The sequence below is a fragment of the Temnothorax nylanderi genome, unplaced genomic scaffold, assembly GCF_030848795.1.
Source record: "Temnothorax nylanderi isolate EJ_2023f unplaced genomic scaffold, tnyl_v1.0 TNYL_tig0012_pilon, whole genome shotgun sequence".
NCBI lineage: Eukaryota > Metazoa > Arthropoda > Insecta > Hymenoptera > Formicidae > Temnothorax > Temnothorax nylanderi.
In genome coordinates, this window is record NW_027249074.1 from 1,563,820 (window position 1) to 1,707,998 (window position 144,179).

Here is a 144,179-nt window from a genome sequence, read left to right on the forward strand (position 1 = left end):
CGAGTTGAGCGTTGCGCGTTCAACTTCCGGATCAGACCGCGGATATACGCCAGCTTGATACAAAGTATGTTTGTCCGAAGAGGAGCTGACAAGTGTCCGAGACACACACTTCCGCGGTCCCTTTGAAACGATTTGTACGCGTGGGCGGTAATTACATGGTCCGAGGCTTTGTACGGAGGGACAGAAACTAGCGGCCGGCTGGAGTGGAAGTTCATCAGCGGTGGGACGACCATATAATGCATCCCTGGTTGAAGCTAACGAGAAATCTAGTGCCGCTGGTATCCCGAAATATAATATGCAGCGGAATTATTGAATCTGCCTTATTTGCGAACCATCAATCTTGCGAAATGACTAAGATCGATCGTCATTAAGAAACGGTCGACAGGCGATCGCGATGGAAGGAGAAATTTAAGGCCTCGAAAGCACCGCGGAAAAAAGTAATGCTGATACAGAATATTCGATAATAGACCAATGGTGGTGTGTATAAGAATATACAGCGATCTATTATTGCAAAATGGATCGACTTTATTTTCACAAAAATGCGGAAACGCGAATAATCCTATAAATTACGCGAATGATCAAAAATGAGAAAAAACTATAACTTTAGAAATGCAAAGGCATAATAAATACTCATTATGTATTTTTTAGAATATTATTACGACGATATTATAAATACCATAATAACATTCGTTAAGTTAAACCGTTCGAAGAGATTTTAAAAATAAGATTTAGATAAATAAGACAGCATATCTTATAATCACGTTGCTTTTTATATCCTACTATTTTGCATAGTAACCAGTAAAGTTTTCAGCGCTACGTTGAGTTTTATTTTCAAAATTTACAGAGCTGTAGAGAAGTACGGCTAGTTAACCGAAATACCGTATTAATAATAAACGCAAAAACGTGGGAATTAATTATTCCCAACCGGGCAAGTCTCTTTCATTCGTGAGATCTACACGGAAATACGTATGGATATTTCATGGTTCGGTTAAAAAAAACACGTAGAAGCATCGAAGGAGTAACGGATGAGCACGTCATAATTTCCCTGTTTATCGCCATCGTAAAATTCCAGCTCGAGAGGGCTAAAGCGTAACTTTTTACAGTAAGTCGAAAGCGGCTACTTTTTACGATAAGACGATGCGCCCACCATCGTCTTCGTATCTCTCTCGACGAACGAAACGAATCGCGCCGGTCTGAATTTCTTTGCCGTAAAGGATTTTTGCTACGTCGATAGTACGTAACACGAACAGGGCGATAGCTACTCCTAAAATGTTATGATTTTCTAACGTAAGCTTCTTTCGGAATTTGCACCCGTTTTACGTTTCGGTATAAAGTTTCATAAAAATTCGCTTCTCATAGCATTCGTGTAATTAATCATATCATTTAATACAAAGCGTTTATTTCAGACAATGTATAATAAAAATCACACAATGTATAATAAAATCTAGAAATTTTATCAAACTATGTATCATATCAAAGCTCATACTATTATTTCAATATTTTACTCTCATATTTCAGAATTTTACATCTCCAAAAATATTTTATCAATTTCGGTGATTTTTCTCAATAAAATAAACAGAACGATTCGAATTATGACTCTAAAAGCACCGAATTCGCGTAACTCCAAAAGTGAAAAGGGAGGTTTTGCCTCTATTAAGCTCAGCCTGAAGATCCGCATGTGTCTCTTTAACGTGCGGCGTCATCCTACCGGAAACCACGTGCGAGAGTTGGCGCGACCACACGAGCACCCGGGAGAGCCCGGGCCAGGAATGTGTGTGTCCGGGGGCAAAACCGAACGTCGAGCGGCCAATTAACCCCGTGCTCGCTCTGAATTCTCCAGTTGCCAGTGAGCTATCGATATGTACCGGTGACTATCTCTTCTCACCGCGCGCCCGTCTAGCGGACCGACCTGCGAATTCTAGTCGGGCAATTGACGTAACAGGATCATGGCTTTTCGATGGATTCGGTGACCCGTTATCGCGTTACCGTCCGGCTCGGTAGGTACTCTCTTATTTGCGCTTTCCCCGACTCAATTGCGGAAAGTTACTTTTACATTACATCATCCAGGCGAACCACGATAAGTTCGTATCGTAAATAAACGATGTCGAGAGAGCAAAGTGCGATAATTTATCATAATAACTAATAAGTTTTGTTTTACGAGAATTAATGGAACAGAACTTCAAAGAGTTTGTACCTTGAATATAAAGATAAATATTAATCCTTATTACTTATTACTAATAAATTATTGATAGAAAAATCTGTAAATGAAAGCAAGCGCGGAAAAGAAATACTTCCTGATAAGATATTATTTTCGCGCCGTCACTGTCGGGTTAGTACAAATAGTTGCTTTCAAATAAACGTACCATAAATTGTCTCTAAGAAAAACGCGCGTGAGAGAAATGCTGGAAATCCGTGTGTTCACTCACGCAAATACATACACACCCTAAACAATGAGAGAAAGTTACTTGTCAAATAAATCCAAGCGCGCGCTTAAGAGAACGCTTCATCTCCTTAGATTATAATCTGCCTCGAGGCAGAGCTTATGCGAACGTACGCGGACAGGTATTTCTTTATATATGCCTTACATTACGTACCATATTACACCAGAAAAACGGGAATACTTCCGGATTTTCTCTCAGCGAGTCTTCAGAGAATGCCTCGCATAAGGAAAGACATATTTTCTATTTTTATCGTGACATTATTAACCAAGCCAAAGTCCGAGGAAATAAATTGTCATTTTGCCGTTCGCAAGATATACCGTACGCTATTACGTTGCAGACATATACGTCGCAGACTTACAAAATTTATTCATTTTCTCCTACAAAATTTATTCATTTTCAGTAATGCAAATTCAATTACGAACTTATATTTTAACTACCGCAGATGTATATTAACAGAAAGAGAGAGAAACATTTGTGTGTGAAAAGCCATTAAAAAATTTGTAAGGATTAATTGATTTCTTGCTCCATTTGTAAAATGTTCCGTTTATAAAACAACATTATTTTATATTTAATTATATTTTCGACGCAATGTTTACGTCTGCATACTCGATCGCGTATTACATGTAATACGTGCACGAAATTGCCCAGAATAACACTTTAATTGCTGGAAATTAATAAATAAACGGAACCATATTTCAGAATACGAAATGTCTAGAAGCATTTCGTGAGAAATATATGAAATATAGATATTTGTAAATTTCCCGGCAATGTTCTAAGCCTTTTGATGCAGCCATAGCAATTAATGTGAAGAAATATGCATTCGCGAGAGGAAGAATCTTCATAACTCGTCACTTATGGCGTCGCCTGCGAAAGCTACGAGTAATATTCGACATTCCAAGGTGAGATCCAAAGGTAATTGTGGAATGCTGACATAAAAGCGGTAGGCAGGGGAAAGATGAAGAGGCATTCTCCAGTGTACCATATACATCGCTGGTTTAATTATTGCTCTAGTTAAAATGCATTCGCGCGCTAACAATCTAAAAATAGAAGATTTATTCTCTAATCACATGTAGAATGTAAAAATATACAAACAGCTAAAGAAAATGACTTGTCAAATGTATAAACATAAATTATACCTTTAAATTATACATTTTCCTGAATTATACTTTGTTTTTTCACTTTTCAATAAATTTTATTCATATGCTTACGCATATATTTTATTATTACCTTCTTTTACAATAAATATGTATGCCCTTATTATGTTTAATTATTATATAATGCAGATTACACGACTGTTAATTCATAAAGCGTTATTTATCTTTCACGTATCTCTACGGGTGTTAATTAGCGTGATGAAGCATCGCGAGTTTCACGCGTCCTAAAAATTTTACGAAAGTTATCATCACGCTTTGTTACGTAAATGCGAGATGTATAACGCGCTGAGGCTACATCGACTAACTTTTATACGCGTAGTTCGCCGACATTATTGTAAATATACTGTCATTAGCATAAAATGTCGGGAAAGTTTGAACCACGGGGAATATCGGTAACCGGCAAAATAAAGTCATTGAAAATTTAAGACATTTACGACAGCATATTTCGCTTTCGCGACGTACTATCAGTTCTGAAAAATGTCGCGAAAACTTTTAAACTTTATTAGCCCGAATTCAAAAGGCTGAAATAAAAACATTCGAATTCGTAACACATAATTAATTTAATCGCTGAATTCTAACAGCAGTTGCGAAACTAAAATCGCAATATCTAAATTCGTCACGTGGTTCGAAGAGTGCAGGATTTATGTGTCACAGAGAATTCGCGGAATACGGATACCAATTTGCACGGATCCCAAATTATCTGTGTCTTAATTCACGACAGGGGAGTACGGCACGTGTGTGATGCAACGCGTTGCGCGTATATTGCATACGAGATTTGAGATCCATTTGGGCTCATCTCCCGCGGTAGGAGTGGCGCGCATCATCGACCGAAATGCACTCGGAACAGTAATGCAATAACATTATGCGACAGATGTGAAATTATCCTCTTCCCTAATGTCTCCTGCATCTCTTATTGTTAGATTTCTCCTGAGTTACTGCAAAGTATGACTCGCTCGCGGTTCGTTCTCATCGAGCAAGACGAAATATTGATAGAATCCATAATCGTTTTGTTTTTGTTTTTTAATCAATATAAAGAAATACAATTAAACACACGTTCTTAATAAACTTGTCCTTTACAAACAAATAAATTCTCTTACTTGAAAAATTCAACTTCTAACTTCTAATTAAGTTACTATATTAGTTTTTTTTATAAATTCATTATTATAGTCGTACAATTATTGTGTAATTATCTTTGCTACTTTCATCAAAAGTAACAGAAGAGTCGTCGATTTATCTTCACAGACATTTTGTCCTGCTCACGTTCGCCGTGAGTAAAATAATGCATAAAAAGAAAGTGTATTCTTTAGGCTTTACAAGTAGATAGAGACAACAATTGCCAGATAGACGACGATGGCTTCACGAGAACGCAAATGGAGACGCAACGGAGACAAACTGTCGTGAATTGAGGAAGGTCTATGTCCCTGGGGTAACTTCAATAAAAAAAACACGGTACAATATGAAGATACGACGGGATGGGTAAAAGATAAATACCAGAGATATATCGAGGAGGAAAACGTAAAGCGCGGGGAATGACGAGAGGGCAGCTAAAATAAGTCTCGTTACATCTCGACGTGAAATCGATTGATGACGAAAAAATATTGAGCAGCACCGAATAAGGGAAATGCGCGCGAAGGGAACAACGGTGCTGTGTAAACGAGCGTACATTTTGCTTACGGATACTTGCAGCCGGGTTTTTGTGAAAATCGGATGATTTATTCTTACGAGTACAATCGAGATTGCGCGCTTATTTTCCGATCGATGCACGCTGCGACGACAATGGTGAAACTTGTTATGCCGTAACAATTGATGGAGACGATTTGAACTCGCTTCAATTTGCCGAGTGCCGAGGTTTATTTCACCTGCGTCACGTGAGATCGTTGCGGTAGATAAATTATCTGTATAATATCCTCGAAATAATTACAAAAGCGTTTCATTTCGTTTGTGGTATTCAAAATTAACGCGATCAAATTGTGTTAAAATAAATAAAAATTAAATTGCACGTGACGTAAACTCGTGAAGACACGTGATAGAGCGATTTTAAATTGCAACAAACATTCTTTCAGGCGAACTTTCTATCTAAATTATCATATACGGAATGTACGATCGGACTCTCGTGCGATATACCGCCATCAATTCTCCATCGGTTTTCCGATTTCGACAGATCTGCCAGTGCGATGTAGTCGGAGTCGGAGAAGAATACAGGAAAGCGGAAGCGAAAGCGATGATAGAATGATGACCGCGCCGTGAAGAAAATGCAACGTATCGGAACCCGCGCGCGCGTCCGCGGGTTGCAGCCAGTCGAGGGAAGCTGCTAGAATTGCGGCGGATATATACTGCTGGCTGCGGAAACGGGGTATACAAATGTATGACGAGTAAACGTGCACCGCGCGAATCAGCCCGATGCTGCATCCAGCTGGCGCGGCGCGAGAGTAGTGAGAAGCGAGAGAAGCGCCTGAGTTTCTCAGTATACATTACTCCCGGGGGCACCCTATCCTATTATACAGTCTCTAAGTTAATAGACTTGGACTTGGAGAGCCAGCCGCTTCGTTTCCACCGCAGCTACTCGTCTACACGCAGCTACTTTCTCTATCTCTATCTCTCTCCTCCCTGCACTTGAATAGATCCCGCGAATAAATGTAACGGGCGGAATTAGTGCACTGCTCTCGCAGATTGCTCGCTCTCTTCGCGCGAGAATTGCATAATAAATAATCGTTATGACAAATAAGAATACAACTGTAGCTTCTTACAGATCAGCCTTTTTTTTTTGCTAGACCGGCATTTGTAACTGGATCTAGTATAATATCGAATTCGTGATGTTAAATTTTTATGGAACATTTATATGTATAAAGTAAATATCATTTGATAATCAACTATTATACGTCGTTTTATAAATATGCGCAATTAACGTGGGAGGTATTGCGAATTGTTTGTGTTTAGGATAAAAATAATAGGTAAATAGCAAACGGTTGTTCATAATAATTCATATAAATTAATAAATAATAAATAAATAAATAAATAATTATACCTTATAATTATTTGTTTGTTGTATAGCTTTCAGCAATGTAGATAAACTTTAGTCGTCGATATAATTAAATACGAATGTTAAAACGATATTAATTCGACTTTCGACATTTTAATGAATATATTATCGAGGATTTAAGTTTAAATTTGCGTAATTGTTGCAATAATTAACGTTAAACCTTTCATTGCATAATGAGACGTATATAAAGTCAAATCTCGAGGTACAAATCTATCACGTTTGGAATATCAAAGGAAAGACAGACATTTTCTCGATTCTCGCGACACATAAGTTTTTCGTCAGTATCCGAATCAAGATATGCGATCATAAATCGCGGGCGCATTTTACTGTCAAGTTAACGCGGGTGTATCGAGATAACGACGGGGACGCGCGGCGTTTCGTTTCGCAGTCGTCCGATGAACAAAAGATCGCGATCGCGCGCGCATTGTCCCTTCCTTCTATTTTCTATATCGGACGAGAGCAACCAACCACCAGCACCGACGATGCCTTGCGGTTAATGGATGTAGGAACAAAGAGGAGACCGGTGGCTGAGTTGCGGACACGGCCCTCGTAGATAGGAGTAGGTAGGTAGGATGCGATAAAAAGACGATCCAGCCAATGGATATCGAGATAGATGAGCCGACGGAAGCGCGTGCTTTTTTTATCTTCTTTCCTCTTTCTTTTTTTAACGGGGTTAAAGACCGAGTGCCGACGTTCCCGCGCGATCGGCCGTTATTTACATGACCCCGGTGCATAAAGTAGAAACGGTGCACATACGCGTACCTGGCCTTTCTCTCTCATGCTATTAATTGTCCGCTATTAATAAAGTCCGCTCTTTCTAATGGTGAATAATCATCAATTTTCTACCGTCTAGAACAGAGTTTTCCAAACTTTTTAGCCGTTCGTTGCGCTACATTTCACAACCGATTCAGATATTTGCAATAAAGTGCGGGTCTTTTGCCGCTTCATTTTTACAATCATTTATATCAAGTTGCAACCCTTGTATGAACCACAATATTTCATCAACTAATTTTTTAAAATTAATTTTACAAAAATTATGGAGATCTTCACGAAAAAAAGAAATTCTTAATTTCAAGATTAAATTTTTTTGCAATTGCAAGTAAAGTGCGCCGTCGATACATCGCAAAAATTGCAAAAAATGGATTAAAATCTAAGCGGCAACTCGAGAGGAAAGGATAGACACGCCTTGATCCCTGCATTTTTCGCGAAAATATCGCGTTGTCGTTCATGACAGCTGTCGGCCTACGCGACCGATGAGAAAGCGCTTTCTTGCACTGTAGAAGATCTATCCGGGAGAAAGCTTTTTTACCGTAAAGCTTCCACACTGCGTCCTCGCTTCGTTACCTCGGAGTGAGACGCGAGTGTTATCCGTTGCTGGCGGTGACGACGAAGTGTTCTGTCGACAGGACAAACTGGATTCAGTCGCTCGCGTGTCGAAAGCATGTACACCGCGCCACGAAGTAAAGTACCGTCGACATAAATATTGCACGGCACAACGTACACGTGGCGGAAAACGGCTAATCGACTTGACGTGCCGTTTAATTCTCTAATAAATCAGAAGTTACGTTTTTTAACCTATACTTATAGTACATAGGAACGGAAATTTGTATTTATAAATTCATAGAGAAATCTGTGCGCTAGGTTTACAGCAAATTTTTTTCGATCGACAATTCGCACTCCTTTTTTTTCGCCTTTCACAAAATACATTCCGAAGCAACGCGGGGATTGGCGCGACGCTGAAACGCGAAGTATGCAAATTCGACGAAGCTCGAAACGAGCCGGACAATTGACAAATTACACGCTGGCAATCGATCTATCTATAACTAACGAGGACGATTACGATTACGGTCCACTGTATGGATTCATTACAATATAAAGAACGTAAAAATTTCAGCGTCAGTTTTATATGCTAGTCTAAACAATTTTATTGTAAAAAAGTTTATGAAAGCTTAACTCTGATTAGAGAAAAATAATTCTCAATTATTTTACTTTTAAATAAATAATAATTAAGAATTCTTTAGCTTGCAGTGATTATCATTAGCAAATTCAAAATAAAAAATCAGATGGCCAATATAAAAAGCTTTATAACATTTAATTATAATATACTACCGAAGTGATACAGAACGATGTAATCTATAAGATGTCATATATATTAATTTCGAAATGATATAAAATTTTCGATTTTTATTTCTCTCTCTTTCTTGCTCTACACAGAAAGAACTAATTGTATCGAAATTTATACATACTTATATAAACTATATTGAAAAATATTTTAATAAATATTTTTGCAAATTTTTCTCTTTCACTTTCCTAATAAACTGATTTATGCGTGCATCACTATTTTATCTTATGGACAAGCTCAACGTCTTTTCAAGTATAATCGCAAGGGAGGAAACCATATTGCTCTCTGAGCAATGTATCGCGATGGAAACAAGCGGCTTTGTGCGGTGCACTCCGTAGAGATGCGTGTCGAAGACTTAAGGTGTCCTTAATCCGACCGTGATAAGCGTGACGCGGCTATGCCGCCGCACTCTCGCCGGTTGATCCCCGGAAATTGGATCGATAAGCTCTTATTCCAAACGTTGCGTCCCCGGATCGACCGCCCTGCTCTCCCAGGAGATCCCCATTCCACGCCAACTCCGCATCTCATGTGCACCCGCGCGTGCACACTGTATAGAATATTTAGCTGCGCGTAAACTGTTTGCGGTGCTCATAGTTATAACTTGTCGAGCTGAAGGCTAATACAATGTAATTTGATTAGGGGATTGGATCCGGACCTCCCGCACTGAGTGTAATTTCATCTCTTATGACGCGACGAAAGAGCTGCCGCTTTAACTACTTGTAACCGATTGTCTTGATAAAAAGATGAAAACAATAATACGTAATGAGGTGTGTGGCATTAGTCATCGATTCCTCTGTGGCGATATTCAACCAGAAAAAGGTAGATAGATAGATGAGCATTTCACATAAAATTTCATTCATGTTATTACTGACTTTAAATAGTATACTAATTTAATTAAATTTTGTAACTAAATTTTTATTCAGTAAATTGTCTAATAAGATATTTGCTGCATTCCGATATTTACTGTCAGCAACTGTCAGTACTGAGAATCTCAATCTATAGTAAAACGTGACGTAAAATATAGAAAAATATAGATTTTCAGTACTGACAGTGAATATCGGAATGCAGCCATTGTTTAACTGGTTATTTATTAGAGATACATTCACAATTTTCATGTGTCAGCTATAAAAATGAGACAAACGCGCGTTTATTGATAGTTACCACAGGGCAATACCTATAGTTTCGCTCTTTTTTATGACGCGCTCCTCGATCGAACTAACCGATGTATTTATAATGTAAATTATTCGCGATTTTATTCCTGGCGCCGCGCCGCGCGCGAGAACGAGCACGGGATTTAAGCTTAAGCGCGACGCAACGTTATGAAGCACTATTACCCGCGAAGGAAATAAAAGCGATTTAGTGTGCCGGCGCATTGTTGTCGCGGCGCGCAGGCAGGTGAGTCCCAATATAATTCTTCGCTATCGCCCGTCCGCTCGTTGCCCCCGTCCCTCTTCCCGTTATTTACGAAAGAGAACCCCGTGAGATAGAATGAGCGAAATTGATATGGATTAACTCAAGAACCCTTTAGCTCTGTCAGCGTTGAAAAATGAATACGATCCTACGTAAATTATATACTCCGTCAATGTGCTACGTTAAAATAAAAGAAAAAAATCCCATCATACGGGGATGCGCATTATCGATAAATTCGCATCGCAAACGTTCCCTCATTACGTCCATCTCTCCCCCGGTGATCTGCTTTATTAAATTAATTCTATATTGATTGGATACGGTATATTTCCATCGCTATCTCTGATTTCCAGTGAAAATGCAATAAATATCTATTCTTGCACTTTATGTTAACGCTTCATGAGTACTAACACGCCGTTACATTAATCTCGATAAATATAGTTTAGATTCATTTTTGTCGCTCTGCTTGGCATTGATATTAGTTATTATCGGGTCGTGGAAAATCAAGGTAAATAGCAATTTATTTCGAGTTAGCCGATATTTTATCGTGAATTATCTAAATATAAATACAACACGTGTGTCGACAATATCGCCGTCAAAGTCGAGCGAGTGAGGTCGTGAGACTCACGAGGGGTGTCCCGCAGGATGCCGCGCGCGATCGCGGAATGTTAACACGTTCATGCGTGTGTTCCGGACCGCAGCAACGACAAGAGCTGTCAATGTCGAACAGTAGAATAGCAGGCGAGTGATCGAGTCCCGTTGCTGGTTGTTCGAATCCGATACTGTACCGATCGGCGTCGCCGCCGGCCGGTCACGTCGCCACTATTAACTTGTCATAGTTATTAACCCGTCATCAAAAATTATTACCGGTTCTTACAATAGTTATCAACCCTATCAACGTGTAATTACCGAGATTATAATCACGCGGGAAAATTTGTTTAACTTTTTGGCGATTTGGTCCGCTCGCTTCTACGAGCGCTGATGGCCTTCGGCATCGAGATGGATATTTTACCAGCGCCGAGCATCGCTCAGCCAATTTTCAGCCATTACTGGCGTCGACTGATTTGAATACCGGCATTATGCATCCACCGGCATGATGGAAAATCATTCCTTGATGCAGTTACAGTAAAGCTATTTATCCTTCTTTTTATCTTTCTTCTATTTTCCTGAGATAATTTAGTTTAACGGTTCATAATTTGTAGTCTTTATTCCCATTTTTATTTAGTAGTTTTGTTAGTCGTATGATATTTGCGCGGATTAACATCGCAAAATAGAGCGGAGCCTAACACATACCGGTTAAAAATGAATGAAATAACGGGCTTAATATCCTACTGTTCTAAATTCTACGTGACTTGTAACGCTGCCCGTCTCAGTTCCGCGAAATTCGTCGTAGGGGAAGCACCGCCCTTGCAAATTTTCCTCAAAATGTAATCCTTCCCGTGCACGCGGACGTTATAACTCGTGGTGCTGTGCGGCCGGCGTCTGAATCGCGGAGAGAAATGCGGGTGGAACAATAGCATCCTGTTTTAGTAATTCAACCTGCGCCACGCTTTTCTGTCATTCTTCGTAGAGCGGTGCGCTGCATTGTATCAGGAATTCTCGCGAGTATCGCCGACATTCGTCAAATTATACCAAGTCTAGCGTTTGATAGTTTTGTATAAAGCCTTTATGTGCGCGAGAAAGAAGACATACAGAAGAGTATAATTAACTACAGAATCATTTGCGAAAGATGAAATCTTGAAAAATAAGACAATGTTTCTAATTATATATAAAGCGTACTCTCTTTTTTTTTCTTAGAATCCAAATACTTTCAAGATAGAGCTTACAATGGAAGCTAACGGAGCTTCAGCAAACGAGATATTCTGTAATATCATGATAAGTCAATTTATCCAACTAGAATTGGTATCTCTGTCTATGTAATTTAAAAATGACTTATAAAAATAAAAGCTGATAAAAAAGTAAATACTTATAGCACTGAGATGCTACTTTTTTCACATAATTCACCGATAAATTCCCTTTGTTTGCGAAAGCCTTAAATCCATCTTTTTATGTCTCCCGTTCCTTCTCTCCGCTCGGCATTGCTAGTAGAAGAAGTCGTCTTAAAGGCAGACGTCGAGTCGACGGGCAAAAATGAGAAAATAAGTACGACGGAGTAAATGGCGGAAAGCAGTCGCCACGGAACGTCGCGGACGTTGTACGATAAAAGTAAATAAGCCGATGGGTGTCTCCGGGACGTGACGGCGACGGTGGTGGTAAGGCCTTTCCGTTATTAGAAGCTACCGTTTCGCCATGCCGAGGAAAAGCCACCCTCCCTCTCCCACGCCCATGGCTTTTCCTTGCCGTCGCTCTCGCCCAGAGAGAGCTTTACTTTCACTCACCTTACGATCTGGCTATGGCCTACGTGACAGGGCATCCCCTCCCCTATCTCTAATCCTGTTTCTATTAGCTTCTCCTCTCACCAACGAGATACTCGTGTCCGTCACGAGTAGCTTTAAGGGCCTGCGTATCGCGGAAATTTACGCCTCTTAAACTCTGCTTCATGAAATTAGGATATTCAAATGGATTTACGAGATGATGCAAATTTCTATGTATGGCAAGTACGATTATCCCCGGACTAATTAGACAATACATTATTCAAGTGCTTAATTACGTTTAATAGAAGATACTTTGAGGATACATCCCGTATATGATCGAACTAACGCAAAATGCAGAACCAAATATCATCGATACTGACAAAAAAAACAAATAACAATACGGGTGGCAGAAACCAGAAACATCCTGAGCGCAAACACGTTTATTTCCAATGGAAAACAACGAAGGCAGATATTTATCAGCGTCCCAGCAACTGTCGCGACATATCGGGTATGGGTCACAACGCCATCATCGAGGGCGCACGCATATTCGCCGCGGGTAGATTGGCTCTTTTTCAGGGCGACAGGCACGAAATAACTTCTGAACGAATAAACCGTAACGGATGGGCCATAACGATACGCGCGCAATACGCGCGTACGTGTGATCGGCTGTCATAGCAAATTTTCGCAGCGTACGTTTACGTACGCGGCGCCCCTGTCACGGAACAAAACCAAACGGGCGAAAAAAGAATGTTCGTCAATTTTTAGCAGCACGTAGCAGCCGCACGCAACAATGTTCGTCGATTAGCGGCGCGACATTTTCGCCGAAAGAGAGCGAAAACCTCGGGCTTCCTCGGGCGAAGGCCGTTTTTCGAGCCGTCCGTCGACGGTCCCGTCGTCGTCTCCTCGATTTCGGCTTCACACGCGCTTGAAAGTTAATTTATTCATGATGCCGTTAAAATATTCATTGGATACGCGAGACAACACGCGCGCGCACGACTCACCGTAATTTCTTTCTCGGCGACTTTTTCACCGGAGACGCGTTGCGTCGCGTTTATATGCGCGCACTCGTGCGACTTACGGCGCGCGCGAGCCCCTCATCTTTTATGGATTGCGCGCACTTTCGTGAATTATGAACGACGGGTCTCGTCTGTACTTTATAATAAATAAAGTCCGATTCCACTGACGAGATCTCCCCGCGTCTAGAGTCTACCGTGGACTCTTCGTAAATACTGTCGTCTTCGTAAATAAAATTTCCCTTTTCAAATTGGTATTTGATTAACCCTGCAACCGGTATATGTGGATCGTTTGCGTTCTCGGCATTTTGACTAATATGTGGCATTTTTCAAAGGTTTGTTTACTTAGCGCGATTAAATTAACAATTGCAAAATTAATTTTATAATATTATTATTGTTTAAACTTATAGTTGAGATCTCAAGGAACACCTACGAATTTTTTCAAAATTTTTGGTAAAGTTTAAGGTTGTTTAATATGCAAACCGTGGACGCAAACGACCCACGTATACCATTACTGAGTGCCGAAAAAGAGTGTACGGTTGTAGGGTTAAAATCGAAAAGTTTCAATAATGTCCTGATTATCGATGCAAATTTTTCGCATGGTCTCTCTCAACATTTCATTCATTTATAGATAAATTAATAATTAATATCATGCATATCTCTGTGACAGAATATCAGGTTTGAAACGCAAAACTTGCGATTGAACACGGGGATTCCGAAGATGATTAAATCTGTACGTTATACCGGTTATATATACTATATTGTATGTATACACAAGTTATATCTTCAGATGAAATCGTCGGACTGGTTTGAACCGTTCGACTGAGAGATACGACGGGGGAGGCATATCGGTTCCACAAAGCAAACTATCGCAACCCAGAATTAATCCATTATAAACTCTCCCGCATTCCGCCGACGACGATTCAATTTAAAAATAGATCGGAATAACCGAGACGGGGAGAGAGTGCAGAACGCGAAATCTATTACTACCTAACCCCGTTTCTGCTAACTCGTTTCGAACAAACCGATCGCGGACCGTCATGCCAAACACGTCGCCGTAAAACACTCGGTACCGCAAATGTTGACACGTTATTTCACAATTCTGACGCAGGCCGGGATTTCATCGACGACGACCGAGCTGCGGTACACCGTAGGTTTCACCTTCGTAAATTAATTAGCAGGTGTAATTCAAACCCTCTGTGCAATAACGCAGACATAGGTTCTCGTCGTGAAAATTAAATCACACTTTATCCAAAAATCGCTCATTACTGTGAAAAATGAAGAAATTTCCTGACCACTCAAAACCCACCTCTTTTTTCAAAATTATATGTACTTTATATTTTAAATTAGCTATTGATTTCTCTTTTTGTTACATTAAAACTCATTGGTTCTTAATAGACTCTTAAACAATTTTTAAATTAATATTTAATATTATAAGAGATTTAATTACTTTCTTGGATCTTTGTCCCCGCAATCTGTTCTCATTGGCGTCAAAACAAATGCGTCATGTTTTACGAATTTTACTCCCTGCCGCTTGCTTTCTAACCCTACAGTTTATTATTCATCATCGGAGCCTTCCTCGGCGACACGGAAAACCTATTTCCTTCGATGAGGTGACGGGACAAGAAAAAGCAGCGTATCGCGATTGCGAAATTGATTTCCGAAATTGATTGTCGGCGGGATTTCGAGATAACAGGGTAAAAAGCAAGAAGTTACGAGATCAAAACTGTAAACAAGATTACACTTTGTACAGAAGTTGAAACATTTTTCAGTTATCTGTCAAATCTTTTAAAACTCAAATGTGCGTTTTCTCATGCTCGACAATTTGCAAAGTTATAAAATATATTGCCCAATATTATTAATTGTAATTAAATCTACTATTATTTAAAGCCTACGTTTGTATTTTTCAAGATTATATTGGCTAAAGTAAAATAATCCTGTATTGCTAGTATAATAATCGTTAAAAAATAAGTTTAACGTATTAAAGTGCACTCGGTGTCGGCGTGTTATCCCCGGCAAAGTAGGTACGCGAAGGAGGCGAGGAAAAAATTCGAAGCAAGCGGAAAAGCGCAACGGCGCTATCACGGCGATAATCGACTCGATTAGTTTTTCGATTTCGCGCGATTTCCCGTCATTATCGACGAGAGGATCGCTTGAGGACTCTCGACTCCTCCCCAGGCGCTTTTTCCATCCATTTTCCGCATAATCCATTCACCATGTCGATCGAGAACGGTACTAGTATGCAAGGGAGGAACACATGCGTCGTGGTTTTCTCGAGAAAGATGGTGAAATATGATTATAATGGCAAAATGCCAGGCGAAAACGGAAAATAAAACGGAAGAAAATATGGAAGTGGCGCAGTCGAAGTTATCTTCCATTGCAGAACAATCTATTATGACGAACAGACAATATTGATTTCTTACGTGCAGATTGCCATTTCTTACATAGTAAGAAACAAAAAAAGGGGTATGTTATAGCGTTTTAAAAAATTACGCTAAGAAAGGCATCGTGTAATATTAAAAAAATAATATAAGACATAATAATAAAATACTTTAGAGGAAAATCAAATTACAATACCAAAAAATGTACAGTTAAATAATGTCTGAGCTTCTACATAATTACGCAGAGTCATTAAATATTAAATGGTATAAATTTAACACATAAATGATTTAATTAGCATTTCCTTGACGTTCAATATTGCGCTGATAAAATCCCCAAACGTCAACGTTGCACGTAGAGAGATAAAATCAGAAGGACAGGACGATAAAATCGGGAAACGCAATTAGAAATTACCTGTTAATAATTGCGGCGAAAACGGATTATCGCCATGAACATCGTAATTACGCTCGCCGAGTCTGCAAATCTCTCCACTCGCCGCTCGTAATTCGCCCTGCTGATCGATAACGCGCGCGACAACGAGCTCGAAAATGTATTAACACGCGCAGTATCTCGGGAAAAAGGAACTGTAGAAATCGGAGACGTGCCGAGGGTAAAACCCGCGTTCGCCGATAATCGTGAGAGAACGCGAAGAAATAAATACAATCTACGTTTAATGGACAAGGGAAAGATTTTGTTGTGGCAAAACGACAGTCAGGTGGACGAACAAAAGACGATCGAAATAAAAGGGTGGAGATAGGTATACAAAAAAAAAAAAACAGGTAGCGAGTCGAATTATGACAAATAAAATGTGAACAGACAGATAGATGACTGGGCAAAAAGCAAGCTGACACGAAATAAACGGAAGATAAAGAGTCGCCATTAATCAGCTTTCTGTTGCGAAATCCCGTAAGAACAATGAATGCAATTAGCCGGGAACGGTCACAATGGGGTGAAGGGGGAAGCGGGGACCCTTGCTTCTGCCCCGGGAAGTATAGAATAAAGACGGAAAACATTTAGAGGCATTCGTTACGCCCAGCCCGGCAGAGTGTGCTGACGACAGCTAATGAAACTCGTCAGATTCATTAACTATTATACTATTGGCGAAAGTCGAAGGCGACGTAGTGAAGAAGAAGTCAAAAATACAAAGATAGATTAAAGCAAGACGAAAAGAAACTTTAGCAATTTCGCTACGTGCGATTATAATCTAAGATTTCTAAGACAATAATTGAGATCCGCTACAATTTCCACGTGCCATGATATTTCCGAAAAATATATAAAGCTATTACAATATTGTTCAATCTAACTTCACACAAAGCTTAAGTAATAAAATATAGAGAGATATAATAGAAATAAAACATAAAAATAGTCATCTAATTTTCATTTCATTTATATAAACGGAAATTTAACACTTAAATTAATGAAAACTCTGCCGGTTTCATTATTAAAATGAAATCGGAAGGTGCCTCAACGAAGAAAGGCAAGATAAGATAAAAGAGTTAAGAAAACTGAAGAAAAGAAAAGAAAAAAGGCAGAATTAGAAAAGAAAACTTTGGCATTTAAGTCATAAGTGTTCATAATCAAAGTTGACGATCGATTTCATCACGTGGAATTCTGAAATCTCGAATTCGACGTCACAAACGATGCGATTTTCGTGCCGCGTGATGCAGTGCCATGTAGCGAATAGCATATTTCCATGATATTGCCTTTCCGCTTTGCATATTTTTGTTTTCGAGCATCGATCTACATAAACGACATGTTTATTTTGAAAATAAATAAATCCAGTTTCGAATACGATTGCGGATCTTATATCGCCATATCGATATACGCAAAAGTTTCGAAATCGTATTTACACGTTATCATATTTACATGTTTCAATGCTTTTGCAATTTTATTCGAGCGTATGTTTCGATAAAAATTACCCTGCGCTTTTCCGTTCTGGAACTTTGTTAAGAAAGTCGGATGATGTATAATCATAAAAAGCTAAATTATATAATATTACATTTGTCGGTAATTCTACATTCCAGTAACTTAAAGTGATGACGCTCTCGTAATGTTAGCCGAATCGGAACTCTCTGTTTCACAGTGCTTCTAATTTATTCAATGTTTCAATAATAGATGTGATGCTGTAAAACATTATGACTCGTGTAACGTAGGATTTTTTACGGTCAAAGGAAATATATGAGTGAAGAAGATTAGTCGGATCTCGTTTTACGTTCTACATATAGAAAATGGAAGGAAGAAAATTATAGTAACCTCTGTGAGCCAAGAAGCTTATTCGAGTTTTTGATGTTGTACGTTCTCATTCTCTTTTTCAGAGATAAAAATCCATAAATTAGAATTGATGAAGAAATTTGAAGCTCAAGCGAAAGAAAATTGTTCAAAGCGCTAAGTTATGCAAATTCCATGTAATATATTTATTTAAAAAATACAAAATAAGAATTTTTTCTTCCGTAATTTTTTGTCCTCAACACTGTTCTTTAAATATTTTTTATTAGAGACTATTCACGACATATACAATTATTTTTATTCACGAAACTGAATTGACAGATATAATTTTCGCTGTCGCTGTAGAGTTGGTACAGAATCGCGCGAATAAATGGTGTCGTACGCGAGGTACGCAATGGAGGCTGGTCGAGGCAGAACGAGGGTGGTTCCATTCGCCATGACTAAGTGATCGCGTCAAAACTGCCGCGTGCAAACCAGTGGCGACAATGGCGCAAGTAATGAAGGTAACCGCAGAATTACACCCCGGACGATAATCGAGTTTCGTCTGTTGTTACGTACCGCACATCTCTCCGCACCGTCGTATCGCTTTTCTCACCTGTACGCCAAATTACGCTCGAAATTCGAAAGCCGCTTCTTAAACGCTTATGTAAACGCGATATCACCGCCCTGCCTCGATAGTAGTTACTCGTGCTGATTATGGGAAAATAATTCGATATTGTAATTCGACTATTTACAGGGGTTATAATAGGAAGATGATAAAAATATGTCTCTTATGTTTAAAATATTACTTTATACATATTGTCTTTTATATATTCCATGCAATAAGATTTTTTCTGGAAAATTTATCAGCTGCAAAAGCTTTTTACTAGAAAATCTCATTATAATATTGCATTTCTCGTACTTTATATTTTTCTATCCGGCATATTTCATTCTTATATAATTTGCCTCGTAAGCATTCGCGTTTGTAGACGTCACTATTCCAGATTAATTAGAATAATAGCTGACGCGGAAAAATACGAAAGCGACAAGAACAGGAAGGTCCACTCCATCCACCTACTTTCCTCACGGCGATTTCCGCATCCAAGTCGCCAAGAGCAACCATGGGGGAAACTTCCGTGGGGGCATTCGGACATATTTTTTCCGCCTACGTGGGACTCCGGCGTCTTAAATCATCCGGAGTTTCTCCCGGCAGGATATCCTCCTGTCCCAGGAAGCGGCGCGGTACCGGAGAAAAACGAAAAGCGCGCGTATGGAAAGGGAAAAAAAGGAGACAGTGAACGAAAACGTGGCGTGGGATGCCGTCTAAGAGGTCGGAGGTCGACGAGGAGGAGCAAGATGTAACCAGGACGAGGGAGAACATCGAGGGAGATGCCTGCCAGTTACGCCCGCCGGACACGCAACGCCGTTTGAATTATGATCGTGCAAAGTTAGTCTCTATTAAAGCCATAAATTTCGAATTCAATAACAGGATCCCGGGGCGAGAGGATACACTCGAGCAGTTCTCTGCCAGTCTCCGGCGAAAGAGAGCCACTCTCCGGGATCGAAACTGACGCATTCGCGCGCACGTGCGGCTCCGCGCCGCACGCTACCAACGCTCAGTGTGTATCGCATGAACACGTATACACGCGATAAAACTTCCCGCCGCTTGACAAATTGCAACGACCCGGAATTCGGCACTAATCTATTCGTCTCGTTGCCGTTAGCTATTCACGCTCGCTCGATCGCTCCTCGAGGGTCGACATCGGTCCTGGCACATTGCCTTCGCGAGTATCTATAGATAGGACGATGCAAGACAAAACGCTGACGCTGGTGCGCAGATAATTCTTTTATCAAAATAATTAAGGAATTTTCAGAATGTGAATTTAATCGTACCCTTCAGTCATACGATTTTTCTTTTGTATTAACGACAGTTTACAAGAATATAAAAATAAGTAATATAAAATGATTTTAGAAGAAACCTGCTGTAATATAAAAAATTTTTAATAAAGAACTACTGTCAAATTCCATTATCAAAAATGATATTTTAATTTTATAAGTAATTAATAAACGGCAAAGCCAAAAACCGAAAAACTTGGATGCGCTCTGGAAATCAAAAATTAAAACGACAAATAGCCCGAAAACATGACAGTATAAAATTGTAAATAGGTACAAAAAAATGGTCGCAAAAAGTATTTATAAATTTAAAAAAACGTTAGAAACATTTTCGAAACATACCGAAAAATTAATTCTCTTAATAAAATAATTATTTGCGCATCAATATTAGCATTTTAGTTCATACTAGTTTTACCTATCTTATATTAAATTTAACAAAAGTTAAAAATTTTGCTACTTTTCGCTTGTTTACGAATCTCTCTTTGCATCCTGTCACATATTTTACTCTCCACTTGTATATAATGTCTAAATTATCGCTATACTCCAAATGCATAAATGATAAGAAAAGATTATTTCTTATTGCTCGCTAATTTAGAGATAATGAGACCGTTCATAAAATGATATAAAAGATCTTTGTGTAAATTAATGTGTAAATAATCATGTAGAAATAGAATATTACTTGAACACAGTTTACGGTAAGTTATGTTTCTGTACATCCCCTTGTTTGGAATAATTAGAATTAATTTAAATATCCCGAAATCAGACAAGTGAATAGGAACCATTTGGACTAAATGGAGAGTAGTGACCTATTTCAGCGAGTTTCCGATAATTAACACATCGTGTAAATCATAAAGCCTTGTCCAGTTAATCAAAGTTGTGAGCATGCCATGATCGCGTTAATGTCGACGATCTAAATGTAAGAGAATTTATCTGATTCGCAATAAATTCGAGTAACGCTCGGAAAATTTGGTGGTCAAATTGCGAATTTTTTCATAACGCGAATAATTCTTTAACACAATGATCTCGTAATTTAATCACGGTTATCATATTTGCATTTCGCAATCACCGAACTCGTTAACCCATGTATAAACAATGATTTAAACAGTTTCGTGTACGCTTACTGGTGAATTGTCGTGCGTCGCACGATACGTTTTTATTACCGTGATATGGAATTTACCGAAATTGTCAGACACATATTTTTTATGAATAAAACCATATAACACACCGTGCCATCAATTGTGCTTAAACACTTTATTTTGTTCCATTGCTGTCACTATTATCTCTAAATTATGAGTCAATTGACCAGATTATTGATAGTTATTCAAAGTATATCCAGCATTCGTTCAATTCCAGAATTTCATCAAAAGTTAAGAACAACAGTTTTAAAAATATAAAAGCGGAAATATATGTGTTCCGCAAATTGTTTTTCAAGTTTCTGATATTTCCAAGTTAAAGTAGATTGCATATACAATAATAACATGGCTCTCACGTTTATCTTTGCAATAAATTTCTGGCTGCATCAAAATGCACACACGCGACCAACCGAGCTCTCCCATGCCGCAACGAGCTTCCAAGTTTTGACGAACGAAGCCCTTTAATCCGCGCAATAAATTATAATCGCGCATCCTGTAGTTCTTCGGTTAATGACTCCTGACCTCGTTAACTACGCTATGTACAGCAACCGAAACAATGCAGTGCAAGTTTGCGCCAAAGCATAAGTTTTCGCCAAGTAATCTCGATTCGATCGATATATCTTGGTGTATGCAGATTATTGCCTCAAATCCGGAACACAAAGGCGCGTGTAATTTCCGTAAAATTTTACCGATTTAATCGGAAGCTGTAAATTTTTAATTACAAACTTATCGTCGAGTGTACTCAAGTGCATTATGAATACAAATAACATTCTTGATATCTATCAAATTACGCGCATTATTTATTGAAAAGAAATTGATAGAGATTGATAGAAGAGGTTGATAGAGATTAAACCGAAAAGTATATCACTTTTAAAATAAGATAAACTAACGTAAAACGACAACAAAAAAAGGCAATTAATATGATAAAATTCAAGTATCCGTAGATGATACTTACAAACGAGAGATTATATAAGTTGAAATAAAATAATATAGGTACTTATTGTCTTTAACGTAAATTCTATAATACATTCGTGAATAAGGTATTAGTATAATTTCTTTAAATTCAAATGCAATTCAAACAATTTTAAATAATTTAATAAATAAAATAGAAGCGATAAAACATATATTGCAAAATTAGTACGATAATTGAATTATTTCCCCTTTGAAGAATATTATATTTCACTCGTACCCGTCGGATTTATGATGTCAAAGAAAAACTTCCAAGCTCTATCGTAATGACGAACATTAATATAATTAACACACATATTTCATTACGGCTATTTGGATATTCGTAGTGAACAAGAGAATACTCGCTGCAAATGCAAGATACCGGCTGCTGTAATTAATTGCATGATAATCGCACATACGGTCATCGGGTGGCCGATCAATTGGTCGGACGTGGTCGATGCGTTGTATATTTAATAATTTCTAATGGCAATCGCGCGGGCACGTGTGCATCGATAATTTGCCACCTGGATTACCCGGCAATATTACCCGGGATTATGAAGGTTTTCTCGCGTCGCGGCTGAGACCGTTTATTATCGCTTCACCGGACCGTTCCTCTCCCTCAGAACGACCGCTAACCGGCGAAATTATAACCGTAACATCCTATAACTTCGATGGTTAACAACGTCACCAATAAATTGCATCGTGTGCCACCGAGCTATAATTTCGCCGGCGCACAAGTACCGGGCCTGCGACTTATACGAGCTCTCGTTACAGGAATTACAACGTCCACGGCGGCATCCTATTCCGCAAAGCTGTAACCCCTCGCTGCAAGTCATCCGCGAACAAATTTTAATCTTGTCGAGAGATCATGTTTTTTTAAAAAGGAATAAAGAATAAGCTAAAGGGCAAATAAAGCAACGACGTTTTAAAGGGAAAGGTGGAGTACGCTAGAAGATGTGATAATTATATTATCACATCTTATTAGTGTTAAAATAGAGATTTTCCTTTGTGTATGATTAAATTTTAACACGCCATAAATTGTTGTCTTATGAGCTGTAGAAATTAGGAAATAATATATAATTAAGAAGTTATAGTAAAGTAAAAGATAAACAATGTAATAATATAGTAATAAGAAATTGAACTTTTCAACTCATGTAATCGCTTCACTTTTTTTTTTATTAAAGTTACGAGAAATTAAACACTGCAATCCGTTCTAAAATAATTATAAAATTGTCAGGGTTAACACTCTGCAACCGTAAATTCGCTGGTACGTCAATTAATAATCACGTTTGAATAGCATGTAATTCACATCATGAAACGCGATAAAACGTGACGAGCGATAACGTTTCTCTCCGAAACTATGCAAGCGCATTTAAACTCGCGAGTAAAAGTTTATACGTCCGTGACAAAGCCTTCATTATGTTTTAACTCAAGTACTGGCGAATTAATAAGCGCAGAGTAATCGCCGCGTTGATGGGCTCTAAGAGAGCGTTTCTTAATGCAACGAAACACCCATTCGAACGCTTTATTGGGACGCGGGTAACGAGCGATTTTACCGTGCATCTTAGGATGCAAACGCCATTTCTGCGCGCTTGTCTCCCTTTTTCCACGGGATCTTCGTAAATTCGCGTCGCGGGAATATTAACGATGTCGTTACGTAACATCCGGTGCCTCGAGATGCCGGGACACTCATACGATACGAGCGAAAGTAACGGCGAAATTGTAAACGTATAATAAAATTTACGAGGAAGAAAATAATCGCATATTAATAATTTTACAGTTCTCTGTGTCTCTCTTCTCTTTTTCCGTAAAGTTAACATTTATGCGATTCATTTAAAATTACTGAATTTCGTTCAACAAAAATTAATTTTCTCCGAAATTCACGAGAGGACTGAACGATAATGATATCGGAAGCTTGCAACTGTCTACGTATACGAGACTACTGCGGAAATTTGTGCGTAAAAAATCGAAATACAGCTTCAATTTTTATCGGTTTTACTCAAGCTACGTGTCAGGCGAAACGCCGACACCTTGAGGGTTAATCACGAACATCTGTCGTGATATTACAGGATTCCAATTACAAGCCGCGTGACGAGTCAGACGACGATCTCTATCTGCGTGTCTCCTTTCTGCCGTTCTGAGGATGGAAACATGAGACGTCAGCATTACGCAGGAGAGACGGAATTACAAGCTTGAAACGCATTTTGGTGGCATATATGGCGCGACGCGTTGTACGAGTTGTATCGTGCCGCGTCGCGTCGCGACGCGTCGCGTTACTTGTTCTCTCCGACGGTGCAGCAACTTTATTTTCGCCTCGCCACTCGACCTGCTGAATGCCGGTGCAAAGACCGTCATTACGTAAGCTCCGCTAGAAACGTACTTTTGCAAAGTGAAACACGGGTCCGCGGCAAGAATAAGGGTGACTCTCGAGCGCCGGGAAATAAAGAGGGCAAAGAAGTGAAACACCGCTCCGCCTCGTCCGCAAAATGCTCGCGTTTCCATCACGTCCAGGCTCTTGATACACGATACTTATGTTTCGTCAAGGACCTTGGAATTTGCGCAATAATGGTGTGAACAACTGCAACGGCGATATTTACATTAAAACCCAAAACATTAGCTTATATATATTCCTCTTTACACTTTCAAGTTATTTTTTATTTTTATCTCACATTTCAACGCCGCGCTTACTCTAATTTTTTTATACGCTTTTCTTTCTTTCTTTACGTAGTTTGTAAGTAGAAAAAATCTGTAAAGGATTCCTGGAGAATATATTACGTCGAATGATAAAGTTGCACGAATATAGAAACTTAAATTTATGGCATGTTTTCAACAAGTGCAATATTTCTAATATAATGCGTATTTTTAATAAATCCAATGTAACTTAAAAATAAAAAGCACATTCTTCTACATAAAGATTACTTCATTCTGCGTTACTATCTTCCAAATATTCTATCTACCAAAATTAAAATTTAAAACTTCATGTAGGAAAGACTGTAAACTTATATTCTGTAAGTTGTATTTTTACTGAAAAAGTTAGTAAGAATAAGCTGTCGGCTTAGATACGTTCTACTTCTAACTTTTCTTAAGGTAAGTATAAAGGCTCAAGACAAGAATCTTAACTTTCGGATGATTTTTAACTTTTCCTAGACTTCTCTCGTTCTAGAGTTGAAAAATAAAGTCAAGATGTTTTTGATGCGGCCGTTAGTGTGTTTATAATCGAGTGGATGAGACGGCAGTACATGAAAACGTTTACTTGTGCTCGCATAAAGAATGGCCAAGTCGACCAGCCTCGATACATAAGAATATCGCGTAGATATTCAAAGAGAGAGGGCATCGATGAAATCTTGCGAGAACTGCTTCGAATGGCAAGTGAATCGAGCGTAAGAATCCTCGCAGGAAGGAGGGACCAACGGATGATTCGTTCTCGAGATACTAGATGGTCTATTTAGGAGAGACAACGCCTGACTGGTTATGAGCACGAAACGACAAAGGCGAAAAGAGAACGGCGAGATTTATCAACTGGATCTGCTTGCGCGATAGAATATATCGCGTCAAGCAAGAGCGGGGAGATCGATCGACGATTCGCAGCTGTAGAGAAATCTTTTTTGAAGCGATATATTAAAACGTTGTGTGGCCGACTCGTTATTCGTTCATTAAATGGAACGATAACGAATCGGGGTGCTCTTCTACGCAAAGCGGACGTTGGCAGCTCCGAGCTATTATCAACTCTAAATTTTCTGGCATAATATGACCCGGTCATGGTCATCAGTGGGCAAAAATCTCGCAGAATGTTTAGCGGAGGCGAGCAAACGGAATGTGTGGTGTGCACTTAATTCCCTTCTTTGCTCGGCGTTTTCATCGACCGTTCCCTAAGTTCTCTCTTTTTATCTCAGCTGCAGCTAACATTTACCGACTCGTAGCGAAACTTCTTTCCGCGCGATACCCTATCCTCTTGACCTCGTCGGTGCTTGTTTAAGCAATATGTATCTATTGGTCGGCCGAGAATTTCCATTTATTAATTATATTAGCGGCAAGTACAAGCCGAACTCTGTTTCTCTCTAGCAATAAGGAGAACGTTGTCGTATAGGAGTAACTGCAAAGTTTCTACAGGCAAGTTCAAGCCTCTTGCCGATTCACCAAAGTCAATGATAAATTTGTTCCGCAATGTTGTATGTCATATCGTTTATTTATGACAATTAACGGCAAAGTTAGCGATTAAAAACTTTAAAATTTACCTGTTTCTGACTTAACAAATATTTTATTTCGAGAAGTTTAATAAATCTCTAATTAAAGCTTAAAATAAGTGACTTAAAAATGTAAAATATCTAAATATCTTTTTTAGCTCTCTAGTATTTTTGGATCTATTCCTATAATAACTGCTAATTGTAATAATTAATAACTTAAAAAAGATATTAGTCACAAATCATGACAATAAATCTCAAATGTACACGCATAATAAATATTTAGCAACATTCTCAATTAATTATAATGCAAAATATATTAACTGCACAAGATTTAATTAATTTGATAGTGTAATTTGTTTGTTTAATGATGCCCTACGGAAACCTGTACTGCTGTATCGACTTAGCTTAATTGCTACAGCGAACACATTATCGGAGACTGTGCAACACGGCGTATCGATTAAGCACAACTAATTACAAAATCGTTGACGATTAGCCCGAACATAAAGTTTATCGGGCACTATTTTCTGCATTTAACAAGTCTGCGCCTTAAGTTTCTCACAGAAATTGTTTTCGCTGTTTTAACGAATTTGTGATTACACCGAATATCTCAAACGCTCGTAAAACAGCGTTACTACAACTCGTATTTTATTTTATGAAGCCAGTCACGATAAAAATAACAAATTTCATGGCGCCGTTTGGAAACACCGTAATGTTTGAAAACACTAATAGTTTTTTCAAGTAAATTTTAATTCAATCAGATGTTTGGTAAACCATTATTTAATAGCGTTTATCTCTTTCATTAATTATTTATCATACATTAATTGCCTCTCTTTGTTCCTTTAAACGTTTTGTCAATTATCTTTGTTTATTAAAATAATATGAAATAAAATAAAATTGTTATATACATATACACATATCAATCTTCTCATGCTTATACCAATTTTAATTTTATACAATAACGTTCTCTCTGGATGTTACGTCTAATGGGATTACAAGGAAGTATACTCAGCGAAGAAGCCAGTTTTTTATTTCACATGTATCCGTATATACCCGTATATAACCGTATATACTGTGCTAGATTCGACGTACACGCAACAGTTTCTTCCCCATTCTTCCGTTGCATACTTGCACACCCTCATCGTTAAGCTTACCGCCCTTGTGCCTCATTTTCCGATGTTTCGCCCCGGCAGCATAATTCTCAGCTTCAATGAAACGACTGGACGAACGTAGTCGAAAAAATCGCGTCCGTAGCCGGAAAGCTTATTCTCCGTGCTCTCGTGGAAATTGCTCGCCGATACGTAAGATGAAAAAAAATGCTAAGTATAACGCGCGCTCGCGATCGTGTCCGCGCTCGTATACATGCAAATGCGGCTGGCACGAGTTTGCTCTCGAATTAATAACGCTTGGCCCGTAGCGCTGTCCGCTCTATTTTACGTGGGGAACGCTTGCACAGCAGTTCCCGTATCGGGCATTCCGATTTAACCCTATAATGTATGACGTTTTCAAATCACCGCAAAGAAAAACTCGCGAAACTGGCACGCAAAACATGCAAATTTTTAAGAGAAAGTAAAAAAAATCACTATATCTATCTTTCCATACTCTTTTTCTGTGTGTTCTTTTCTTTATAGAATCGACAAATTTAATCTCATTAACTGTCATAAATATAGAAATAATAAATTAAAGCCATAATAATCAAGAATAATTGAACGGTTCGCATTTAGCGTACGCGCAAAGTTGTATGTCCTTTTGAATTTTTTATCCTTCCGCATTCTCTCAGTCGTGTTTCTTTTGACAATCCGCAGGATTACCATAATTCCAAAGCTTTCCTTCTTATCCGACGCTTTCAAAGCGACAGGCGCAAAAACTTTGAGACAACGGACGAACAATCGCTGAAGAGGACGTTGGGAGAAAAAGAGGAGGGACACGTAAGAAAAAAAGAAAAAGTTTCGAGGCTCCGCCTCGGACTCGTAATTCATTTTCGTCCGCATTCGAGCCATAGGAAACGAAGAGAAGACCGCGACAAAACTTTCCCATGCCATTCGAGAAAGCGCCTTTTGATAAATGACGAAAGCGTCCCCCTAACCCGAATGCCGTGAAGATTCAACCCTTAATCCGGCGACTATCGTTCATACTGACGATATACTTTGAAAAATTCATCGGTCGCGAGGGTATCGTGATATGGTGCGAAAATATAGCTTGCATATATCACATATTTATCATTAAATGTGTAGAATGTACGGATCTAGATATCTTTCAACATCGTTTAAAAATTAATTAAATAACAGTTTATTAATATGAGAAAACAACATGTTACTACTCTTTCAGATTCATTTGCTAACTGATATAAGATTAAGAATTAAATTGAAACATATATGTTTTTTCCAGTAGAAAAGATATAAGAACGATCGGATTTTTGTGAAAAATTTCATATTTGCGGTTGATTCTTTCTCTAAAAATAGATATTACACAATAAATTCAGACCAGCTAACAAAGATTCATTGTGTTCGATAACTATTACGAGCTGGAAGAAATGTTGCTCGCCATTACGAGGCTACGTGTAATCCCTATGGTGCCATATCGCCACGAAATAAGACTGCAAAGATTTCCTTTTAAAAGCAAAGACTGGGGTATCGTTTGTCCGCATAACTCATCCATCCATGATTGCTGATTGAAATGTTCAGTGTGATTAAATTTAGAATTTTTTACATTTTTTAAAACAATTAGAACAAGTTAAAATCTGAATATAAGATAAATAATATTTAAAACATTCTATTAATGTATTAAAAAATAAAAGCCTGCTGTTTCCACATATAAATAAATTTCTATTTAATAAAGAATACTATTTTCTATTTTGCGCCCTTAACTAAAAATAGCATTGACGAAACAAAAGAATGAATAATACCTCTATAGGTATTGATAGCAATCAAATTAATTTCTTATAATTTTCTCAAGATTAATTAAAGCTCGAGTTTTCTGGAAATAGTTATTCATCTCGCGCCGCGCGCGCGCGTCGGGTGGATATATATTCCATTAACCACGAAATTATAGTCAACCGAGTGAATCGAACGCGGCTGCGAGGTTGCATCGATCAAATTAAGGATCGGGCTGCATGTTTAATTACGTCCCGTTCTTCCTATGTGCCCTATTTCTCCCCGCTCTTTCATCAGCGCCTTCTTCCGTCGCTTTTCTTAATGGCTCTTTGATCGTCTCGCTATAAAATCGAGTCTCGTATTAACGCCCCTGCGCATTTCCTTACAGCCACCATAATTCGAAGCAAGTTTACGTGATCTCGCGCGTAAATGAGAATTTTTCAAGAAACGCGAAACAGGCTTATAGAAATTCATGCATATAAAAAAATTATATAAATATAAATAATTCATATAAGTTATTCTTTGTCTCCCGTAATAAAACATAATTATTCCAATAAATATATATCTTTTACTTTCTATAGTAAACAGAAAATGCTTTGCAATAGTCGGAACACGAGTGATAAAATCATTAAACAGAATATTACAAAATTACATAAAGATAATTGCACAAATAGTAACAAAAAAAAAAACAATCATGCGAAATTACGAGAATCACAAGAATCACGTAAATTTTTTTCTTAATTTTAAGAGGTGTAAAAAAATAAATTCTAATTTTCCTTATCTTGTTCCATTTATCTCATGTGCGTATAAAAGAGTCTAGTTTTTATTCTTACTCTTTTTATTATTTTTAAATTAAATTTTACCTTGCTTCCATTTTCCCTACCTATCCCGTTTATTGCCCTGTTATATTCACGAAAAAGTGTATGTATATATATGAATGTACACGACGTGTAAATGTGTGTGAATGTCCACAGTGTATTGAGCTCGGGTCCGCGGGTTCACTAAGCCCAAATGACTGTGCGGATCAGTCATCCCTGCGGGAGGAATCATGTAATATAAATCTGCAGATGTCGGTGGCTCCAAGTTGCGGAACATTCCTGGCAACCGGCAACGACATAACAACGGAATTGTTACCACGAGCAACCCCAGGAACACTAATATCATAACGGTGCTATCAGATCCATCTCGAGTGTTTCGGTATTTTGCGCAACAACCATCTTACATAAGGTATGAGCGTTTGCGTGGAGCACGTCGAAGTTCCACCGATCGAATTAAGCTCCGTACTACATGTTTAATTACATCTCACCGCAACGCGGGCGTCTTCCACACAACTCTGCGTGAGACCTACCCGTTCCTACTTTCCTTCCTTCCTTCCCGCCAGCTTGCACGACCCTGCATACGTTTGCCTTGTCAAATTCATTCAAAAATTGGATCTGTATCCCGAAAAGCTAGCGCGTGACCGAATCTCATGCTCGCCTCAGCAAATGTTACCGGATATAGAGAAAAGTAAAAAAAACCAGCTCACGAAATTTTCCCGTTATTGGAGGACGTCGAGATGTCCTCGGAGTTGCGACACGCGAGACAACTATATTGCCCAAGTAATACCGCCCGATTCGAAATAGCGTGCGCACGACTGGTTACGGTGTTGTTCCGTATGCACAATGACTGGCAATGTAACAGCAAGCATCTTCCGAACCCTCGCAAAAGAAAAATAAGAAGGGAGAAATAAAAGTTCAAGCTATCTTACACGAGGCTGGCACAAATTTATGATTAAAACATATTAAAAGTTTGCATTTATTAAGATATAATTTTGATTTCCGATATTTTATTTTTGTACTAATTATTTGATAAGTTACGTCGTTGAATTGTAAGAGTCGCAATGAAAAAATATTATCAAATAATGCTCTTAACGTCAAGATATCGATAACTTTTAAATTGGAACTTCCAGCGTACCTTATTAACTTAAAAAATCAAAGCAAAGTGAAACTATAATAGATAAATTGAATAGATTGTAAAGTAGCAGAAATAACTTTTACATCAACACATTATCGAGAAATTATGTATCATTTGTGACATTATTATTGCTCAATCAATTATTCTGCAATCTTGCCGGATGTTGAGCGTGTTTTCTTGTCGCCGCGTGATTTCATTACAGGACCGTAAGCGCATCAATCGAAAATATGCTACAGCTCGCGAAAACTTCTCTTCTTGATCAGAAAAGTTACGAATAGTCTCCTCGCGGCGCGCTCCATCGAGTTCATCGTCGCGTCCGTGACTGGTCGATTCATTGATTCCTGCTGCTACTTTAGAAACTTTACTGTCTATTATTACGCCGGTCGTTCTCTTTGCCTAGCCGCAATCAAATACCCGCGACCGGATGTCGGTCGATTTTATCATCAATTGCGCAAATCATCGATCCAATCTCGCTTTACGATGCATCACACAATAGCCACTCGAAAACTCTCGATTATATAGACACTCGAACATTACTGGTACAATATCCTGTTTTTTATCGTTTTATTCCCAAAACTCATTGTGTTAATAGTCACGTCGCCGAGTCGATTGAGTAGAATCGTTTTTTATCAGATTGCTTGAAAAACTTATATTCCGTACGCTTGATAGCACCATAAAAAGTTAATAACGCGATACGCGATAGCCTCCATTTTTTTAAAGTTACATTAGGTTCAAGAACATTAGTTTCAACTTGGAAAACGAGCAATTATAAATGTATTATTCTGTTCATCGTTGAAAAGAAGTGTGGCATATTTGCAATTGTTTATTCCTCATTAAAATAAAATTTACAGAAAAAAACATAAAAGATACAAAAAGAGACTAACAATCTCATTAATATTATTCAGAAGAGAGGCAGATCGGGGGGGGAATTCGGTTCTACAAATATCTCGAATTTGTAATCAAGCTGCGTTTAATCTACTCTTAATTAGCGAAATATACATAATCGAAAATCTATTTTGATACTAATCTCTAAAAATTCTTAAAAAAAGTATTGAAGCACAAAACATCGCGTGGTGACAGAAGCGCCTTTTTATTTGCATCTCATCATGCTCCCACGCTTTAACGAAAATGTCATCTCTGCTCCTTAACGAGTGCTCAAGTGCCCGATGAGCTCCCCTTCACTAAAAAACCTACTTTTGCTGTGCCTATTACATATATTCTGTCTTTATGTGAGTTTGCTAGATGCGATTTCTTTGTAATTGATCTCGTTGAAATTCATCTGCATTTGTAACGCAAAATTTATGCAATGGCATTTCGCATAGCGGAATAATGACCGGATTTCATTCAAATAAAATATAAATTGAAAAGGAACGAAATATCGCAGTGAGATAATTGTAAAATAATTTATTAACATTATTAAAATCAAATTATGCATATTAAAATAATTGGTCCGTAATGCAAATAAAATACTCACATCATACTGTACACATTATATTTTATCAAACAAATGTGTTTTCCTATCCTCCCTTCCTATAATATTTGGAATTTTTGCCAGTGAAATATATTAACTCTAATTGAACAAATTCAAACATAATCGTACCTGGTATAAAATAAAATTTATATTTACTTTAAATTTATATTTATATTTATAGTCACTTTTTAGTCAAATTTAAAATTGGTAAAAGTAACAATGCTGTAATTTCATCACTTCATTCTAAGGACTTTCTAATTCTAATCGTAACGCGCAATGAAACCCGACAGATGTTCTATGGAATAAATGCAACCGACAGAAAATAATTCATAAATATTTCAAATTGTTTACACGCTTTTTGGTACGCTTTTCGGTATTTCCAAAGGATCCGCAATAAGACTCGTAAATGGGATAAATGAAAAGCGAGGGCGAGGTGGAAGCCTGGCTCGTTATGATCGTTTAAAGCGTTAGCGTTTCTCTCACACGAAGCTCATTAATGATTGAGAAGGTGGGAAAGTGAAGTAATTCATTTTCGCCGTCGCGCGCGTGGTTTCATAATCCACAGGGTATAAGTCAGTCGGCTCTTTGGTACAGCGAAGATATAGTCACTTGAATCCCGCAAGGGTATTTGCAATTAGCAAGAACAATACCGCAGAGAAACACTGCTTTTATTTATTATATCCTGCAAGATCGTTCAAATATCGTAAAGTTTCTCGTTCGAATAACTTTTAACGCTACGTAGTCCGCGAGAAATTTTACAAAATTTCGAAAACACGAAGCCAGATTAACACAACGTCATAAATTTTTGCGTGTGATGTGTGACAGTACAAAAAATATATACTAAATAAAATAATGCAATAAAATAATGAATTGCAGTTATCATAAATTTTCAAATAACTTTTTTATAAAAACAATTAGTTTGTCATGTGTGTGGTTCGCATAATATAAATAATTTCATAAAAGGGCTAGCGAACAAAGCTCGTTCTTATAGTGCTTATAATTATATATTACAAGCGACGAATATACATATATATTCCAATTTAAAACTGCGAGCCGATAAATGTCGGACTGAAACACAGCTATCGTTACCGCGACGATGGGATCGGTGATAACCGCTCGGAGGCCCGCGCAGCGAACTAGCGAACCGAGCGTGCTAGCGAAGCGAGATTTGGCAATGAGCCATGACGCCACACGCCTATCACGTCTACGGACAGTACAGTACCCCTATTCTGTAACTCTTAACGTGTCGGTATCGATATAACGATACCGATACTGTCGTTAGAATTACAGAATAGGGCTACTGGTCATATTTCGAAGCGCGAATTAATTGAACGCGGAAGACGTCGGATAACGGGCGTATGACGTCGTGCGACAGTCGAAGGATAATTGTGAGGCGCCGCATCCGAAACGGACGTAGAGTTCGGAGGCGGCGCAGCCGGAAAACTTCATCGCATGTATAAAATATTGTTAGCGCGTGAAAATATAATGTATTAATCACAAGGCGAACGGGATTTATAGAGCAGAAATTTCTACGTAAAAAAACGCGGAATGCCTATTCAAGCGGAGACAAGAAAAAATTGTTTTTCACGCTTCGACGTGGAATTACATACGCGTAATTATGAATACACGACAATCATGCGTGATGGCGGCACGGAGTGGGGCAACACAAGGATCCACGGTAAAGGCCTTCACACATAAAATGCCGTAAGGACATAAAACGTAAGCGTAAAAAGATCACGCAATACTTGATTGGGACTGGTCGATTTTTTTACGCATACGTTTTACGTCCTTACGCGATTTTATGTGTGAAGGCCTTAACCAACGAACGAGAAGTTACCCGCCGGGCAGCATACGGTGCAGATGTGCGTATGTCTTGTCCGCGATAACAACGGGTACCCCGCGAACAGCGCGATAGCCGAGACTGGTGATAGCGGCGAATATATTCGTTAGCGCGACATTATAATCGTCCGAGCAGTTAACGCAATTTACACGCGAACGCGATACAAAAAGGCTTCGTCAATTTTGCGCGATCAACGACCATACTCAGTCAATCCGAGTACGGAAATTTGTACTTGAGATTTACAATATATATTTTGTCTTAATTATCGTATACGGTGAGTGCGAGATCATTCTACATCACCCGTGTCACGTCCTCATCCACGACTTACCCACCTGTCGGCGTTCCAGGTTCCAGGTTCGAATCCTGGCTGAGGTAATATTTTTCGCAATAATTTCTTTACAGATTTTAGATAATTAAATCGCGTCGATTTAATTCCGGGGAGGGAAGGGTTTTTAATGTTCCAACGATAGCTGTGTTTCAGTCCGACATTTATCGGCTCGCAGTTTTAAATTGGAATATATGTATATGTACATTCGTCGCTTGTAATATATAATTATAAGCACTAAGAACGAACTTTGTTCGCTAGCCCCTTTATGAAATTTTTTATTAAAAAAAACTTATTGGTAACTTTGTGTAATAGCTGATTGGAGCTGAGAAGAGTATTTTTAACTTATCAAACATCATAGTATCTGGATATCTTAATGCAAGCCACCATATGTGGATTCAATCAGAAAATCCAATTATGCATATTCCTGCAATTCGCGGATATGTAAATGCATTTCATGCACACCTTGCACGTACGCGGAACGTTCGCGCGAAGAAGTATACGGAAACGCTTCGTCTCTCGCGACTATTTTAATTTCGGAGCATAAACAGCTCCGCAATTCATCCCCTGGAGCTCTCGTCAAACGTTCGTTAGAACCGCGACTCTTACTCGGCGCAATTCCCAGCGCAGTGTAAAATATTTCCGGTTCACGTGCGCGCGCGTTCGTGCGCGCAAACATTAAGCGCGCTGAAATATTCGCGACCCGGAACGTCGAATGCGAAATAAGCTCGCGAGCCCCCGATTCCTTCTCCGCGCGGCCTTTTCCGGGCACGTTTTCAATTCGCTTGATACGCTACTCATTTAATATCTGCCTTCGAATAGTCAAATGCGCGACGGTCGATTTGCAAGCGGCGGGCGAGCTTTATCCGAGTTACGGAGATTTTTCGAAGGTCGACGAATGCTCCGTAGTCGCTGCGCTACTCTCCGAGTACATTTCTCGAAGTATTTCTTAAGGAAATATTCCAGCGACACTTTTTCGTTAAAAAGTAATGTCGTTATGCTACTTTTATTTCGTCATTTGGCAATGGTACATCGTAATTAAATATTTATTATTGATAATTGCTTATTCATCTCATCTCGTGATATTTACTATCTCTTTGACTTTGAGTGTGTTGAGGAGTAAGGAAAGTATTCTCATACTATGGTAAAAATTAGATAGAGAGATTGCATTTTCAAAAATGAATAAATTCTATAAATACAGATTTAATTGGAGGATCAATCAGGTCGTTGTCGTTGCAGTAAAGAAGGGATCATTAAGAAAGGATGTATATTATTTCTCCTTTTTTGCACAGATAAAAACTTAATTCTTTTAATTTAAATATAATTACAGATTATCAAGATAATACAATCAATTATTCTTTTCGAACACATAACCATTTTTGCCAATAATTCTTAAAATACAATACTCTCTGTTAATGGAATTGAAAGCATACACGCCCCGATGTTCTAATCCGCGAGGGATGTGGTGCGACGGCAACAGCGTGAACAAAATCGAATTGTATGAAAGCTGCGAACGTGTTCGCGTGTGCGAGTTTGCGCCTGGACAATTACCAGGAACGACCGTGCCGCGCGAAAACGTATTGTATGTATGCGATAAAATGCAACGTATAAACAGATTGTTTGCCGTTTAAATAGCCATCGGCCGTCTCGACAAACGACCACCATTTGCGGCATTAACAATTATAGCGTTTGTTGGTCCCTATCCGCGTGTTTAGGTTTACGCTGCGTCGTTATTTATTCGTTGTTGCGCGAGGCCCGGGCATATAATTTCTCTCTTTCTCTCTATTCCGTGCATGGAACTCTATTATAAAGGCCGCAAACAGAACCGATGGCCGACCCCAACAGAGCGGATCCGGAAATTTAATTACACGCTCGACAAAAGTTACCTTCCGAGGAACGGAGCGGAAAGGTGAGAGCGAATTTTAACGAGACGACCAACGTAAATCGCTCGCTCTCTTTCCGAATAGTCGCGCCGAGCACGATTTACCTCGGACGCAAGACGTTGCTAATTATTTCGAAGAGTTACGCTTAGAAGAAGAGCCGGAGCCGGTGCACGGTGACTTGACTTAAATTGGTCGTGCAAATTACATTTTAAAGCGGTCCGTGAAGTTGTTGTTCCGATGTGGAAAGTTTTCGAATCTTTCGGCGAAAGCTAGTCAAGGAAGCACGACTTTTATGTCCCGTGAGTCGTGCAACTTTTTTTGTTTTCCAATTTTATTAACTCGCAATTTGGCCCGTTCCCGGCTCTTATCGTTTATGCTCAGATCGATATCGCACGCTTCCGGTATTGTTGTCGAAAATTCTCGAGTGCTACTTAAATTTCTAATTTCTGCCGCATAGGAGATTTAAAGAGCAAAAGAAGAAATAAAAGAAACTTTAAGGAGGATATTCTTGTGTATATGATATTATATTACTTTCAACTCTAACTTCTCATGAATTCCTAAAATAAAGACAAACAATGATCGCGAATCTTCGATAAAAAATATTTCAAAGCTAAAAGACTTTCATGAAGTTCTCCGTGTAGACATTTACTGTGTGTGTGTGTGTGTGTGTGTGTGTGTGTGTGTACAGATTTACGAAACAATTACTATATTATCGACGCACGTCTTTCTTCAGGCTGCAAATATGAGCGATAAATTTCAGCTAGGCGTATGTGCGAATAATCACTGCCCGATCAGGACTGATTGTAACACAGCATCGAAAATTTTTTCTTTCCCGAGGTCGATCTAAAATTCGAACAGGTGAACACGTCACTGTCAGAGTTTCCGATTATTTTTTCATTCGCAGCTACGCTGCGGTTCGATTACGTCAGTCTTTCTGCGCGCGTGTGTTTGTACGTCAATTGTACAATTCGCTAGTTCTACAAGCTACGTAGAAAGCTGAACTGTTTTTATCGGTTTTGATGCATCACACGCCACTGAACGATTAAACAAACGTAGCTCGCTATTATCAAAAGTTAGTATCTCGTAATTAATCAGTGTCAAATTTTTCGTACAGGATTCAAGATAAAGTCTCATTGAACGTCTGTATTACGTAAATTAAATACTCACTCTAAATAAAGATCGCATGTGCAATAACTTAAACTTGTTCCAGTTACAGAAAATAGAAAATAGGTTTTTAAAAAAACTGTTTTAGAAATCACCAAATATCTCGACGAATTTAAAATAAATAAAATTACATAAAATACTATTTGGCATTACATTAAAAATTTTATAAGTTAAGCATTCGATAAAAATAACAAGACATTGACAAATAAGATTTTTATTTAATTTTTTATCAAGAAGGCAATTCGAAAATAACCTACTATAAATTTTTTCTCCCGTTTTTTAATTTTCCATCTCGAGAATAACGTCGGCCTACGCTTAAGCAAACAAGCATTTCTTTGCTCGTCGTTGTCTCTCACGACGAAATCAGAAGACGGCGGTTCGTCGAGCTGGAAGTAGGAGATGTCAGGAAAGGCGCGAATCCCCGGCAAGTAAGGAAGGAGATGTTTCTCTTTCAAACGCAAATCCTTGTAATTTACGGCAGGTCTTTAATGTCACAATGCTTCTTCGCTACATGAAAATTTGTGTCGGCAAGAAGGAAATGTCGTACGTCGAACAGAGGTCGAGGATGGGATGGCAGTAATGTGTGGTGGAAAATTGCAAGACAGTGAGAGAGATGTCCCTTTTACATGGGAAAGGGATGCACGCGATGGTGCTAAGAGGTAAGATCGAGACATCGGCGGTAAGGGGGTAAGGACGACGAGAAATGGAAATGCCAGATTGGTAGATGCTGATGAGAGAGGCGCCCGCCGCGCCGTTGCGCCGAAGGAGCCTGAAAGCGCGACGGGAATGAGCTTAACGGCGATGCAGCGCTCGTCCCCGCGTGTATTTTCAAAAACATCTTACTTTAGAGCGAGCAGAATAGAGAGAGATGGAGAACAACACGCGCCGCGCGACGCCATCAGGGAATTAATAATAAGCTGCTGCTGGATCATTCCGTCCTCGCCGTCGCGCGTCGTGGGAGTTGCCTTGTTACGTCGTCGCTCGCTCAAATTTGTTCTTATAGATGCTGCAGAGCGTGGCTGTTCTGCGCGTCGAACTAATTCCGCGGAAGCGGCTTGACGAAAGCGATTTAATACGCTCAAACACGAAGCAATATAACAGATAGATACACGTAATAAAGAAAACGTGTTATGAGAAAAGATAGGAATTAAACATTTCTCTGTTATGATTTCCACGCTGATTTCAAATCTATTGTAGGTATAATACGCACTCATCCCGCGTAATAGCAAACCTTGGTAAAATGGAAGCTACTGAGTATGATTTCGGTTTTATTTAACAGACGTGTAATTTTTATTATAGCAACTTAGCGTCGCTCGGAGTGGCTCAATTGAGCCAGTGCCTACTAATTATTAAATGACTGACATTTAATGCGTCGGGAGAATTAACAGAAAGCAAGCGAATCCGCTGTAATTTATGACATTATCTTCTGCACCGCAATAATATAAGCAGTTCCATTAGGCCAATAATGATTAATTAGCAGGGTGATTATTCCGTCAAGCTCGGCCAATAATGCGAAACACTCATGGGGAGGAAGGACGTGTGATCGTAAATTACACAGATCCATTAAATTAATAATATGAAACATCTGGCGCGCATTTTAGTTCGTGTAAAAGAGTGGATGATAATTTTATCCGCGTGATTAATCCGACCGATAAGAATGGAAAATTCGTCGGAAATTTCTCGCCTGTTAAGTTTCAATAGTGACGTTAAATGCTATAACGCTATGGCGTTCTCAAGTGTTGCTTAATTCCTCTACGTATCCTACGGGAAATCCTGCAGAACTGCCGATCCCCGTAGCTAGTCATTTATAAGTCGCTTGTGGCCGACGGCTCATTAAAAGAGATTTAGTAAGTCGTTAACTCGCCCGGCCGGGCCACAAATGAAATTTATATAGTTTATTTAAGGGACCGGGATTAAACTTTATTCACGACCGAGTCATGACAGCATTATTCAACGTCGGTTTGTTCAGAATTTTTGAATTACTGTTATTTCTGCTTGAATTCTCGTGCAAGGTACTGCCGCGACTATAATCTTAATAACATATTAACATCTATTTTACTAAAAATCTTCCATAATAAATGGTCGACTCCAGATTCAATATTTTCTCAAAATTAAGTGGATTTAGAGGTTCTAAGGCACTTTCTGTACATCGCGTTATACGTCATACGTTTAGGGAGAAATTAATGCACAAAATATAAAAATATTTATAAATAAAAATGTTACAACACTTTTTACATGTATTTCTTTTACATGTGACTTCATACTATGTAACTCATAATTACAGACGACATTACTAACGAAGTCTGAATATACGTAGATAGATTAATCTTAAAACATCATTCTAAAAAAAGTTGAATCGCTTACGTAATTAACCCAGATTATTCTTCCCTTTTATAAAGGGAACCGTTATACTTAATTGGCATTAATAAAGAACGCCAAGGAATTCGTTATACCTGCCATCGTTACGTGAGGGATGCCATCGGCGTGAACGTTAATTAAAAAGGGTGTCCATGAAGAGAAGACGAAGGAGAATTGGATACACGCGAAAATCGATCCTCGACAAGCGTGAAATAAATCGTATATGAAAATCTAATAAAATACATTGTAACATCAAATTCTTTATATCGTATATATAAAAAATTCTAGATCTTATTCTACAGATATTTTATACAGCCTTAAAATTCAACAAATATTTATACGACGACTTGTACTCTTAAGGAAAGATCAACGCCAGATAATTCATTCGGATAAAAAGAACAGCGGTGTATCGAATTTATCATGTTTTACAAATCTACACTACACTTTTGTTTCCCGGACTTTCCGATAGTTATCGAAACATATTGCAAAATCTCTCGATGCAATCGCGACGGTTGATGCGACGCAAAATGGAGATCGCGAGAGACAAACGTGCGCGGTCGCGCGTTTGTCAAACGAGAAACAAAAAAAATCTGGGGGACGACACGTGCTGGCCGTAAATCAGCAATCAGTCCAGTGGATCTAGCGTTATCGGCGAGAAATGAACAGTGACAAATCCGACGACGCTAATGAAAAATCACGAGCGATAGAAATCGTTCGCGAGGATGGCGGATTACGAAGGGTAGTGTCGAAGGGAGTCGATGAAGGGTTCGGGTGTGACGTGCGACGGTAACGAGAGGGAGAAGGTCGATGGACGTCCAACGGGCTAGCATAAAGCAGACCATGCTGCTGACTTTATGGATTCGATTATTCGCGCTTGCTGCCTGTGCAGCAGTTCTCTCTCGACTCGGCATTGTCGATCGCTGTACGGAAACGAGAAGGGATGGGAAGGTGACTTCGTGGAGCATAATTTAAATTTATATCGAGCCCGGCCTCGGTGAGTTAGCAAGAATGCTCTACTAGTGCCATATAAAAGCGATCGTGACGGAACTTGACGAGTTTTTTTCGCAAGTTTCGAACCCGTTCTTCTCAGTGCCCCCTCTCCTCGTAATTATTATTCATTTTTTTCTCGCTGCAATTTCGCGCATCATGTTTTATGCAATATATTGTTATATGGTATAGAAGACGGTGACGACAACGACGATGATAACGTGCGTTTACAATTCTGAACACAACAAGTAATGGAGATAATATGACGACATGCCGCTTATATGTATAATTTATCACGCTCGACTTGATCCACGCGCAAACCTCACCACTCCGAATATAAATAAATGTATTAATTAATTAATACACGGTGCTGAGCCATATCTCAGCTAATACTTCAATTAATTTTACACGCTCCGTTCAACTATTTTCGCGAAATTATATCACACTTCTAGAATTTCGATAAATGACAGAATTATTACCTCGAAGAATCGCTGATGTGTTTTAAAGAGTTTTGTGGTAATTAAATGTAAAAATAAGGTTCCGAAAATATACCTAAGGCGTCAATATTGTATTTTTATTATACGAAAATGATCACGTTCTTATTTCAGTTACTTTCGATTTAAAGCATTTTTAACAAAATTCTTGGAATACTATCTAGAATTTTCTTAGGTTTTAACAATTATCATACGATAAATCTGTCCTTGTTAGATTGCAACATCATGTACACTGGGTGTGTACATAAAATCTGTTTGAATGAAAATCTTTCTTATTAAGACTTTAATCTTAGTTTCAATGGTTCAACGCTATTCTTTGATCAAGTCCGATTAGTGAAACACTTTCGATTTGTACGCGTAACCTATATAATTTGTATATTAATTAAGCGAAAGTTTCCATGAAGTGACAGCTCTATGTACAAAAGGTACAACACAAAGTAATATCAATTAAATATAATTTTTTCAATTTTTTTAAGTTTTTATTCTTCAATTTACCATTCTATCCATTATTTCGGTATACGTACTTTAATCGTGTAAATGGGTTTTTATGGGTTTTAATTCTGTAAAGCGATTCGACGAAAATCGGGCACCTGTGAATATCGGTAATTGCCGTCACTCCAGGATCCCCTTAATACGCGACGTGCAGTTTATGAAACAAAAAAATAGCGTAAAATATTTGCTCGGATAAATATCCGTTGCTCGATATACGTTTACGAGTCGTTAATCGCGAGAATTATTTAATTGCGCGGACCGATCGTTAATTGATCATAAGAAATTATCGCGTTTGGCGTGTAGCGTGTGAAACTTGTCGCGTTTTCGAGAGCAATAACGCGCGGCTCGCGCCGTTACCTGTCTGTTCGAGCGCGATAGGCATCACAAAAAATGAGTATCGAGCGTCGAGAGTCAAAAAACTGGGAAATATTAACCTATGAAATATTTAAATGTGTCATACTGCGAAAATGTGCCGGATATTGTACTCTCCGTGTTTCAGATTAAATATCAGCACGCGATCAATATATCACTTTTCGTTACTTGTGCGACACGATCTGATGATTCGTATATCATTTCGTTTATCGCCAGTCTCGAAAAATAATAAATAAATTTAACTTAAACTGACGAAAAACTTAAAGCGCAACGCGAAATATTTTGAAATTACAAAAAAAAGAATAATTTCTAATTCCGATCTCTTTTCGCTACAATTCTTCCTTCGAGTAAATAAATCGCGAAACATATATCTATGTCAGGAATTAGGTATTATCTCGATACACGCATAAAACGTTAATCATGAGAGAGATAATTAATTGCACAAACTGACATTCCTTAAGAGATTAGAGAAATGATCTCGTTTTCTCTTCACAATTGACGCGATCTTGAAAGGTAGTAACACACAGTACGGAGAGCGGCTCGCTCCGCTACCTGCCTGCTCGAGCGTCGTCGCACGAATGCAGAATGGTAACACAACACAGCAACCTTGTATATAAACAACATTCAGCACGCTACGTGCGTAAACAACAAACACCACACGCCATCAACCGCTACGAAATATTTAACATATTGCAATCTAAATAGTAAGTGTGTGCCAAAATATATTTTGCTTCTTGTATTTCGTATTAATTTCGATGAATACATTATTATCGAATATAATATTTTATATTTTTACTTATAGACTTATTTAAAGGAAAGTCAGAGCTCTATCAAAATTTCTAAAAATAAGTTATTAATTTTACAGAAGTCGCTCCTTTTAATACTTCCTGTCGTTTAATACTTGCACATTATTATAATTAAAATTACATATTATAGATGTATTAATTTAGGTATATCATCCATTATAATGTATCTATTATATATTAGTTTCATTATGAAATGTTATCAATAAATAAATGTAATGTAACTTTTATATTTTACGTGTATAATGTTTGCATTAATTATCAATTTATTATTATTAGATTGCGGTATGATAAACAAATAAGTAATTTGTATTCATGCATGATTTATATTTATCTGCTACTAATTATTATTATTTATTGCTTTAAGTTATCATACCACATATATCTTGAGTTCCTAGCAATTGTTCCACGCAAAATAACGTGTCGCTTAAATTATCAGACATCGTCTAATTAACCGCCGCTTTATTAATCACAAAGACAGATCGAATGCAGTATAATTGAAACGCGACACGCAACGTTGCACTGGAAATTTCTCTCGGTGTTTTCGCGAAATATGATTTCTCTCAACGGCAGCCTTTGGTTTCAGACCATTAGAGAGGCAAAAGGGACGAGAATAAAGACTTTTCAATCGGGTTTATTCAGACCGGCGGTATACACCCACAGACTAGCGCTTGCCTCGCCTCTTTGGAGAAATTGGAAGAACACAGAGGAAACGGAACCTGAAACGCCGCGTCGTCCCGGAAAAATGGCGCACCGGAAATTGGGATTGTCCCCTCTAATTTTACGTGCCAGAAGTGACTTGATCGCGAACCAATCGAGGGAGAACGCGACGTGACCATTCGAATACAAATATCTCACCGCAAAGGACTTCACTTAGCGCGGGATACAGTTAGCGAGATCACGTACGTGACTCGCTAGAAACTTTAAATAAAATACAAATTTTATCTATGTATCCCCTCGTTCCTTTTTACTTTTAAATAAGCAATTTCTATTCGCGCACAATTTACATTCATCTGGCTTTAAATATATTGCGCGTGGAATGATTTGCTGTTTTAAAAATATCGATTCTGCATTGCACATGCGACAAGATACTAAAAACGATCTTTAACAATCGAATAAAATAATTCCATGGATAAACTACAGTTTACTTCCTATTGCATCAAGTAAATTATGCAAAAGATATTCAAGATATATAAAGGATTCAATTTCGCTGAAATGCTAAGTTACGTTTTCTTGTTTCTTAGCAATGTGAATAAATTATGTCTCATAATCTTCCATAGATAACTTCTGGAACATGAATTTTGCGGTCTTGAATAATTGTTCTTGGAATAAGAACGGATTTGAATAATTAAACGGGCACAATGACTGCTCGTGAATTCGCATTGTAATATTTCATTAAAGATATTACTCATTATAAACAACAAAAATCATATTGCACAATCGCAATCACACATTACAGTATTTTTCCATTTAAAATCTTTTAAAAAATTGCAAATTAATTCAGTAATTTAAATCATAAGTATTAAGAAATTTTGATTAATTTTATGTCTGCATTGAAAAATGATTACGATACATATCGTTATACATAATATCATCATATTATATAAATCTATTTTACCTATTACATACGAAACTATCCGTGCGATCAAACAATCGGAACAATAAAAGAAAGACAAAGATCAAGCTAATGCAACCTCAGATTGTTTGACCGAATAGCCATGTGACATGCCTTGATGAATTAAATTCTTACGACCGTGAGATTTTCAAAGCTTGTTAGACTTTTTCTACTCTACTATCTACGATTGATGCAAAATTTTGGTTTCTTTTGTGGATGAGCGGAACAATTCGCATCGAACAGGAATCGAATGTACAATAAAACAGAAATGAGCAAATGCACATGATACAGAAATTTGACAGGCTTGAATCATTTTGTTCATATTTGCTGAATAAAACAAGTTACAACTCATTTATGCGATACGATCAATTGATAAGATCATTCTTTGTTTGAGAAACGGATACTCATATTAAGATAACTACATTCATAGGCATTTTTATTGCACGATTAACGTGTTCGTAATTTCATTGTGTTCTGTGAACGAGATATATATAATATCTATATATACGCGTAATAAAAATCTTTCCGATGACAGTCTCGAGATTGTGCGAATAGTTTAAACATTAACGCCGTGAATAAATGGGCGAGAATCGGCAGAAGGACAACGGCAGGATGAAGCGAGAACATCGAGATCATCGATACCAAAGGAAAGTTCGAGAAACAGAACATTCTCACCACCTTGAGTCGGTGGCCGAATAGTGCACTCTCGTGTCACGCTGCCGCATTCATAAATTGGTTAGAACTTAGTGGAACTGACTAACACTATCCAATTAGCTCTCCAATGTCGTTCAATGCAATAATAAACTATGCCGAAGTAATGAGTAGAAGGAAAGAAGTGTAACAATGCATAATAATTACAAATATATTTAAAGTATATATTGTCCATCTAATTCTTGTTTTTTGTCATAATTAAAAAAATTATATATTTAAAAGAAAAATATATTTTAGAAGTTTTCTAGCACAATATTCTTATTATTATATATAAATATTATAAATCCACAACTTCGCGAATCAATTTAGCAGTTCTTTAGTAAAATAAATTTTCGTTTTATGTTCCTTCCTTGTATCTACAATGTTTAATTCTTTTTAAAGTACCTACAGAGTTCTTTTCTCGGCATTTTGTTAGGAAAAAATGGAGTCAGTTACATTAAACGAATGGCTTGTTCAGAGACCCAGAATTATAAAAATTCAAAATGTATATAAAGAAGGTAAACATTTAAGGATGGCACATTTAAATTTGCAAATATTTGTCTTTCTTCAGTGGACGTTTCTTCTTTATTTCGCAATGTGTTTGCAAATGGGGTGTTTTTCGCGATAAATCATTCTGCAGTTTCTCGTCTTAATAATAATATCAACAGTACAAACTGATTTCCACGTAAACATTTATCACGAAACCATTTATCTCCTTCCATCTACATGTCAGAGGTGGAGTTTTTTCCATTGTATATATTTCGCGAAAGCGTATCTCATTGATACGTTATCGTAATTCATAATAATTGATGAAACATTCAATAGCTAGATATATAAGCTATATAATATAGCGATCGATCGTGAAGACACGGCTTAGTCAGTTTTACCTTATGCTATTAATCTTTTACGTGTATCAAGTAAGATTCCACGATGCACCTGAGAAATGAGAACATCACCGAGGAGGTATATGCAGCTATAATAAATTTTACTGAAAATTTGTGAAGTGTTCATTCGTGTTAGAACATCGCAGTCAGGTTTATCGAAGTTTATTTTTGCAATTTGAATACTGTAGAAGTGTATCAAGCTTATCACGTAGATTCATTTGCAATCTATTATTCGCAATCCATTATTGGCGGCATTTCTTGCTTAACTATAACTTCTTAGTGGTCGGCTTATACACTCATATTTTCAGAAAAGTCTCATGTTCAGAATAGAGAACAACATTTTGATTGGCGAGGAGGTACCGATTCGCAAGAAATGCACAAATATCGGTGCGTTGTTATTGGAGAAGATGCGAAGCAGGCCGGAGTTCGTCGCTCAAGTAAGTAGACACGGTCGACTTCCGCGAGAAGCTGTCGATAGAGGCATCGTCGAATCGATTTCAACATAAATTTCGCCATGATTCACCATTTAACCCTCGCTCGTTCGATCGTAATCCCGTAGGTGGAGGCGGTTACCGGCACGGAAACCACTTTCGCAGAAATGACGGAGAAAAGCGTGAAATGCGCGCTGTGGCTAAGAGAGCAAGCTGTTCAGCCGGGCGACATAATCGGCATTTGCACTCACAATCACTTGGAATCATACGTACCGCTGCTGGCGGCACTCTACGTTGGCGCCATTAGCAATCCTTGGGACAACGAACTTTCCCCAAGTACGTTACTTTCCTCCCGCTTTTCCCAGCTTGTTCTCGCTTTTTCTCGCGTCGTGCATTAAACCACCGAACGAAATCGGATTTCCGCGCATCAAGAGCTACATCATTGCAAAGCATTCTGTTTTCATTTTTATTTTTTTCTATTTCTCTTAATCAAAAAAACGTCATGAAAAAAGCATTCGTTGAAAAATAGTCGGACGCGCCTTTCTGCTTTTATCTGCATGTGTTGCGAGTTTGAAACGTCGTCGCAATTAATTCGCGCAAATATAACAACAAAAATAGCAGCGTCGTCGAATCTCTGATATATATAAAATATTTACGGGAAATATTTACGAATCCTTCCTTCGTTTTAGCGACCGCACGTTATTTCCTCTTGCTGACAAAACCAAAAATAGTGTTCGTGAATGCCGAGTCGGCCAAGTGTCTAGCGCAGGTTGTCGAAGAAAACAATCTGAACACCAAGCTAGTAGTGTTCGGCGAACTGGCAGGCTTCGAGGATGCGTCTCTGACGAGCGTCTTGCGTTCTCAGGACGCCGTAGAGATCGACAAATTTGAGTGTGCAAGGCTGACCAGCCCCGATCATACCGCCACGATCGTTTGCTCTTCCGGTACCAGCGGCCTTCCGAAAGGCACCGAGATCAGCCACGCGTCCATGATCAATTACATGGCTCACGTCAAGATCCACGACCTCCGAGAACACGTGTCCATGTGGACGCCTTCTATGCGTTGGTACTGTGGTCTGTTCATTATTATTAAAGCTATTCTGGATTGCTCGAAGAGGGTCATAATTCCGGATTACGAAGACGACGAGGAGATATGTTATTTCATCGAAAAATACGAGGCAAGTGACGAGAGATTGGCGGATACGTAATATACTTAATTGCATATTAATGACAAATCGATACATCGTCTCTCTAGCACGTATCAATAATAATAATAAATTAATAAATGGTCATCAGATACATTTTTGTGAATACTCGTGCGATTTCGTGTGTACTTTTAGCGAGCGATCGTTCAATGTATCGGTTATTTAAAACGCTTTGTAAAGCATTCTTTTAATGACGCGCGCAGCTCGGCGTAGAAATTAATTACAAGTTTATGCGATGGAGATTTTAATATTTGGCAATATCACCTGATTTACCATGCACTTTTCATCACGTAGCGTCCGCGTTATTATTTTCATTTGGGGGATATTCTTGCAACGGAGGTATTTCACACGATATTACCCTCGCGCGTTTGCGTTAATTTATGTTAATTTATGTCGCGCGGCGAATTTGCTAAAGGATAACATGGGCTCGAATTGAGGCGCATCTACAAACGGGCGTGATAGTTGTACCGCGTGATTTATTGCCTCGTGCAGGTAATACCGCGGGAGCGTTCGAGTTTAACGGCGCGGGCGTCGTTTTGCATTTAGGTATCCTGGTTTAGATGCGATTCCTGCTTCCCCATTCGACTAGTGAAGTTCGGCATATTAAGCAAGTACCGACTACCAACATTGAAAATCCTTTTGTTTGGCGGCGCGCATTTCCGGGGAGAGCTGCAGCAGACTCTGGTGAAACTTTTGCCACATACCAATGTCATACTGAGTTACGGTAAGTCCCGGTAGAGACTCTTATCGAGATGATAAAACCGTGATCGTTATCGTAATCCTATTTCGTTTATCGATCAATGATATCGATCAATGATTAGTTACACAATGCTAGTCAATGTTTCTATTTAAAATACATCCGTTGGACATGCAACGTGAAGGAAACTGATTTTTAAACTGCCCGCAGGAATGACAGATTACGGTGGATTATGCGCCCGTCAAACGAGACACAGTAAACCGGGCAGTTGCGGATTTGTGTGCGAAACAGGACGGTTGAAAGTGGTCGATCCTAACACGGGAGAGGCCTTGGGGGTCAACAAAACCGGAGAAATATGGGCCAAATCGTCATACATGATGAATGGATACTACAACAATCCCGAAGCCACAAAGAACGCTATCGATTCGGATGGTAAGTATGAAATAGTTTGACATTTGTCATTATTTAGAGCAGAGATTTTAATTAATAAAATATACTAATATAAAAGCGATAATTTCCACGTTATAAAAAATTGCAAAACTTTAATATGCCCAACGTGTGTAATTTTCAGGATGGTTGCATACTGGCGATCTTGGTTATTACGATGACGATGGCGAAATCTTCCTCGTCGACAGAATGTCAGAATTCATCAACTATAGAGCCATCAAGATATCGCCCGCGGAAATCGAAGCTTTGATTCAACAACATCCGGCAGTCCTCGAAGTCGCCGTAGTGCCAGTGCCGCATGCTGTCGAGGAGGAACACGCCATGGCTTTTATCGCGAAAGTACCCGGCAAAGAGGTAATCACTCTGACAAATATTCGCAATGCTTATTTAAATATTTGTCAATTGTTCTTATATCCTATATGTTCTCTTAATCTGTTTATCATGTGAGATCTTTTGGATTAGCAGAAATGTCGGTCCTTTTTCCGTAATAATATTAAAAATAATTTTCATTCGTCTAAATTTTTCTACATTAAATTATTAGCAAAATAATATATTAAACATTAGATTTTTAGTAAAGTTTAGAGTTAAGTCCTATCTTTCATCTCAAATTTCCTGCACAGTTATCAAATATTTTGTGTAATATCCAAAGTTCACATATTTTTATTAACTTATTCTTTTTTTCAAAGAAAAGATTAATTATATGTAAATTTTTCACATTGATTTACAATTTATAAAAAAAAAGGATCGACTTGCTTTTGTGCGCGCAGCTTCAATTTACTGCAGGCCCTAAGTTTCACCGTCTTGCTCTACATACGTTACATTACAATTCCTCACGTAAATTTCAGGCGACGGAGCACAACATAACCGACTTGGTGGAGCAGAACATGCCGTGGTACTGCAGGTTGCATGCGGGAGTTAAATTCATGCAGAGGCTTCCTCGCACGGCTACAGGGAAGATCGCTAAGAAGGAACTCAAGCAGATCGCTAAGAGTTATGCGACAAATTAAAATAATATTGCAATTATTGTTGTTATATTTAGAATATATATACTATTGTGGTAATTACTGCCTTTTAATATTTCAATTATTTAAAATCGTTTAATCTTTCTGTAATAATATTTTATAGTATGTAACACAATAATCTATAATGTACTACAACATAATGTAAAAATTCTCTCTATATACATCATATTGATCATATAATATCTAATAAAGTAATTTGATGCAACCATGCAGTGTGTTATAGAGATTCACCCTTTATCAAGTTTATAGAGTATCGTTTTATCGCGCACTCGTGACTCATGTGTATTTGTTAAGTGATTATCAATGAAATATGATATTACGATAGTGTCATGATACATTAGAATACGTATCGCTATATACAGATTTATAATAAACCAATTAATAAAGCGATATCAGATAAACGGTTTCAATAGAAATAAACGATTTTCTAAAGAGCTGTACATAAATTGATTGCTATTCGTGTATATATACAATATGTATATATGCATAAGCATAATACAAAACGCTATTCACGAATATAAAATGAGATTTAAAAAATAGCTTTTGATATTTATTTTTATCGCTCGTTATCATGAAACACAAATAAACAGCATAAGGTGCATAGGAAACATTGCCAGATAAAGTATCGTTATAAGCTTACAGTTCAAAATAATGGAAATCTTTGTGGAAACGTTAGAACGAAACCCGAGAGATTTTTCCGAACGCGTCTTTGCTCGTCTATTTCGCTTGTCATTGTTGAGGGCGGATTTTTCCGTCGCATGACATTCATGTTATATCGTCCTTATTACGTACGTCTGAGTACCACGATGTAACTCAGTATATGCATTAAAAAGAGAAATTCGAGCGAATCAAGAGGAGCTCTGTGCACAATACTGCAAAATACGTTTGACCTGATTGCTTCCAGTATAAAGGAGACAAAGAAATAATATAAAAGTGAACTTTTTTATTCGACGAGAATGTGACAGCGTAAATGTACGGCGTGATATAATGCACGACTGCATTAACAAGTACTTGAAGGATTGTATTGCACTATAAGACACAAGCAATATAAAGATGCATACGAAACACGATTAAAAGCCGATAAATTATACTTATCATCGTATTTTATATAATTATAAGCATAAATGGTTATAATAAACGTGTATTAAAGTTCTCCATCGTTTAGTAATGCATTTGCAAAATTAATGTCAATTGCAATGAACCTCGTGGAACAAAATAATCTTTCCTCGTTTTAAAATATATCGGTTTAATTATTTTAATACCAATAAATAAACACATACGCCAGCATGTTTAATATTTTGGAAATACTTGAGAGAAGTGCACGCGAAGAAATGCACGCAAAGTGGTGGTTGCCGTGGTTATACCTCCAGTAATCGCCTTCAAATGTAAAGTACGCAAAACTGCGGTGAAGTTTTAATATTTGCTTTGCGGCGTGTTTAGTCCGGCCACGCTCTCTCCGCTCGACAAGAAGAAAACTCAACTAAGTGTTCGCAAGTAAGTAAACGCGCGAGGCTCAAAAAGAAGCGCGCCGAGATAATTTCATTCTCTCGCGCAATCGCCCAGCTTTAAAATCAAAGTGGTTCAGCGCACCACGGCCGGGCTAGATTAAATAAGTCGGATTTAATTAAGTTATTGCGGCCCGCGCGGAACTAAAACAACCGTAAAATAAACTTCACGTCGCACGGTCGTCCGTGATTAAGAGCAAAATGATTACAGGTACCGGTTACAGGGAGGACGCAACGCTCTTCGCGCGAAGAAATCGCACCACAGTCGGTCTTCTTTAAGATAAATTTATCGTTTGCAAGTGACGGCCGAGAAATTGATGGAGCCGACGTAGGGAAATCGAGAGGATTTCTGCAGACCTCACGAGAACGTTAAATTCATCGAGACACTACCGCGTACGAAAAATAAAAAGTAACACTCACCAGAAGTGTTGGTACGCCGATGCCCGATGCCTATCCTAGGCCTCCTCCTCCTCTCAGGCTGCTCGGGATGTTAGCTTCGCAGGATTCCCTCGCTGCTCCGATGTCACCTTCTGCGTCGTTATTTTCTGAAACATTCAAATGAACGATTAGATTAAGTAAAGACAGAAGAAATAGAAAATTTGTGACATAAATGACATAGTACGTGAAAATCAATTACACTCACCACCTTCTTTTAGGCTGCTCGGGATGACCCTCGTGTTCCCTCGATGCGAAGCAACGTTGCTCCTTCCCGCGTGGATATTTTCTGTAACATAAAAATAATCGAATCGATTAAATAATTGTCACGCGCATCGAACATCTTATTCGTTATTCAGATTAATATTATATTTTAAATTACTTCTTCGAAAAAAATCTTTACGTTAGAATCAACTTGAATCAAATTTTTTCAAAATATTTCTTTTTACTAATTTAAATTCCGAAACACGATTTAATGTAGCAACTGAATAAGCACAAACGAAAAGAGAGATTCTATATCTTTAGAAAAAATAAAAAGTAACATTTACCAGAAGTGTTGGTACGCCGATGCCCGATGCCTATCCTAGGCCTCCTCCTCCTCTCAGGCTGCTCGGGATGTTAGCTTCGCAGGATTCCCTCGCTGCTCCGATGTCACCTTCTGCGTCGTTATTTTCTGAAACATTCAAATGAACGATTAGATTAAGTAAAGACAGAAGAAATAGAAAATTTGTGACATAAATGACATAGTACGTGAAAATCAATTACACTCACCACCTTCTTTTAGGCTGCTCGGGATGACCCTCGTGTTCCCTCGATGCGAAGCAACGTTGCTCCTTCCCGCGTGGATATTTTCTGTAACATAAAAATAATCGAATCGATTAAATAATTGTCACGCGCATCGAACATCTTATTCGTTATTCAGATTAATATTATATTTTAAATTACTTCTTCGAAAAAAATCTTTACGTTAGAATCAACTTGAATCAAATTTTTTCAAAATATTTCTTTTTACTAATTTAAATTCCGAAACACGATTTAATGTAGCAACTGAATAAGCACAAACGAAAAGAGAGATTCTATATCTTTAGAAAAAATAAAAAGTAACATTTACCAGAAGTGTTGGTACGCCGATGCCCGATGCCTATCCTAGGCCTCCTCCTCCTCTCAGGCTGCTCGGGATGTCAGCTTCGCAGGATTCCCTCGCTGCTCCGATGTCATCTTCTGCGTCGTTATTTTCTGAAACATTTAAATGAACGATTCGATTAAAGGTGCGTTCGGGGAGACGCTATTAGCGCGACAACGTCACTCTATCTCTGTTACTTACTGAAAGTTGAACAAAGACAGAGCACGCTTATAGCGCTAAAAGCGCGCTCCCCGTAAGTAACTTTGTAAGCGTGGTGTCGTTCCGCAGACAACGCGACGCGATAAGTTTGTAGCCTAACTAACTTTCGAAGCCGGGGGTGTCGCTAAGCAGACAATAACGCGACGCGACGCGATTACTTAATTTTAGCCTAACTAGGCCGTGGGTGTCGCCAAGCAGACACGAGTTTAATGTTTAATTACCCTAACTAGCTCCCGTGGGTGTCGCCAAGCAGACACGAGTTCGATGTTTAATTACCCTAACTAGCTCCCGTGGGTGTCGCCAAGCAGACACGAGTTCGATGTTTAATTACCCTAACTAGCTCCCGTGGGTGTCGCCAAGCAGACACGAGTTCGATGTTTAATTACCCTAACTAGCTCCCGTGGGTGTCGCCAAGCAGACACGAGTTCGATGTTTAATTACCCTAACTAGCTCCCGTGGGTGTCGCCAAGCAGACACGAGTTCGATGTTTAATTACCCTAACTAGCTCCCGTGGGTGTCGCCAAGCAGACACGAGTTCGATGTTTAATTACCCTAACTAGCTCCCGTGGGTGTCGCCAAGCAGACACGAGTTCGATGTTTAATTACCCTAACTAGCTCCCGTGGGTGTCGCCAAGCAGACACGAGTTCGATGTTTAATTACCCTAACTAGCTCCCGTGGGTGTCGCCAAGCAGACACGAGTTCGATGTTTAATTACCCTAACTAGCTCCCGTGGGTGTCGCCAAGCAGACACGAGTTCGATGTTTAATTACCCTAACTAGCTCCCGTGGGTGTCGCCAAGCAGACACGAGTTCGATGTTTAATTACCCTAACTAGCTCCCGTGGGTGTCGCCAAGCAGACACGAGTTCGATGTTTAATTACCCTAACTAGCTCCCGTGGGTGTCGCCAAGCAGACACGAGTTCGATGTTTAATTACCCTAACTAGCTCCCGTGGGTGTCGCCAAGCAGACACGAGTTCGATGTTTAATTACCCTAACTAGCTCCCGTGGGTGTCGCCAAGCAGACACGAGTTCGATGTTTAATTACCCTAACTAGCTCCCGTGGGTGTCGCCAAGCAGACACGAGTTCGATGTTTAATTACCCTAACTAGCTCCCGTGGGTGTCGCCAAGCAGACACGAGTTCGATGTTTAATTACCCTAACTAGCTCCCGTGGGTGTCGCCAAGCAGACACGAGTTCGATGTTTAATTACCCTAACTAGCTCCCGTGGGTGTCGCCAAGCAGACACGAGTTCGATGTTTAATTACCCTAACTAGCTCCCGTGGGTGTCGCCAAGCAGACACGAGTTCGATGTTTAATTACCCTAACTAGCTCCCGTGGGTGTCGCCAAGCAGACACGAGTTCGATGTTTAATTACCCTAACTAGCTCCCGTGGGTGTCGCCAAGCAGACACGAGTTCGATGTTTAATTACCCTAACTAGCTCCCGTGGGTGTCGCCAAGCAGACAATTAACGCGACGCGATAAGTTTTTTAGCCTAACTAACTTTCGAAGCCGGGGGTGTCGCCAAGCAGACAATTAACGCGACGCGATAAGTTTTTTAGCCTAACTAACTTTCGAAGCCGGAGGTGTCGCTAAGCAGACAATTAACGCGACGCGATAAGTTTTTTAGCCTAACTAACTTTCGAAGCCGGAGGTGTCGCCAAGCAGACAATTAACGCGACGCGATAAGTTTTTTAGCCTAACTAACTTTCGAAGCGTGGGGTGTCGTTCCGCAGACAACGCGACGCGGGAGTCTGGGTGGCCGAAGCCAACGACAGACTCCTAAGCAGGGCAGCCGGACCCCCGGTTTTCTGTCAGGGTTTTCCTTCCCTTAGGTCGGTTAGGAGAGCCTAAGCTCCTCCCTCACGGCTCCGACCAGCCGAGCGGACTTTTTATAGAGGCCGCTTACCTCGCGAGTCCTTAAAAGGACTCCCCGGTCCACGACAGACCCGTAGGGCTGCCGTAGATTACGGTACTGGTGTGCTCGGGTACTCCGGGTGCGCAAAACCCGCAGTGGAGGGCTCCCCCGTGCCCCTAAAGGGTCCGGGAGGACTCCCCCACCCCCTGGAAGGAAGATTTATTACACGCTTTACTTTATCAGCGTGATGTCTTTAGCAGACAAAATATTTTACACGCTTAATTTTTTTCAAGCGTGATGTCTTTTGCAGACAAGATTTTTTACACGCTTAACTTTATAAGCGTGATGTCTTTAGCAGACAAGATTTTTTACACGCTTAGTTTTTTTCAAGCGTGATGTCTTTTGCAGACAACAATCTTTTACAATTTACTTTACAATATAATAATATAATGTACAACATTATAAAAGAGTTATTACAATATACATAATTTAATTACATAATGTACACAATTTATACAGGATACACATATATAATATATACATAATAATTACATAATATTTACAGTAAAATGCAATATAATACAATTATGTATAAACAATTGGTATTATTTAAAATAAAAATTGATATTTATTATAAAATACTAATTTCTAATATAAAAATTAATATTATTTAATATTTGTTTACAATTTTTTCTATTGAATTTAATCCCCTTGTCCTTGCCTACCCGAATCCTTACCTACCCGTATTCCGATCTATAGTCCTACCTATATCCATTTTCCTACCTATCAGTTTTATAATCTAATATACAAAACATTAATGAAGACCGCGACACGATTTATAAGGGGCCTGATTTGTTGGTTATTTTAGTAGGATACCTGATGAACGAAATATCTCCAAGTGACACGATCACTTGAGATGTGAGAAAAGTGGAATTGGGAATTCTAACACGCGCTCGATTGGGATTTAATTGCGGCTTTTCCAATCTCGCACTTATGCGAGAAAATATAGAGAAGATAGCCCTTTGGGGCAAATAAATAAGTAAATAAATAAATTATATATATATATATATATATATATATATATATAATCATTTTACATGTTACCTTATTTCACCATTGCAATGTGGTCAATGTTGACCACTTACCTTTAATGGCCAGATGGACTTACCTTTGTCGCTCCTGGCCATATGCAATCTAGTCACATTTCGACCAGATCAAAAGGAAGGAGAAAAATTCCTTGTTTCCTTCCTTGTCGGATCATTATCGCCGAAAGATAATATTATGTTCGATTCGAATTACACGCGAGCATCGATTGTATCAAAAACAACGAGAAGATAATTTAAAAAATATATATGTATATTAATTCATAAAACTAACTAACCTAACCTAACTGTACAATAATTCAATTGAACATTGAGAAATATTTCTATCACTAATTCTGTTATCTACTTGAGAATATTGAATAACCGTTTTTTAAATTTGGAATTGTAATCAAGTACCTACATAAAAAATTTTACTTCACGTTATATATGAATACCTTAATTATATCTCGAAAAAAATTAAAATTTATAATGCGGACAAAATTAAAAAATTAATAATCGGAAAATTTCTCGATAAAAACCGACCGCGAAAACCGACCGATACAAACGGAAATACAAAGATGCGTGATTGTGCATGTTCATGCGACACGCATACCTATTGAATGAAAATGTATCAAGTAAGATACATAAAATAAATGACGTAAGATTCGAAAAAAAGAAAATTCCCGCAGAATTGATATTATAATTAATCATTAATCGCGTTATTATAATTAAATAATATAATATGATTGCAAATCTTTATAAACTTATATATCGATATAAATATATCTTGTCATATTTTTCATTTTTTACCAAAATTATTTTTTATATAATATATTCATATATATTACTGTAAAATTGAATATATATAATTGTATTATATATGATCGATTCTAAAATAATTTTAAGTTTCAGCGTTTCTCGACAAAATATTTAGAATCTCACGTCATATATTACTTGACCGGCATAAAGCCAATTTCTCAATCAAAAATAGATGGATAGGTTACAAAAAACATGCGTGGACAATTTATTAGGAGAATTATCATACAACTGTAAAAGTTGTATAAAAAGATATATAAAAATTTCATAGAAAGCCAAGGAAATTAAAAAAAACTAAGGAATCTTTTAAAGAAATCTATGAAAAGAAAAAGAAATAAAGTCGTAATCTCATGATAATTACAACTGGATGTTACGAGTGAAATTTAATGAAGGAAATTTAATTAGGGAAGAATATTTGAATTGTAAGAACTACGTCCGAGTTGAAATTTATGCTTGTTTGTAATTCGTAATTGTTCAGGTGTACGATGTTTCAGTTATCTGATGATCGAGCACATTAATATTCAACAGAATCGCATTACTAAAGCAAACAAAAAACGGAATAAAAAGAGTGATTCTGATTTTTCCGTCGCGATTCTTCTAGCAACGAAATTAAGATAGGAAACTTTTATGAAGAATACATATTTAAATACATATTAAAAAAGCGGTAAAAATTTTGAAAACATTTACCAGGTGAATTAATACTCAATTCTTCATTCCACAAGCTTGATGAAGAATTTGATGTAGAAGCTAAATTTAGAGATGTAGGCAAGTTCACTTGTTGTATTGCTTGAGACTTTGGATGTTTCTTTTTATAATTAGTAGTAGTTTTAAATATAAAAAAAATGGTGCAAGTAGAAACTTGCACATTGCTTCCTCATAGAGGAAGCAGAGATTTCGTCCAATCATTAGTTAACGTGAGAAATATATAAAGAAATATATATATATCAAAATCTATGTATATTACGTTTTTCTATAAGACCCGTATTCAAAAAGGAAATATAATCTGTGAAACAAGCAACTTATTCAGTCATTTTTTAAAATTGACAATTAGAGATATCATTTCTAAATGCTTGTTTTACAGATCAAATCAATCGAACAAATATGTCGAAAAATTTTTTTAAAAAGAACCCCTTTACCAATTATCGCCAAATTCAATACCAACCTTTCTTAAATGATACTCTATCAATTAAAAAAAAATTCAGCCCGATATCTCAATATTTACGAAAGTTAAAACAACCACGGCCATTTCTAAAAAAATTCAAAATTTTTTTAACTAGAAGTTTCTCGTCCATACCATCATCTAAAACTATTTAAAGAATATATTATTGTTTATTTAAAAAAATTAAATTATTATTTATTAAATTATTATAATTATTATTAATTAAATTATTATATCTATATAATAACTTATTAATTATTACTTTTTCTAACTTCTTCACTCATTTCATTCACTTTGTTGTTAAAATTTTCCATTTCAATAAATATAAACGTTAAATATCTTTTAAAATATATATTAAAGTACATTCAAACGTCTCGGTGACAGATTACTAAAATGACTGACATATAATATGTGAAATTATCAGCTTATACAGTCTTTTTTGACTGATACTCTATACAAAATTACATATACAACTTATACATGTAACTTTTTGAGCAGAAATCCATAACTCCTTCATCGATCTTCGCCAAATCTTAAAGAACAATGTGCAAGTTTCTACTTGCACACTTTTTTTATTGTGATTTTAAAATTTGCAAAATTTTTTTAAAAAAGAACCCCTTTACCATCATCATCACCCCAAAAACAGCTCGATATCTCAATATTTGCGGAAGTTAGAGCAACCACGGACATTTTTAAAAAAATTCAAAATTTTTTTAAAAAAGAACCCTTTTACCGATTATCGCCAAATTCAATACCAACCTTCCTTGAATGATACTCTATCGATTAAAAAAAAAAAAACAGCCCGATATCTCAATATTTGCGGAAGTTAGAGCAACCACGGACATTTCTAAAAAAATTCAAAATTTTTTAAAAAAAGAACCCCTTTACCGATTGTCGCCAAATTCAATACCAACCTTCCTTGAATGATACTCTATCGATTAAAAAAAAAAACAGCTCGATATCTCAATATTTGCGGAAATTAGAGCAACCACAACATCAAATGTGCACATACATACATACATACACACACACATACAGACATTTTTTTTTAGGCGATATTTCGACGTTTTACAACAATCTGAACATATTGGCAGAAAAAACTCAAAAACCAATCTCTTCGTTGGTTTCTTCTACCCCTATTTCATATATAATTTTTTTAAATTTGGTTGACTAAACCCAACTTAAACGCAATCGAAAGTTCATATACGAAATTCATGAAAACAAAGCTTCCTCTATGAGGAAGCAATTGATAAGAAAGATTGAAACAGCTTGCGGAAGATTCACTGATAGATTCAATAACTGTGCAAAAATACTACTATTATTAATTTATGAGATTGTATTTAACACTATGCAAAATATGTTCAATTTGTTTATTAATTTGTATATCATGTAATATCAATATTCGTAATTGTGCAATATTCATCATTCATATAACAAAATATCTCTTCATATGCAATATTCATTTATACAAAATATCTGTTTAATTAATGAAGATGGCTATTTTATCAGGTGTCATCGAAAATTTATTAACATTTTAATCTTGATTCTTATACAATAAATAATTAAAATATCCCGAATTTTATATGCTATTGAATTAAACATAATTTTTTTTTTATTTCAATCAAAATTAATTTTCAATTATTCAGAATCATGAAATAAAAATATATCTTTAAGAGAATGGCTGGGTTTCTTTTAAATATATATAAAACTCTTTTTTTAGAAGAGAACCAGAACTCCATCACTTATATTGAGATTTTGAAAATATAGATATTAAGTTAATAGAAATATTATAAGATATATTAAAACATAAAATAGATTGCTCAAAATATCTAGAAAATAATGTTATGCGATTCGAATGATGGTTACTGCTGCCATAAAATTACTAGGAAATGCAACGTGCTTTTATCTCGGTTTAATATTGCTATCTAATTTTAAGACTAACATTTATAGTGACATATATAATGCAATGATTTTAGCCGAGTAATCTAAATATTTGATGCATGCAGCGACAAATATGTGACATCCTAAAATTTAACTAAAATTATCTATTCTCGCTGGATAGTCAGAGGAAGCAGACAGGAATGTGACAACAGCGAAGGACAAAACTACGTAAAAATGAAGAATCGAGAAAAGATGCGGTCATAAGTGTGAGAAATATGACATTTCACGTTAGTGTATTCGAGAAGAGATCACGATTCGAATAAGAGCCTCTTGCGAAATCGATTTTTTACAATCTCACTAGAATTACATCGATAATTACCGGCGTAATTATCGATAAATACATATCGCGCAAATCTGCTGACAATAACAAAAACAACTGCATAATACGTGATAGCAATGAAAAAATCTTCGTAAAGAGAGATAGATGGCTTATCTTGAGAGAGTGTTTTATAAACAAGAGTTCTCAAAAACTCTTAATCGAAACTGGGTTTCTGATTTGCATCTTATAGAAGAAGAAGAGATATTTATATAAATATAAATATAAATATAAAAGTAAAAGCATTAATTTTTATAATAATTCTAATAATTATACACAATCTGTCCTAAAAGTTCGAACTTTATTCAAAAAACCAATTTTATGTAATTTTTGAAATTTTATTTATTATTTATTCAAAATACGTTCTATCTGAAGCAATAATCTTTACAGCGTTCGTATAATTTCAGGGAACATTTTCAACTTCAAAACAGAAAATAGCTATACCGAGTGGATAAAGCATGCATATGGCCAGTATTCATAGTCGCATCTTATAAAACCGTCTTAAGTACAATCGTAAGATGTCATAAACTAATCACAAAAGCCGTATTAGCATCTTAAGACATTACTTAAGACGATCTTAAATATAAGATGCGACTATGAATACCGGCCTATGAACCTTTACTTGATAAGTCAAAAACCTACTTTCTTCTGACGTCACAGCAAATGAATAATGTAACGTAAAGAAACGCAATTCTACATGGTCAGAAACGAAGTGTCATAACAAAAAATTCCATGTTTCAATAGATGGTCTAGTTGTACAGTTGTTAGAAATAAAATTAAAAAATTTTTTGAACAGATATATGTCTTAAGTTGAAACAATGAAATTAGCAAATAAATAGCAAGTAAAAGTACTTTTAATGATATTGATAATGACGCGATTCTGAGAGACAGAATATTGCAGCTAATCTAATATATCGTTATTGATGTTTGGCAAATTCTACAGATTGCGAATTTATGATGAATGCACAGTATCAATAATAGTAAACATTGGAAAACTAGATAAGATTTCGTTTGTTTCCTTGATTTCTCAATATAAAAAAGATCACAACTGGCTGAATTGATAATCAGTGTTTTCATAGTGATTCAAAATATTATCACGATAATCGATTTGTTCGATCAGATTTCCTAATCGATAATTTTAATATTAGGTGAAATGTGTGTGTATTAGTATTTAATATAAAAATATAAACATTTGTACACATAATATAAAAGAATGTTTCATTATTAGGATCCGTAAAATGTGTCACATATTTCTTGACTAATAAAAATATTTATATATAATATTAGATAAAGATAAATATTTCTGTAATAAACATAATCATATTATTCATACTAAATTTCGTAATTTCGACATTATGTTCGACGTTATGTTCTCATTACAAATTTCTGCAATGTTGCAATATTATCTCTCATAAAATTAGAAGATAAATAATGTATTTCATTAATCTTCATTAAACCGTCAATTACTCATACTTAAACCGATAATTAATCTATTATTTACAATTGCCCCAAATAACTAATTAAACATATGTGCTTGAATTCTCTCGCGGATAGAAGCGTTTGCTATAATTATCTAGTATCACGAAAAACTACTTGAGAAATGTCACATTTTACGCATCAGTAAAATGTCATTTGAGAATGAACGTTTATACGAGGCAATCGAAACGACATTTGTCAACGTTGTCAGGAAGGACAGTAGTAGCTCGCGAATGCAGCAGAAAAATTTCACAACCGCTGCGCACGGCTGCGATAAATTACCGTGGCGTCGAATCGGCGCGATGCATACAGCAGCGCCCAAATGCAACTCCGTTTCGATAAGCGTATTTTTATCGCCCGGCGCAAATGCATTTTGCAAACCGCCGAACGAGAATTCCTGCGACCTCATAAATTTATTATGCCGCCGAACAAAAATTTTCGAATAATTCGGTGCGGTCCGTATCTCTTGCGAACGAGCGCGTTTCGAAGTTAGATATTTATAAAAGATAATTGACATTAATGTGTGTGTGTGTGTGTGTGTGTGTGTGTGTGTGTGTGTGCAATAATTTAATTTAATTTAAGTAAAACAAATATATACACGATTTCACATAAAGATACACGATAGCACATAAGGGAGGATTTTTGCGTTTGCTATTTGTTTATACTTGTATGCATATAAATATATTTAATATTTGTCAACAAATTAATAAACGGCGATACGAGTCAGGCGCGGTACGTGATGGTGCGCAAGTAAAGAAATTAATAGTTACAGAAGTAACGAATTACAATGTATATAATATACATATACATCTATTCCAACTTGATAAACTGCGCGCCGATTATTTGTCGGACTTGAAACACAGCTATCGTTGGAACATTAATTGACAATTTAGCGACTTCTCTTTAAAATCATTGTCGGAAAACTTAAACTGCTTATCACCGTGATTTTTAGCTATGCTGTGTTAAAGTGAATACAAATTAGCTAATTTATAATTGACCAAGAATTCGATTACAGGTTCGATTGTACGTTAAATAGTGGTGGGATATTGATAAAAGCCTGATACAAAAGCATTTTGCCATCGATACCACGCGATAATATATTGTCGACGTGCCAAGCTGCGATTACAGTTACCAAGAAATCTCTACAGACATGACGATAACCAACGAAAAAGCCAACAAGCAGGTAAGAACGCATTATGGTAAAAATGATCGGAGTGACATTTGCGCCAGTGAAATTATTATCACGATATACCCTCGCTTTTCTCCAGTATGTACCGTCGTTCAGAATCGAGGATAACGTATTGATTGGCGCGGAGGAAACTCATCCAGGATGCACGAACATCGGAGAACTGATTCTCGATAAATTGAGGAATAAGCCGGATTTTGTCGGACAGGTACCGTCGCATGAAAATCTTATGATTGATTAGGCTCCATTGCGTTCATAGTTTTGTAAACTTCAATTAAAATTATTCGATTCAATAAAACTAAGCAAACTTGGAAATGATATAGGTGATAAATAAAAAGGTAAAAAGATCTTTCTAATTTCTCATATCAGAGCAATTCGAGATTACATAGATTATATTGGAGTTTATATAGTATTGATTGATAAACTTTGAACATTTAAGAAAAATTAAGAAAAAAAGAATATTTTATGAATGACATAACGCCGAATAAAAAATAGATTTAATCGATGTAAAAATTATATATGTAAAACTAATTCCATTTTTTTAATTTTGTGAAATATTTAGATAGAGATTGCTCCGGGAAAAGAGAGTACCTACGCGGAAATGAAAGAACGAAGTATCAAATGTGCCCTCTGGTTAAGAAAGCACGGTATCCAAAAAGGTGATAAGGTTGGCATATGGACTGGCAATCACATCGACACCTACGTACCAGTATTCGCAAGTTTATATGTTGCCGCGATAATATGTCCGTGGGATGACAAAGTATCGAAAAGTACGTCATTGCTTATGTAAATATATACATAATTGACTGGCTAAATAACTTATACAACTACAATTTAGCTATAATAAAACTATAAAATTTATATTACATTCTAATAGAAAATACAATTGCTGAACTGATCTTTAAATAATAATTGGCAAAAATGTGACTGTTAATAATTTAACTATATATAAGTATCATCATTTTCTAGTGTCGGCGCGGTACTGTCTATCGTTAACGTCCCCGAAAATGGTCTTCGCGGACGCAGAATCAGTCGAGAATCTGGTGGAAGCAGCAAAGGAAGAAAATCTAGAAGTTAAAATCGTAGTTATCGGCAGTTTACCAGGATTCGTGTCTTTGACGGACATTCTTCAGGATCGAGTCATCCCGTCAGAGATCGATGAATTCCGTTGCACCGTAGTCGATAATCCTCATGACACAGCGATGATCTGTGCTTCTTCCGGTACAACGGGTATGCCAAAAGGAACTGAACTGTCTTATGTGTCCCTTTACAACAGTATCACACCCATCGAAGAAATTCATATGATCAATGAAGTGACATTAACTGTACCTACGATACGATGGCACTACGGATTGACTGTGCTGTTCGAACTGATTATGTCGAACGCGAAATGGATTATTGTTTCAAATGAAGTAGCTATGGACAATGTCCAAATATGCAAAGTTGTTCAGGATTATGGGGTAAGCTTGAGAAACAAGTATAATAATTCAAATAATGGACTAATAATTCAAACTGATATTAATTCTAAACAATGCCTTTTAAGCAATGTCTTAACATATTTCGCGAAATTGAATCCAATTTCAAATTCTTTATTGTACATATTTTTAAATATGGAAATATCCACTCAATAGAAATCATTAAATCTTTCATTAATATTACACAGTATAATTGTTTAATATCGTGAATTATTTTTTTAAATATCAATTTTTGTTACGTATTTAAAATTTAATATATAAATATTAAACTTTATTAAAAACTCTTTTTCCAGTTTTTTGCTTTTTTAAAGTATTATTTCAATTTAAAATATTGTTTATTTCTTTATCTGCCGTCAAAGTTTAAAACTAATTTACCTCCTTTTTGCTTGTATTCATCATACTTAAAAATTAATTTCTTCTTCTTATTATTATTAAATAAAAGCAACTATTTAAGACAATATATACCTTTTTCATTTTCTTAGTCAATAAAACATTTTTTCTAGTAACTAATTTTCTTTTTCCTAGTAACTAATTTTTTATACATATTCTCAGGTAACATGGTTAGGATGTGATATTTCTTTTCCGAACCGTGTACTCAAATACAACATCTTACAAAAATATCCTATGTTGTCTCTGAAAAAGCTTGTTATAACTGGTGGGCTACTTACAAAACAAACACAAGAAGCTATCGCGAAAATGTTGCCTCATACCCAAATATTAAATTGTTATGGTAAGATAAATTATATTGATAAATTAGAGCCCCGTGAATACTATGGATATATGATTCCATGCAAACAAAAATATTTTATATCATTATTTTAAAAGATGCTTACTAAAATAAAATATTATTACGTCAAGCTATACAAAATCTTTATATAAAATCATTCAATTTTTCCTTCTAGAATATTTTTAATCATCTGAGAATATTTCTTCAGGCTTGACTGATGCCGGGGGATTGTGCGTGAGCCAAGAGAAAAATAGTAAGCCAGGTTCCTGTGGTTTTGTGACCAAGGGAATACGAATAAAGATAGTGGACGAAAAAACCGGCCAAGTTTTAGGGCCTAACGAGAGAGGTGAACTTTATATAAAATCGGAATTTATAATGAATGGTTATCATAAAAATCCAGAAAAAACTAAAAGTGCTATTGATTCAAATGGTTAGTATTCAGACAAATGAAATAACATCTGCTTTGACGATATCTTTCAATATTTTGTTATTACATATATATGAATTTCATTTAGCTATAAAAACAATTATTTTGATCAACTTTTCGTGCTCGATATAAATTATTACCATAAAAAATATGTTTCTATGTTATAATGAGATTGCCATGTAATATGAAAAATATCAAAGAAATTAAATTTAATATATCTAAAGTAACCTAAATAAAGTTTTATTTACGCATATAGGCTGGCTGCATACTGAAGATATAGTATATTACGACGAGGAAGGTGAAATTTACTTTGTCAGCAGAAATTCGGATTTTATTAATTACGGAGGCATTAAATTATCACCCGCGGAAATAGAGGGTGTACTTGAAACTCATTCTTCAGTTCTCAATGCCGTGGTAGTTCCAGTACCAAATGAAATGGATATAGAACATCCGATGGCATTTATTCAGAAAGTAATCGGAAAAGAGGTACATCATAATTGCCTGATATTTAATTTAAAATTTTTGTTTTCCTTAAAAAATATATATAAATCTCCAAAGAAAAAGCTTTCTTAAAAATATATAAATAATTATATATTTTATATATAATAAGAACAAAATATTACTTATAATTAAAATTCTTAATTTTTCATCAAGATTATTACAACAAAAATGATAATTTAGATATATCGTATCCAACATTTTACTTAAAGATTTGAAAGAATGTAAAAAGATTGATAGAATATCAATTTATCTTTCAGGTAACAGAGGAGGAATTGCATGATTTAGTAAATAAAAATTTACCAGACTATTGTAAGCTCATAGGAGGAATCAAATTTATGGACAAGCTTCCACGTGTTAGTACTGGAAAAATTGATAGAAAACAATTAAAATTATTGGCACAAAATTATGCCAATTAAATTGAAAAAATATTATATATTCAAAGATAAATAGATATAGTATAGTAAGTATAGTATAAACTGTCTTTAAAAGAATGTGTGTGCGTGCGTGCGTGTGTGTGTGTGTGTGTGTGTGTGTGTGTGTGTGTGTGTGTGTGTGTGTGTGTGTGTGTGTGTGTGTGTGTGTGTGTAAGCGATAAAAAATGTTTACAAAATAAAAGTAAAGATAAAGATAAATATAAGTATTATTGTTAAAATACATCAGTTAAAATTTTAATATAGATTATTCTTTTCTCACTCCAGCTCTCAAAGATTATTTCCAGTATTATCGGATTAAATTTGATTGCACTTGATTCACATCAGACACATACATAAAGTTTACTATCTTTTAGCTGCTTTTACAAAGAATTTATAAAATCAACTAAGTTTCATCATCGATTTATAAAATCAAACTTCTCAATCACAATTCTTTTTTGAGTGTATTACTCGTATATTAAAAACAATGTTTCCTTCTTTGAATATCATTCTGTCGTCGTCTTTTATATGTATAAAAAGCATGTTTACAATTACTCTTTCTATAAAATTTTACGGTGTAGAGAACCTCATGAGAAATAATAAACTAAGTATAGGCTCTCCTGAATAAATCAAATAAAGGAAAGTGAGAGAGGCAATTTTGTTTACACGCTGAAGATGACACAAAGAAAGTGTCGAAACGTCCGAATATGTATTAACTAATATATTTTATCTTATTGACTATATTTTGATTGCGCATTAATTACCGCGCGTGGCTCCGATTGCCTCTCTCACTTTCCTTTATCTCATGAAAAATGTTTCTAAAAATATCTATCCAAGATTGATAAACACAGATAGTAAGACATTGATAACGTGATTTCCCTCTACCTCAGTCCTATTACTCGTGTCCGAGCGTGGTGACTTCTCTTCATATACATATGTGTTGCGCACGTGGATTATACACATTGTGAGATTTCCCTCTATTATCCTATATTTCAAGTATTGTAAAGTGGATTTTAATGCATTGTACTCCCTCCAGAAACTTATTTTCTTCAAGAAATATATCCCCACTTCACAAATTCAATAGTAATTTTCTTTAAAGTGACCTATATGTAGTACCTCTTCCTTCTGATTCTACGCTGTCTGCCCGCCCGTGATAAATTTCAGGTAACAACTCCAATCATATTTATTTCTTTTTATCTACAACACAAAAGCTTGATAGTCCTAATCTAAAACCTATGTTTCTATACATCTCCATGCGTTTAAGTGGAGAAGACAGATAATAAAACAAAAACGGACAAACTCAAATCATCAGTGATCATTCGGTCGTCGTGAAAGTAAATACAATAAAAATCGTTGTATAATTTTCAAAAATGTGTGAATCGAACACAGCGACTCTTAAAAACAAGGTATAATAATTTATACTTTTATTCTTTATTTAACAATGTGCTTTCATTTTTATTGCACGTAATAAATCTTTGCATTATTGTTATATTATTATTTCATTTATTTGCAAATCTGCTATCTTTAACATTTCTGTATTCATAGATATTTTTAATGTTAACATTTGCTTTTAAAAAACAAAAAATATAAAGGGGATTACGAACCAAGCAAGGTATGCGTGCTAATAATGTATTAATAATTAATATATACATATTTCATCGATTTAGTAAGTGACGGTTATGTTATATCACACTGAGGATGACCTCATTATAGGTCAAAACGTACGTAGCATTATTAGCACGCGTACCTTGCTTGGTTCATAATCCTCTTTATATTCTTTGTTTAAAAATTTTTGAACCTTTTTGTTTTTAATTGCTTTTTATTTATATTTATATTTATATTTATAGTTCATATTTTATAATTATATTAAAACTGTTAATGTTTATAAATTATAAAAACGGTTATTGTTACATTATTTTAACAATAATTTTCTGATGAAATTTTGTATCATAAAGGAACCAAAATTAAAGAGAGTCAAAAATGACATCTTACTAGGACCAGAATTTCCAATACATAGAGAATCTGTCAATGTGGCTGAAACGATACTAAAGACCTTAAAAAGCAAGCCTGATTGCATCGGCCAGGTTCTGTACAACTTGATATTCTTCAATTGCATTTAATAACTTATCGTTATGAATGATTATCATGTAAATTGTTCGTCTATAGGTGGACGTTCTTACGGATCAACAAAATACCTATGCCGAAATGAGTGAGCGCAGTATTAAGTGTGCACTTTGGTTGAAGAAGCAGGGCGTAAAGCCGGGTGATATAATCGGTCTTTGCACCGACAATAATCTGGACGCGATTATAGTATTGTTGGGCATCATGTATTTAAACGGCAAATGTAATACGTGGGACCATGAACTCTCCTTAAGTGTGTAATCTTGCTTATTATCGCTATTTCCATTACAACTATGTCCTAAAAGATTATATCGTATAAAATTATATGCATTTAACTATATTTGTCTCGTACATAAAGTAAAAGAAAATTTAAACTTAGATTTATAAAACGTTATTTAGTAATATATATTTTAGAAAATTACAATAAAAGTTTAGAATTTATATAAAGTTTGTCAGATCCGCATTTTCTTTTGAAGAATTAAAAAAAATCGATATAGTGTAACTTTTAATATTATTCAATTAATCATTTATTTATTTATATTTTAGCGACGGCACGATATTTCCTCTCGTTGACATCACCAACCATAATTTTTACGATTCCGTTATCAGCCGCGAATTTAACCGAAGCAGCGAAGGAATTGAAAATGGATGTAAAAATAGTGGTCATTGGCAAACTAGATGGATATGAATCAATAGACTATATCTTAAGAGATCACGATAGTCGCGAAATTGTCGAATTCAAATGTACTCCGATCAACAACCCGGACGAAGTTGGTCTTATTGTTTGTTCTTCGGGTACTACGGGTATGCCAAAGGCTATTGAGATGTCGCACTCTGCTATGCACAATCGTCTTCTTTCTATAAAAGTTAAATGGTTGAAAGGTCACGTTTGCATGTTTACACCGACATTACGTTGGCAATACGGCGTTATAGTTGCATTTAAGGTCATTTTGGCATGTTCACCGAGAATTGTTGTACCAGACATTGTGACAGACGATAATGCGATTGATATGTATTGCCAGCTTATCGAAAAATATCGAGTAAGAGAGAAAAGAATAATTTCTAAGCAAAACTAATAAAGTTTAATGTTTAATTTCGATGGAATTAAAGTTAAAGAATGTGATTTTAATAATTAATATTATATTTCACGGTAACTTTCAGGTAACGTGGTTTGGTACTGACCCATTTATTCTAATCCCGTTGGTTAAGACGGACATATTAGAGAAATATCGACTGCCAACATTAAAGATTATAATTACTTCCGGTGCTATTTTCGCAAAACAACACCAAGAAGCATTGAGAAAAAAATTACCACATGTTATAATTAATAATGGATATGGTAAATCATCAAATTCAATTTACAAAAATTACCTAATCAACCTTTTTTTTATCAATTCAGTTTGTTTCTGAACTGGTCACATTAAAATTTATATATAACAAATTGTCCAAAAATATCTATCACAGATATTTTTTGCGTTTGTTAATTAATTATAACTATGTTAATTTTAATTATATATTAGACATTGATATTAAAAATTAGATAATAATAAATATGTTAAATTCTGATTCTTCGAAAATGCTCTTTAGTCGAATAAATTAAGAAAAAAACATTAAAATCTTAATAAAAAATTTAAGTAGATACCTTGAATTTATTTACAAGAATGCGAGATACCAATCTTAAGCTTTTGCTGTTAATATTACGTGAATATTAATGCTTTGTGCTAGGAACTACCGATGCAGGAGGTGAACTCACTGATCAAGATGAGCATAGTAAACCAGGATCTGTTGGTTATCCCGTAGTTAACGTTCAAATAAAAGTGACAGATACAGAAACCGAAAAAATCTTGGGGGTTAATCAAGTTGGAGAACTACGTGTTAAAGTACCCTCTGTAATGAACGGTTACTATGGAAACCCTGAAGAAACTAAAAAAGCTTTCGATTCTGACGGTATGTAATTTAAACATTCAATCGAAACTGTCAGTTAGCAATACTAATATTTAAATGACCAAAAACTGCAATAGAGAGACAATAAATAGCTAAAATCGGCAAAACGTTTCAGATTGGTTATGCACCGGCGACTTAGGTTACTACGGCGATGATGGAGAGCTCTTTATCGTTGGTAGAATATCAGAGTTCATTAATTTTAGATCAATCAATGTCTCGCCCGCGGAAATCGAAAGTGTTTTAGAGACTCATCCTGCAGTATTCCAAGCGGCGGTAATAGGAATACCTCATGAAATCGATGAGCAGCACCCAATGGCTGTCGTCTCTGTAGTGCCAGGTAAAACGGTAAGTATTGCGATCATTTTTAATTATATTAAATATCAAGCATTTAAAATAGTAACTTTTTTTAGATTTATACTAGCAGACATCATGTTCATTTATCAAATCTTCTGTTTACAGGTAACAGAGCAAGAGCTTATCAGTTTAGTGGAAAAGAATCTGCCAGATCACTGCAGACTCCGAGCTGGTGTCAAGTTCATGGATGAACTTCCGCGTACAATTACCGGTAAAATCAGGAAGAAGCAGTTGCAAAGTATGTTCGCGAATTAAATTGCGTTAAACTATACATACATTATTAAAAGATCATATATGTAAGCAAATAATAGTAAATAATAAGTAAATAATAGTAAAAATCAGACTCACCGAGCATCCTGTAAAATGGAGCAGCATCCCTCACACATCTCAATCAGCTCAATGGAGAAGCTGCAAATATAAGAAACTGTTTAAGAGACGCCACGAATAATTATTATCACCATTCATTCTATATAAATTGTCACGGATGCATAATTAATAAATCTCGGTAAATCACACCTTAAGCAATCGCACGTATGTCCTTAACAACTTAACAGAAAATAATTTATATTTTAAAGTATGAAATGAAACAGGAAAGATACAGATTTAAAAATTGGACTCACCGAGCATCCCATAGAATGGAGCAGCATTCCTCACTCATCTCAATCATCTCAATGGAGAAGCTGCAAATATAAGAAGCTGTTTAAGAGACGCCACGAATAATTATTATCACAATCTTAATAATATTTTCAGCAATTATTAAACATTCCTATACCGTCGGTTACTATAATATACTTACAATTTCAATAGCGACGGTGATAGTTTGCCGTCGCTGGAGGGGAAGAGAGATCAAGACCGAAAATTCAAGACGCGATTTATACTCGGCACTCCCGAGATTTTATTCGACGTACAGGCGACATTTAAACGCGACACTACCGACCCGAAGACTCGAACATCAAAGATTGTCAGATTGCGAACGGGATAACTTCGTCCTGTCGACGAGAAGAGAAGTTACGATCGAACAATCACGATTTACATCGATCGTGCGCGTTAATGCCGTTAATTAATGCATGATACGACCGCCCGATATTTCATTCGGCACTCCCGAGGCTTTATTCGACGTCCCGGCGACATTACGCGACACTCCCGACACCGATTCGAACGCGCGAATTACTTCACGCGGAAGCCTGCCAGGGCGAACGAGACAACTTCATCCTGGTCGACGAGAAGACAGGTTACGGCGGAGCAACCGCGATTCACATCGATCATGCACGTTAATTAACGCGTAATGACGATCGCCCGATATCTCATTCGATGCTCCGGAGACATTATTCGATACTAACGGTACTAATTTGCCCGAACGAGTCGCTTAGACACGTAAAACCGGCGAAAAACGCGGAGCGATCTTACTCCGATAAGTAACTGACGGCGACGCGACGCGAGGAGACCGATTGCAAGATGGTGCGGGGCGCGGGGCGCTTGGCGCGAGGCTCGGAGCGCTTGGCGCGAGGCGCGAGGCGCGGGGCGCGGGACGCGGGACGCTCAGCCGAACGTACATACATATATTAATTGCGATCTATAGACTATGCAAGGGCTCTGTTTTTCGAGAACAATTAGCGTTCTAATGTATATAACGTTTATAATTATAATTTTTCCATTAAGAAATCATTGTTACGATAGAAATAGCTGCAAATACTCAAAATATGATGCGGGATTAATTGCTTTAAATAAATAGGTCCTTTTTCGGAATTTGAATTGTTCGCAAACGGAGTTAACTTCAACCGAACGACGCCATTTTGCTGTTAATGCGTTTTTGAGACGCGATACTTTTATAATCAATTTATATATTTCGGAAGAGGGAATTAAATGAAGATAATCGACGAATCTCACGTCTTTCGCTTTTAGATTATTATTATTATTATTTAGATTATTCGCGATACAATAGGCAACGATACTTCTTCACGGAGCTGCTTAGATGATCTCGATGTCGTTAATAAGAGCGTTTACAACGCAGTCGGAAACGCCTGTGCACGCCTACGTAGAACGTTAGTGGAGGATCTAGACAGCACTTCCGGCAAACAACGGAGCGGCAACTCAGTAACGCGAAGCGACTTTGCAACAATACATTCGGCTTAATCGGGCAGAACAGCGCGTTTCGCATAGGGACCCGTGTATATCCAACAGCGAGCTTAACTGCACCGTTCGTGCACGTCGAATGTACCACGTCGGCTCGGCTGGATTTTCGGTCTTTCTCGCGCTCCCTTCTCCTTCTTCCAGAAGGAGAGAAAGGAACCACTTTAATCCTTCGCGATTCTACCACACAATAAATACGGCACGATATAATTGAAAGATGTAGGAATCTTCCGCTTTTCAGGATTTGTGGGATTGAAACATCTCTCACACCCACTGATTTGTATAAATTGCCAGGATGTCTTTAATAGAAATAGAGATGTTAGTTTTTCAATATTACTACCTAAATCTGAATAGTCACTGATGCGTCAGTCTAAAGTTTGCCACTCCAGTGACTTTTCACTAATTCGGATTTACAATTATTAGAGAGTAGAGTTTCGCGAGGTGCTCAATTAATTCACGTCAACTCGCGTGAATTTATTGAAAGAATGAAGAATAAACGAGACAGGATGAATTTAGAGGCATCTCGCACAACGATTGCGAGATCGAACGGAAATTCTGGTTCGATCCTCTAGCAGTCTAGCTTCCTACATGACACAGGATCCACAACGAGTCATTATCAAACAATAGAACGGCGAAGGGAAGAGGAAGCGATTTGAAAGGCTCGACGTGCATTAGGGAGAGACAGCTCCTGTTCGCGAGACTTCGATTACTATAGATTTACCGAATGTTCCATTCTAGAGAGATTCTAATGCCTAGCTTTCAACTGGGTTACCCTATTCCCGAATTCCCGTGAGATCCAATTCGATCACTTTAGCTATAGAACGCAGAAACCTGGCAGTATGGTGTATTCTCTCAAGCCTTAACTTAAACTGAGTGAAAGTCTCAAAAGCTTGTAATTTTCAGAAATATCCGAAAATTCTTTAGATTTAGAATTAGAAACGACAATGTGCCGAAATGCCATAATCCCGAAATCTTAGAAATGAGACAATGTCCCGAAAAGTTATACTGTTCAATCGTATACATACTTTGACGACTGCCGTTAAATTAACCGTAACGATAAAAAGCATATAGTTTCACAATCGACATTATATAAATTGACAATATTAAGTGGTACATTGGCGATTTTGACGACAGTGAACAAACAATATAAATTTACCTCATATCTTGACGAGAACATATTTATTCCATATAATTTTAATCAAAAATGACTCGAATTTTGATATAGTTCCGGAGTCGGCGCGCAACAAAAATACTTAACAAAAATCCATGAAATCAGCTTTAAAAAAACCATTATAAACGAGAAAGAAGGCTAAAACCATTTTGTAGTGTTTTTCTATCATTTATGATTGCCGAAATATATACGATAAGTGTTTAATGAAAATAAAAAGTCGCTCGGCGCACGTTTCGTTAAGATCTTGCGCGCTCTCTCTCGTCCTGGTAATCGGAACTGTAAAATTGCTAGTATTAATAATGACTAATTCCAATAGGACAGATTTCAAACTAACGAGTGCTTTTTGAATCGTCTTTCTATCGTTTGCGGTTGCCGAGATATAAGCGTTTAACGAAAATAAAAAATCGTTTGGCGCCCAAATCCTTAAAATTTTGCACGCTTTCTCGTCTTAATAAACGGAAATAAATAATTGCCGATAATAAAAGTGAGCAATTCTGATAGAGTAGAGCATGATCTAAAAAGTGCTTTTTGAATCATCTTTCCGTCTTTTACGATTACCGAGATATAAACGTTTAATGAAAATGATGAATGCGGCGAGGCGCGCGATTCTTTTGGCCAGCTCGCGCTTTATTGCTTTAATAAACGAAAGTTCATAATTGCGAGTAATACAATTGAGTAATACCAATAGGGCAAAGTACGAAGTACAAAGTATTTTTTTAATCATCTTTCTATCATTTACGGTTGCCGAGATATAAGCGTTTTATGAAAGTCAGAAATCATTTTACGCCCGATATTTACGGCACGCGCGCGCTTTATCATGTTAAATAAACGGAAGGACGGAATTGTTAATAACAAAATCGAGATATTCCAATAGCGCAGAGTATAAACTGAACGGTCCTTTTGGAATCATCTTTATATCTTCGGTGGTAGCCCAGATATTTGCGATAAACGATAGGGAATAGGGAAGACTCTCGCGCCAAGCCAGCGACACATGGCCTTGACCTACAAGCGGCGGGCGGCGGGACACTTTTGTCACGAGCTGTACATTGACCTACTTTCTAAATTGTCCTTGACCTAGATCGCCGAGTCCGGGAATGCCGGCGCGCGCCGCGGCGTGCACGGCAACGTCTATCGTAAATATTTTGGTGTTTTTTGCTAACTGATTTTTAAAGGTTTATTTTAAGTAGCGAGTGGCCTGCCTCCTCCCTAAGCAGCGTTGTTTACGCTGTCACAGCTTTCTCTCTAATGTGAGATGTATTATTAATAATATTGCAATCACATTAGCGCTAATTACAATATTTCATGTCGTTTTTGAATGATGTTTATATCTGTGGTGGTTGCTGAGATATAAGCGTTTAATGAAAATAAAAAATCGCTTGGCGCTCGAATCCTTAAGATTTTGCGCGCTTTCTCGTCTTAATAAACGGAAATAAATAATTGCCGATAATAAAAGTGAGCAATTCAAGGAGCAATTCTAATAGAATAGAACACGATCTAAAAAGTGCTTTTTGAATCATCTTTCTGTCTTTTACGATTGTTTTAAAACGTTATTGAATAAAAAAAAACTACAATAGAAACGTTTCCTAAATCAGCATACAAATTTTAAAGAATTCTTAAAAAATTACGTTATGTTTAACATTGTTATGTGCCCTTTAACATAGGGCATGATCTCTCGAACAAGATTAGACGATAAATAGTCTCAGAATATTGTTGCATAATGCTAGCCAACGAGAAAAAGGAGCTACGAATACCGTCGCTCGTGCTCGGCAGGAAAACGGTCCGAAATGCGACGAACGACACGGGATTAATCTCAAGAAATACATTCATCTTATTATTGTTATCTGTCATCCTTTAATGTGAGGCATGCTCTCTCGAACAAGATTGAACGATAAAGAGTTGTAAAATGCTTTTGCATAATGCATATATATAGCCAACGATTAATAAATTCTTATATATCTCAGCAACCACCACAGATATAAACATCATTCAAAACCGACATAAAATATTGTAATTAGCGCTAATGATTGCAATATCATTAATAATGTATCTCACATTAAGGAGGTAGCTGTGACAGCATAAACGACGCTGCTTTGGAAGCAGGCCACTTGCTACTTAAAAAATAAACCTTTAAGAAAAATCAGTTAGCAAAAACACCAAAATATTTACGATAGACGTTGCCGGTTGCCGTGCACGCTGTGCGCCGGCAATCCTGGACTCGGCGATCTAGGTCAAGGACAATCTAGAATCTAGGTCAGTGTACAGCTCGTGACGAAAGTGTCATTTATCGCAAATATCTGGGCGACCATCGAAGATATAGAGATGATTCAAAAAGGACTGTTTAGTTTATACTTTGCGCTATTGGAATATCTCGATTTTGTTGCTAACAATTATGTCCTTCCGTTTATTTAACATGATAAAGCGCGCGCGTGCCGTAAAGATCGGGCGCCAAATGATTCTGACTTTCATAAAACGCTTATATCTCGGCAACCGTAAATGATAAAAAGATGATTAAAAAAGACTTTGTATTTCGTACTTTGCCCTATTAGTATTACTCAATTGTATTACTTGCAATTATGTACTTTCGATTATTAAAGAAATAAAGCGCGAGCTAGCCAAAAGAATCACGCGCTTCGCCGCATTCATCATTTTCATTAAATGTTTGTATCTCGGCAATCGTAAAAGACAGAAAGATGATGCAAAAAGCACTTTTTAGATCGTGCTCTACTCTATCAGAATTGCTCACTTTTATTATCGGCAATTTTTTATTTCCATTTATTAAGACAAGAAAGCATGCAAAATCTTAAAAATTCGGGCGCCAAGCGATTTTTTATTTTCGACGCTTATATCTCGGCAACCGTAAACAATAGAAAGACGATTCAACAAGCACTCGTTAGTTTGAAATCTGTACCTCTGTGAACCATAGCACCTCCACCACTAAGAAAAAGTTTAGGTCTATGGCATAATAAAGTGCTAATTATGTGCTAATTTACTGCTCTAATTGCGAATTTTGTGCTCCTACCAGTTCGCAGGAAATAAATAGCAAAAGTGGGGGTGCTGGCTTCACGTTAAGCTAGCACCATCACTCCTGAAAAACAAGTATAGAGTACCGTAAATAAAAAAATCGATATACCAGAATTTTATGCTTTCAAAATATCCCAATCCGGAATTTGGTGTTCGTTAACATAAGAAAATCCATAAAGAGTGTGATCACGACAAGAGTAATTAAAGTACATTAATGCAATTAGTTGCCGGGTCGACTTTGGTCTTGTCGTGATCATACTTTTCATGCATTTTTTGAAGTTAAACAATGAGCACCAAATTCCGGATTTGCATATTTTAAAAGCACATAGCATATTTAAAAACGGACGAGTCTATAATATTCATAAAATACAAATACGAAGATATTGATAATATGTACCAAAGAAAACGCGTTTGCTGGTTATAATTATGATACTAATTCACATTTTGTTTTAGTATCTACGCACAAATACAAAAGTTGTAAGCAAATTTTGCTTTTGCTAAATTATCTCAATTCTTTACAAGTATGCAAAAGTTTAGATGCTTTCATTTTTACAACTTCCTCGGATATAAATTCTTGATGCAGGATTAACGAGTATTATCAACTCATTGCATCGATTTGGAAAGGATACGCATAGAACTCTGAATGTATATTAAACTATATCAAAGAATACGTGTTTAGTATTTTCTATTGAATTTATACATAGGTTTAATAATAGACTCGTCCACCCGTCCGCAGAACGCGTCTTTTGGAAAGACATGAAAAATACGCGGAAAGAAAGTAGAGCCGAACGAGCAATGATTATACTGTTACTAATCTCAATATCTATCGTCAGATACATAGCCTTTTGCGGTTAAATTATTCTACGAGTTTCCCTCATTTATTGGCTTCATCCCTACAACGCATATCTGCATGCGAAATCAAAGGAATTTCTTGGTAAGTAAATGAGCTGGCCATGAAAATTAGATCCTACGACGCTCGCGATCTATCAAGGTACTCTATCCCCTTTCTACGCGTGGAAAAATCGCGTGATTCCGCGGGCCAATCAGCGTTAAGCGTCGAGCGCCCCAAGTTATCACGGGATTGATGAGGTGATCTAGCCGCGTCGCGTCAGCATATTGCGAATGGCGATTGGCAAGGCGAGTCGCGAGTCGCGTGTCGCGCGTCGTGCGTCCGTTTTACAAGTAATCGTCGAAGTGGCGTATCATTTTCTCGGATTTCGTCAAATCGCGTGTGTTTCGGTCTCGAAAATGCGTTTCTCGGGTATACGGTGTTTCGGGAATGCGGCCGACGCATCCTTGCGGAAAAGTCGCGTTCGCCAAGCGAAGATACGACGCCATGACGCGCGACGCTCGACGGTGCGTTCGTCGAATCGTCGCGGGACAACGCAACGACGTGAAGTTGCCCACCGTGTCGGCCGTCTCGCTCGTCGCTCTCGCCATCATTGTGAGTTCGTCCCAGTTCGTCCCCGATTCCCTGACTTTGTCGCGACGAAAGCCCCGTTAAAAACCGTGTCGCGAGCCGTGGTGCGAGCGTGCCGAAAGCGCGGAAACGCGAGGAAACGAATTCCGACAGCGAGACTGGTTTCCGCGCGCGAGGCTGTCGGAATCGCGGTGAGCTTTTCGAAGTCGTCAGAGAGTGCGGAGAGTGCGTTGCAAAGTGAAAATATGGCGTGGCGTGGCGTGGCGTGGCGCCTCGAAAACGCTGAAGGGGACACGAGTGTTTCGCGTCGTCGTTACGTTTGCGGGGTGAGGTATTTTCGGCGCAATGAACGACAGCGGACAAGTATTCTCGCTTTTGTGCGACGCCGCTTCGAGGCGAATGTCGCGTCGCGGAGTGCCAGACAGTGCCAGGATGCAGAAACGGGCCCGGACGGGTGCCGTATCGAACGTCGGTTACGAGAAGGACGCCACGGATATGGACGGGAACATCAAACACGATCGACGAGAGACTCATCGTAAGTAGTAAGTACGTTGCGGCGGCGCCCCGGTTGCAATTGTCACGACAACGGTGAGTACCAGTTCAGAATAAAAATGATTGAATTTAATAGCGTGCCAACTTGACGTTTTATCGGTTCGGTCTGTTAAAATACTTAATAAAAGTTTCGGTTTCTGTTTCGGTTTTGACTTGTGAATTGCACCGGCTTTAATTCATAATTAAAATGTAATTCGTCAATTACACAGGCTCTAATTCACAAATCAATTTTGATTTGCGAATTACACAGGCTTTAATTCATAATTAACATTTGATTCGTGATTTAAAGTTGGTATAATTAACAAAATCAATTTTAATTTGTGAATTGCATTGGCTTTATAATTAATTTATAATTAAAACTTGATTCGTGAATTGGCTCTCTTCCAATCCATATCTTTCTCTCTTTTTATTTTTTACTTATAAATTATTTATAAGTTTGTGAGAAAGAAAAAATTTATTTATATTTATAAATAAATTTGGATGTTATTTCTTTAAAATCTTTAAAGGAAAGATTTTTTATTCGTTTAATATAGTTTTTATCTGACACACGCATTGCGGATATCAAGGCCTTTGCTCTCCGTTGAATTATCTTTTTCGATTAAATTCTTTTATGACGTTCTTACGCAAGCGCGCGCGTTGTAAGAACTGTGAGCTGAAGGTGCGCCAGTGTTTCGATTTAATTTTGCGCGCATATTACAGAACGTTATGTTCTGTAAAACCTTCGCGCGTTATTATCTTATATTTTCTATTTCTTGAAATATTGATTTCTCGCTTCAGCTATTCTTCGAGCCATTAAGATCTTGTACAGCTGCAAGCCGCGATTTTATGGCAATCGCTGTAAGCTTCTGCCAGCTGTTTTCATTATGTCTCCATTTATATTGCCTTGCTTTTTCTTTGTCTTACCGGAAGGAAATATTTATTTAAGGTCTGACGACTCGCAGTCTAGCGGGATGCAGATTTATTGAAAAACATTTTGCGCATCCAATTGCTGCATCTCTCTTCCAATCCATATCTTTCTCTATCTTTTTATTTTTTACTTTTTCCATTCGTTCTGTTTAATGGTTGTGCGTGCACTCTTCATATCTTTGACTCACTCTCTCAAAGCACATTTTCGCTCTTTTATTGATACGCAAACGAACCAACCGCGAGCTTCAGTTCGCTCCTCTGTTTTTTTTTCGTGTGCGAATATACTTGCGGCGTATCCCGAACCAAGCTATACAAATGTCGCATTTAAAAATATTGTAAAAAATATTGTATCGCGTGACTATACAAAACACTTTCAAATATTTTTTAATATTTTCTTTCTCAGATTTCTCAGAATTATTACACTATTAAATTTATAGGGTTAAATTAAACTCAACTTTTGAGTAATTTTTAACCATTCCATAGGTCGCCACTGCTACTGTTTGAAATTTTAAATATTTATAAATGTTTGGTTTTTGGTTGGTGTTTGATACATCACACGCGTAAAGGAAGATTTTAGTGTGTTATTCCGTGATAGTGCAATAATCAAGTTGGGTGCACATTCACTGCTACTATACAGTTCCAGGTACAATTTCACTGAAACCTTCAATTTGTTGCCCGTTAATGAGATCTCGTTCTGGTAATTGTGAAATTTTATATACAATACGATTCTTCAGTATTCGCATTTTGAATTTTACCTAACTCGTTTTCCCCCCACAAATTTTATGTTCAAAGAGCGAAGGAAACGACGCCTCTCTCATTTCGCCAGGGAAAACTTTTTCACTTTGTCTCTACGGTTCGATATAAAGCAGAATATTAACGTCGCGCTATATTTCGAATAATATTCCGCAAATGTCACCACGTGCGCGACTCGCTTCTCCATTCTCGTCCCTCCACTTGTACCGACGTGTTTTTCCTCGCCTTTCCTCTGCTTTTTCATCCCCTCATCGCGATTCCATTTAAACGCGAGGATATTCCTTGCCGTTCGGGAATCTCTCTGTATAAAACCAGGCCACTGATCCGAGCTCTCTTGATCGTGAAACGATGATGAAGTTCGAGGCGATAAACTTCATTTCTCGCCAATATCCCCGTAACGACCGCAATGGCGTCTGATTACATATCGAATGAAATTTTACTCATCTATCGTCTTTGTTTCTCGTATTTTACGCGTCGATTTTCCGCGTGTTTGGTCTTCGATCCCATTCTACGGAAACCCTCGTTTCCGATCCGAGCTCATGAAATGTCTGATGTCATTCTCTCTGAGTAATAACATTTTTCCTTTCTCCTATGAAGCTTCGCTCTTTCGGAAGTTCTGCCTTCCTTTGTCGCGACTTGTCGGGAAAAGAAGGACGTCGAAAGACGGCGATGCAGTAATTAATGTTATCATAAAACGGGATTAATAAAGCGATATTGTTCGCGAATCTTCGCAGCAAATGTTATATTTGGCGAATCGATTCCTCGTTTTATTACATTATATTAAATTAAAGTACGGAATAAAATTCCCCTTGGGTTTACAATATGTTCTAAACTTTAATATCAAAGATTTCCACCAGGAAACTATCATTATCTTAAGTTTTATGAGATTTTTTTTTTCATAAATTCGCTATCGACATTCTCTTCTTCAATGAAAGAAAATATATGTAATAACCAACTAAACCAACTCTTCTTGATCGTGGCGATCGTGGCGCAGAGAAATGTGCACTAGTCTTAATGAGCCGGAGATCCGAGTTAAAATTCGATCAAAAATTGTCGATTTTTATTAGATCGTCACCTGTCGCGAGGTGATGATAACCCATCGAGAATATCTTACCACGTAAACTTCTCTGTATTTGTAACGTACATAAACATTTTAGAGAAAGCTGAACTTGGTAATGTATGCACGTATATTGTATATTTCTTATAAGATATTGCTACTTTACATTAGATATTAGATCAATATCATATTAGATCAATACCAAAAGGTAGTGATCTAATATCTAATGTGAAGTAGCAATATCTTCTAATAAGAAATATATATGCATGCATACATTAGCAAGTTCAGCTTTCTCTAAAATTTTAATGTACGTTACAATTCGATTTCAGCTGAATAACTAAAAAGTATCGACATGATCGTTATCGCGACTGGAATAAGCGCAATACATCGCGATAACAATACCAATTCTAAGAAAGTATTATAAATTTTGATCGAAAGTATGAGCTTTGCACTCCGTTTCTTGCGTCGTGAATCTCGTATATGTTTGTTAAGGCTCTTCTCAATTTCCTTCTGCGCACTCTCTACTCAGATTATCTCAACCTCGAGTTCCGCCCTACGATGAAAACCGCCGTTCAAGCCTTCCGAGGGAAATCCACCGACAATCGGAGTTGCAACCCACTCCCGGCGATCCACTCGCAGCGTTTTCGATCCGCGTCTCGAGCCGGTTTAGCTGCGGAGTTTCGCGCGACGCTGATGGAGGAGCCGTCGTCGTTTCGTTTCGCGTAATCTAGCGCCGAGGGGGGAGAGGGCATCGAGACGCCGCAGCTACCGTTCGGTCCATCCCGCGGACAAAGAGGGATTAGCATGGGAATTACTTCCGGCCGAACGATAAAGCCCCGACGCGCGGAAAGTTCAAAGCCGACAACGCGGCTCGTTCGTAAGCGCCCTCGTTGCATGCCATGCACGGCAAGAGAACCCGACTACATTTCGACGGAGGAAATTGACGCTCGCCCCCGATATTATTCCAGTTGCGAAAGGGACTTCAGCTCTTCGCGCTGGATGTACCGAAGGGCCAGACCGATCGGATTCTCGATGCGGCGTGGCCTGGCTTTCGTCGCCGATGACGGGATCGTTCGATTGGAACGATCGGACGGAACGAGGCGGGTGGGAGATTGAATTCTCTTCTTTTCCTTCCGGCTTTTTACCTTTTCCATTTTCGCGTTTCGTATCCATCTCTTTTTTTTCTTTTTTTTTATGCCGCGCATATACGACAGCGATAAGAACCGCTTCATCGATCGTGTTATCATACGGGGATTGCGTTAGATAGTCGGACTTTTGGCGTCACTGTTACTGCGAGCGGACGAACTACGAGAGTAGAATAATAACATGCAGCGATCTCGTCTGTCGAACGAGAGGGCTCGTGTGCTCTGTAAATTGCTTGTCGAGCGGGAATTTGATACTTTGCAGCATGTGCCATGTAAAACGCTGTTTGTTTGCATTGTCGTTTATTGCGAAACGTGACTGTGAGGAGGGAGGAATTCATTCGCATAGTCGATGATCACGCTGTCAGATTAATGACTTTTTACACCCTTGATTTCCTTTTGCTAGCTAACTGAGAAGAAATATGCGGGGAAAACTAAATAAAAGGGCAAGTTATGCATAAAAACAAACTTGCTATACTCTCCACTTTCCCTTTACTGTTATTCATTTAATAACTAACAGAAAACTCGATGTTTTACGGTATCTGTGTAAAAAGATTGGTTTCCATTCCTTCATCTATTCCATAGAGACAATATGCTTTTTCACCGGTCATTGCGAAGTTAAATATAAAACGCAACACAAACTTTTATTTAATAAAAAAGTATACAATAATATCGCCGCAGATGACAAACTTTGTTCTTGCGTACTGCACGTAAAATACATAAAATGTACGCAAAAAGATGTAAACTAAATAAAAAATAAAAAGATACCTTTTAAGTAAAAAAGAACATTTAGAAAACGTTTAATATATTTATAAAAATACATTAAAAAATACCTTTAAATTCTTTGCAACTTTCTTCACATCACTCTATAAATCTGTTAGAATTGCAGTTGCATTGTTATAATCATATTTACTTACGTTATCGATCATCTTATATTTCTTCTTCTATAGAATTCATCCTGTAGTCTGCTATCTCTCCAATAACAATTGGCCAAACGATCGCCGTCTACTCGCAAAGGAGAACCTGTGGACATTAATTAGATAGATGTTAGTGCGATAGAGCATCTATTTTCAGCGGCATGAATTATCGAATTAACAGTGCAGCCTAAGTACATTCTCGTCTAATTAGCTGTCGTTGTGCGCGTCGCGTTGTCGTGTAAACATTCGAACATGCTTGTGTCGAACAAAGCGTGTCGAGACGATTAACGGCCTCGAATTGAATTCCGCCCTATCGCAGGGGTTTCAGGAGGGACACGAACCAACTTGGCCGCGGGATACGCAAGGACCATAATTACGGACCGCGTAAGCGTATCGATAACGGGGAAGAGGGCACGGAAGCAATTCCACAGCCGTCAGCAAGCCGTAGTCCTAAGGCGGGTCAACTATCGGGCGGAAACGCATCTGATCGAAGGGAAATCCTAGATTTCCCCCGAGGACTTCTTCGGGAAACACCGATAGTCGGACAGACCGATGCCTTGCGCGAGTCCCTTCCTCCCCGCTGCTTTCATGTCGCACCGCATACTATCCAATACTCGAATTCAATTTGAACCCGCGTCAATAGTTTGCTTTGCCGTTCGAAAATGATCAAAAGCAAGTGATTTTTCAAGGAACAAAATTAAAAGACAGTGAATATAAAAATTTTCTTATATAATATGCATATATGATTGTATAATATTTTATGCATTATACGATGTTAACGATGTTAACGTGTATTTTATTTAGCATTTATTTAGTATTCTTTAGTGCGTTTTGTATGTTATTCATATTGACCGCCATCAACAACCTTAAGATAGGTACATATTCATCGGAAACAGTTCGCGAACTGCATTAGCAAACTATTTGTAAATATTACTCGATGTGTTCGCTAACAGCGCAAATTTAATAGAGCTGATGGCTCGCTGTCGCGATTCGTTTATTTCGAGCGCAGTTCGTTCGAAAGATTCGGCGGGCTCGCGAAACGGCCTTTCTCACATAATTTATAACGTGTCGTTGCGAATGAGGAAAGTTAAGCGGTCGGCCGCGTCGTATCTCGGAGTTGGAAATGCCTCCGAGGTCTTTAAAAGTCCCGCAAACTTCATTAAGAAATTCGGCGCCCCGGGGCACGAGCGCATCCGTTCTCGCTATATAATATACGAAAAGTCCGGCGCGACGGAAAAAGAACTTTTAAATTTAGTTGGCTTAACTGACTCCGCCCGGCAGTTTAAATGAAATTACATGATTTCGGAACGGGACGAGAGACTTAACGACTTGCCACTCCCCCAGCGGCTCGCTCATAACGTAACTCCCCGGTTGATATACATCGAAACGAGCCGGATTCCCGGGATGAACTAGAAAAGTTGGCCCACCACCACCGACCGTCATTAAGTCGACCCTGCGCTAACTAACTCGTAACATCTTTATCCATCCGACGATGATAACGGAATCGATAAAAGCCACTTAGCATGCTGCAAATTATTCAAATTGAGCTGAACATGATAAAATTAACTGTAACGAATTAAGATTAAGATAAATCGAGATTTACGGACATTTCTTATTTGATTTTCACTTATTACGTTTTGTAAAAATTACGAAATTTTTTTATTATTGCTTGTAGCATCACTTCGAAGAGAATACGATATTCCTTGCTTCGAGGAATGTAACCAATGGACTGTATCGCACGACAACAATTTAAAAAATAAATGTATCATTATTTTTCGATATTTTATTTCATACTCATATAATGAAAAGATCCTTTCATAGTAGTTTAATTAGAAGAATTATCCGTTATGCAAAAGACAAATCAAATATATCTAGTGTCATCGAGTGCTTTCGAATCATCGATTAATTTGTGGTCGATTCTGTTTCAACGACAAAATAAATGTGAATTTTTTTATAGTTTATCTACTTTTATTAAAATAATGTTAACTTGAAATAGCTCTATCTATAGCTGTAATTTCAAAGTTAAAAAAATTCTTTAATTTCTCTAATTAAAATGGACATGATAAATAATACGTAAAAGAATTAATGCCTATTTTTTCAAATAATACTATCCTTATTTTATCTTTATAATCAAAAGCACGCAACGATATCCAAAACACTTTGCGTATATTCCGACTCATCTCGCAGTCAACAGTGTTTTCGTCATATCGATTGCTCGTTGCAATCTATAACTCGATTTATGCTGCTCGAGAGCATTGCTTGTCTGTCGACAAAGCGGACGGCCAGTCGCGAAAAAAGCGAGAAACGAAACGGCAGTTCGACGAGACGAGACGCTCGTGTAATCAAGGAAGCGATCAAATTATAGCTGCTTGCTCGAAAGGCTGATTGCTCGTCCACGGGGAAATTACCCTCTCTTTGTTCGGTCGACGCTACTTGGCGGCTCGAACCTTTAATTGACACTCATAATTAAGCGTTTTCTTTTTCGTTCGACCCAATATGCGACACGATCGTTCCGGAACGGCGCATACATGAGAAATGCAATGCAAGAAACAAGACAGCGATGCAACCTGCTCAACGTCTGCTTGAAAGTGATCATACGCGATTTAGATCGATTACGCAAATTCATGAATCACCGCGTCGCGATCGCTGGATTTATTGCAATATGTGGCCAGTGTGAAACACAGCCTTATCTTTGACAAGCCTACTGGAGTTATTTTATTTACTCAAATAAAACAAATCGCGCGAATCTTACTCTATCAGTATCGGGACGTCACTTCTCCACGTGGTTTATGGTCTCGTTCGTCGCCTGATCAAATGTTTCCTAAACTTCGAATCCATTCACGCGGCTCAATGTGTTAAGTAATTGGATTTATGATGACGCATGAGAAACTCGCGTTGAAAAATTCGAAATTTTTGGATACTTTACCGCTATCAGAATTTATTCATGAAATGACGATTCTATTTCTCGATTTTGTCACCTGGTCGGTCTATCTCTCTTCTCATTGTTATTAATTTCGATTGATTTTGCCTATAAACCTAAAAATTCAATCTGTGATTGACGACAGTCGAAATAACAGCGGGAATTGTAAGACTGTTTATTTCTCATTATTTCACGCTATTATCTTCACTTTTCTGAAAGCAACGTAACATTACGTCGTCAAATTAAAGTATATAGCAGATGCTGACAGAAATAGACACATTTTTTACAACAGCACATTAACTCTTCTTGAGCAAATACATTATTGATATTAGCTTATCAATATATGTAGATAAGTTTATCAATAGATTTGCTTTTCTTCTGATATATCTTCTGAGTAGCAATAACGAAATGTAAATTTTATTTCCGGTTGTTTCGTTTCTTTCCAATTAAATTGACGCACGTTCGCACTTTATGTATTAAAAGTATATTGCGCAATTTGCTCAGATATATAAAATCTCATATCAATAAAGATGTCAGTGAAAATAATCGCTTTTGATTTTTCATTCCGAAAATGTCGTATACAGAGTGATTTGAGAAATTATGAGATGTTTAGTTCAGACACACGGTGTCCAAGACTTCGTCGCTACTCGATTCCACTTTTGCACTAATATCAGTGTCGAATATTTCACCTATCACATCAGTGCAGTTTTTTATATTTTGAGAAATTGCATCATCTTTTGATGATAAAATTGCGTTTTTCACGGCTTTAAGGTCAGATTTCCTCTCTTGGGAGAAAGAGGTTATTTTCTTTTTGTGAATATCAACTTTTATAATTATAAATTCTTTTGTTTCCATCCCAGCTGCTCTTACATACAACTTGACACTTTCTACAATCAAATATATTCACTTTTAAATGAATAAACTAATAATAAATTCACTCTCTAAATCTGAATCAGTGAATAGTCACTGATATCAGTGTAAAGTATGCCACTTTTCATGAAAAGTGACTCATAGTCGAAATATAAAAGCAGACAAAAAACGGAAAAACAAATATACAGGCATTCGCGAAATTGAACGTCGCGAAACACTTTTGTTGTTGGGGTCTTTATAGAAAATCTACAAGTGTATGTGCAATGAATCAAACCCGAGCTTGGTTGCTGGTCTCCCATTCGCACGTGCCAAAACGGTAATTCCATCGAACTTGGGCGGGAACCTTCGCGGCATTAAATTGGATTATTCGTTTACCGAAATCTCTGGAGCCGTAAACCTCACGGCGGTATCCATTTCCTATGATCCACGGAACCGAAAAAAAATAAGACGACGTTATAAAAAATCCGTGACCACACTTTCTCATATTCTCGACCTATAAACATCTTAGTATTTTGTACGTGACTGCCGTTATAAGTCTTATCTGAGAACATATCGCTGTTGTTCTTGTATGGTTCAATTTTTATATTCGCTATTGGTTCGCCATAGATAGATCAACAATGCAATTTCATTAGTAACTTGATATTAGTAATCTTGATTAGTAATCTTGATATATTATCTCTAAGATGCTCTTATTTAAATGCCTCATTAATAGGCATGGATATTAATTATTATCCATGATACCTTATTGTATGGAATCTAATATCAAGGTAGTTTTTATCATTCATTAATATCATTATATAAAATTTTTAATGTGTCAATCTTATCTATCTAATTGTCGATTGATAAGATATTTCAAGCATCACTTACAATCACTTTAGACAAACCAGATTATGTATGTCGTAACAAATGTCACAACTGTGAGATTCTCGGTTTTAAAGTATACGCGGGTCGCCAACAAACTATAAGCGTTGACTGTTAAATATTCATACGAACCCCGTCTCCGACGCCATTATAATATAGTCTTAGCTAATTCAGCTCGTTATCGCCGGGAACCAGTTCGAAGTAATTCCGGCTCAGCGTACCAAGAAGACTTTGCCGGCTATTACAACTCCAAAGGAGCTGAGAGAGACACGAGACGTTTATATTGTGTCTGCATCGGCGAATTGAAAAAAAAAAAGCAAACGTGTGAGCGCGGGCGTAAAATGGAAATATATACTTTGTCTTTAATTAATTTGTCTTGCTTACTGCGACTCGCCCATGTGAAATTAACAAGCTCAACGGCGGCCGAAGTTACGGAAGTACTCTTAGCCCGGTGATATTACGGACTTAAATTTTCGATGAGATTCCCGTAATAACGTGGAAGTATATTTTGGCGACATTGTGAAGTTACGAAGCAAGATTTCCACCTGTGATTATCCGGTATATGCGGATTTAATCTTACATTTATTAATCTATATAAGCTAGCGTCTTATCCTCAAAATTCGGTAATTGATGGAGCCTTTTGTCCCAGTTCTAGAGTTTTTGATACGCATTGAAAAGAATTCTAACTAATAATTAAAAATATGAAAAATATAAGTTCAAATTAAAAATATAATGTTCCAACTTTGTGCAAATAAAAATTGATAATAGCTCTTTAAACTTTATCATTATTCGTTGTATTACATCACAATTACATTGCAATCAGTGTAGTTTTTCCGCTAAATTTAATTGTTTCTGTTCATGTTTCTTTATTAATTATTTCGTAGAGAGTCATTTAATTAATTACACGCCGCAAATTAAATATTACTTATTCTTGTTCAAACATAATTTTATTGTATTATGTAGAATTGTTATATGGAGAAAATTTTGTTTTGGTTTATCGAAAAAATTATTTTTCTTGTTTTATTATTTTAACAGCAAATAGATGGACCTTTTTTTTACTGAAAGGAGTATACAATCGAGATTTTGTTGCATAATGCTTTGATGGCAAAAGCCAAATTCGCGAGCATAATATTTATTCACAATTTATGCAAGTTTTATAAAAGTTGCTATATAGGCAAAAGACTTGGTTTTCAGGTCGTTCTTAGTTTTCTCCCACACGTAGCAACTGGGCACTGCTACGTGTGACATGGGAGAGGTGTATGTGTACGTACACCACATATTTTTCAAAATAATTATATGGAACTACAATGTATTATTAACCGTGCATCACTGATGAATTACGAATAAAGTCTCCATTACGAAGTTTAACTGTAGCTTTGCTGGAAGCTCAGGATCACAGATGAAAAGCGCGTAATAAAAAATACTTGTCTTACAAGACCGTTCGCGCTATCGCATGTAACGCGAACAAATTTAATCAGGTTCAAAGTGCTGTATTAAAGACAAAGAATGATCTACGCAAAGTTCGTAGAAAATTAAACATTTTAAACATATAATGTTTTTATTGGATATAAATGTTTCTTTACGCAAAAATTGATACTGAACTCGACTGGAACAAGTAATACGATATATAATAATAAATTAGTAAGTAACTTGCATTTTTAGAAAGCGAATAACGTGGACGGCGACAGTTGATGTTTGATATTTCCATGAATGATTTAGCCGATATTGAATTCAAAGCAACTTTGATGCTTGCGAATGTAACGTAATGCTAAGTTAATGGCTTCATTATCGTGGCCCCTCGTCAGAAATTTAGATCCGTGGCTCAGAGGGTCATAAATCCTGCAATACGCGAATAATAATTTCTCTTCAGGCTGAAATTTGAATCACGAGAGGCGCCCGAGAATCGATTGTCGTGCTCGTTTTTCTCCAGACACGCGATACGACGATAGCTTCATCCAAGATGTTCGTTCTTTCCTTTCTTCTCCTCATTCTTCTCCATTTTTCTCCTCCGGTATTCACAATTATCGAAGGATTTACGATATTTGAGCACTTAAAAGTCAAGTAATTATTTCAATATTAATATTAAATAAAGATATGCGATTAAACCAAATTAAGTTACGATATACATATATAATAATATATGTGTATAACCTATGCATGCTTTACACTATTACTTGCAATATATGGTAGATAAAATACAATACTTAAAATTTACTTTCGATTGTTATTGTCAGCGCTATTAGACATATTTAATCGCGGATATTATGAACAGTCACGTTTTTCAAATTGTAATATAATGTCATTCTTATTTTTATATTGTATTTATTTAAATACCGGATATTATACGCAGTTTCTGTTGTAAAAATATATAATGGTCCTGCTTATAAATTTGTCAAGCTTTTCACAAAGATCCAATCGTAGATTTTTTAATATAAAACTCTGAAATTTTATTTATTAGCCGTGTAACTAACGTTTAATATTTATATAATTAAAATTAAATTAATTAAAAGGACTATTATTCGTGAGATGCTTTTTTGTCGTATTACTATTTAATAGAGAAAATTATGCCATTAATAAACGACAGTACTTTAGAAAACGAGATCATTTGGTAGTTTCCTATGTAACTCGGAATGATGAGGTCTCGTTCGTTAATCGACTCCCGTGGCTCTTCGCCAATATCGGATGTCTACGGGATAGTTTCCATTTAGTTACCACATCTAAACTATTTCATAGTTGAAGTAGACAGGCAATAAATAGTGGTCACTGTCTATGGTATTATTTAGAGACTATTGATATTTCTATTAAATAATGCTGCAGTATTTGATGAAATTAATTAATCTTTCTAAATACATAATCACCATTTCGTAATAATAGCTATAATAATAATACTGATCTCATTATTTAAAGAATATCATCATTATTTAATAGTATAAAAATCGAACGTTGCACTTTTGTTTCAATGTTTGAGTTATATTAATTATTCGCAAAAATACCGCAAAATAGAATTTTATTTTTAAATTTAAGATATTTATATGATTATACTTTATATATATAATTTACGATATTTTTTAAAATAATCTCTAGTAGCATTTAACGTGCTATTTTTTTCATGCTAAAAATTTCAAGAATATACACACACATCTTGAATAATTTTTACAACGAAAGTAATACGATAGAAATACTCATAAAAATAATTTCTCGTTCAAGATACGACAGTCATTTTTCAGCTTCAATTAAAATTGAGGAACTTCGCGATAATACACGGTGCACGCATACATACGTATGTACATGCGATGTACATGAGCGGGGTTAATACGGACTGTTAGGTGCTTTAACGTTCAGTGCCCCACCGCCGAATTAATGTCACCATTTTTACGGGGTCGTAGTCTATGCATCGTAAAATTTATCTTCTGTCACGAATGACATTTCTCTGCGTTTTTCCACCCTTCACCCACGCTTTCGTTTTACGCCATCGTCGATCCTTTGCCTTTTAGGGATTCGTCGGAACTTTGCACGTTACTGTCGTATACTATCTGACACTTTTATCAGTTCTATCAAAGATCTCTTTGGCTTCAGTTGTCTCATTCTCCTTTCGTTTTCGATTTTCTGCGTACGCCTAATTACGAAAAGCACCCGAGAAGTCTTCATAAATAGCGCATGCATTTGATAAGAAATTGTAGCTTTTAAATCTTAAAATTAAAAATCTATATAGAATCTTAAATATATTTTTTGTTTACTGAAAACGCTTTCAAGTTTACAATTACAAAACCGGTGACATTAAACCAACCATGTTTTTAATTGCTCATGACGCAAGCTCCTTCTACGATTCTGTTTATTCGTGGTCGGAGAGCACGAAAGTCCGAAAACCACGAGATCGTATTTCTTGTTCTCGAATGTCGTGCGTGTCACTGATTTTGATGAAAGCATCGCTTCTGCGGAGTTTCCACTTCGCTTGAAGATGTTTTAACGGGATTTTAGCTAACGGAGTAATGTCCCCGCCATGTAAAATCAACCGAAAGTGCCGGCGACTCTGCCCGTGACGCCGACTTAGGAGAAAACTGATTTTCGTAACGAAATTTTCATATAATTGGGTTGTCCGAACTTATACTGATGGCTGTCGCTTGTTTTCGCGGCGCCACGCCGCATTACTGCGCGCGCCAACTTTCGATGCTCCTTCGGAAAACATAGTGAAACCGTCTGATTCGAGTAACTTGTATCAATTTGTCTCGATAGTTACTTGCGGCGCCAATTAACGATGCGAGAATTTCTAACTCGAGTTTTTACAATCTCGCAAGGGCGACAGACTCGCATAATATAATCATTTAAGCTTAGCGTATCTATGAATTTAAGCTCTCAGTACACTGCAAACTCCCATATATTTACATATCAAATATACATACGGTTTTGTGATACTAGGACAATAAATATTTAAGAATAATAAGATTAAGAAGAAGAGATTAAGAAGAATAAAACAAGGCTCATATACATATAGATGTTTGATACGGAATAGATGGAGCAAAAGCTAAAGCTTTTTTTTCATTTATATCCCTTAATACCTTAATTAAAAAAGAAAGTTTATGCAAAAGGAAGATTATTATGTAGCAAATTCTTGTAAAAATTTTTATATTTCTTTTTTTCAAGATTGCCAGTGTATTTAATGGTTTTTAACGGATACTACTTTTAAACTGGACTATGTGGCCATGTAGAACCATGTAGTTAAAACAGTACAAAAGCTTTTCATGGAATTTACGGAAATTGGCCTTTGTAACGCGATTTGAATTGCAATGATAATTGTCTGGGCTTTTTTTCGAGATTTAAGTGCGAATTTTAATTATCTGTTTATCTGAGCTTTACGAATGCAAATTAACAAATTATATAATCAGAAATTCTGATTATACAAACATTATAGGATTAGCTCGATGTTTTTTGTAAGAAACCTTTGTATTACATTTAATTTGAGACCAATTAAAAAATTGTTTATCAGCAATTTCTTAACGTAATGTAAAAACTAATGCATTACTTACGCGGTGGAAAGATTTTTTTAAAGCAATTTGTCGCCTTGTTGCGCAAAACAATCCGTTAACAACATCGGGTAAGTTTATTTCCATGTTCTGTATAGCGAGCGTAATTAATTTCACCAGGACCGCTGCCCCTGACGTAACATCCGCGTATCCTTCTCGAAGAAGCGAAATAAAAAGTTACCGCCCAGCAACTCTGGTTAATGTAGTTACGAACGGTAACGGCTTTGGACATCGTTACAAAGGATGAAAATTTACAAACCTTTAGGTTTGTCTAGACTTACCTACTCTTTTTTTTGTAGCGTGAGTTTTAAGTTTTCATAACCTTCCTGCTATTTGTGGGAGATGAAAATTGACCTGTCGCTTTATGCACTTTTTCGAGCACGCTAAAGATATCTATTTACTCTTTTCCGGTTCTGATTACGAAGCAAAGCAATTATTGCGAGGAAACACAATTGGAAAAATCGGTCATGCTGGGTACAGTTCTCGGGGAACCAAAGTTTACATCGTAATTTACATCGTGCGGGTGGAAAGAGACGCGCGGTGAAAAAAAAGCCGTGAGGAAGGCCAGGTAGCATTGTGAGTGATTTATTTGATTGGTGCACGAGCGTTTTTTCCTCGCTCGGTCCGACACATTTTCTCGTCCTGTTTCTCCTTCGGTACACGGCTCGTTGACCCATTCGTCCATTCGCCATATATACACCTTCGGCCCTTTTACACCCCATTAGACTTACCGGCGTCCGCGACGGATAAACACGCGCTACGTCCTCCGTGCTGCTTCGGGAGTGCGATCCAATCATAAATTTCCTCGACAAGGACACTCGTCGTATCTCACGGGAGGAGGTCCATTACCTCGTTACATCAGGAATCGAGGAAGAAAATACTGAGAGAGGATACAGTACTGTTACAACTGCGTAGAGCCTGTCAAAGTAGTATGGTCGAAATAAAATATACAATTTATTAGTTGTTTTAATTATATATATATATATATATATATATTAGATTTTCCGTGCAGCGTATTTTGATAGATGATATCTCAGTTAACAATTACGTATGTCGTGAATATTCGTTGTGGTACTAAATTTCTTAAAGTTTATATTGAAAAAGTATGTCATTTATCATTCATTAAATTTATTAACTTTTGATCTTTTTTGGAAGGATATAATTATAACATCTACTTGAATATTACATGTTTTGCAATAAATTTTTTAGATAGAAAATAAGACTTATACAGTCGGGCTGGAGATCTTTTGTGCTTAATAATATTTTTTATCTACTTGTGTTATTCACACATTGGTCAAGTTCACTTGTATATTATACATATATTTATATATTCAAGTATTTCTACGAAACCATGCTCGATGATGCATTTGCCTCAATTATCGGTAGCGAGAGGAAACAAGATTTATTAGTAGAGGCCGTTAAACAGCGCGGCAGCGGTAGCACGAGGTGCGCCTTGTGATGCCGGACGGAAGCACGTATTTCCGATTAATATTCCATTTGTCTGGCACGTCTAACGAAATCCACCTGCGCGGCATGGTAATATATCTGGCCCCGTAAAATTGTAATTAGCCGCGATTCCACGAAACTGAATTGGCTACTGGCATTAGTCACAAGAGGCGCGAATTCACAGTGAGAGATTAGGCAATCTGTGACGCGCAAGTGCCTCATGTACCAAAGGACCAGGCTGTAATACAGTCATCGATCAAGCTTAGTTATAGGCCGTGCCACTCATGGCGTCTCATTTCCTTCCGAGTTTCGTAATATTGAATCAATTCCACTTATGTTGAGAACGCAACAGTCACATATAATTGTCTGTTGGTATTAAATTGTATTAAATCTGCTATAATACAATATAAACTGCAATGTATACCTACTATATATTCCTCCGACGTTTGCATCACATTTATTGTTTCTTCGAGGTTTGATTGTAAATTTAAAATAACTTAACAAAATTCGTTCTCCAATTGGTTTTCTCTCTCGCGGGGGTGTTTAATACTAAAACTTTTTATACAATTTTGTTTCTAAAATGCTCATTCAATGAAGAGCTACATCGTGTCCTTATTACACGTCAATCGATTCTATCATACTTAACGATTCTGTTTTGTGGAAACATGAATAATGTAATTAACAGACGAAAATTCATCATCATTAATTTACGCGCTATTACGTAAAAAGCAGTCGCGATATGGAGGGATTGGAAGATAATCACGAAGACGCGAACCTGACAAAAAGAACGAGAAGAACAAAGTGCGATTGCCACGAGTTGTCGGGGATGATTTTTTGTTGCTGAACGCGATTTCGGTCTATCACTGCTGCGGGCGTTTCGGGACTTCTCGGAAAAGTGCCGTTCCGTGTTTTTCTGGGCGCGTTTTAGTGGCGAAATTCCGGACGCCGGTAATTCGCTGTAGTGGCGCTAATTAAAGTCGCTGGCGGGCAGCGTTTCTGGCTGTTTCAGCCGGTTTCTGTGGTTAATAAAGACGTAATCGTTACGAGCAGCAAACGCAGGAGACCTTCGATTGTGCGGCAATGCAGGTTGCATGTATTCCGAGATCGACTTTATTGGAAAACTGTGCGAACAGATGGTCTCGACGATTACGTTACGTTTATTTTTATTTAAGAACTTAGAGGTTGGATTAAAATTTTTATGAGATATAAAGCTAGATGATAATGAAATTTTTATTGAAAGATATAACACGGACGAATAAATAGATACTATGAGTAAAATATTAATTAATGTATTTTCTCATTTATTTGATAGCTCTAATTAGTAGTCTATTGGTATGATTTTCTTAACAAAGAGCTGTACACACAAGCTCTAAACATGGCTCTCTGCATCGCTGATGCATTTAGGCTAATGACACTGGCTAAATGCAACTCCGGCGGATTATGAATGTTAACTTGAATCCTTTTGCACAGTTAAGCCTCGACTATGATTAGGATCAAGCTCTTGCATTCACAGTATTTTGGGGCACGTTTATATAGATTACGCCAGACCTACTTGATGTTCCATAATCTATAGACATTCTTTGTTCAAAATTTAAAGCTGATACTTCTATTGCAAGAAGCATATCAGAAATTCGTTGTTAATTTGCGTTAATGGATTTGTATGATGTGGTGTTCGCCACATTCGTCAGATTAAAGATCGCAAGTTCCATCGCGTTCAACCGCACATCGTCTTTTTACTGTTTTTTTTTTATTAGGGCGTTGCACCTTTTTTGGTGGTTCATTGGGTGGTTTATTTGTTTTGTAGGCGGTCGTTTTCTGGGCGGCTTACTATTCAGGGACAAATAAACATCTGATACCAGGTGCGGGTGGGATTTCTCGTGCAGGTTCTCGTACGACTAACGATTTTCAGTCAAAAAAATTTGTTGACTGATATTGTTTTATTTCAATGCCATATTAATTCGATATTTTTAATATTTCAAAATTGGTTTCCCTATGAATAACTTAATTTCATTAGATTATTGAAATTTAAACGCGAACGAATTAATTGTGTACGTAAAAGTCAATTAATTGATTTCACATAAATACTAATTTAGGTTTATCTGTTTCAAAGATATTAAACATGCATAGTAATTCATACATATGTATATTGGAGTGATTCGGTTTATGTAGAGTTTAACAAATTCTTTTTGAAAATCTGTGAAGACAACATAAATTTTAGGGAGGTTTGGAAACCGCGGCGCGTTGTCAGATTGATACTAGCAACGCGCATCATTCGACAGCTGTCAAAGCCAGCATTGGATAGCGCCTAATGAGAGCTAGGCATACGTTGTAGTGTAGAACACTTCATTGATACATGACGTAACCAAGCTCGCGTGCCGGTTTGGCTTGTGTCAGTTGCGGTGTTATCAACACCGTTCCTCATCACCCATCCATTCTATATAAATTAACTGTCACGGATGCATAATTATTATTATCACTATGGTCCGTTCGGGCATGGACACCGGGCACGGGCCGAGAATCGCTGCGCGCCCGTCGGACATCAGGTCCTGTTCGAGCGTCGAATTCTTCTGTGTGTACTCTAGAGTTTCTGATAGAAGAAAAAATTTTTTAATTTTTTCAAAAATAAAAAATATATAGAAAAAGTCTAATTTTAAGCTAGAATAGTTCTAAGTAGCTCATTTTGAAAAGTTCTAGAGTTTTTGGCAAAATTGCAAAACCTTAGAATTGTTTTAAAAAATCATCATCAAAAGTTACGCAAATGACGTTCACGGCAGACCTTCGAAGTCGAATATCTTTTTAATTAGTAACCGCGGATCGCTTTCGATAATAGAAATTTCTTTCAGAACTCTTAGAGTTCTACCCAAAACTTTCATCAGAACGTCTGGAACTTTCAAAACAATTTTTTATGCGGACTTAGTCGAATTTTACGCGTTGCATCCTCGAAGTCGAATATCTTCTTAACTAGCCATTAAGAGGTTAATATATTATGCCGGGTACTTAATGTGCAACGCAACGGTTGCTGCAACTAGTGAGTACGTCTTATTCCGGAACAAACCTATTGTGAAAAAATTGTAGTAACCGTTGCGTTGCCAGCGTTGCACGTTGCACGGTCCTAGTGAATACTCGGCATTATTGTCTTGCTCAACATTTAGAAATTAATTAGATCTGAAAATTAAATAATTTCCCTCCGCACGAGTCGAAATAATTAATAAGATATTTTCTTTTTTCTATTATATGCAAAATGAGATAAAACTTTATATTCTACAAATTTAGATTTTGTATTAGACATTATTCTCATTTAATTATTATTTTTAAGTGGAATTAGTTATTCGAATTTTTATTAGAGAATTAGATAATTTGTATATGACAATTAAAATTAAGTCTATATAATTAATTGCATCTTGAAGCTTATCGGTTAAATGAGTTTTGATAAATGATAGCATTTATTTTGTGTTCTTACTAAATCTAGAATTTATTGGTACCTACAGTATATGATGAATAGTTCACGAAAAAGTACTTTTTAATGAAAAGTAGATCACAGCGGATATACTGAATAGTTCGAGCTTCACAAAACCGAATTTCGTACCCGTACTATCGTTATCTATAATTTCAGCGTGGCCGACGTTACTTTGTACGTTATGAGCGTGAATAAATTGCATGTTATCTTTTTTAACTCTAGGTATTATACATAGTCTTATTTTGCTTATTATAATGTAAAATGTATATAAAAGAAGTTGTTGCCATTTTTACACGCATTAGTCTAATAATTTCTGCGAACGTTGGAATATCATCGAATCATTAGAGAGAATCTTAAAATCTTGAGTTCGACTGATCGAGATTTAGCGGAAAAGCAAATATGTATAACAGATGAGAAGCAAATTTTTGAAGAAGTTCAGTATCTGAACATTCTTACTTAATCTCGTCGAGACTTAAAGGGAAAATGAACCAAAAACAAGAAGAAGAAGGCCATTTTTACCTTCATTAAGGTATATCAAGAACTATTCTCGAACACATATTGAATCTACTGTACTTGATCACACATAAAGAATTGATCGATTTACGCATCTTTCTGAGATCATGGATACGATAAAGTCTACATCGTTTCCAGAAACAGATCAATATATGATTCAAATGAATGTTACGCGTCAAACTGGTTCGCAAATAAGTGTAATGAATTTTATATATGTATACTAGTAAAACATTTAGCGGTTCATGTACCACTACCATAATGTATTCGCCTGAATCAGCTTTATCATCAAATTCCACTTTGGGTGATATATCAAATGATTAGAATCTCGACATCTATGTTTCAGTATCATTTCACAGATACGCTTATAATACATTGCAAGTTTGAAATTTTTCATGATCTAATAAATAAAAATATACGTATGAATTTATAATCATCTACAGTGGTATTTCAAGGGATGAAACGTCTTGAAGACTCGACCGTTGAATTTGAGTATAAGGATGAGAAATCAGCGAAATTTATGGACAAGAACAGTATGTTATATAAAAAGAATTGTTGTATGCCACCAACAGTAACTATTTAAAAATATATATTTTACACATGAGGGAAAAGAGAAAGTTATGACAAATGGATTAAAAACGCGTAATGAGTTAATATTTATTTTAAAGTAGATTAGTGTAAAGTAGATTATGGCACATAAAATTATCATGTGAACATTATTTGTTACGCTTTGTGAATCGCTTATTACCTTTTGTGAATCGTGGCAGAAAGGATAAAAGGTTCATGGACATATTATAGTTATCTCACGAATCTCACGTGTTGGCGCTGAACGACCCCCCTTAACGGTTCCAAGCTCATTAAAGCATGCGATTGTCTTTCACTTTAGCCGGGGTGTCGAAGTTGGCCGGCCTTGCATCGTGGGAGAAGCGGACGTGAATCCCGCCACCGTTGCGAGTCGATCCCCGGCGCCGGGCATGCTTGAAACACAGTGCCCGTGCACTGCGTTTGACACAGATGGATATCCATTCACGAAATAACTTATTACTATTTATTTCTATTTTAATTTGACACGGCTACTGGGGGCAAGTCTCGTCGAGAACGTGGACATGTTCGGACGTGTTTTGTCCTGAATAATTTTTGAAGATTGCTAATGCAATCAGCGCCGAGATTAGATTGAATCTTTCGAGTCTATATTTATTATCTTTGACTTGTTCTTGGCCGTTATGTGATCCCGAGGGGGATTAGGCCATAAAATCAAAGAAGAAGAAGAAGGCTACTGGAAGTAGAGGCGTAATCGTTTCTATACCCGATAACTGGCTTCTACTCTCGAGGGACCAGCTACGCACTCACTAGGTGTCTCCGTATTAACCGAGTCACTACCGAGAACCCGGGCGTGAAGATTTATTCTTGACTTTTTCATATTTACTACGTGTTGGAGAGCAAACGGATTGACAGCTGAGAGCTCCCCAGATAACCGTACCCTTTCTTGGCCCCACAACTCACCATGGACAGCGGTACTTGGGCCCGTATCACTACAGGCCGTTAGAGGCGCTGAATGGCTCTGTGATTTAGTTTAAAATTCGTGTCCGCTATTGCGTCCCCGAGTAACCAAAGTGCGCCTGAGCCTCTTGCACGTCTCCGTGTTCGCGGTCGCTCATCTGCCTCGTGAGCAAGATATCCGTCGGTCGCGTGCAAGATCTCCGATCGCGAGGGCGGTCATTCATCGCTCTTCAAGATCTCCGTTTCGCGAGCCACGCAGAGAGACCGAGCGACTCAAGATTTCCGCCCGACATTTCCGCGAAGGCTCAGCCCGCTCGGGTGCGCGAGAGTGCGAGAACTGTATAAGACTGTAAATAAATTGTGCTTGTCAATCACATCTAAAGGGCGTGCGTTATCTAGACCACTCATCGCTAACTCCTAGGCTCTTGCCCCGCGCCCTGGTCAGGGTGGTCCCGGCATTCATTCGTGTCCGCGTCGACCGTTATCTACGACTTCTGGTGGCTAAAACTCAAGTAAAAGAATTTGTTACTCGGGTCGCACCGGCCAGCCGAATAGATCTGCGACCGTGCCCTACTGAATAACAACCCCATGAGCGTTCCAGCTCGCCCACTAACTGCGTATAAACAAAGGCTATATATTCCGCGTCGACCGTTATCTACGACTTAACCGTGGCTAAAAATTAAGTAAAAGAATTTGTTGCTCGGGTCTTTTTGTGATTTAAATATTCTGTGGACCGTGCCCTACCAGAATATGCAACGGATGATTTTGTTGCTCGCCCTTCTTAACTGCACATAAACAAATTATTTATCTCCGCGTCGACCGTTATCTACGACTTCCGTGGCTAAAAATTAAGTAAAAGAATTTGTTGCTCGGTCTTTTTGTTATTTAAATATTCTGTGGACCGTGCCCTGTCAGAATATGCAACTTGATTTTGTTGCTCGCCCCTAACTGCACATAAACAAATTATTTATCTCCGCGTCGACCGTTATCTACGACTTCCGTGGCTAAAATTAAGTAAAAGAATTTGTTGCTCGGGTTTTTTTGTTATTTAAATATTCTGTGGACCGTGCCCTACCAGAATATGCAACATATGATTTTGTTGCTCGCCCCTAACTGCAATAAACAAATTATTTATCTCCGCGTCGACCGTTATCTACGACTTCCGTGGCTAAGAATTAAGTAAAAGAATTTGTTGCTCGGGTCTTTTTGTTATTTAAATATTCTATGGACCGTGCCCTACCAGAATATGCAACTATGATTTTGTTGCTCGCCCCTAACTGCACATAAACAAATTATTTATCTCCGCGTCGACCGTTATCTACGACTTCCGTGGCTAAAAATTAAGTAAAAGAATTTGTTGCTCGGGTCTTTTTGTTATTTAAATATTCTATGGACCGTGCCCTACCAGAATATGCAACGTATGATTTTGTTGCTCGCCCCTAACTGCACATAAACAAATTATTTATCTCCGCGTCGACCGTTATCTACGACTTCCGTGGCTAAGAATTAAGTAAAAGAATTTGTTGCCCGGGTTATTAAATAAAAAAAACCCGAGCAACAAATTCTTTTACTTAATTGTTAGCCTCGAAGTCTAGGTAACGGTCGACGCGGAATAAATAATTTGTTTATGTGCATTAGGGGCGAGGCAACAAATCATACGTTGCATATTCTGGTAGGGCACGGTCCATAGAATATTTAAATAACAAAAAGACCCGAGCAACAAATTCTTTTACTTAATTTTTAGCCACGGAAGTCGTAGATAACGGTCGACGCGGAGATAAATAATTTGTTTATGTGCAGTTAGGGGCGAGCAACAAAATCATATGTTGCATATTCTGTAGGGCACGGTCCACAGAATATTTAAATAACAAAAAACCCGAGCAACAAATTCTTTTACTTAATTTTTAGCCACGAAGTCGTAGATAACGGTCGACGCGGAGATAATAATTTGTTTATGTGCAGTTAGGGGCGAGCAACAAAATCATACGTTGCATATTCTGGTAGGGCACGGTCCATAGAATATTTAAATAACAAAAACCCGAGCAACAAATTCTTTTACTTAATTTTTAGCCACGAAGTCGTAGATAACGGTCGACGCGGAGAAAATATTTGTTTATGTGCAGTTAGGGGCGAGCAACAAAATCATACGTTGCATATTCTGGTAGGGCACGGTCCATAGAATATTTAAATAACAAAAAGACCCGAGCAACAAATTCTTTTACTTAATTTTTAGCCACGGAGTCGTAGATAACGGTCGACGCGGAGATAAATAATTTGTTTATGTGCAGTTAGGGGCGAGCAACAAAATCATACGTTGCATATTCTGGTAGGGCACGGTCCATAGAATATTTAAATAACAAAAAGACCCGAGCAACAATTCTTTTACTTATTTTTAGCCACGGAAGTCGTAGATAACGGTCGACGCGGAGATAAATAATTTGTTTATGTGCAGTTAGGGCGAGCAACAAAATCATATGTTGCATATTCTGGTAGGGCACGGTCCATAGAATATTTAAATAACAAAAAGACCCGAGCAACAAATTCTTTTACTTAATTTTTAGCCACGAAGTCGTAGATAACGGTCGACGCGGAGATAAATAATTTGTTTATGTGCAGTTAGGGGCGAGCAACAAAATCATACGTTGCATATTCTGGTAGGGCACGGTCCATAGAATATTTAAATAACAAAAGACCCGAGCAACAAATTCTTTACTTAATTTTTAGCCACGAAGTCGTAGAGATAACGGTCGACGCGGAGATAAATAATTTGTTTATGTGCAGTTAGGGCGAGCAACAAAATCATACGTTGCATATTCTGGTAGGGCACGGTCCATAGAATATTTAATAACAAAAAGACCCGAGCAACAAATTCTTTTACTTAATTTTTAGCCACGAAGTCGTAGATAACGGTCGACGCGGAGATAAATAATTTGTTTATGTGCAGTTAGGGGCGAGCAACAAAATCATACGTTGCATATTCTGGTAGGGCACGGTCCATAGAATATTTAAATAACAAAAAGACCCGAGCAACAAATTCTTTTACTTAATTTTTAGCCACGGAAGTCGTAGATAACGGTCGACGCGGAGATAAATAATTTGTTTATGTGCAGTTAGGGGCGAGCAACAAAATCATATTGCATATTCTGGTAGGGCACGGTCCATAGAATATTTAAATAACAAAAAGACCGAGCAACAAATTCTTTTACTTAATTTTTAGCCACGGAAGTCGTAGATAACGGTCGACGCGGAGATAAATAATTTGTTTATGTGCAGTTAGGGGCGAGCAACAAAATCATACGTTGCATATTCTGGTAGGGCACGGTCCATAGAATATTTAAATAACAAAAAGACCCGAGCAACAAATTCTTTTACTTAATTTTTAGCCACGGAAGTCGTAGATAACGGTCGACGCGGAGATAAATAATTTGTTTATGTGCAGTTAGGGGCGAGCAACAAAATCATACGTTGCATATTCTGGTAGGGCACGGTCCATAGAATATTTAAATAACAAAAAGACCCGAGCAACAAATTCTTTTACTTAATTTTTAGCCACGGAAGTCGTAGATAACGGTCGACGCGGAGATAAATAATTTGTTTATGTGCAGTTAGGGGCGAGCAACAAAATCATACGTTGCATATTCTGGTAGGGCACGGTCCATAGAATATTTAAATAACAAAAAGACCCGAGCAACAAATCTTTTACTTAATTTTTAGCCACGAAGTCGTAGATAACGGTCGACGCGGAGATAAATAATTTGTTTATGTGCAGTTAGGGGCGAGCAACAAAATCATACGTTGCATATTCTGGTAGGGCACGGTCCATAGAATATTTAAATAACAAAAAGACCCGAGCAACAAATTCTTTTACTTAATTTTTAGCCACGAAGTCGTAGATAACGGTCGACGCGGAGATAAATAATTTGTTTATGTGCAGTTAGGGGCGAGCAACAAAATCATATGTTGCATATCTGGTAGGGCACGGTCCACAGAATATTTAAATAACAAAAAAAACCCGAGCAACAAATTCTTTTACTTAATTTTTAGCCACGGAAGTCGTAGATAACGGTCGACGCGGAGATAAATAATTTGTTTATGTGCAGTTAGGGGCGAGCAACAAAATCATACGTTGCATATTCTGGTAGGGCACGGTCCACAGAATATTTAAATAACAAAAAACCCGAGCAACAAATTCTTTTACTTAATTTTTAGCCACGGAAGTCGTAGATAACGGTCGACGCGGAGATAAATAATTTGTTTATGTGCAGTTAGGGGCGAGCAACAAAATCATACGTTGCATATTCTGGTAGGGCACGGTCCACAGAATATTTAAATAACAAAAAACCCGAGCAACAAATTCTTTTACTTAATTTTTAGCCATCGAAGTCGTAGGTAACGGTCGACGCGGAGATAAATAATTTGTTTATGTGCAGTTAGGGGCGAGCAACAAAATCATACGTTGCATATTCTGGTAGGGCACGGTCCATAGAATATTTAAATAACAAAAAGACCCGAGCAACAAATTCTTTTACTTAATTTTTAGCCACGAAGTCGTAGATAACGGTCGACGCGGAGATAAATAATTTGTTTATTGCAGTTAGGGGCGAGCAACAAAATCTACGTTGCATATACTGGTAGGGCACGGTCCACAGAATATTTAAATAACAAAAAACCCGAGCAACAAATTCTTTTACTTAATTTTTAGCCACGAAGTCGTAGATAACGGTCGACGCGGAGATAAATAATTTGTTTATTGCAGTTAGGGGCGAGCAACAAAATCATACGTTGCATATTCTGGTAGGCACGGTCCACAGAATATTTAAATACAAAAAAACCGCAGCAACAAATTCTTTTACTTAATTGTTAGCCATCGAAGTCGTAGGTAACGGTCGACGCGGAGATAAATAATTTGTTTATGTGCAGTTAGGGCGAGCAACAAAATCATACGTTGCATATTCTGGTAGGGCACGGTCCCACAGAATATTTAAATACCAAAAAAACCCGAGCAACAAATTCTTTTACTTAATTGTTAGCCATCGAAGTCGTAGGATACGGTCGACGCGGAGATAAATAATTTGTTTATGTGCAGTTAGGGGCGAGCAACAAATCATACGTTGCATATTCTGGTAGGGCACGGTCCATAGAATATTTAAATAACAAAAAGACCCGAGCGAACAAATTCTTTTACTTAATTCTTAGCCACGGAAGTCGTAGATAACGGTCGACGGCGGAGATAAATATTTGTTTATGTGCAGTTAGGGGCGAGCACAAAATCATATGTTGCATATTCTGGTAGGGCACGGTCCACAGAATATTTAAATAACAAAAAAACCCGAGCAACAAATTCTTTTACTTAATTTTTAGCCATCGAAGGTCGAGGTAACGGTCGACGCGGAGATAAATAATTTGTTTATGTGCAGTTAGGGGCGAGCACCAAAATCATACGTTGCATATTCTGGTAGGGCACGGTCCAAGAATATTTAAATAACAAAAAAAGACCCGAGCAACAAATTCTTTTACTTAATTTTTAGCCATCGAAGTCGTAGGATAACGGTCGACGCGGAGATAAATAATTTGTTTATGTGCAGTTAGGGGCGAGCAACAAAATCATACGTTGCATATTCTGGTAGGGCACGGTCCACAGAATATTTAAATAAACAAAAAAGCCAGAGCAACAATTCTTTTACTTAATTTTTAGCCACGGAAGTCGTAGAGTAACGGTCGACGCGGAGATAAATAATTTGTTTATGTGCAGTTAGGGGCGAGCAACAAAATCATACGTTGCATATTCTGGTAGGGCACGGTCCCAGAATTATTAAATAACAAAAAAACCCGAGCAACAAATTCTTTTACTTAATTGTTAGCCATCGAAGTCGTAGGTAACGGTCGACGCGGAGATAAATAATTTGTTTATGTGCAGTTAGGGGCGAGCAACAAAATCATACGTTGCATATTCTGGTAGGGCACGGTCCATAGAATATTTAAATAACAAAAAGACCCGAGCAACAAATTCTTTTACTTAATTTTTAGCCACGGAAGTCGTAGATAACGGTCGACGCGGAGATAAATAATTTGTTTATGTGCAGTTAGGGGCGAGCAACAAAATCATATGTTGCATATCCTAGTAGGGCACGGTCCACAGAATATTTAAATAACAAAAAAACCCGAGCAACAAATTCTTTTACTTAATTTTTAGCCATCGAAGTCGTAGGTAACGGTCGACGCGGAGATAAATAATTTGTTTATGTGCAGTTAGGGGCGAGCAACAAAATCATACGTTGCATATTCTGGTAGGGCACGGTCCATAGAATATTTAAATAACAAAAAGACCCGAGCAACAAATTCTTTTACTTAATTTTTAGCCACGGAAGTCGTAGATAACGGTCGACGCGGAGATAAATAATTTGTTTATGTGCAGTTAGGGGCGAGCAACAAATCATATGTTGCATATTCTGACAGGGCACGGTCCATAGAATATTTAAATAACAAAAAGACCAGAGCAACAAATTCTTTTACTTAATTTTTAGCCACGGAAGTCGTAGATAACGGTCGACGCGGAGATAAATAATTTGTTTATGTGCAGTTAGGGGCGAGCAACAAAATCATACGTTGCATATTCTGGTAGGGCACGGTCCATAGAATATTTAAATAACAAAAAGACCCGAGCAACAAATTCTTTTACTTAATTTTTAGCCACGGAAGTCGTAGATAACGGTCGACGCGGAGATAAATAATTTGTTTATTGCAGTTAAGGGCGAGCAACAAAATCATATGTTGCATATCCTAGTAGGGCACGGTCCACAGAATATTTAAATAACAAAAAACCCGAGCAACAAATTCTTTTACTTAATTTTTAGCCATCGAAGTCGTAGGTAACGGTCGACGCGGAGATAAATAATTTGTTTATGTGCAGTTAGGGGCGAGCAACAAAATCATACGTTGCATATTCTGGTAGGGCACGGTCCATAGAATATTTAAATAACAAAAAGATCCGAGCAACAATTCTTTTACTTAATTTTTAGCCACGGAAGTCGTAGATAACGGTCGACGCGGAGATAAATAATTTGTTTATGTGCAGTTAGGGGCGAGCAACAAAATCATACGTTGCATATTCTGGTAGGGCACGGTCCATAGAATATTTAAATAACAAAAAGACCCGAGCAACAAATTCTTTTACTTAATTGTTAGCCATCGAAGTCGTAGGTAACGGTCGACGCGGAGATAAATAATTTGTTTATGTGCAGTTAGGGGCGAGCAACAAAATCATACGTTGCATATTCTGGTAGGGCACGGTCCATAGAATATTTAAATAACAAAAAGACCCGAGCAACAAATTCTTTTACTTAATTTTTAGCCACGGAAGTCGTAGATAACGGTCGACGCGGAGATAAATAATTTGTTTATGTGCAGTTAGGGGCGAGCAACAAAATCATATGTTGCATATTCTGACAGGGCACGGTCCATAGAATATTTAAATAACAAAAAGACCAGAGCAACAAATTCTTTTACTTAATTTTTAGCCACGGAAGTCGTAGATAACGGTCGACGCGGAGATAAATAATTTGTTTATGTGCAGTTAGGGGCGAGCAACAAAATCATACGTTGCATATTCTGGTAGGGCACGGTCCATAGAATATTTAAATAACAAAAAGACCCGAGCAACAAATTCTTTTACTTAATTTTTAGCCACGGAAGTCGTAGATAACGGTCGACGCGGAGATAAATAATTTGTTTATGTGCAGTTAGGGGCGAGCAACAAAATCATATGTTGCATATTCTGACAGGGCACGGTCCATAGAATATTTAAATAACAAAAAGACCAGAGCAACAAATTCTTTTACTTAATTTTTAGCCACGGAAGTCGTAGATAACGGTCGACGCGGAGATAAATAATTTGTTTATGTGCAGTTAGGGGCGAGCAACAAAATCATACGTTGCATATTCTGGTAGGGCACGGTCCATAGAATATTTAAATAACAAAAAGACCCGAGCAACAAATTCTTTTACTTAATTGTTAGCCATCGAAGTCGTAGGTAACGGTCGACGCGGAGATAAATAATTTGTTTATGTGCAGTTAGGGGCGAGCAACAAAATCATACGTTGCATATTCTGGTAGGGCACGGTCCATAGAATATTTAAATAACAAAAAGACCCGAGCAACAAATTCTTTTACTTAATTTTTAGCCACGGAAGTCGTAGATAACGGTCGACGCGGAGATAAATAATTTGTTTATTGCAGTTAAGGGCGAGCAACAAAATCATATGTTGCATATCCTAGTAGGGCACGGTCCACAGAATATTTAAATAACAAAAAAACCCGAGCAACAAATTCTTTTACTTAATTTTTAGCCATCGAAGTCGTAGGTAACGGTCGACGCGGAGATAAATAATTTGTTTATGTGCAGTTAGGGGCGAGCAACAAAATCATACGTTGCATATTCTGGTAGGGCACGGTCCACAGAATATTTAAATAACAATAAAACCCGAGCAACAAATTCTTTTACTTAATTTTTAGCCACGGAAGTCGTAGATAACGGTCGACGCGGAGATAAATAATTTGTTTATTGCAGTTAGGGGCGAGCAACAAAATCATACGTTGCATATTCTGGTAGGGCACGGTCCACAGAATATTTAAATAACAAAAAAACCCGAGCAACAAATTCTTTTACTTAATTTTTAGCCATCGAAGTCGTAGGTAACGGGCGACGCGGAGATAAATAATTTGTTTATGTGCAGTTAGGGGCGAGCAACAAAATCATACGTTGCATATTCTGGTAGGGCACGGTCCACAGAATATTTAAATAACAAAAAAACCCGAGCAACAAATTCTTTTACTTAATTGTTAGCCATCGAAGTCGTAGGTAACGGTCGACGCGGAGATAAATAATTTGTTTATGTGCAGTTAGGGGCGAGCAACAAAATCATACGTTGCATATTCTGGTAGGGCACGGTCCACAGAATATTTAAATAACAATAAAACCCGAGCAACAAATTCTTTTACTTAATTTTTAGCCACGGAAGTCGTAGATAACGGTCGACGCGGAGATAAATAATTTGTTTATTGCAGTTAGGGGCGAGCAACAAAATCATACGTTGCATATTCTGGTAGGGCACGGTCCACAGAATATTTAAATAACAAAAAAACCCGAGCAACAAATTCTTTTACTTAATTTTTAGCCATCGAAGTCGTAGGTAACGGTCGACGCGGAGATAAATAATTTGTTTATGTGCAGTTAGGGGCGAGCAACAAAATCATACGTTGCATATTCTGGTAGGGCACGGTCCACAGAATATTTAAATAACAAAAAAACCCGAGCAACAAATTCTTTTACTTAATTGTTAGCCATCGAAGTCGTAGGTAACGGTCGACGCGGAGATAAATAATTTGTTTATGTGCAGTTAGGGGCGAGCAACAAAATCATACGTTGCATATTCTGGTAGGGCACGGTCCATAGAATATTTAAATAACAAAAAGACCCGAGCAACAAATTCTTTTACTTAATTCTTAGCCACGGAAGTCGTAGATAACGGTCGACGCGGAGATAAATAATTTGTTTATGTGCAGTTAGGGGCGAGCAACAAAATCATATGTTGCATATTCTGGTAGGGCACGGTCCACAGAATATTTAAATAACAAAAAAACCCGAGCAACAAATTCTTTTACTTAATTTTTAGCCATCGAAGTCGTAGGTAACGGTCGACGCGGAGATAAATAATTTGTTTATGTGCAGTTAGGGGCGAGCAACAAAATCATACGTTGCATATTCTGGTAGGGCACGGTCCACAGAATATTTAAATAACAAAAAAACCCGAGCAACAAATTCTTTTACTTAATTTTTAGCCATCGAAGTCGTAGGTAACGGTCGACGCGGAGATAAATAATTTGTTTATGTGCAGTTAGGGGCGAGCAACAAAATCATACGTTGCATATTCTGGTAGGGCACGGTCCATAGAATATTTAAATAACAAAAAGACCAGAGCAACAAATTCTTTTACTTAATTTTTAGCCACGGAAGTCGTAGATAACGGTCGACGCGGAGATAAATAATTTGTTTATTGCAGTTAGGGGCGAGCAACAAAATCATATATTGCATATTCTGGTAGGGCACGGTCCACAGAATATTTAAATAACAAAAAGACCCGAGCAACAAATTCTTTTACTTAATTTTAGCCACGGAAGTCGTAGATAACGGTCGACGCGGAGATAAATAATTTGTTTATTGCAGTTAGGGGCGAGCAACAAAATCATACGTTGCATATTCTGGTAGGGCACGGTCCACAGAATATTTAAATAACAAAAAAACCCGAGCAACAAATTCTTTTACTTAATTTTTAGCCATCGAAGTCGTAGGTAACGGTCGACGCGGAGATAAATAATTTGTTTATGTGCAGTTAGGGGCGAGCAACAAAATCATACGTTGCATATTCTGGTAGGGCACGGTCCACAGAATATTTAAATAACAAAAAAACCCGAGCAACAAATTCTTTTACTTAATTTTTAGCCACGGAAGTCGTAGATAACGGTCGACGCGGAGATAAATAATTTGTTTATTGCAGTTAGGGGCGAGCAACAAAATCATACGTTGCATATTCTGGTAGGGCACGGTCCACAGAATATTTAAATAACAAAAAAACCCGAGCAACAAATTCTTTTACTTAATTTTTAGCCATCGAAGTCGTAGGTAACGGTCGACGCGGAGATAAATAATTTGTTTATGTGCAGTTAGGGGCGAGCAACAAAATCATACGTTGCATATTCTGGTAGGGCACGGTCCACAGAATATTTAAATAACAAAAAAACCCGAGCAACAAATTCTTTTACTTAATTGTTAGCCATCGAAGTCGTAGGTAACGGTCGACGCGGAGATAAATAATTTGTTTATGTGCAGTTAGGGGCGAGCAACAAAATCATACGTTGCATATTCTGGTAGGGCACGGTCCATAGAATATTTAAATAACAAAAAGACCCGAGCAACAAATTCTTTTACTTAATTTTTAGCCACGGAAGTCGTAGATAACGGTCGACGCGGAGATAAATAATTTGTTTATGTGCAGTTAGGGGCGAGCAACAAAATCATATGTTGCATATTCTGACAGGGCACGGTCCATAGAATATTTAAATAACAAAAAGACCAGAGCAACAAATTCTTTTACTTAATTTTTAGCCACGGAAGTCGTAGATAACGGTCGACGCGGAGATAAATAATTTGTTTATTGCAGTTAGGGGCGAGCAACAAAATCATATATTGCATATTCTGGTAGGGCACGGTCCACAGAATATTTAAATAACAAAAAGACCCGAGCAACAAATTCTTTTACTTAATTTTTAGCCACGGAAGTCGTAGATAACGGTCGACGCGGAGATAAATAATTTGTTTATTGCAGTTAGGGGCGAGCAACAAAATCATACGTTGCATATTCTGGTAGGGCACGGTCCACAGAATATTTAAATAACAAAAAGGCCCGAGTAACAAATTCTTTTACTTAGTTTTTAGCCATCCAAGTCGTAGATAACGGTCGAAGATGCAGTATTTATTAATGGCATTGTTTACAGAACCTTATATTTCGAAAATTTGTTTACGCTATCTTAAAGCAACAAAAAAGCAACAAATTCTGGTGTATTAGTTTTTTGGATTTGAGCACTCTATATGTGTTTTTTAGTATGTGGTGGGGCTAGAACTTGTGTCAAGCTGGCCCCCCCCAAGCGAAAAAAAATATATAGAGTGCTCTCAAATCGAAAAAACGTTTATACCAGAATTTGTTGCTATTTTGTTGCTTTAAGATAGCGTGAAAACATTTTGGAAATATAACGTTGTTTAAGATGTAGTCAATATGGTGATGTCTGTTAAGTATTCAGATATACGTATTTTCTAAAAAAACGTTATATTTCAAAAATGTTTTTCACGCTATCTTGGAGCAACAAAAAAGCAACAAATTCTGGTGTATTAGTTTTTTGGATTTGAGCACTCTATATAGGTTTTTTATTATGGGGGGGGCTAGCTTGACGACAAGCTGGCCCCACCCATTTCGATCGCGATTTCCTGCTAAACGGTTTGAGCAACAAAATCCGGACTAGAGCAACAAATTAGCACATAATTAGCACTAAATTTTTTAATAGGTCCGGATTTTTTTTGCGATGGTGGGGGGGCTAACTTGATAGGGGTCATGACTTGACACACAGTGCCCGTGCACTGCGTTTGACACAGATGGATATCCATTCACGAAATAACTTATTACTATTTATTTCTATTTTAATTTGACACGGCTACTGGGGGCAAGTCTCGTCGAGAACGTGGACATGTTCGGACGTGTTTTGTCCTGAATAATTTTTGAAGATTGCTAATGCAATCAGCGCCGAGATTAGATTGAATCTTTCGAGTCTATATTTATTATCTTTGACTTGTTCTTGGCCGTTATGTGATCCCGAGGGGGATTAGGCCATAAAATCAAAGAAGAAGAAGAAGGCTACTGGAAGTAGAGGCGTAATCGTTTCTATACCCGATAACTGGCTTCTACTCTCGAGGGACCAGCTACGCACTCACTAGGTGTCTCCGTATTAACCGAGTCACTACCGAGAACCCGGGCGTGAAGATTTATTCTTGACTTTTTCATATTTACTACGTGTTGGAGAGCAAACGGATTGACAGCTGAGAGCTCCCCAGATAACCGTACCCTTTCTTGGCCCCACAACTCACCATGGACAGCGGTACTTGGGCCCGTATCACTACAGGCCGTTAGAGGCGCTGAATGGCTCTGTGATTTAGTTTAAAATTCGTGTCCGCTATTGCGTCCCCGAGTAACCAAAGTGCGCCTGAGCCTCTTGCACGTCTCCGTGTTCGCGGTCGCTCATCTGCCTCGTGAGCAAGATATCCGTCGGTCGCGTGCAAGATCTCCGATCGCGAGGGCGGTCATTCATCGCTCTTCAAGATCTCCGTTTCGCGAGCCACGCAGAGAGACCGAGCGACTCAAGATTTCCGCCCGACATTTCCGCGAAGGCTCAGCCCGCTCGGGTGCGCGAGAGTGCGAGAACTGTATAAGACTGTAAATAAATTGTGCTTGTCAATCACATCTAAAGGGCGTGCGTTATCTAGACCCACTCATCGCTAACTCCTAGGCTCTTGCCCCGCGCCCTGGTCAGGGTGGTCCCGGCATTCATTCGTGTCCCGAGGGTACCTCGGCAGATCACGAAACATTCTGGTACTCTGGCACTCAGATCGCCATTGACGCCACTTGGTTACTGCAGAGCGCACCGGCCAGCCGACATCAGATCTTGCGACCGAGCCGTACTGAGTCGGAACAGCCCCATTGCAGCGTTCCAGCGAGACCACTGGGAGGTGGGCGTATGACTTGACTGGGAGAGGCTATATATTCGCATCACCAGACCAGTAACCGACTCTAACCCCAGGCTCAAAGAGACTCGTGCAGAGACTCGTGCAGAGAATCAAGGGCCTAAGACAGCCTGACTCCTCCGATACAATACGACAGTGCCCGCACCAGCGCAGTTTTCAGGCCATTCGGATCCTCGGATCTTAACACGGATCACGCCACTTTTTTCGCGCTTCTTTCTGTCACGATTCACAAAAAGTAGTATAGTCTTGCCATTGTTCACAACGCGGAGCGAGGCCGCCGTGGCCAGCGTGATTACCAGTAGTAGGTCCGACCGAGAGAATGAGTACGTGTATACGCGATCGTGTACTTAACGCGAATCGGCGAGCGACCGGTCGATTGGCCGCAGGTCCGGTGCACGGCCAACGATGCCTCCGATCACGTAATCTGACTGATCGTTTCCGGTTTCGCCGGCGTGAACTCGCTTCCAGTATTATGGCCACGCGAAGTAATGTTAGACCATCTCCGCCCGTTTGCCGAGTGGGCGCTGATGATACGCCTCACTCGTCATACGTAAATGCGAATCTGTACGGTTCACTTTTGACGATCATCCCGGAAACATCGACCGGCAGGAGAGGAAGAAAGAAAAAAATCAATCTGTAATCAGTATGTGATATCAGAAAGATTCACCCACATCGAATTAAAAATTACAGTAGTATGAGATTCGTCCTAGAACACTATCGAAAGTGATATATACAGTCATTTTGTTCGAAAGCACTGTATAAGCTTTGTCGCATGTACACTGTTAAATTTGTAGTGTCAAATTACACATTTAAGCTATTTTTAACCATTCTTATAAGTCGCTGCTCTAAGATAAGTGCTCCTACTCAATATGTCGTTAATTTAATTAAGACAATGTTAATTTAATTACCAATTTGACTAACCAATAAGGTTAAAATAACACTCTTTGTGTTAAAATAATAAATTTTGACACATGGTAATTAAAAATAACAAAATATTTTTTAACTCAAGGTATTGGTTTAAATTTCATTTTTTAATATTTAATAGTGTAGAGACAACTATTATACACTGTAAATCCAAGTGTGTATTTCTACACGTATAAACGTTTAAAAATGACACATTTGACTGAAGCTCATTTTACATGTTTTGTTGCGTGTTAAATTAACACGTTTAATCGTATTAATACGTTCAACCATGTTAAATGACGTTATTTAAAAAAGGCAAGAAATGTGTAAGAAGAGCTTCAGTTAAAATAACACACTTGGATTTTCAATGCACCATTTGATTTATATATAGTATATTGACTAATGCATGATTATGACTGCGATTGCTTTGGACGCTTTCGTGCTGAAAGCGTCAGTCCATCTTTATTGTTCATTACATGTTGAAAAAAGATGGAGTGATGCTTTCAGCACGAAAGCGTCCAAAGCGAACGCAGCCTATATGTATAGAATAATTTGTAATAAATTATAATTGCAAGCCGTTTTTATTATAATTCGCCGTGTAGAAAATGCATTTCTCATTGTTTCGTAAAATTATACATTTTTTTTTAAATGGAAGAAAGTTACGCACGTTGCACGTAAATTTCTTCAATTTTTTAATTAGGCATGAATGTACTGTACTTGATGCATTAAATTATGCGTTTTACTCTCATTGATATTGTTTACGATAATCTTATCGTTGTATCTTTAATACGCGTATATATCGATGCTGCGAGATTTATATCAATATTATTCGTATAACGAATTCCCTCCGTGAATATACTGTAAATCCAAGTGTGTTATTTCTACACGCATAAACGTTTAAAAATGACACATTTGACTGAAGCTCGTTTTACATGTTTTGTTGCGTGTTAAATTAACACATTTAAATCGTATTAATACGTTCAACCATGTTAAATGACGTCATTTAAAACGGCAAGAAATGTGTAAGAAGAGCTTCAGTTAAAATAATACACTTGGATTGACAGTGCATATCTTCGATTTAGACATAACCGTGCCGTGCTTGTACGGGCCTACGCACAAGGATTGTCGTAATCGTTTATGACAGAGTCGTAAACAGTTATAAAATCAATGTTATGATAATACAAAATAAAAATAATTATTTGTACTGTAATTATTTTTATTTTTACTATAAAATACTTTTACAGTAAAAAAAACAGCATACTAAATGGCTGCGTTTAGCAGAATGTCTATTTTGCAACTAATAGAAGTTAAAACAATTTTATGCGGACTTAGTCGAATTTCATCCGTTGCATCTTCGAATATTTTCTTAACTAGTTGGCCGGATCGTCACTAGTTAGTGGAAGAGTTGCAGGCGTTCTGATTGGGAGTTGAAGGTCTGCCATGAACGTTATTTGCGTAACTTTTGATGATAATTTTTTTAAATAATTCTAAGGTTTTGCAATTTTTTACTTGTCAGGAACTCTAGAATTTTTCGAAAGGAATTAAATGAGCTACTTAGAACTATTCTGGCTTGAAATCAGAATTCACTTTTTCAACTTTTTTGTTTTTTGAAAAAAATCAAAAAATTGTTTCTTTTATCAGGAACTCTAGTACTCGTCAAAATGCTTTAGATGAGCTATTCAGAACAGTCTTAAAGTTGGGTGTAAAGTTAGCACCTCATTTTTTAATTGCCTTTTTTATAGTGTTAATCTCCGGAACTCTTTATAAACATAAAAATACTTCTATACTCTTCGAAAAGAAGCTGGAATTCCAATCAGAACTATCGAATTTTAAAGTACCGATTGCCAGTTGCTGTCACCAAAAAAGTTAAAAGTTCGCCAACTCTCTTTTGACAACCGCAATTGACAAGCACAACCGGAAGCAACACTTTTCAACTAACAGTTGTCATCGTCTGCGACGTATAGAACGGCCCTAAGAGTTTGGTCCACCAGTACCCGCGTCGACAGCGACATGTATCTGCTTTAACGTTTAATACATTTTTTCCTTTAAATTTTGAAACAAATCCAGCAAAACTGATTTTCTTATTTGGAAGGGGGGCAGGTTTAACTCCAAAATCCCCTCAGTCGGGCTCTAGAATCCGCTCGTGGTTATCTATATATTGACAATTTTAGCTATAGTAGCTAATCTTGTTTTTTTGTGTATAATATTCAATTTTAGGAATTTTACTCTGCCGTATCATTTCATTTAACTCTCACCTATGCTGGAGCCTCTCTTTCGCAAAGAAGAATGACGAGGCGGTAGACGGGTGGAAGATAGAACTGTGGCTACAGGTGAGGGGAAGAGGGAAGATCGGAAGAGTATCTGCGTCACAAAATACTTTAAGCTCGCGCATTCACCTGCCGAGTGCGACCGTGCTTCATCCATATTCAGCGATTGCCGAGGAAACAAGTGGAAAGAACGGATGCTGCGGCGGCGAAGGCGAGCGTTACTCGTTCACGATACTCTCCTCAAAGTGCGCCGCGTATGATCTATATTCCATTCCGCGACCCATTCGGAATGCCGTCTGCGTTCTCTTTCTTTTTTCTCTTTTTTTTCTGCTTTTACTCACACCGTACAGTTCCGGTTTCCTTCAATGCGTGCGTTCCGCGTAGCCGGCCAGAGATTTCTTTCTTTTCCGCTAACGTCGATGGTCATTTTCTTTCGATATCGCACACATCTTTAATTCGTAATCATGCCTTCCGTTGTATCGTTATTCGTCAGACAAGCAATCGAGAGATCGAGATCGATGTTAACGGATATACGCGAGGAATATCTTTTGCGGAGAGATATTAAAACAACATTTACGCGTGTTTCTGAAGCCCGTCATATAGGTGCTATATCGCGTGAAATATCGATGTCAATTCTTCAAATTCTTACGTCAGAGTATCTTCGGAAGAAAACAATTTTACACTCAAGACTGTTGCAATAAGAAAACTTCGAGCCGGTTGGGAATTTATGGGTTATTATAGCTCAGATATTTGTCTTCGGACGACAGAAATGGACATCCCAAGTATCCTCGAAATGAATGCGATCTATTTTCCATTTTGTGCTTCTTTTGGCGCAGAGTTCCAACTTCGTTACGCGGCATCTTTATAGTACACGCACGTCTTGCTTTAATTGCTGCTATTAATTCTCTTTATCGCCACCGAAGATTTATCTCGCGATTATTTTCGAAATTGTAATAATAAAAGGTTATATCAGACAATTCCGGAGCATAGTTATCCTATGTACAAGCATATAGCCGGTAGTTCGAAATTAAAACGAGCAGGCCGGAGGCAAATATTTGCTCTTAAAATATGCGTTCCTTAATTTGCTACAGCCTATAATTTCCTTTCCGAAATATACCGAAATGAAAGATTACTTCATCACGTTACATCGATCGATTACAAATATTCGTACAAAATTTCCAATTTATAAGATTGTATCGCGTTATATTTCTCAGTTTCTTAAACATTTAGTCGGAGGTAATAAATATCTGTATAATTTAACGTTCCTTTAACTTTACGCGCTTGAAAAATTCTAATTTCAAATCCGTCAAAGAGCATTATTAAATCATTTTCCAGTAATGGTGAGACTTGCAAGAGTGTGCTGGTAATACACGGATGAAAGGAAAATCTATGCGATATGCGTAGGGAGGGAAGGATAGAAGGGAAAACTTGGTGAAGCCGACGGGATATAGATAGATCGTGTCTGCTTTGAGGATGCTTGCAACATCTCAGACGACTTTATTCGTTCTTGCGCGACTTAGAGGTATTTTCGTCTTTTCACGTTTGTCGTTTGATCGCTGAATATGGATGAGGAGGATGGAATTCGGATGTAAAGTACTTGTATGCCAGCCATCAGCAAAAGGCAAATAAGTTCGAAGCGCGAATAACGCGCATGATTGTATCGATATTCGCGTCGCCTTACGCAAAGCTCGTTATTTCTTGAGAAAAATATAGAGGCTAAAAAATTTCTTTCAGGATATTAGATGTCCCTCAACGTCTCATCGAATAATACTCCTTTTGCAACCAATATCGACGCGACATACGTTTTAATATTTAACATTTAAAAGTTACTTTCTAGTCAAATAAATATATTGAATATATAAGCGATTTTTAAAAAAGAATCTTATACATATATAAATACTCTCATTATACAAAATAGTATAAAAAGATACTTAGGAATTGTATCAAGACAAATTTTCAGTATTCAACTTTAGCAACACGAGATATTGCGAAACGTATATGTTTCCTTAGAATCGATGGGATGAAGTGCGCCGTCATTATGCTGCTCAGTTCGCATTATGCGCACTGTGCTGCTTTAATAGTGCGCGTATCCTCTCTCTGAGCGCATATTTGAAGGCGCATACAGGTGACCGGATTGACCGGATTTGATCGGATTGAACATGACCGTGCGAAAAGTTTGGATCGGAGACATACAATCGGTTTAGCGACGGAAGCGCTGAAATAGCAATCCCCATGCATCGCCTCGGGGGTTTTCGAGTCCGCTCTCCAAAACTCCAAATCGGAGTGGCGGTGCCTCGAAAGCGATTGGACAGCAAAACTCCCCGGTGAGCTTCGGTCCGGCGTATAACCGCGGATTAACCCCGTAATGCATCTCGTGCCTTAACTTTACATACTAACTCGCAATACAACGCGTGTAAACTCGCCCCGGCTGTCCGGTCCACGCGCGTCGACGACGGGTAAAGTCCACCGCGCGCGAATTTACATAACACAGGTAAAGCGTATGGACCAATGATACGATCCGGTATCAGCTTCGCGAGAGTAATATGGCAGCGCGCGTATCAATGGTTCGATGCGTGTAAACTTGTTCCAACTGTCCAGCTTCCGCGTGATGGATGGAGGTCATCGCATACAAATTTACATTAGCCGCAAGCATGGTCAACTCGATCAATGGAAACCCCGGCATGAGTTTCGCAAGAACAAAATATCGACTTATATCGGCCGCTGCAATGATTGGTATTTCTGTGCTGTTCTCGTGTCCACTTCGTGTATAACGAGCCTAACACGTGGTTCCTACTGAAAATAATGTTTTATTAAATACCTATACATAAAGAATAGAAGGGAAATGAATGATTCTCAAGATCATCTGTTGGTTCGTATCATATCTCAAAACGGATTTCTCTTGAATTTCTCAACAGAAACGAGAATATAGATGGACTTTGGAATCTCTAAATATGTACCTTCATTATAAAATAACTTCACAGTTACACAAATATTTGAAGACGCGATAGCGCCATGTAACGACACGATATTTCAGGTGACCTAACATGATGTTACATTTTAAAACTACGGCACACTATGCACTGTCGTGATGCGCAAGTTGCTGCAATGTGCACAACAATCATACAATAAATTGGCTCTCTTACGTGAAATATAAACGTAAAATTCAAAATTTTATAAAGCCTACAGCCTACATAATAAGATATTTATTTTCTTTTGTTTCCATCGAAAATTTAATTTATCACATGTTGCTTTATAGTTTATTTTATAATATACATATATATATATATATCGATTTTTATTTTTCAAAAAATGTATATATATAAATATATATGTATATACTCTTGCATTTAGTTCTTTTTTACGGCTCCAATTAAATATTAATTAATATTTAAATATTAACTCTTTGTTTTAAATTAAGCAAACTAATTAATGCTTTTGTCTATATTGGTCCGCTGTATGCGTTTAGTATCGTTATTGAAATTTCTGATTCGTGAAAGGGCTGATATATTAATTTGAACTATCGGAACTTGCCTCAATCAGGCATACTGAAATTTGCTCCAGCTAAACAGGCCTTCTCTGCTGCACTGTGTTTGCAACACATTATTTATCTTGAGGTCATATTGTAATATTCCCAAACTTTTATGTAAATTTATAAGAGCTTTTTCTTTTTTTTTCTCAAGTTCCTCAGTCATAGTCACATGATATTCGCGTAATAGAGCAACAAATTCAGACAATACGCCACTATCAAATTTAAGCGAGCAATAAATTTTTTTTCTGGTACTTTACTCTTGTAACTGCCTACACGCTGAGATTTTCCTTATGTTGTTTACACTTATTTTGCGAGCAACGAAATCGGGACTGGGATATTTTTGTGAGCAACAAATTCTTACGTTATTGTTATGTGCAATTTCGTTGCTATATGCATATTGTCCCACTAACTTAATCTTCCTTTAGCGGAATTTTTAAAAGAAAACTTACAGGGTAACAAATTTTTTTCTTTGGCAACTTTTTTTAGCAACAAATGAGCAACAAATAAAAATATTAGAATTGATTCTGCTCACTTTGTTCCGCTAACTTATAAGACGTCGGGAGAACGATGTACAAAAGGAGAATGGTGAACGATTAAAATAGGAGTGCAGGATGCGCACAAAAGAGAATGTAGGTTTTCCTATCGGGGAGATAGAATCCAATATTAAACCTGCAACGTGCCCCGAACGCGCGGCCGATACACTTTAGACTCAGCTATCGCTCCACGTGTTATTGCATAAACATCCCGTTACCGTCGCTACTCAAATTTTAATTATCATCGACGTGCCGTTACTTGCGCCTCTTAGTCCCCCACGCCAACACTCGCAATCCTGCCTGTGTGGCACACGGGGGGGAGGGAGAATCGCAATAAATCGATAACCGTTCCAATAACGATTGACAACGCGACCACGGCCGCGTGACACGCATCGGCCCCGATTTAAATGACAAAGGGGATTAATCGTTGGAGTTTTCATCACATCCCTGGCAAACCCGACACCCCGCGTACCCCGTTTGCAGTTTGCTCGACTACCATTACTTCGTCGGGCCGACACCTTTTTCATTTTCACCCGGGGGGGATCGGCTCGTCGCCCAGTCCTCCGATTTTCACGGTTCCCTTCGCAATGCTCCTGCCGCTCCCGCGTTTGTTTTTTCGGATTCTCCTTCACCGTCCGACAGACGCGCCTCCGTTGTTTTTCGTCGCGTTTCCCCGCTCTTTTTTATCGTCCCGCTTTTGACGAACTCTCGCAAACAGCCCGTCGTCGTCGATGCCGTCGTGGCCAATCGATCGCGGCTTCGAGTGACAAACGTGTCCGGCCCTATCGATGTCGGTTCGCTGCTTTTTCGCGATCGATCATTCCCTGGCTGTCATGAAGTTTAACAGGAAACAACGTTTACACGATGACCGTCAATGATCAAACGTTCTAGGGAACATTTCTTTACCATACGACATTGCTTACGAGACGTCTCTTAAGAAATTGACGTTATTGTATTATTATAACGATATAAAATACGATCAAAATATGAAAATCCGATGTGTTTTCTTTTTGTAGGTTCGTTAATACGTAGTTTCTCACGCTTTTTTAATAATTTTATGTAAACAATCAATTTTGTAATTATTATCCATTAATAATTTATCTGTTTTTATAACATATCGATAAATCGTGCATAGCGTATATTGATTGAAATTCTTTGTATAAATAAATTCGATAAATTTTCTAAATTCTCTGTAACAAAAATACAACAAATATATACTTGCATATTATTGTGCTGCAAACTCTGTTGTTATCCACCAACTTGCAACATCGTAGCAATCTGTTAAACTCTGTAAATCCGCGTACATCAGAATGTTCTCAACTCCACCCTTTTCGTGTATAAGAATTCTATCTCGTTAATTGTCTCTCTGTGATTCCTAATCTTTGTTTTCGATTTTCATTATTCAGCAATTGCAAGAAAAGGCATTGCCGTAACAATATCAACATGTTTTGCATGATTAATATCATTTACATATCACAATAATAATCAAGGCGTCAATTTCAAACTTTTATACACACGTACAGGAAATTCAGCTGTACAAGAAACTATTTCCCGACAAGTATACATTTAAGATTAAAGAGCGAAATCACAATCGGAAGGCGTCGTCGTATCGCATTCTACTTCGAGATTCGTAGCAGTCTTTGTGGGCGGAAATCTCGAAACATTATCATAGACGTACGTACAACAACGAATTTCTCAAACACAGCGATCGCCTCAAGTTGCTTCCGCTCTGCAAGTAGTTTTGCCTCAGCGCTTTTCCGTAAGAGGACGAAGTTACTTCCTAGTGTGCACGGCGGTTATACCGACCAACGGGCTTCTTCCGCACGAAAAGTTCATTCGGATCGAGTCGGGCGTTATTCAGATGGATAGAGTTTCGTCGAACCGCGAATATTCGCTAGCGCGCGGAATATTTAGGTCCCCTCCTTTAAGTTTCATTCTCGTTCTAGCTCGCGGCGCGGAGAGCTTTTATTTTCCTTTCTCACTAGTGAATACCGGCGCGTGCGTTTATTTTACAACGAATTAACGCCGCCGTTACTAGCAGGATTAACGCATTAAATGAGCCGCGAATACTTTACATAAACACAAATTTTACCCTGCTAAAACTAACGGCGAAACAAAGCCTTTCGCGTTAAATCATAATATTATTATTTATTGATAAACGTGATAAAGAAATAAATAATTAAAATTTGTTCTTTTTTTTAATCCTTTGTTCTCTTTCTTAACTGTTTCCCAAGAGAAGAAATGATTTTAAAACCTTCCTTTATTACAGCGCAAAGTTAGTTCCCGTCATTAGACACCCCTCTCTTTCCGTGAATATTATATCATAAATTAATTATGACACAGATATCAAGGAGTCATAAAGTTGGTAGGAAATTCACGTTTAAACTGGCGCCGCCGCAATTTGGACTGCAAAGTTGAGTCTCTAAAATATATAGCCGGCTTCTCGACTAACGCTCCACGGTCACTTTGAGGCGTTTCGAGGGTCTCTGCGGAGCGGAGCGGAGGAACCTGAAATTCCCAGTGGAACCGCGAACCTTGAGGAGGAAGTGCTGCGGCGTACCACGGGTTCGATCCTGGGATACAGTTCGGCCTCAACGAGCTACTCGTGTTGTAACCAAAACAGTTTGACATTGACCGTCGCGAACGATCATCCAACTATCGGAACGAAATACTTAATCGCAAGATCCAAAGTCTTTCAGCATTACTTTAATCTCGGAGTTATTAAATCGTAATACTTATCAAATAATATGAATTAAATTCATAAAAATCACACCGCAAAGTGAAAGTTATCGGAAAAACATCACGTATAGCATATTAATATGTGAAGGTTCACATCGCAATGGATATTCCAAGATCAATATATGTATATAATATTAATTATTACATGTATTATATAATATATTATATAATATTAATTAAATACGGAGATATTTTAGAACTATAAGCTAAAAATTTTTTCTCTTGCGTATTAAACATGACTTTAGTAATGGCGTTTAAGCCAATAAAAGCAGGATGAAAGAATATTTCTTTGTCCGAATAAATTAATCGTCTCGCCAAGCCGCGGTTTATTATACGTTTATTATAAGGCGCAAGATGTTGGAATTGCAACTCATTCCAGACAGAATGAACCGCAATATTACATCGCAGAACGAAGAGTACGGAAGGGTTAAAATTCCAACGCCCCGCGACAGCAAATTAGAATCTTATTGTCGACGAATACGAGTTGGTAGTCCGGCCGTTAGAAAAATTCCAACAAAACATGAACCTTCTTAATCTCTGTAGTCAAATTTAAAGGATTATAAAATTAAAACATTACATATTACCGCGATATTTATCGAATTGTAAGGAGTATTCAGATTGATTCTATTTGCAAGCTGATTTTCGAGGTCTCGATAAAGAGACCGGGATCGTTGGCGGTGCGTTTTTCACATCGATTTGCAAATTGCATTAGAATGTCGATGCGCTCACGAGTATAGGAGAGTAATCCGCCGTATTACTTTCCGTGCCGTGCATCCCTTAAACGGCGGCGGCGGCGGGTTACATGGCCGCGAACGAATCGATTTTCCGCTTCCGCTCGCTATCAGTGTCACCCAGACCGGGAGCTGAGTGCATCCATGGACGATATTAACCTTAGCCGTTTTATCGGAAAGTATCGACGCCCGCCAGCCGTTCCTGGTAATAGGAACTGATACCGATGTAATTAATCGCCGTCGGCAACTGCTCCACGCACCGGGAAACACCGAAAATCAGTCTCGCATTTCATCGCGCGACGATGCTGTCTGAACATATTGTATGTATTGAACATACGTGATTTATTAAATAACTATACTTGGTCTATTCTTTTTTATTCTAGAACATTGTTATATATTATCTACATTTATTATATCCAAAAGTGCATTAATTAATTTTTAAGAAGAAAACTGAAACTTCCATTCGCACGTTATTCTGAAAATATATTTTTATATCCAATATTAACAAACAGTTATGTTTAATTGTGACAAATTTTTATATCGACTATCCTCACATCTATCGCGTTAAGTCCTGATATTCGATTTTTCAATTCTTATTGTGAGTACAGACGACCTAGATTTTCTTGACTAGAAGCTGGCATTTTAGCTGGATCACATTCCACTTTAATTGTTCTCTGTTAATTGACGTTCTTTCCGTTTTCTCGAACCCGACACGGACTCATTATCGGCCTTATCGCAGATAAAATCGACAATATTATTACCGCTTAACGATGGCGTCCCGTTACAATACAACGGCGGCATCAAATCCCACTTGAGCCGTTTGCTTCTCCTTCTTGAGCTTCCATAACTATAATACGTTCCATTTGAGCATGACGCAGGATGGCACGAATTAATAATTCTCGACGCTTAAGTGTTAAATGAGTTTAAGCATTCCAACAGATGTCAAGTTGATATCGACGATAAATTCGGATATACAAGGTGCTTGTAAGAAAGTGTGAAAAAATAATAGGGTATTTATTATTTTTTATATCACGGTATTATAATAATGAATAATCCTCTCCGGGCACATAATTCCTCGCGAGAGATTTACAAGTCAAGTATCGCTCTTCCTCTTATCATGGTCTGTTTCGGTCTATTCTCATCTATCTCATCACTTCGAGAGTATTTAAGGGTCTTAATGTCAATAACTCGGTTGCATCTCGCGAAAGTTATGGAAATTAAATAACTCGCGTACGAAGAAGGCATCTCCTCATTATTTATGAAAACGCGTGTTATGAGCGATATATCACGCACGTAACTTATTTGATATTATCTCTTAAAGAGATAATTCTAAAAGAATCCCTATGATGTTCAAGTGCATCTTCTTGATAACACATTTCTCGAAATTTAATAATTCGACGTTATTTACATAATTTCTTAGCTAAATAATTTTATAACGTTATAACGAAGTTATAATAAAATTTAATACACTTTTTATCAGTGTCAAAGTTTTTATCTACTATAAAAAAAATTCAATATATTTTAATATGGGACTTATAAAACTTGTAAAACTTATAATATTGTTTTTTATAAGACTGTTGTTTCAACTACATTGTATCATATTACATTGTTTAAAAATCATTAAAAAAATTAAACCGTAGGTATTACCGCATATAATATCGATGCACATCTGTCATCATATTTTTATCTTCGATAAAAATGTTATTACAAAGTGGCACCTCAATTCACGCGAAATAACAGACTTACAGATTAACTCGTTATCAAGGAAGCTACGTATATCTGTAGCAATTTCGTCGATTCTACTAACTTAACGTCATTAGGTACACATTCAAGCGAATGCAAATACATTTGCATCACATTTGCACTAATAACTGTATGCGCCACATTCCCTGAGGAGTTTGTGGCTATGAAACCTGGTATTAAGGTCTATTTACACAAAAATGATTTCTGATAGCTTTACAATATCGTTCTAGTATCATATCAAGAACACATATTTTATATGCATATTACGATTTTTAATTGTTATTGCGATAAAATATGATGTCAATTGTAGGAGATTTAGGGCCGTAGGGCCGGTATTGATGGGAGATCGGAGAAATTAGCGTAGTAGTGGAGCAATCGTAGGGTAGCAACCTAAGTGTTAGGCGTGTGAACGAAGGATCCCGAGTTCGAGTCCCGGTCGGCTCCGTTAATTTTTTCCGTCTCCTACACAATATATTAAAGAAATAAAAAATAAAACAGATGTCATACATCGATGAAAGCAAAACAAAAAGTGATTCGTAAGATATGTAATTAATTAACTCTCTAAGAAAGATTTTGTATACGCAAAAAAATCTATTCCGTGATGAAACAATTACTTCGTCTTACTTTATTTTATTTTGTTTCAATAACAAATAAACTCAAATTATTAATAAATATGAATAGATATTATCTATGAAAGATTAAAATTAGTGCATTATAATAAAAACAATTAATGATTTACAATTAATAATGACAATATCTTTATTACTTTATATTATTAGAATTAAAAAGAAAAAGTAAAAGAATCTTTCTCTTTTGTTGAAATTATTTTTCGTTTATTTGTCGTTTATGGCTTTTTTAATCAAGCTTACTCTATAAAATATTTCCTATTGTTTTCTTTATTTTTGTTTGCATATTTATATGAATTTCATGCGACTACTCTATTTCGTAATTATTCTATCGTAATACACCAAACTACGTCAATAAATATGCTGCATTAATATAATGAGCTCTATTTTATGAATTCTTGTGTACCCTCGTATGCACAATATATCGATTGATATTTTAAGATTAAATATGTATTATTAATTATAACTCATCCATTTTAAAGTAATGGATTTATAAAATATTACATATGTCTGTAATTTTACAGATCCATTACCTTATAAAATAAAAAAATATTTTCACTCACCACACAAATAGATTTTCATCTTTCTGTAATATTTGGAAAAGTAGGTTTTATATGAAAACTATTATCTACGCTCAAACTGAAGTAGATTTCTGAAGTAGATTTCTGAAGCTCTTCATCTGTGAAATTGCAACGTTTAATCTGTTTAATAATGTAATTAACAATACTTAAATAGCAAGTGCTTTAGAAATTTTCAAAGTAATAAAAACTAACGTTTAGTTTTTCGTTATAAAAACCATTCAAATAGCTTGCCTGATTCTGACATCTTTTAACACATGCATTGCTAAGTATGACAAATAAGAAGAAAAGTTCTTGGATATTTGTGTTACGAGAGCTTGTTTTTTTCAACGAAAAAATTAATACGGTCGACATCGCGTCGCCAGAACATGGCAGAAATATACAACAACTCTTTATAAGAATCCGATCAAGTTGTGCTACGGTTAGACGTCGTACCGGAAATCGAGGGAGTTATGTAAACCCGATTTTCAGAGCAGCAATCGAATGCGTGGCGGAACCAATCGACTTTTGAACTTTCCGGTTACGAGACTTACGAGACGCGTAGCTTCCAAGTTTCGTGCCGCGGAATCAATGGAGATTACAATAGGTTGTTTGACGTTGTTACATGAAAACTTTGCTCACGTTGCTTGCCTTGCCACTTCCGCTCCCGAGGACAAAATCTCGAAATTCTGACGCGACAATCTGTCCAAAACTAAATCACAAAACCTCGCGTTTCTAAGTTTTGTATTGTAGTTTTCTTGCAGTCACATAACAGTGGTTAACAGAATTATTAATTTTAGACAATATGTTGGAAGTTTTGATTGCGTTGATTTAATTATGTATTTGTACCGTATATATATGAAATACAGAATTTTAGCACGACAAATTGTTCTTTGTAAACGAGCATATATTTGGTATTAATTAAATTTGACTGATTTATACTGCTGTTAATGTTCATGACTCTAATATGAAAAAATTATCAATCTTTTTATTTTCTCTGTTTAATTAAAATCGTATAATTTATTAATCTTTAATTATACTCATGATATATATTTACGATGCATTAATTATATTCGTACGATGCCTTTTGTATACCATTTGTAATGATTAAAATACAATGACAGTGCGTCCTGAAATTAATTTTAAATACTTGCTCGATGATTTTCAACGTGCGCAATAATAACCGAAATTGACTGGATCGGACATCAGTAATCAGTGTTAATTAGAAACAAGCCGCTCCTCTCATGAAACATGACGCGGCCGATTAAGTTCTTAAAATTTTGCTGCGCCCGCGTGTCGGAAAATACGTTCCTATCTCGACATCCGTGCAGCAAGGTCCGCGATTTATGACTCGCAGGCTCCTGCCTGCAGCCCTATATATATATATATATATGTATATATATATTTCTCCATCCTTCCTTTCTTATATCCTTCCGGAGTCTTCTTCGACCTTTTCTTTTCGCCCGCTGATGTCGTAAATAGCTCTTTTCTTACTCGCTCGCTAATATAAGACAAAATTGCAAGATTATTTTCAATGGTTCTGCTGTAAACGTTGAAATATTTAATACAATAAGGCTAATGCACTTCCTCTTGACTGGAAATTCTTTGGCAAATTATAGTTGAACTTTCTTTCTCTATAGTTTGACTGTGCACATTTTTTGCTTAAGATGCAAAAGATTATATGAAACCATATATTACCTCTACAAAAATGCTAACTAATTACTTAAGAGAAGAAAATTCTATTTGAAGATAATTGTAAGCAAAACAATACATACGCGAATATAGTATATTTCGCATGATGCTAAATAAGAAATAGAAGATTTTGAAATTTTAATGAGACATAGGTACAAGTCATTGAAGTATAGATTAAAAATTTTAATGTTAATGTTAACATTATGTTAACATGACTGCATTTGTACACAGTTATTGGTGCAAATAGCACAGTAAATTAATAACGCGCAGAAACTGCGTTTGTAATATACTTCGCAATGTCGCGGTTAAATATCTTAGCAAATGGAAAAACATCATGAGCGGAAATATGCGTTCTCTCTAAATCTGAATCAGTGACTATTCACATTTGTCGCGTAACAGAGATTCCTTAAATACTTAGCGTAACCTAAAAATGAAGGACTTTCAAATCTTGACCACTGGAAGTAAGTCGTGCTTGAGAGAACGTGTTTGAATAACGTCATTTAAAAACATGGTACACGAAACGTAGAATTTATATGCTTTTAATTAAAATTACTATTTTCTTCGTCAATTAACTTTACTATTTCAATATTCGGTTCATTATCTATTATATTCATATTAACCTCCTCATATTAACTTATGTTATTGATTTTGACTACGTTTGTGTATTATAAATTGGTTTGAATTAATTGTAGAGAATATTCCTTTAATGTATTTCAATAATAAATATATGTATTAATGCTACTCGGCTATAACTGACAATGGTGAACTTTGTCTCCGTATCTTTCTCGTAGTAATCTACCACTGGGGTGGCTTCTGAAAAGATCCCGCTTTAACAAAATGAAATATGAGTTTTGTGTATATAGTAATTTTAATTCTTCTGGTTTATTTACGATGTACAATATAATTATGAAATTGGATTGAAATAAACCTTTTTAATGTGCGAGAAAATAATAATGGCAGAATGTAATATATTTATAGTAGGTAAATCCGTCGCCTAATTGCACGTCATAAATACCTGCGTCGAACTTCCGCGCGGTTGATTTAAGCAAATGAACTCGCGGCATAGTGCGCGAACTCGTGAAAATTAGCATTTTGATGATTCCGGTTTTAAATGTCCATAATTGATTAATCATCTCTAATGCGAAGCGTCGGTGTGCGAGTCGTTATCCCTTTTCTATGTAAACTCTGCTAGCAATAATACAGTAACCGGATCTGTTTATTCGACTGATTACGAGCGAAACAAACCAGCTCGCTGATTGGTGGTTTTCCCGTGTTTTCCCGGGTAAAAAGCAAATCTCGTAAAGACGTAATTGCTATCACAATTTACATCGATCGTTTGTATTCGCAATAACGAAGCTATTCGCGAAAAACGAATATTTTATATTTTATGCATTAAACCGTTTTATGCATTAACATATTTAACGTATGTATGAGAATATATAGAAATCGTACTTTTATATCATTAAACTCCGATTGGTTTGAGAGCGAGTTCAAATTTCGATGCTAAATATACATGAGAAGGCATTATATAGCTATTTACGCTCGAACGACGGAAACGTGACACTGAAAATGCATAACATACATTTTTCCATATTTATTACCTCGAAAATGAAACTCTCTGAAATGATACTGAGGTAACGCTCAGCATTAAAGTAAAAATCTCGGCCATCATCAATCGATGGGAAAACGTGAGCAAATAAAATTGTGTACGTTAATGCACAGTCAGCATCGCTCCATCCACATTGCACGATTGCATTTGAGCATACGAATATTGCTCAAGCAATATGCCACGCGTCGAGTTAGGCGATATCATACCGGTGCAGCGCAACTCTCATCCCCCAGTGTGAGCTCACAACAACTTCGGAAACATCCGCCGCGGGAATTATCCCCGAAATATCTGCGGCGGCCGCGTCCCAGGTTTCCCGTATACATACGCAGTGCGAAACGCGAATTTATGCTTCATAAATAAACCGACAGATAAGTCGAGAGGAAGATAGAAAGAGAGAATGCGCCTTCTTCAGCCGCCAGTAATTCCCGGGTATTCACTTTCGAGAGTGCACCGGGGCTCATCCGGTGCACGCGAGATCCTTCCCGCGCGCGGCGAACCCGACGGAAACTTTTACCCTTAATCGTGCCGTATCTCGCGCGACTACCTCCACGAGCGTGCAACAAATCGGCTTTAAGGCGTACGCCATTATAAAACAGACTTCGTGCTGTATCCCAGCTTGCTGCTTGCGTGTGGCCTCGTCGCGCTCTCCCCCCTTTACCCTGATCTTTCCCCGCGACTTTGAAAATATAGAGAGGTTTAAGTAATGTGGCAAGATTAAAGATTTCACGCTTGCCGGAAAAAATTTGTTGCCGATAACCGCGGATCTTAATAAAAATCGCCGGGACGATGAATGCTCGAGAATGAGCGACGAGCGGGAGATTGAGAGATAGAGTAAAATATTCTCTAGTTTTACTCCGTTATCTAGTATTTTAGTAAAGTAGTTTTATCTCTGCTCGCTGCTTTATAAAATTTATGCCCGCATTGTTATAAGTTATAATTACTGTGTTAATTATTCATTTTCCAACTTTACCAATAGAAAAGACGAAAAAAGTCCTTCGATGTAAAATTTTATCGAGTTATTTTCTTACTCTTCGAATATACGTCTCTTTGTATGAGAAATTTTCAACGAAGAAAAATCGAAACGACATTTACAATACCTGTAATTTCTCGCAGCTGTGATTATTTTCCATTAGAGAATGCAATCTATTTTATCATGCTAATAGATCGCACTTTTCTCCCGCTCTCTGTCCCGCTCGTTTCTTCAGTCTTTTGTTGCCAGGACCGCATTATGTCGCGACAGTTGCATGCCTAAGGTGTGTATACATTCTTTGATCCTGGTTTATGTGCGCAGCGCTGGAAATAGGCGAATCTATCTACCGCTCCCGCGTCCTCCACGAAGTATGTGGGGATTTTAATTTCACTCAAAAAAGAGAAGCAGTACTTTAAAAAGTGCACAAAAGGAGTCGGCTTCCGAGAGAAATTAGTTTTGTCGAGCTCCATCTCCGGCGGCGGCAGCGGCGGCGACGGCTGCTGCTGCTGCTGCTGCTGCTACCGCTGCTGTTGCTGCTTCTATTGTAGCTACGTCCGCGAACTGATATAAACGCGCGCATAGTTCAAGATGGCCTGGGGAAAACCCAGTTTGCTGTTACGCGGAATGAATTCCAACCGAAACGGCGCTTGTTTAAACGAGAATTAACGGGATGTCCGTTGTTCGCGATATTAATTGCCGGTAATAAGCGATTTATCGTTTAATGGCTCTCTGGCGAGAATGTATCGTCCGTTATGCGGAGTCAAATTTGATTTCGATCTTTGGCCGCCATTCGTTTCGTGACTAATACATGTGATTTTCAGAGAGAGGCAACCGCAATTTTTTAAAGCCATTTTTCGCTCGATGAATTTACACGGGTATTGTTAACCGGTGTTTTGAAAAACGATTCGGTGTATAACTTTTCAAAAAACGTTGATGTATTTTTATAAAATTTACGTAAACAGTGAAGTAGATCATCGATAAACACGAACCTATATGCCGTGTATATGCTTGAAATATAAAAATGTTCATTTTTGTTAACTGATCTTAATTGGCAAGCTTATTTCATATCCTTCAAGGTGCCATTTCACGTTGACGCTCGACGCTCATTTTCAGCGAGCAAAAACCTTCAAATATAATATATTTTATTTATATACATATATAAATTTACTTATATAATATAAATAAGTAAAAAATATTATTTCTAGGGTCACGTGGTTTCGATTTGACGCTAGCGTCAAGAAATAAAGCTGAATTTATTCAACATCCAGCGTTGACGCTGAATCGTCGTTGATCGTCTCAGTACAATCAAAAATAGGCTTCGAAATACGTAAAATATTAATTATTTTCAAGTAATATTTTACGAATATATATATAAATAAAAAATATTATTTCTAAAGATTTTTGCTCACTGAAGATGAGCGTCGAGCCGATCGAGCGTCAACGTGAAAAAGCACCTTTATTTTCAAATGAACTGCTACCTTCATGTTAATTAATTATATAAAATTCTGTTGTTTATACTTTACATTAATGGGTTACTAATTGTCGGAAATGTTATGCTAAAGAATATATAATGTAGGAAAATGCACATTATAAATTTCTAGAATTTGAGACGCAATTAATTTAATAATTAATCAATGTATGTATATCGTAAACTTTGGAATCGCGTAGAATTAAATAACTTTAATAATTGAAGAAATGAACGGGTTACGATTTCACAAATAATTGCGATCATGCAGCATTGTTCTCCGGCGTCATCGTACTTCAAAATAAGGTTCGTTCAAAATGACAGACGTCTCACACGATGTGGCGTATAACGATTTCAAATGAGGCAGACGTAACGTATCTTGGTCAAAGGATGCTCTGTTAGGGAACAGATCGTCATGATCCAGGATCCACTCATTCACTCGGTTGTAAGGCGAGGAATGTTGTGAGACCTCCGTAGGGCGAAAAGGTGAGAACCCCCAGAATCCGCTAAGAACTTGTGTCTCGGCTCGATGATTCACTCGTTTGTAAGACGAGGAATGTTGTGAAACTTCCATAGAGCGAAAAGGTGAAAACCTCCAGGATCCGCTAGGAACCTGTGTCTCGGCTCGAGCAAAAATGGCAATGCTTCAGACGACTGAAAGCACACATTGCCATTACTAAGGTGCTTGTTCGCTTACGCGAACTCGCGACAAGACGTCTGACGTCACGGACGTCGATCGTATTTCACCTCCTTAGAGGGCTGGATTAATCACTGCAGGACACTTCCGATTCACTTTCCAACCGTAGTAGGGAATCCTCAGGATTATAGCGTAGGCGGAAGTCCGTCAGGTCAGGTCAGGATATTAAGAAGCCGAGTTTTCCTCAATCAGGGAACAGGGACCGTACTTCTCTTACTCGTCCGAATTTACGTTAAAGAGTGCGAGAAAATCAATATCAAGTCCCAGTCTTTTTTTTTTTAATTGATTTATTAATTTGCAAACGTCTTTGCTAACGTGCCGGTCACGTACGTCGCTATCCCGATCGCGCATGCCTTCAATCACGTCATACGAGACGCGTTTCGCACTTCACGCGAACTTTAAATACATTCAGTCACATAGATTTTATATTAGAGAAATTTTATGAGTGTGTGTAAACTTTCGGTTATGTTTCGCATAATTTATTATTCGATGGGTTAAAGTTAAAGGAATAATATGTTTCATGTAGAGAAAGAAAGCCGTCTCTCTATGTATAGATGAACTATCTTGAGTGTACTTCGCACATATCTATTTATATTTTAAATCAAATTTGTTTTTCATTTATACGAACTTCGCATATGCACGTGAAACATTTGCATAGATATTTATTCAGCAGTGCAAGTTTTTTTGAACGAAATATCCTGCTATTTTAATAAGCATAATAATAAACAAATTAAATGTCATAATAAACACGATTTTTCATGTTTAATACTAACAAAAGTTTATTTGTATTAAATATTTTATTACTCTACTAAATATGATAATAAAATAATTAAATTTTATGATGTAAACTCATTAACTCATGCTCAGCTGGCACGATGTTTGATATTACTATTTTTGTAACAAAAATGGTTTAAAACAATATTGTTTCGCAATAACTATTTTCACGGGTGTGGATATTTGGTGCTCTTTTTTTATTTTTCTTTTAAAGAAGGTAATTTTTAAGGTGATGCATTTTAACACGGATACTGTACAATACAATACAAGTATAATACAACTGAGTCAACGGTTAATTAAGATCGTCCGAAAATAATCAGAAATGTCGCACATGTATTTTGCACTATAATATAAATCCCATAAAAAATATACATATTATTTTAATAAAATATTGTTATATCATGTTACTTAAGACTCGATTTAAACTTCGTATATTATCTCACACTCTCAACCTTTTAGAAACAGCCAGCAAATTACTCTTGAAACGGCGAAAAATTCAAAACGACGATACGAAATGTAGATATCCGAATACGAGCATCGTTTAAAGAAACAATTATCGTCCATAATAATTGTAATGAAAAAGTAATTTCAAATCCCGTTCCGACAAATAATCGGCGCGCAGTTTGTTGGAAAAATTATATGTATATATATATATATATATATATATATATATATATACAGAAACTAACATAAGGCCGTCAAAGACCTAGGCTTGGATCGCATGGCTTTTGATTCTAATTGATTGTATATTGTTACGATCCTATTTCTCTTATTATTTTTTATTTACGAATTTAAAATAATAAAATTATGAGTATTTTAAATAAATCAATAAGATCTTGGAATAGTTTTGTAAGAAAACACATGACAAATATCAGCCGGTGTCGCCACTTTTTTGATATTGCATTTTAAACTTTTATAAAGTATATTACGACAATTTCTCAGTGCGAGGAAGGAGGATAAACCATTTATTTTACTTTCGTTAGTTGTTATATAAAATTAAATCTATGGGATGGACGTGTTCGTGACGATGATCGATCGGGATATAACGGGATATAACGCGAAGAAAGTTTTGCTCCATTTTTTTAATTATCAATTGAGACCAGTGCAAGCTATATAGGCAAGTCGACCATAATTTCCAAACTTTCAGAGTTGCTCGATGGCTCCTTGCTCAGCCCTCCTCCGACCTGGTTTGGCCGATGCAGATCGGTAGGATACAGTATCCCGCACGTTGCTTCTTATCCTTACGAGGAGAGAGACGCGACCCCGTTTTCGGGCTGCCGCGAGGGTTGACCCGAAGCTCATTTGGCTCCTTCTGATTAAACTCGAGTCAGTACAATGTTTACGCTACCGCTGCACTCCTCGCCCCCTTCTACTTCCGGCGTTCTCCATTATTCGCGAGATTACTCATTTTCCGAGCAATTTAACTCCTCAAAATTCACGTAAATGCGTTTACGCGCGCGCTCACTCGCAAAACTTCATTCTCATGATACTCGCCGTAATCCTCGATTTAATACACAGTGTACTGCTTTTGATAGCGACAATGAACGAACGACATGTCGTACTGCTTATCAAACAATTGTTCCTTTTTGCCCTTTTTCCTCCCTCTTTGGACTTTCTCTTTACCTGCTCTGGGATTACTTATTTCGCGAAGAAAGAAAATCTTCCGATGCGCGGATTCATCTCGTGCGCATTACGCGCCACGCTATTTGCACTTCTTCGCGAAATCGGGTGGAAGGCATTTTCTCGAACGAGGAAATCGCAATTTTCGTCTGTGACATCGGGGTGGGGAATTGTCGTTTTTTATCCTGTGAAAATGAAAGACGGTAAGCAATTTTGACGTCTTTGGAAAAAACGAAACAGAAAAGATTGATAATATCATAAATTTCAACTTATTAAATCGAACTTAACAAGTACAAACAATTTTTTTAATTGATAATTGAAATTGTGTGAATTTTAATTTAGCAATAAATGAGAAACTTAATATAAAAAAACTGCAGGTGCCCTGTTTTTACATTAAAGTAGCTCTTACATATGTACCAAGATCTTGACATTATAATAGACTATATGCATATTATTTAAGAAAATATTTATTAAAGTATAAGACAAGTACAAATAGTATTTTCTTTGTGTCTCTTTTAAATAAATTAATTAATACTTTATAAAATAGCTTTTTTTCTGTGATTTTTGTTTTGGATATTTTTCTTACATAATAATTAACAGAATTATTTATGATAGACTCGATCGAATGAGTAGGAAGAGAGGCGGTATACTGGACAAATTTACTGATAAAACTTTACCAGACTGTAGTTTCTAAACTCTCTGCACGTAATCTACGTTGATTAAAAGGGGAAACTGTCGTGTTTCCCATTGGGTGTAAATATTTGCTATTACTGTCGATAATTGAACTACGATTGGGTTATTGTGTTGCAAATAGTATTTATAGCATAATTAGAATGTACACGATAAGCTAATGCATCTATAATGCATATATCTCTTTCTGATCCGGAATAAATCTCTCCACACGTAATTAATAAAATTTTAATATAATCCGGATGCAAATTATGCTCTATATGATTTTCATCATACAAAGATAAAGACAAAAGGATGAAAATAGTTTCTTTGAAACATTTCTCTGCTTACTTTGAGACAATAAAATGCATTTAATCTTATATCTGTTATGTTATGATAAAATTTATATAATGTCCTAAAATTCAATATTGTGTTTAAATTAAAACCTAATTTTAGTTTATTGAATTTTTCCTTTTTCTATTTTTCCAAACTAGAAAATTGCAGTGCATTGTTTTCATTCTTCTCGCTCGCGGCAATTTGCATTCGAAATTTTGTTTTTAGCAGATTTCTATGAAATAAGCGATCACGAGATTTCTGGTCGAGAGAGAACTGTCCGCGAATGTGACGGATGAGGTGTCGGAATTCACCGAGAAGAAAGCGCAGGAATTATGTAATTGAAGACTAGGATCGTTGAAAAGATCGGCGAACCGTCATTGGTCTCGCCGATTTCACCGTCGCGTCGTCGTCGTCGTCGTTGTCGTCATTTTTTTCCTGGCTACATAGCGATTCAATTGAAGCATTAACTAATTCGCGAACGACATCGTGTTTCCTGACGGCGACGTCGCCGATTTACGAGCGACGGGGAAAAAGGAAAATAAAGGATATTCTCAATCCAGAAATATTGCTCTATTTCTCGATCGCGATTAAAGCGTCAACTAACGCCGTGATATTTTTTACCCTTTTTTCTCATTTGTTTTTTTTTATATTTATGAAGTATCTGCATTATAGTAGATCCGATCACGCTATGCTTATAATAGTTAAGAATTAATCTCTTCATACCGATAATAAAATTGTGGGAAAGCGAATGACATAACATTTTTGCGCGCAAACGAGTTTCGAAATATTAGTCATCGACGAAGTTTGTTCGGCGGAGAAAAATTTATCAATACGCGCGGGGATATATATTAATTTCGTCGGCGTACTTTCTCAAGCGGAATTTTATTCCGTTTCTTATCGACGCGCAGGCAGTTATTGGAAAGAATCCGGTGATTTATTACTCCATTCCTGCTCGAATGTTCCAAGGGTCGAACTACGGAGGGAGAAACTAAGGCGAGGAATTCTTCTTTAGCAAAAGGGCTGTTTATCGGGAATGTTTTTACGGCCATCACCGCGGATTTACTTTTCTCGTATAAATTAAGTCTTTGTGAAGTGGAGCTCTCTTTAATGCTTTAAGTGTACTATTGAAGAAAATTCACTTAGGCGTTCAATTGTAGATAGTAATTAGAACCTAAAGTAGTTGTATTTAGAATTATATTTAGAAATGTTTATTTTCCAAGAAGTTAATATTAATTGCTTCTACATAAATTTCAACATTAATGACGGATTCAAAATTTTAATGGTTAAAGATTTGTAATTTATGAGACATGAAATACAGTCTTTATCTCTCTCTCTCTCTTTTTCTTGATATTTCTGAAAATCCAAGTAAGTAATATTGATTCTTGCGACGAATGCGCCGAGAATAAAAAAAAAATCTTCCGTAACTAACGCGTGAGAAAGGAATCAAGAATATTTTTCCACTAACTGCCGTGACGTATGTCAGCTCGACGACTTCATCGTCGAGGAAGCGTGCTGGAAGTCGTATACTCCAGCTTCACCACACGATTTCCGCATAGCGTTAAGAATTGCATTTGCTGCCCCGTTTCCCTGCGCCGATTCCCCAGCGGAAATCGGACCCGATAAAATGCGGAAACCCTTGAAAATTTCATAACGTTCCATGCGTTTCGCAGCCGCATTCCTTGAGGACGAGCTTCTCTCTTTTCCACAGCACTCCGTGCAGAGATGTTTTGAAATGTCCCTGTTACTCGTGACACACTTAGAATTCTATGGCATATTTTATGTGGATGGATAACCGTCCTTTTCGTCTTAACGCTTTATTTGATTTTCTACGAAATTGTTATTAGTATTTTGCAATAGATTTTTTATTTAATTCTCGATTTTTATGTTATACTAATGTTATGCAATTAAAATGAAGAGACACGGTGTCTCGCGCCAAGTGCATGCACAAGCAGCGAGATCGGACCGTGCATCTTTACATATGAGCCTACTTGAGCGGATTATTGGATTTTAGTAATGACTGGACCAATCAAGTTCTTAATCCTCGGACGGTCGCGTCAAAATTTGAAACAGGAACAGTGTAGGTTACATCCCAGAGATTTTTTTTTGTAAATGTTAATGAAGAAAAAAATTTTACTTTTTTTTATGATTGTATAAATCTTTAGACCTATCTGTAACATAATTTCTAAAGTATAAAAAAATTTATTCAATTTTAATAAAAAAAAAAGACTTCCAACAATGGTAAAATTTTTTCTTGTCGTGATCGCAAAAATAAACTAGCTGGGGTGTAGCCTACACTCCACGCGACCTTCCGAGGATTAATAAGCTTAATTGATATGTAAAATTACATGAAATTCGAGTCGCTCTTATTTCTTCACTCTCTATAAATCATTGTTTTTAACTTATTTTTTTATATAGTTGGCTATTAAATTATTCTCAGATATTAGGTGTCTAGTTACGAAAAATATTTCCGCTCTAAATATTTTTTGTCAATTATCGGAATGTTACGAGTTGAGAAATATCTGCGATAAATATGATTCGTCGAAATTATTTGAAAACCGATTCGCTTGAATGATCGCGAACGATTCAGAATAGAGCGAGAGTCATACGAAATGATGGCAGGGTTAGAAGCAAAAGCTGCGAAAACAGTGAAGCGGTCCTTGAATTCGATGGTCCGAGAACATCCGCGCGACAATGAGAAATGTTACTAGTGCGCGTAACGTATCCGGGCTATTCACGAAAGCTCGTATCTTACGCGTAATGATATCTATGGGAAAACATATATGTATATATATATATTGGATAGGAATTGATGCGCGAAAACCAACAATATATAATACGTGATGAAGTTTTACAGCATTGTGTGTGAATCAATAACAGAATTTTTCTATCGATGCGAAATAAAAAAAAGAGGTCGTAGTTTTTGAACGAAATACTATGTACAATTCAAATAAATATTAGATATATACATAGTATAGTTCACACGATACCACCGATTAATTTTTGTCGTTTTGTTTATAGCTCGAGCAATTTTGGAGATTATTTTTGTCCAAGAATTCTCGACTCTAATTAATCTTTAAACATTACGCCGTTGAAGCGTAATATTTAAAGATTTTTGTGCGGTAGTCGTTGGAATCCATATAGCTTCGTTTTATGGTTCGCGAGAATCCAGTTTCGCACGCGCGAGATATATCGTTAAATTTCATGTAGGGTCTCGCAAACCTAGTATTTCTAATCGCGGCATTCTCATTCCGGCGATGCGGCATATCATTTAATCACCGTTAACTTCCGTGCGACTACGATCGCATGCGAAATAATGCTTGTTCAGATGGAAATACGCGCGGTCATATAGCGACGTCTTTCTGTTGGAGTTACCGGTACAAATAAGTGAACGTAAAATACCATGGCGGCTTAAATTGCGCATGGTCGCATATGAATTTTCGTTTTAGGTGGTCGAGTCCTACCGCGGGATGCACTAGAATCGCCGTATTATGATAATCTATCGCCCATACGATTCCTCGATACGCGCCTTCGGATCTATCTGTCTCAATTTATAGCAGGGGTTATCGCCGGACACAGGACACGAATCGGTGTGAGAATTCCGCCGCGATTATTATGCCGCGCGATAGCTCCGCGGCGAGCACATTTGACCGTTCAATGGGTAAATTTAATTCCATTTTTGCTGGGTCACACACCGCAATGTTTGCTTAATGATATTGGAATTTTTGTTCTGAAATTTGCTGCAATGCAGAAATTTCGATGCGGATTAAAAATATACTATTAAAAGGGCAATTGCGAATTTAGCTGCGAATTCGTGCATCGGGAACAATGAGCGGAACGAGCCCGGATTAAAAAGATTGAACGTTTATGCAATTATGATTTAGTAATATGGACGCTTTTTTGCGTCCAAATAATTTTACGAAACAAGAAAAATGGTAAAGCTCGGAAAAAGCAATAGCGTGAAATCTCATTGAATCTTCGCTTCGTGTGCGTCGTATACATTAATCCAGTCGATTCTTTATATAGATCACGCTCCGTCCATCGATATACACCGGAATGTCCGTCGAATGCACCGGAATCGCCGTATTATGGTAATCGATTGCCCATTCGCTTCCGCGATACGCGTCTTTACGTTCTTTTCGGGCCATGCAAGCATGTTATGATCGAACGTCCCCGTAATGTTCACAAAAATTTCTATGGATCGTATAGCGTGGCGAGTGTGCATTCGACCGTTGAAGCTTCGTTGCACTGCATATATTCGTTTCTTTTTCATGATAATATATCACAATGCACGCATTCTTTTTGAGTTAACGCAGTGTTAACGAGGAAATCAATTGTTATGATTTTATCTCTTGATATAGGGTAAACTCGGGTAAGATGGCCATACAGGAAAGATGGCCAACCTATATTCTTTCAATCTAGCTCGTCATGAAACATCGAATGAACATAGGTTGGTCATCTTTCCTGTATGGCCATCTTACCCGAGTTTACTCTATTATTAAATATAGGTATATAATTATATTTTCGAAAAAATACAAAAGGCGTACAAAGTATTATTAAATCCTACTTTTACAAAACTGAAATGTAGAAAGATAGAAAACAGAGATTAAGAGACACGGTAGTGTCTCTGTTTCACCGACCAATAGATACGTCCTGAGAACGCATACGTGTGGCGAGCTGACACTTAAAAATGTTGGAGAAGAAGTGAGATTAAGCGGCTGGAAGGAATTCCAGAGAATGAGGAAGTTTATAACGTTAAGAGACTCCTATGGATCAACGCAGTTATTACTTATACCGGAAGATGTATGCGAGCAGTCATTATATACTGAAGTCTTTGGTAAATGTGTAAAACGTTGAAAAGCTTTTAATGATTTTAGAGAAAAAATTTGGTGGAAATTATACAGAACTTGTTTTTCGAAAGTGTCTTGAGCGTAGTAGGCAAAGTCGTGCCGAGACCTGAAGGTCAGCAGAATAAGAGAATGAAAACGGGCGATATAGAAGTGTACGTAGATATATCGTAAACGTGTTCAGGATGCGCAAGAATTTGTAGTGCCCACGATATGTGAAAACGATATGCAGTATTATTTTCGAAACTAGGTCAAATGCAAAATGTATTTTTGTTGACAATATTTAACGCAGTTAATAAGAGAACTGTAAGCACAGTAAGAGAGATGTATCCAAGAGTAGAGCGAATGGGAGGTTTTCCAATCAGTCTGGTTTTGTGCGAGGCCATTATTGTTATCGTTGTCATAACTCGATACGGATTGCGACCGGAAAACTCGATGTCTCTCGTACGTCCATCGCTTATTCCTGGACTTTGAAGTCACGTAGGTTCGGTAATGAAACTCATGCGATGGGAGTAAAGCCGCCGTTTCACTCTACTTCCGCCTAAAACAGTTTCTTCGAGTTAGCGGAAGTCTGAGAATTTCGACAGGCACGACAGAAGTGGTAAGCGCCCGTCGCGTCGCGGCAAACTCCTTTCAGAACGCGCAGTTTATTTCGTGTTCCCTGCGTTATGAGAATTTCGACGTACGTGTTAATGGCGAGTAACGGTGCCGTCTTTGGTCGAAGAATAAATACGTCCGATTTGCTAAGTTTCGCGCTCGTGACTAACTTATGCTTATGAAACGCCGAAGAATTCACTCTCTAACAAGGATGTTTGCAGGATGCAACTTTTCGTTGCACAATCCGACGCTACATGCGGAAACGGACGCGCGGAAAGTCTCCAAGCTTCTTTTGATTGTCGAGAGCTCGCTTTTAAAGCGGAATTAACGTCGTATATTTTGATATCGAAAACTCGGCTTATTTTCTCATGTAGTCTCGTTTTAGTTTGATCCGCGATGTACATAAAATGAAGAAATATTTTTAGATACGTATAAATGCGAAAGTAAAATGTGAATTTCATATGAATGTGGAACTTGGATTGCATGATTGTATTATAGCTTATGTTTAAATAATTTTTTGGGGATTTACTTGAACGCATTATCTACAGATATATTTTCCATTTCATTAATTACAATTATATGCACTACATAACATATTATCAAGAAAATAATTTTTGGAATTGTTTTCAATTTTCTTTTGCACTTTTGCACTTTTTTTACTTAACCCTCCGTGTGTAAACGTGGGTCGACGGCGTCCGAGCCAAAATGATATCTGCTGGTAACTGTAAAACTTGCAAGCCTGCTAGAAAATATTAAATAAACGATGTTCATCAAAATGATTATAAAATCGTTACCTACAATGTAGACAGATTTTTTTGATGAATTTTTTTTGTGAATTTTTTCAGATTTTTTAAAAATACTTTAAGGTAGGGAAAAATAGCGTCGAACATGACAGGCCCACGTGCGCACTGGGAAAGTGTGCACTGAAA

General features: G+C 37.3%; 2 protein-coding genes across 5 annotated transcripts; both read left to right on the forward strand.

Annotated features, from left to right (window-relative positions):
• Window positions 1-34,274: 34,274 nt before the first annotated feature.
• Window positions 34,275-68,011, forward strand: LOC139767821 (luciferin 4-monooxygenase-like). Of its 4 annotated transcripts, XR_011717226.1 has the most exons (10): window positions 34,275-34,779; window positions 63,220-63,387; window positions 63,473-63,598; window positions 63,953-64,160; window positions 64,360-64,850; window positions 65,418-65,595; window positions 65,801-66,022; window positions 66,276-66,505; window positions 66,778-67,894; window positions 67,967-68,011. XR_011717226.1 is itself a non-coding variant. In XM_071697477.1 (9 exons), exons 2-9 carry the CDS (start codon window positions 63,355-63,357, stop codon window positions 66,934-66,936), a joined length of 1,647 nt encoding a protein of 548 aa, XP_071553578.1. In that variant the 5' UTR covers window positions 34,275-34,779; window positions 63,220-63,354; the 3' UTR covers window positions 66,937-68,011. The 4 variants fall into 4 exon arrangements, 3 of the variants coding, with proteins under 3 accessions (XP_071553578.1, XP_071553577.1, XP_071553579.1); XM_071697477.1 differs by having other exon boundaries at window positions 66,778-68,011; XM_071697476.1 differs by lacking the exons at window positions 63,220-63,387; window positions 63,473-63,598; window positions 63,953-64,160; ... (4 more) ...; window positions 66,778-67,894; window positions 67,967-68,011 and adding exons at window positions 43,872-46,553; window positions 46,783-46,911; window positions 47,034-47,241; ... (3 more) ...; window positions 49,378-49,607; window positions 50,099-50,483.
• Window positions 68,012-68,199: 188 nt separating this feature from the next.
• LOC139767822 (luciferin 4-monooxygenase-like) lies at window positions 68,200-71,785 on the forward strand. The gene is made up of 8 exons (XM_071697480.1): window positions 68,200-68,336; window positions 68,886-69,014; window positions 69,097-69,304; window positions 69,598-70,091; window positions 70,213-70,390; window positions 70,777-70,998; window positions 71,111-71,340; window positions 71,455-71,785. Exons 1-8 carry the CDS (start codon window positions 68,301-68,303, stop codon window positions 71,602-71,604), a joined length of 1,647 nt encoding a protein of 548 aa, XP_071553581.1. The 5' UTR covers window positions 68,200-68,300; the 3' UTR covers window positions 71,605-71,785.
• The last annotated feature ends 72,394 nt before the right edge of the window (window positions 71,786-144,179 follow it).

What these genes read in the sequence shown, in the direction of transcription:
- LOC139767821 (XM_071697476.1), top strand. Translation starts at nt 46,521, where the DNA reads ATGCACCTGAGAAATGAGAACATCACCGAGGAG. An exon ending in GGACAACGAACTTTCCCCAA is followed by an intron (nt 47,242 to 47,594) that starts GTACGTTACTTT and finishes CCTTCGTTTTAG; the next exon opens with CGACCGCACGTTATTTCCTC. An exon ending in GAACGCTATCGATTCGGATG is followed by an intron (nt 49,239 to 49,377) that starts GTAAGTATGAAA and finishes TGTAATTTTCAG; the next exon opens with GATGGTTGCATACTGGCGAT.
- LOC139767822 (XM_071697480.1), top strand. Translation starts at nt 68,301, where the DNA reads ATGTGTGAATCGAACACAGCGACTCTTAAAAACAAG. An exon ending in AAAAGCTTTCGATTCTGACG is followed by an intron (nt 70,999 to 71,110) that starts GTATGTAATTTA and finishes AAAACGTTTCAG; the next exon opens with ATTGGTTATGCACCGGCGAC. An exon ending in CTGTAGTGCCAGGTAAAACG is followed by an intron (nt 71,341 to 71,454) that starts GTAAGTATTGCG and finishes TTCTGTTTACAG; the next exon opens with GTAACAGAGCAAGAGCTTAT.